The following is a 124,013-nucleotide window of genomic DNA, read 5'->3' on the forward strand; positions in this document are numbered from 1 at the left end:
TTTAAAAGTCACTTAAAGTATTTTTTATGGAACATCTCAGATTTTCAAAAAACAAAACAAAACCCCAGTTCTATGTAAGACCTTTCTTATGGCATATGGTTTGTGCATGAAGCATTTCTAATTGGCTTATATATGATTTTTCTGTAGGAACTTAGCAGCCCAAGTACTATTGTCTAGGAACTCAGGAAACAAGACATTTATTTTAGCATCCACTTCCCTCTTGCTTTGTCTGTCCAGGCTGACTTCTCAGTCTAATAATGAAGGGGATGTGATCACCTCCACAAAGGGCTATCACCTTTGTGTGGGTTATTACTGATGTAATACTGCACCTATGTGCCAACTTTCATGAATAAATGCTTCTTTTTCAGCCTTAGAAGTTTGGGGTTCCACCTGGAGTACAGTAGAACACTTGCCCTAGAGTAGTGCAGGAAAACTACAGAAGAAACTGTTGGTCTCTGTTTGTATTCTCCTGTGAGTTGCTTTTGAGAAAATAGCACTTGGTGTAGAAACAGGGTACGGTGAAAGCTGTTGACTACAGGGCTCATGCGAGATCCTTCCTTGTTCTTTAATTTTCTTGGTTTTCTTTTGTGGTCTAGGAAAAAAATAGGACATTGCTTCCTACTTTTTCAGAAAGCTGGCCTCCTGATGACAGTAATTACATGATATTTACTTTCTCTTGAATGGGCTAAAAGAAGGCTAGGGTAAGAGCACTCAGAGCCTTGGGCATGCTATCTCATGCCTGCTATCATAGTCCTGAAAGATTTCCTCGTGTGTGTGTGTGTGTGTGTGTGTGTGTGTGTGTGTGTGTGTGTGTACGTGTGTGTGTGAGTGTGTGTGTGTGTATGTGTGTGAGTGTGCGTGTGTGTGTGTGTGTGTGTGTGTGTGTGTGTGTACCTGCCTACTTGCCTGTCTCCTGCCTGTCTGTCTGAGTCTGTGTTCATGTGTGAAAGTGTGGTCAGGTGCACACCTCCAGGGTTGCTTTGTCCTTCTACCTTGTTAGAGACATGGTCTCTTTGCTGTTTACCAGTCCATAGCCAAGCTGGCAGGCTGTGAGCCTAAGGAGCTCTCATGCCTCCATCCCCCACCCCGCAGGAGAAATACAGGGAGCAGAGATGCTGCTACTGCAATTGGCATGGGCTCCGGGGCCTCTGACTCAGGTCCTTATTCCTCAGTCACCTGTCCATCCTCAGGACCTCATGATAAGCCACCTCCCCAGCCCCCACCTAACTTGTTTCCGTTCAAACTAATGAGCTACAATATATCATCATCAGCTCACACACTCACCAGGAAATGTGGCTATCCATATCAGCTCACATGCTCAGTGTCAGATGCACGTTTTCTCCTCATCTCAGAATCACAGTTAATGAATTGCTACCTACAGTGCAGATGCAAGTTACTGTTGCAAAGTATTGCTAAATATACAAAGCCATAATTCATCCGAGGTTATTTATTAATATGCAAGCTACAACTTAGTTTACTTGTTTTCCCAGTTAGATGACTTCAGAAAGCATCATTAAATGTATCCATTTATAATAATAAAAGAGGGATTTACTGCCTTTCCTGTCTCTACTAAAGTCTTGTAGTTCCTATAGGTAGACAAAACACAAGAGAATTTCAGCTTCCTTTACTAATTGCATACATTCAATTTAGTTAATATAAGTGGGGTGGGAATGGGTTTTTATCCCCCCTACCCCCTAGCATGAGCTTGGTTTTTGCCTTGTTTCTGTTTCTAATTACATTCTGTCTTCGGGTATTTGGAAATCTCTGGTCTGTTTGTAAGTTGATATTTAATCATTTTGATTTTTTTTTAAAAAATGATCTGTGAAGCCTGGTCTGGGGGTGCATGCTTTTAGAGAAGCCCGGCCTGGGGTGGGGGGTGCACGCTTTTAACCCCAGCTACTCAAGAGCATGAGCCAGGAGAAGGACAACCGCAAGGGCTTTGTGAGTTCAAGGCCAGCCAGGGCAACTTAGAAAGCACAAAGAGAGCTGCAGATGGGCTCAGCGGTGAAGTCCCTGCTCTGCACGCTCAAGATCTCCCCCCATTAAAAGCATGCCTGCTATTTCCAGAGACGAATGTGGTCAGCATCACCCCAAGGCTGGGGTCCGACAGAAAAGGCAAAGTGAGTTGAGCACAGCATCTCTCCCTCCTCCTCCTCTTTCTTCTCTCTCTCTCTCTCTCTCTCCCTCCCTCCCTCTCTCTCTCTCTCCCTCCCTCCCTCTCTCTCTCTCTCTCTCTCTCTCTCTCTCTCTCTCTCTCTCTCATGTCTGCTCATGGTCGTCAACTTGACTACATCAGGAACTAACTGAAAACACAAGCCACTGGACACCTGTGGGGCACTTATAGTTAACCGGTTCCTTTGGGATAGGAAGATCCACCTTAATCCATATCACTTGAGGTCAGAAGACCCACCTTTGACTTGGGCCACATCTTCTCACGGCAGCCTATATAAAGGACGAGGAGGACGTTATTATAGCGAAAGGAAGGCACTTGGAGCACTGTGAAACTGGGAACAACAACAAGTTAATAGCATCTTCTGCTCTTCCTGGAGAACTGAGCTCAGGGTCCTATCAGGTGGCTCACAACCATCTGCACGTCCAGCTCCAGGGATTTGATAGCCCTGGCCTCTGAGGACACATACACTCATGTGCACATACCCACAAGCAGACACATAATAAATTCTTAAAAGTAAAGATTAAAACTATAGATGCCAGCTGGGAGTACTGGCACATACCTTTAATCCCAGCACTCGGGAGGCAGAGGCAGGTGGCTCTCTGTGTGTTAGAGGCTAGCCTGGTGGATGAAGTGAGTTCCAGGACAGCCAGGGCTACACAGAGAAACTCTGTCTTTAAAAAAACCAAATCAGCCGGGCATGGTGGCGCACGCCTTTAATCTCAGCACTCCGGAGGCAGAGGCAAGTGGATCTCTGTGAGTTCAAGGCCAGCCTGGTCTACAAATCGAGTCCAGGACAGCCAAGGCTACATAGAGACACCCTGTCTTGAAAAAACAAAAAACAAAACAACAACAACAAAAACAAAACAAACCAGCCAACCAACCAAACATGGAAAAAACTATAGAAGCTTTAGAAATGACACTATTCCCGGGGAGCCATGAACAAACATCTATTCCCCCAGATATGCAACAAATGATAGAACAAAGAAAGCATACCATCAAAGTCCAACTTGGTGAACCAATCAGTTTTATTGGGGGGACTTAGAGGAAAATGAGCGGAGGGTTACTTACAGGAGCAGAAATGACTCAAGGACCGCTGTATCACCAGAGCCCATCCCAGCATGAATGACAGCCCACAAAAGCTGGAGCACACGACACAATCTGCAGGCACCCAACAGGTTGAGGGTCTTTTCATCTCTCCCAGGCAGCTCACCTAGTCTGAGAACAATATTTGTAACTTGGTTGGTTGGAATGTTTTTTTACTACTTATATGTCCGTAGGCAGGGAGGGGCCTGGTGAACCTGCTCAGTTTCAGGGACTTATTGAAGCCTTTGCATTGTCTACTTCCTGAGCTTAAAAAGTTCTTTACAGAATGAAATATTTTATTCCTTTTAAAAGTTTTGGAACCTTAACGAGCTTCTATCCAAAACAGAATGCTTATGTAAAAGTTCTGTGTGCTAAAGAAACTTCATGAGCCAGGCAAGGTCATGCCCATTTTATAATATAAACATCTGGGAAAAGAGAACGTGTTTTCAGGAGTTTAAGACTAGCCCAGGATAAAGTGAGACCCTGCCCGAAACAAAACAAAATAAGTTTTAAAAAAGATCACATGCCGGGTGGTGGTGGTGGCACACGCCTTTAATCCCAGCACTTGGGAGGCAGAGGAAGGCGGATCTCCGTGAGTTCGAGGCCAGCCTGGTCTACAGAGTGAGTTCCAGGACCGCCAGAGTTGTTACACAGAGAAACCCTGTCTCGAAAAACAAAACAAAGCAAAACAAAAAGATGACACAATTTTCAAATACATATTTAAGACTCTTACTGAAGTGTTTGAATGAGATATGTTCGCCATGTGCTCATGTCTTTGAAGAGCGGGGCTCTCACTGGTGGCACTATCTCGGTGGCTATGGAACCATTAAGCAGTGGAGCACTGCTAGGAGCACTCACCTTTAATGTAAGAACCTGAGAGATGGAGGTAGGTAGGGTGATCAGAAGTTCAAAAAGGGATCGAGTGAGTGTAGGCTTAGGTTTTTGACAATCTACTTTACTTAGGGTTCTTAAACACTTCTACTTCTCTTATAACCCACTGAACAGAGGTAGGGGGAAAAGAAGGTTAATAGGAAAAGAGGGTTGTGTAATTGTTTAGAAGTGGTTCCTTGGAGGAGAGTCCACTTTTCGTTGTCAGAATACCAGCAGTTTAGTCCAACAGCAAACACCAAACAGCAGCATGAATCAGTAGGGCTGACACGATCCAGCAGACACAGCAAGGCTCCGCTGAATCCGCACGGGTCAACGGAAGTGGCCAGAATCAGCCAGAATACAATGAAGTGAAGACCCGAGAGACCAGCGAAGTGCTGCACAAAGGTGTAGCAATGCGAAGTCATCGTCTTACTGTCTGTGGGGTTCTATTTATATTCTTTCCAAACATGACACACCCTCTCACGTGTCTGAATTCAGCAAAACATCATGTGCTCTCTCATCACAAGACAGCTTCCAGAAAAACAACACCTGACATAACTGCGTTTTTAAAGAAACCAGAAACTTCTAATTCATATCCCCCTTTCTGTTTTCTTTTTCTTTCTTTCTTTCTTTCTTTCTTTCTTTCTTTCTTTCTTTTTTTTAAGCTACTCTCTTGGGATCTTCATGTGCGTGCACTTATACTTATTTATTTATTAAGTACACAGTATTCTTCCTGCATGTGAGCCTGCAGGCCGGAAGAGGGCACCATATCTTATTATAGATGGTTGTGAGCCACCATGTGGTTGCTGGGAATTGAACTCAGGACCTTTGGAAGAACAGCCTGTACTCTTAACCTCTGAGCCATCTCTCTACCCCCCTTTCTGTTTTCTTAAAATGTCTTTTTCTCTACCATTAACAATTTATACACAATAAAAATAATTATGAGAACCATAGAGCTAGAACTTTACAATACATTTTAAATAAGCTGCTTATGTACAATAGGTCAAATAATAGTCAAACAGTGCAAACTTAAATTTCTATCACTAAACAATAGTCAAACAAAACAGCCTTAAATTTCTACCAATATATAATAGCTAAACAAAATAACATTAATTTTCTATCAATTTACATTAATCCATACTAAAATATTTAAGACTAGTAGATTCAACTTCTTATTAAATTTTTAATTTTTAAAAATACTTATTTATTTATTACATATACAGTGTTATGCTTGCACACTAGAATAGGGCACCAGATCTCCTTATAGATAGTTGTGAGCCTCCATGTGGTTTCTGGGAATTGAACTCAGGACCTCTGGAAGAGCAGATAGTGCTCTTAACCACTGAACCATCTCTCCAGCCCAAATTTTTATTTTTTTATTTTTTGCTTATTCATTTATTTTTTTGTTATTATCATTTCCTTTCCCTCCTTTCTTCCCCCATCATTAGACAAGAGAGAAAGGTAAGAGAAATACAGGAGAAAGGTCCTCGATTTAACTTTATTTTGTTTCCTCCCTGATCATAACCAATAGTAATCAACCACATAAGATGGTAACAAGCAACCCTAACATATCAAACAAGCAAAACCATCCACACCACCTTTAGCAAATGGGGGAGTCATGCTCTTAAAATTACTTGTCTTGAGGCAAAGATATCTTTTGGGTACCCTGTGAAAATCGGGATATTGCCTAAATCCTGGGAAAGCTAGGATTTGTGTCTTTTTGTGTCTAGTTTCTGTGTTGTTCAGTCACTGTGTGATCAATTATAATTGGTCTATATGAGTCTGTACCTTCTGTGGTTGAATTTTTTGTTGACTGATTTTATAGCCCAAATAACTAAGTGAACTTCCTCCTTGTGTTTCTTATGGGGCAATCTGTAACCCCCAGCATTGCAGAATTCTTTCTGTTTCCTTAATCACTTTCTCTAAAGTATCTTTATCAGAATCTGACAAAAAATAAAAAAAAATCCATGTAATGATAAATGATAAATTAAAGACATTACCTACAAATTATTTCTAGTGATTGTTGCACGAAATATTGACCTAAAGTTGGACTATTTAGCCTTCCTTGTGGAAGTACCCTCCAATGGGTACTTGGACCACTATTGCTCTGAGTAGGTACTGAGAAAGCAAACCTTTCCCTATCCCATTTATGCAAAGGTGCTAAGAAAAAGCAACCTTTTTCTTAGCAACCAGTTATTATAGGCCATGATCTTGGTAACAAAGGAGGTAAAGGAAGCTCTGGATATAAGGTCCCATTGGTTAAATTACTCTATTCACTGCTCTTAAATCCATTACCACCCTCCATTTTCTTGACTTTTTTTTTTTTTTACAACAAAGAAGAATTCCATCGGCTGACAGACTCCTCTATATATTGAGCCTCCAGCTGCTCTTGTACCAGTTGTTCAAGGGCCTGCAATTTTTCTTTTGTAATGGGCCATTGCTCTTGCCACACAGGTCTGTTTGACATCCATTTTAGGGGCAAGGTTGTTGAGATGTCAGCAGTGGCTCCTTTATAAATTTGGAAACTCAATCCCTGTGATGTCCTGTGTTTGGAAACTAGGCACAGCTTGTGACTGTTCTTGATAGCCTGCATCAATATTTTCCCCAGGAGCATCTACCACATCACTTCTAATTTCCTCATTTGCTGTCCCTTGAATTGCAGGACTATTAATTTGAGTACCCCATTGCTGTAAAAGATCCCCTCCCCATAAATTTATGGATATGTTAGCTACATAACGTTTCAAGTTCCCTTCTGGTCCCACACAGTTAATCCATTGGACACTTTGCCTTATTCGTGATAATTTACTAATTCCTCCAAACTGTGTGTAAACCTTCCAAAGTGGCCAATCTGAATTCCAAGACTTTTTGAAAGTATACTAACATTAGTTCTGTATCCACCAAACCACCTCTTTCAACACCATTCATTTGTATCATTAATTTGGGTCTTTGATCATTAACCATTGTTTGCCAGAACACACATTTTTCCCGTACTCTTCAAAGTCCATGTTCTTTCTACTAGAGTGACCTTACCCTTGATGTAAGGAAACAGTAACAGCTGAGCAATTCTATCCCCTACATTAGTTTGCCTCTCCTTTTTCACATATTCCATGGTTTTCATTTCTTCCTTGCAATCCCTACCTACAATACCTGGATGCACTAATCTTTGAGAAGTTAACCCACTTCTTTCTAAACGTCAAATGCCATCTCAGGTGCTTGTTTTCAGCAAAACATGACATGTCCTCTCACAAGACAGCTTCCAGAAAAACATCACATGTCACAATTGAGTTTTAAGGAAATCAGAAACTTCCACTTCAAGTAGGGGCTGTCTTCAGAGGTAGCTCAATGGGTAAGAAAGAGCTCTTTCTGTATAGGAGTGAGAGTGGGAGTTCAAATCTTGAGCACCTACATTAAGCTGAGAGTGTCTAGAATCCTAGTGCTCCTACAGCATCCCAGCTAGCCAGAGCAGAAGACAAAAGACTCCATCTCAGACAAGATGGAGAGAGAGGGTCACACTCAAGGTGAAGATCACATGCAAGTAAGAGTCAGAGAGTCACGCCTCTATACACATGAGCATACACTCACACAGAGAGTGAGTGAGTGAGAGACAGCAATGGAAAGATATTGAATAGAGGTCTAGAGAGATGGAAAGAGAGAACAGAGATGAAGAGAAAAAGATCAATTAAGAAAGGAAGATGAAGGCTAGAATGCAGAATGTTCAACAACATAACACTAAAAAAATTTAAACTATTTCAAGATAATGTTATCTTTTGGTTCTACTAAATTAGTATAAATATATAGATTTTGGACTGTAAATAGGTCCAAGATAAAATAAAGCACACTACTCAGACTAGACATTTTTTAACATGTTTTCACATGTATATGTATATATATTTTTGCACACATGTACAATTCCCTGGAGAATATACATAAGACATATAAACAAGATAAATAAAGAGGGATACTCAGACAGAACCATTTTTTAACATACATGCACATGCACACATAAGCACCTATAGAAAATACAGAAGAAAACTAATGCTGATGATTATTAGAGAATTTTTAAATTTTTATGTACATGCATGTACATGTAGTACACATGTGGCATAGCCAGACAGGGAATCATATGCCCTGTATCTGGAGTTACAGGTTGTTGTAAAAAGTCTTACAGGGGAGCTAGGAACTGAACGCAGGTCCTCGGCGAGAGCAGCAAGAGCTCTTAACCTCTTAGCCATCTCTCCAGCTCCTGAAGGGTATTCCTTATTTTCTTTTTTTATTATAGAAAAATGCAAACAATATAAGCTTTCCCTCTTCGCCTATCTCTAAGCACACATCTGGGAGGCCATCGCACTGCTGTGTGGTCCCCACCACCATCCGTTTTCAGTATTTGCTCATCATCCACAACTAGAATTACTCCCCTTGCCGAATGGCCTGCCCCCACCCCATTAATAAGTGCGAGTTACTTTCCATCTCTGTGAACTGATTACTTTCAACAGCACCGTAGAGAGGAGGAGGCTCAGCACTTGCTCCCTGTGGTTGGCTTGTTTCACTTAGCTGATCTTGACTCTTCACCCATATTGCTGCATGGATCAATTTCTTCCCCTTTAAGGCTGAATAAAATTCCATTGTGAACCCCATTTGTTTCTTCATTCATCATCTGTTGATGGACATAGGTTTACTACCTTTTTGTGTATGTTGTTTTAATCAAGTGAGCAAGCATTTTAAAAGTCACATTTTCCCTGAGAATAAGTTTAGTATGCAAAGCGGTAAAAATGCAAACAATCTGAATAGAGAGTTTTCTGTTCTCTCATTGTTCATGTTTTGGGACAGGGTCTTTACAGTGAAGCCCAGACTGGCCAGGAACTTAGAACACGTTCACACTGGCCTCAGATTCATGGCAATCCTCGAAGTGCTGGGGTTACAGACATGGGTCACCATGCCCAGCCTGTGCTTCATTTTGAACTTGGTTTATGATTCCGGATGGAACTGAATGGTTTACATGAGCTGTTTCATGGTTTCAACATGAGCTCTGAGTATGCCTAAGAAAGGCTTTTGCTACAGTTCATTGCCAGCAACAGATTTATAGTAAGGCCAAATATTTTGTGGTGAAAAACCACAAATTCTGATTCATTTGGTAACACACACACACACACACACACACACACACACACACACACACATACACACACACACCTATCTGTTAAAATAAGAATTCAGTGAAGGTCAAAATACAAACGGAGATGGTAGCGTCGTTTCTTGGTTGAATTAGGATAGCTATAACACAATATTTGAGGCCGGCTGGTTTATACCTGTGAGAGCGGAGAATAGACAATGAGGAAAAGCACTCACACAGGAAAGGGGACGTGCCAAGTGCACTTCACAGTAAACCTTGCTTATGACGAGCAGTCGGTCCTGTGTGAGCAAGAATTCTAGCCCTTAAGCTCTCTCTTTAAGGCCTCAGCATCATTAAGCTGGGGCCAAGCTGAGTGGGAGTGAGGCATAGTTAAACCACAGCAGTTCCATACAGAGGAGAAACTTAGCTTCTCAGGAATTCAACTGCTGGGCGCCAGCATCACGGAGAGATGGTTTCCCCGCAAAGGTTGGTTACTCACCTAGTTCTGTTATTCAACTATGCTGGCACCACATAAATATTCTGGAAGCCAAAACAGCAACAAGTACGAATTAAAAGAGCTGTCTTATTAAGCTCAACGCTCGGGTTGGATCCAAGCAAATCCAATCAGGGCCAACTTTTTGCCACCCACCCCTACCCTCAGCTGAGAAGCACGGAAGTTCTTTCTGCCCCTCAGCACAGAGCTTGAGCAGCTGTCCTGCACTAGTCATGATGATTGGCCCAGGTGCTCTGCAAGAGCCACGCCCTCAGAGCCAGAACTTCCTGGAAATGTCTGTATCCAGGTGAATCCAAAGTTGTTTGGAAGGTGAGAAGAAACGGTTTTCAAAGGCTTGGAGGTCTGAGCAACGTGTGCTGGAAATGGCCAGAGCAGTTTGGAAGTTTGCAGTCCCCGAGGCTTGTTGGGGGGATGGTCTTGTGCACTGTGTATTCGAATGCTGAATTCTTTGCCCCCAGATCTGGTTGCAGTCCAGATGTGGGCACTGTCATGTTCACTGACCAATGTTGTGTAAACTTTGCTCCCCAAATATCTCTGATTTGTTAATTAAGAAGCTAAAAAGGAAGGATAGCAGGCTATCAAGAAGAGACTTGATACCCTATGAGCATATACAGGGGGAGGAAGTCCCCCTCAGTCACAGTCATAGTGGAGGGGAGTAAGGGGAAAATGGGAGGGAGGGAGGAATGGGAGGATACAAGGGATGGGATGATCATTGAGATGTAATATGAATAAATTAATAAAATATATTTTAAAATTTTTCAGGATAATTAATAGAGATGGGGGGGGAAAAAGAAGCTAAACAGCCAATGACTGGGCAGAGACGATGGAAAGATTGGACTTCTGATCCTGTGAGGGGTCCCATGTTGGGACCACGAGGTAAAAGGAGAGAAGAAAGCAGGAGAGAGGAAGGAAGGGGCCATGAGGACCGACCCGATGCAGCAGAAACAGCCCATCAGGACTGACCATGGCAAATAATTTGGGGTGTGTGGCCAGGGAAGGAGCCAGGCTAGCACGGAGGTTTAGAATAAATGAATATCTGCCCAGTTCTAGTGCCATAAAGCTCATTAATAAAACACCGTGTCATTTATTTGGGAGTTAGAACAGGTGACTAGAAAAGCTCTCTCCCCCTGCCCCCTTTTCTGTAACTAACCTCAGCTGCATTGCTTCCACATACACCTCCGTTTGCTAAGCTGCAGTGGTGTAACTTGTAGCAAAGTCTCCTCTGAAGTGCAGTGCAGGATTAATGACGAAAAGTATAAAAAAAAACCAAAACAAAACATGTTGGGACAAAGTGCCTTGATGAAGCTGACTCTATTTCTCCATTTGTTCAGAAGAGAGCAGTCGCTCCATTGATGCCCACTCGGAGAGGCCTTTTGAGAACAGCTTTTGTATTATTCATGTATTTTCACAATAGACACTGCATGTCTTTGAATTCTTTTAGTTGAGCAGGAAGTGCAAACAATTCAGCAAATAGACTCTTCCCTTAAAAGCTTGGGCCAACTGAGTAGATATGGTATCAATTACATTATGAAAAAAAGAAAAAAGACCAACAGACGTTCAGAATTCTTTGGTCCTACTTTTCAGCATATGATGGATTGGAAAAGAAAATACAGACTTGTTTTAAATATCTTTAGAAGTAAGTTTTGATGTGAGAAAAATATGCATTCAGTGCAGCATGCTGCCCACCAGGCACTGATAAATTGGCTTCAACAAATACTTTCTTATCCAGCGATAAAAATCCACCTACTATAAACAGCTACCACAGTTCTGTTTCTGCCTGTGCCAAAGATTTCTTAAAACCGTTCAGTTAAAAAGCCAGCAGGGATCAAAGAGGTTCCACCATGAGCCTCCCCGTGTCCTTGAAAGGCCAGGCCATGGTTTAGCACCTTATAATTCTCAAGTACAGAGTTACATGTTCAAGAAATGCTCTTTTCTTAGCAAAAAATAAGAAAGCAGAAAATAGGAAAGGTGCACTCAACAAGCTCAGCAATGCTCTGATAGCAAAATATAGCCCCCTCCTGTTCGGAGGAATCCACAATTGCAAGCTTTTGTTTGTTTGTTTGTTTGTTTGTTTGCTCTTAGCCATGAGAATTGGATTTGAATGCTGGAGCATATTTACTCACTGAACTAAACGCGAGCTTTGACACTTGCAGCATCCCGCTTATGCTGTTAGGCATCCCTTAACACAATTGAGATAAGCGAACAAGCAGCGTACAGTAACCACACGGAAGGGGAGTGAGGGAAAGCAGTGAAGGTGGGCTTTACCTAAGTGCAGCTCACTTTGCTTGCCTGTGAAGGATAGTGTGTTCACTTCCAAAAGCATCCACCTACGCACTGGCCGCTGAGGCTTTCACTCAAGTCCGCGCTGGGTTTCAACACAGTCAGGCTGAACAACCATTCTTTGTTTTACTGCCTGACTCCGGCAGAAACGAAAAGCGTTCAGATTTGTGCTGTGGGCCAAGTGGAGTGTCTAATTTGCTTCCACCAATCTGTAAGTTCTATGACACCAGGGCCTATATCTGTTCTTGTCAACACGGGTTGAGAAATAATGGGCCTGGCTGGATTCAGTCATTCGACAAATAGTCCCCGCAGGTGTTTTCTGCGCAGAACCCTTTGGTTGCAAAACAACAAAGATTTGTTAAATTCACTTAGGTGAAAAATAGTTTGACCGCTTTCTGTTTCTCAGCTCCTCGTGCTTCTTTTTAGGCGTGTGGTAGTTTAAGCGAGAATGTCCCCTATGGATTCATGTATTTTGAAGCCTTGGTCCCCTGTTGGTGGCACTGGCTGGGGAGGTTTCGTTGTGGCCTCGTTGGAAGTGTGTCGCTGGAGGATGGCTTTCAAGAGTTTGAAGATGGTGCCCTTCCCAGTTCGTTCTCTCTGCTTTGTGTTTGTTCTTCAAGAGCGGAATTCTGTTTGCTGCTCTAAGCACCATGCCTGCTGCCATGCTGGCCCCACAGCCACGCTGGTCTCACCACCACGCTGGTTCCACAGTCATGCTGGTCCCACCGCCACGCTGGTCCCACCGCCATGGACTCTAACCCTCTGGATCTTACACCCAAGTAAACTCTCCCATAAGCTGTCTTGGTAAGGTGTCTTATCACAGCGGATAGCTAATACTGCCCATTTGTCCCATTCTTCTTTCCTGATTAGTTTCTTGCTAGTTTCTGCTCTCAAAAACTTCAAGCAAATTAATCTCCCAATTCCTGCCCAGCCCTTACTCCATGAGCCTTTCCAGCTTCAGATGCCTCTTGAAGCTGAATCTCCTCTGAATGAAAGTACGGGCTTTGCTAGCACTGTTTTGAATTTTGCCATCCATGTCCTATATGTACCACAGTACGATAAAAGCACTCGAAGCGGAGTCCCAAGAGCAGGAGTTCCTATCTTGGTGTGTCTAAAATTCTGAATGTAGATTAATCTCCATCACATCTTGTCATTATCAATTTAAAACATCTACCTAGACCTAAAAGTTTTCTTCAAGGCTGTCAAATACAAACAGCCAAAACACTACGAATGTAACATTTATATAATTCCTGATTGTGTCGTGGCTCTTCTTGCTATTGGTAGTTTATTGTATATATGTGTAATAATATAAGTGTATATGTAAAAAATAAAAATGTTTAATTAAAAAGAAAATGCCAACAAAAATAGAAACAAAAATATTACACTACATAAAAGAGGATTTTAAGAAAAGAGAGAGAGAAAAAAAAGCAGGAGTTCCAGTGTAGTTTGGGTTTTAGAAGCTTCTCTCAAAGGCACTGCATTTTTCTCTCCATTGTGACACTCTATGGAGCTCACTCAGCAGCTTGTTCTGAATATGGTTCATAGCTGAAGAGAATCTAATTCAGAGCTGTAGTCTCCTTCAGGATGGGGGCGTGACACCAGTTGACTTGTTAGCAGCACTGGACCTGTGACAGAAATAGCAGAGCTTACTCCAGGCTCCAGAGGTCGTCAGCTGCCTCCCCTGGGTGCTGTGACCTGCAGCAGCCAGGACACTCACTCTTCAAGGTTGCTCTGCTGTCTTGAAAGCCTACGAGCCGCTATGCTTCTCCCTGTGTGATCAGCTGCCAGAGCCCCAGTCAGTGCAATCTTGAGAAGAGCTGATAGGATAAAATGTCAAGGCTTATTAATCCCTTGCACTTGGTGACATCAGATCACCAGGCCAGCCTGGGCGCAGGAGGAATTTCAGCAAAGGGGTACGATTACAGTTAAGTGCCGCAAAGCCCCCGTGCTTTTTATGAAATATTGAGTCCAGTTAGAGGTGAGTCACCAGGGTGGAAAAATCTATTCAAGGGCAATAACCTCATGCATTGCTTTGTGGTTTCCTCTCTGACTCTTCTCTGCCCTTCCGTATTTTCATTTGCAGTTCCAAATTTTAAAAAAAAAATTTTTTCCTGCAACAAGGAAAATCATTTTTGTGTCTTGCTGATGCTCCCTCTCATCACTAACCCCAGACAACATTCCCATCCAGTCTCTTTTTTCCAAATTGCCAGGCAAGCAAATTATTTTGCTGTGAAGAAATAGAGGGAAACACTTTTCTGTCACCATTGAGATGCCAGGATTCCAGGTACTAGAGATCCCCTCACCCCCTGTAACTCACAATGCTCAGCATTGCCACCAGAACCAAAAGGATACAGCCAGTCACCTCTTTACCACATGAAGAGAAGCCAAGGGCAACTATCAAAGGCCTGTAGTATCTCTCCAGCCACCAGTCCTTTCCAGCTCCCTCCACAGTTTCTGAACTATACAGGCTTAGACAGCTGTCCACACAGAAAGATGAAATAAAGACCTTGACCTCAAGATATTACCAGAACGGGACAACAGCATGTAACAACGGCATTATGACTCATTAAGTTATTTTATAAAGGCATTTGTAAGGTTGAAAAAAAAAAAAAACAAGCCAGAGGATGGTGCATTAAGGAAAGGGGCTACTGATGCTTGAACTCACTGTCTAGAACATCATCAGGAGTTTGCCTCGCTTGTATGTCAAAGTTAAGGAAACCATTCTTTCTCATTTAAGATATGGAAGTTTCAGATCACAGCTGGACATGAACATGTCATCATTTTCATGAATGGAAATTGTGATACTATTACTGCTCAAAGGATAGTAAAACCATGAAGGCAATTTCTGAAGAAACAAAAGCAAATAGTGAGATGGTGCAGTGGTTCTTCCAGAAGATCTAGGCTCAATTCCTAGCATCCATATGGTGGCTTACAACCGTCTGTCATTCTAATCCTAGGGAAATCTGATACCCTCTTGACTGTCAAATTGACCGACTTTAGATTCACCATGACTCTAAATTTGTGGCTAATGTCAGTGGGGGATTTTCTAGATTGGTTAGTGTATGAGGGTGCTCTAGAGAAACAGAGCTGATACAGTGAGTAAATGTAAATTTGTTTACATAAATTTATACAAATGGATAATATGGCGACAAATAACTGTCGCCCAGTTAGTAAAACAACAGCTGTCTCTAGACAGTGAAGTCCAAGAATCCAATAGCCGTTCAGTCTAAGAGGCTGAATGTCTCAGCTGGTCTTTAGTATGTATCAGAACCCCAAAGAAATAGGCTCTAACACCAGAGGAGGAACACCCCAGCAGCAGACTATATGAACTTGCTATAGAGTGAGGTCAAGCAGACAAAAAAAGCAAAAGCTTCCTTCTTTCCCATTTTCCTATGTGGGCTGTCACCAGAAGATGTAGTCCAGATTTAGAGTGGGTCTTCCGATCTCAAATAATCCAGTCAATAAAAACCTAGCCCCAGCGTGCCCAGCTGCCTGAGTTTTTAGTTAATTCCAGATGTAGTTAAGAGCAGTGGGAAGGTACAACCTAAGGTAGTGGTTCTCAGCCTTCCTAATGCTGAGACCCTTTAATACATTTCATTATTGTGGTGACCCCCCACCATAAAATTATTTTGTTACTTCATAACTATAATTTTACTACTGTTATGAATCATAATGAAAATACACGATATATAGAGTATCCGATACATAACCCCTAAAGAGGTCACAACTCACAGGTTGAGAACCCCTGCTTTAAATGAAGGTGCCATTGGTCCACGGGTTGTTTCCACATTGCACAGGAGGAAATGGGGGAGGGAGGAGGAGGGAGGGAGAAGAACTGAGCATCAGCTGTTACTCTGCTTTGACTGTGGATGCAAAGTAATCAGCTGCCTCACACTCCACTGCTGTGACTTTCCTACCACGGTGGACTGTGCCCCCAGATTGTGAGGGAAACCTTTCCTCGCTTCCTTACTCTCATCAGGTATTTGTCACAATATAGAGGAGAATTAAGGCGGAACCATCAGGGTCCATCTAGTCCTCGGAATCTGCTGGCCACCAGTTCTAGAATGTGTGAGCGTGGAGGAATTTCAGATTTAAACTGTAATATGGAGAAAGAGGAGGATGGAATTTGATTAAATACCCGAAGTTGAGGAGGACAGGAAACGCAGACACAACAAAATTAGGGTCAGTGAGGACCGAGGAGTGGGCACAGTACCCAAGGCCACTCAAGGAAACTGTTTCAGTACTTCGAAAAAGAGGTCACAGTATTAAAAAACGTAGGCTAGAAAGCCAACACTCATGCACTTCCACACTATTTCCTATTTTTCAATACTTCTATTGATACTGGGCAGGGGACCTATTTGAGAGACAGCTCCTCACTCATTTATGGCAACTGGAGGAAATTCCTAGTGAGCAATTTGGCTGAGATGAAGCAAACATGGACATGAAAATACCCAGTATCAAAAGCAATGTAAGCACTTAAAGTGTTGCTTTCTGTACCTTCCACTTTTAGTGAGTGCAAAACCTTTAAATGCTGTAGAATGCAAAATTCCACACTCAAATGTGAGCAATCTAAGAAGCAAAACTACAGCTTTACACCAGGTTTACATCTTCACTTGTGCTTTCTGCAGTGTTTATACAAATGGTTTTCTTTCCTGTGCTTCAGTAACCACACCAGTAAATAGTCTCACATCATACAGGGTTGAGATCTAAACAATACTTACAGTTAAACTGAATACAGCATAATGTGACACATACCGAGCTCTCGATAAGCATCCCTCTCATTATGACTACCTTGGCGCGGACAGTCAGCAGCATCCGCCAAGGTTAAACAGTTCCTTGCCTTGCCATCCTCAGCTGTGTTCTTTACTCCGTAGGATTAGCCTTTGCAAGGCTAGTTAGTTAAACGCCCATCCCATCACGCTTGATCAACACATGTACTTACTGGTGTCGTCTTATATGGCCTGGAACTCTCAACCTTCCTGCCACTCCTTCTCTAGTGTTGCCATTTTCATTTAGTAACAATTCAAAAAACAAAACAAAGCCCTTAGAGTCCTTTTAAGTAAGTATACTCATCCTAGCTGTAACTCGAAGGGAAGAAGTGTCCCTACTGCCCTTCTGTGTCTTCAGAATCAAAGCACTTGTGTGACACTGCTCCCTAGTGTCCTGCTGAAGCTGGCACGCCCACCATGACATGACATAAGGCAGCTACAGCACCCCACTGTTACACCTGCAGAACCAGGGTGCCAGGCTGCGAGGGCCGCTTTAACAAACCGCGTCAGACTAGGCAGCCTACACTTAGGGATCTCCAGTCCAAGGTGCTGGTAGATCTGCTGCCTGCTGTCTCCTCAGAGACTGTGCTGCCTTCCTGTGTCCTCATATGGTGGTGGGTATGGTCACCTCGCACAGACCCACCCCATAATACCATTACACTGCGATTACATTTCAACATTCGAAGCTCGGTAAAATACAAATATTCAGACATTAAGCTTATGGATAATAGTATTTTCAAGTCATTGTATGATGTAGTAACTGCATATGAAAAACATTTTTCTACTGTTTTTTGCTTTGTTTTGTTTTCCCTCTCTAAACACAGGGTATTTGGAAATGGGGCAATGCCATGGTTTCCAAAAACATCGAGCAGCATATAAAGATGATGAGAATGCCTCAGTGAAATTAAACCACCAATTACAAACAAATATTTGACCACACTGAAGGGGAACCGTGTTTACCCTGGTAAGTCACTAATTGATCAATTTGGTGCCAACTTGAGCATGAGCTGAAAGCAATTACATAGCGCCTTATATCAGTGGCTTAACGAGTTTGGAAGCAATGCAGCTGACCAACTGAGAAAGAATGATCCCACACTAACATCAAAAAAAACAACTAAAGCTAGCTTTTAAATAAAATTTCATTATCTATTTGTATAAAATTCCAAAGGATTATTCTGATCATCTTCAGCTAAAGTCTAGGCTGAACAGTGGTTTCAAGACCCAGGCACAGAGCATCCGGCTGAGTTGCATATTTAAAATAAATGACTAGGAACCACTGACAGGGAAACCTGGTCTCCAGCGTGGACACTGCACAGCCCCACTGCACAGCCCACCGACAGGCTTCCGCTCTCCAGCGTGAAGGGATTTTCCTTCAGCAGTAACATGTCCTCCCATCTCACACTTCAGGTTAAAAAAAGCTGGTGCACAGGGAGAGCAGGGCACACATTTAAAGCAGAAACAAGGTACTGCCCTCTACAGGCAGACCTTGGGACTGCAGGTTAGCAGTTACCCCAAGGCAAGGCCCTCTACAGGCAGACCTTGGGACTGCAGGTTAGCAGTTCACCCCATCTTGTTCCTTTAGGCCTAAGGATAGACTGAACATTTGGATGGAAATTAAAGGTTCTAGAGTTAGTAATACATGAAACGGACTGATGATGACAGTGTGAAATTTGTTTTAAAAACACTTATTTCACATCCACATGAAGGTCGAGAGGACAACTTGTAGGAGCTGGCACTCCTTCTACCACACTGAGTCCCAGGGACTGATGTCCAGTCACCATGCCTGGCAGCAAGCACTTTTACATGCTGAGCCATCTTTCTGGCCTAGTATATATAGTATTTTTGAATTAAAAAAAAATCTTAGCACAATTATATGGGGAATAGTAGAAACTATTCTCTTTGAAAACTCTACTTGAAAAATCCTTATCAAACTATGACGATTCCTAAATAATGGCTATTTCCTACTCTAAATACAAACTGTACACAAGAAGTAGTCTGAGAGCCGTGTGCACCAGGGTCTCACCCTACTGTCTGTATCCAAACAAAGGAAGCAAAATAGGGTTTATAAGCAGTTTCTCTGATCTCAAGCGCATTCCCAGTGCCCATAAAAAGCTATGAGCAGCAGCTCTCCATGCTGACCAGACACAGAGCTGCAGACAGAGGGTCTCAGACTGAATGTGCTGTCCTGCCACCCACAAGGCAGGAGCACTTCTGGACCTCATACCCAGCACTGACCCGGTCCTTAGCAACAGCGCAGCTCCACGGCCGCTCCGTTTTCCTTATTCAACAACAACTTCATTTGCTTATAGATATAACAAGCTGAATACTCTCTCTCTCTCTCTCTCTCTCTCTCTCTCTCTCTCTCTCTCTCTCTCTCTCTCTGTTTTTATCTTTAAAACAATGTCATGTGGTTTTATTTCCTAATTTCAGTATTTTTCCAGTATTTTCTAAAACATTCAAACAAATGTAATAGTGAGTCTGCTATCAAATGCTCTAACCTCTGTGTACTTGAAACAAAGTTTAAACTAAAAATTTCATATTGTCAAATAAATTCCCAAAGATCTTAAAGAATCATTCAAAATGTGATACAGTCTAGTGTTTATTTATGTTATGGCAGATACACTTAAATTTCAAATTTTAAAACATATAAAAAGTGGTTCGGGACTAACACCTGTATCAACAGTTGACAAGTGTCTGGTTATTTATTTTACAGCAGGGTCCGTGGTAGTGCCGACGCCAGAAGGGCAGCATGGGGTGAGATTATCAGTAGGGTTTCTGCAGGCAGCAGCATTTGCTGCTGTTTGAGAAATTCAGATCTGCTCCCAATGCTCAAGTTGTCTAACATTTCTAAGGTTAAACAGTGTTAGGCATTTAGTTTGGCAAATGTTCAAAATAAAGTAGAAATGTATTCATAACATCACAGATATGCACATCCAGTCTTGATTTCATAAAGAACCATAGGTACAGATCAGAATTCTCCCTATATGAAATAATTTACACACAGATGGGTGCTATCATATCACTATCTAAAATAATCACTAAATACAATTCTTTTTCAGAAATAAACAAGCAAGTTTTTTCATTATCAGTTATCAAAAACATAGTGTTAATGGTATTTCAAACAATGATCCTCTAAAATCATAGAATTTCACTGAGTTTTGAGAATGTGTAATTAAATCAACCAAATATACTGTAGTACAACCATATTAGGAAGCCAATGATCAGAAAATACAACGGCATGAAGAAAATTGAATCCACAAAACTGTTTTCAGGCTTTAAGGTAAAATAGTTCCACAGTTTACAGATAAAACAAGGCAACAAAAACTCGTGCTTGTCTTGAGTAAATTTTCTATGCAGAAGATGTAACACTTTGTTTGTAGACAGCATGGTATGCATTTCTCAGCAATACATAAGGAAAACAAGATTCCAAAAGATCCATGGTCAAGAATGGTGATTCCTGTACAATCTGAAAAAGTTAAAAAAAAAAAAGTTAAACATCACGTTCCTCACTCAAACAGGAGCAGTAAGTTCTGTATTCTTATTAAAAACAGACACAAACGATTTTACTTCAAAATCTAAAATGCAAGTGTACTACAGTGAATGCTATCAAAATATTTTTAAATACTACCTTTGAATTTATCAGTCAATAGGAACACAAGGAAATAAATCTTTAGTAATACTCTAAACATAAAAATGAATACAAAAATATTAAAAATATAATGGCACATTTTAAGAGGCTCAAAACCAAGCTAGAAAGTAAAGTAAAAAAATAGGACTGTCTATAATTGAATGAAAAGCAGAAAATTCTAGAGTTCAAAAGGAAACAAAGACTACTAAAGGCCTGAATGATCAGGAAAGACCATCTGGGGGGAAAAAGGAGCTATGAGTTCTGCTGATCCCCAAGACACAGACAGACCTCAGGGGCAAAGGAAACTCCTTTAAGCAAAGCCTCGAGGTGGACTCCTACACACTGCCGCAGGGAAGCTCAGAGAACTGACCTTGGTACAGCAGGGCGATACAGGGCCTGAGCACATCCTTAGAGGACGTACACAGCTAACATTCGCTCGCCTTTGGTCTTATTTCGTTCTATTATTGACTATGGCTGAATGAGAGAGTTCTGGCAGTCTTTGCAGGAGTTTTTAGAAAGTATATGGTTGGGTTAAGTGAACACAAGAAATGGAAGAAAATCAAAATTCACAAAAGAAAACAAAACGCCAACAAAGCTTTCACTTGCCAAGAAGAGGCATGCTAAGGATGAGAACTTTTGGTTATCAATAAAAGTTAATTAAGTTGAAATGAGACGTACCATATCCAGTAGCAAATAAACAGATTCTCTATTTCTTGTTGTAGTTTTATCTGTCTCTTGGCCGATTTTCAGTAGACTGGAGGACGCAAGCTATAAAGCACACACACGCCGTCAGTGAGGTTGGCAATGAGACACTGCTCACGTACTTGCTTACTTCAGTACAGTTCAACTCTAACAAGCCTCAATCACTCAATGTAGAACGTACAAGGAGAAGTCCTCACAGCAAACAACAAATACTTGTGAAGACTGACACTTTCCTCAAGTTTGTTCCCCCATCCCCCAGCCCCCTTTTTAGTTTTTCGAGACACGGTTTCTCTGTGTAGCCTTGACTGTCCTGGACTCAATTTGTAGACCAGGCTGGCCTCAAACTCACAGTGATCTACCTGCCTCTGCCTCCTGAGTGCTGGATTAAAGGGGTGTGTCACCACCGCCTGGCTTCAGGTTTGTTTCTTAAAATGATCCAAATTGCTTTCTCTCTTCTTAACATCTATAATAACTGAACAGTAGCCCCTCCTTTACAAACAGTTTTGCTTTTGATGGCCAGCCACAGCTAGAAAACAAAATGGAAAATTGCAGAATTTTTCCAATTTCCAATCAGTTCCTACATTTGAATTACATGCCATTCTAAGTGGATGGAACCTTGTAAGATTCTGCTTCACGTTCCCCAGGACAGAGTTACCCCTCTGTCCCAAGGAGCCACACTGTGTCTGTGCCTGCTTTTCAGTCATTTGGCCGTCAGTTACTTGGCTGCACGGCACAGCAATGCAGCACTTGTGTTCACGTGGCCGCTGCTACATGGCGGTGCCCACACACCAGCAGTGCCACTTGCAATTGTACAGCCAAGGAGGCGCAGTCTTTCCTCCCAGGAAAATGCTGACTCTGACATGAACTCTGGTGCCCCCTACTGACCACTTCCCCTTGGTGGGGAGGCCTGGTGGCACTCAGGGGAAGGGGAAGCAGGCTACCAGGATGAGACCTGATAGGCTGTGTTCATATGGTGAGGGATGAGGTCCCCTCCTGTCACAGACCTAGGGGAGGGGAACAGGGTGAAAGAGGGAGGGAGGGGGGAACGGGAATATAAAAGTGAGGGGATAACAATTGAGATGTAATCTGAATAATTAAATAAAAAAGAAAAGAAAAAAAAGAAAATGTAGACTCTGAAAACGTCAGGAGGAGAAATTTGTTGCAGCGTTGCTGCCACATATCAAACTGAGGGTTACAGGCACAGTGATTTCCACAGTACAGAGCAATGGGCACAAGCATTTCAGAAATAAGAACATAACCAGAGTGTGTTTGACAGCCATATTGTTTACACGTATTGTTTCCAGAACTGGGAAAAAAATGTGAAAGAAGGGTTTGAACTAAAAGCCCTATGACTAATAGACAACATTTGACTGCCCTAAACTTCTGCAAAGAGAAACAATGAAAATATAATGCTGGGCCAGGCATGGAGGCACATGCCTTTAATCTCAGTACTCGGAAAACAGGTGGATCTCTATGAGTTAGAGGCCAGTCCAGTCTATATAGTGAGTTCTAAAACAGCCAAGGCTACATGGAGACACCTTGACTCAAAAAAGCAATAGTAATGATGAGGAAAGAAAAAGGAAGGAAGGAAGGAAGGAAGGAAGGAAGGAAGGAAGGAAGGAAGGAAGGAAGGAAATAAAATAAAATGTAATGCTGAGTGTTTCAATTTGACGAGTATTATTTAGATTAGAAAGGCCACATCCGCCTCCCTGACATTTGATTGTAATCAACCAGAAATCAGAGTAAACCCTAACCTGCACATAATGCAGTACTGAACATTATTTGCTGTTATGGACATAGTAACATTTATTAAAGATGCAGTGGATTACTAAAAACTAGAAACAATTCAAGGAACTCACAGATACAGTGATGGATGAGTTATTTTAAAGGCTTTCTAAGGGACAGAAAAATCAGGAAAACATTTAAAAACAAGAGGACAAATTGGTGGGAAAGGACCTGGTGAAATGCTGGGTGAAGAACATAGTGACGTGCACAGAAAGGTCTTGACACCTGCGGACCCGTGAGAACCTGAGTCTTCTACAGACCACACAGAGGGTGAAAAGGAGGCTAGAGCAGAAGCAACAAGCAGGTGTTACTGAAATACACCAAGTGCCCATGCTGCCTAGGCTCGAAAGGACAACATCAACGGAGCACTGAGGTCCACCATACGGTCACTGACAGACTGTAACCTCGCACCACCTTCCTGACTTAAGAACACAGTATATACTGACCACAATGTTTCTGCTAAGGCTGATGAGAACCCACAACCATCAACATCATCTGCTACTAATGTCCAAGAACTACACCAAGCCATGCCTGATGGATACACCTAGCACTACTCTCTTTTGTCGTGATGGTCTCAGGCTTAGTGAGTACTACCATGTAAAGCAGAGGGTCCTGCCTTTGAAGTACTGTCAAAGCCAACACCTACCCTCACCCTCTGCCAGTGTCTACATCAGTCACCTTCATTACTTATCTTACCCACTCCTGTATCATCTCAGTATCACAGGAAGGATGAACAAGCAATAAAGAATTTTGAGAGATTAACACTCCCCTAACTTTTATTATAGTATACTGGTAAAACTTTTCTAGTATTTCTATTAATAACTTATTGTGCTCTAGTAGTTTATGTGTATAGTTAGTATACATGTGTATTCATGTACGCATGTGCATATCTTATAGATAAGAAGATAATCTGTTGTGTAGTTTTTAGGTCCTAAGTAAGAAGAAAATTTCATACTAGGTTTGTAGTCATAGTAATTTTGAGAAAGGACATTAAACTCTAAAGGAATACAGCAAATAAAAGAACTGAATTGTATTACTATTTTCAAACTACTTTTTCAAAGTATTGTTATATTTACCTGTAATTTTTTTAAATTTAAAAGCTAACAGAATTTTCAACACAGAAAACAAACCCAAATATGCTAGAGTTAATTTTGCTCAATCTACCTTCCCTCTAAGCAAAGTATGAAAAAGATGTGTTGATAAAGAAAACAAAAACAAAACCAACAACAACAAAACAATAAACCGTATCTGAACAGATTTAACATTGCTCTCTTTTGGTAGCAAGTCACATCTATTTTTATGGGTTTATTTTGGTTCGTGTGTGTATGTGCACACCTGCGTGGGTTAGTGTACAGGGGGGGACATGAGATCCCAAGAACTGGAGCTAGAGGCGGTTGTGAGGCATCTGATGTGGGCGCTAGGAACTGAACCTCTGGAAGAACAGCAGCACTCTTAACTGCCGAGCCATCTCTCTAGCGCCACAAGTCATGCTTTTATTGTTGAGTTTGTGCCCATTAATAGTATTTCTTCACTTAAGTAGAAACAAGGAAACGTACCTTTTTCTACTGTTTTAAATATTCATTTTTATTTACATGTGAGTGCCTGAATATATGTATGTATGCCATGCGTGTGCCAGTGCCCATGCTGGCCCGAAGACAGTGCCAGAGTCCCTGGAACTGGAGACTTGGGTGGCTGTGAGCTGCACAGTGTAGTTCTGGGACTGAGAAGGAAACAGTCGTAGCTGATGAGCATCGCTCCTGCGCTTTGCTTTTTGGAGAGAGGTTGTCACCCATTAGCCCAGACCAGCCTGGAACTTCTAACCCTGTCTCTGCCTCCCCATCAGTTCCGGATGACATGTGTGTGCCATATCCTGCTCTCAAGTAGTATTTTTATCATGGAGTTTGTCACGGTTCATAGTCTTTCTCTAAGCAAAGGGAAATGAGTAAATTGTATCTTTTAAAGGACACATTATCTTTCTTGGCTTCCGTTTTTCTTTTTTTAAAAAATTGTATAAACATGAAGAAAATCTCTAATCCAAGCATGAGTTTAGGTAAAAAGGCCATATAGCAGAGCTTGAAACAGACAGACAGCTAAGCTCGAGGGAAAATAGTGATAAACCTATTTCTCTTTCTAAAACCAAAACATTTTTTAAAAAACCAGTGAGGTTTATATATTTAATAAACTAAGAATAAAAATGTCATTGGAGAACACTAATAAAACAGACATAATTTTTTGTTGTGTTGTTTTGTTTGCCAAGTGTCGTCAGTTCTGATATTTGAATAGACATACCGCCAGGAACTCTTTAAGTCGGTCTTCAATACTTCCTTTGTGAATGGTAAACAAAGCTGCAGCAATCTGGTTGATGGCTTTGGCCAAACAATGTATATTGTTGCAGTGTCCTGGGAAGAATAAACAGTTTGTGTAGACTGTGAAACCCCAAAATACTGTATATTGTAACATACAGAGGCAAGCTTTCAGTGACTCCCCAGTCTGCATAAACAGCAGTATGACTAAGAACTAGGGCGCAAAGTAATTTACTCTTTTCATTTTATGAGTGTGAGTGTTTTTAAATATCACAGCAAGGAAGCAACTAATGACCAGGTTAGTATTTCATTAGCAGCTAACACTCTCCAAAGATGTACACCTTGGAAATGTCCACGATAAGGGCTAACCTGCCTAAAGGCACACCCTCTCTCAGTGCGTAAGATCACCCCAGCATCTGCACATGCACATCCTCTGCTGCACACCTGAGCTGACCTACACACACGTCATATTTTAAAAAACTAGGGCTTTGAAAAAGAAATTGACACCCACTGCAAAGCTATATTTGACAGATCTACATTTGACCTATAGTTTATCATAAAAAAACATTAACTGCCCAAAGAGAAAAGTATATGTAACATTAAAATCAATGTTCTTTCACCACACAACAATTTTAGGCAAGGTACCTTCTATTGCAGGGCTGTACTGTGACATCACATTACTGGCTAGCGTAGGCAAGGAAACTGCTACAAAGACCATCAGGAGGCAAGCGATCTTATACTCTTCTTCTGGACTAATGTTCTCTAAAGAAAAAGTAAGGAATAAAAATCAAGCTATTCTTCAACCTTATTTAAAGGTTAATAATTTAACCTAAAAATGTTATAAAATTTTAATTTATATTTCTTAATTGAGGAGAGGAGGTAAAGGAACTTCCTATTGAAAGGTGAAGTAAATAAATCATTTACTTAATGAAAAGAATTTTCTAATTGAAAACTAGTAATTATGGGAACATCATATATATTACCATTTATACACTTTTTATCATAATCTGAACACTCACTAAAAGAAAAAAAAATCCATTTCTTTCCCTAAGATAGCTATGAATACAATTTTAAACAGATTGCCTAATGGACACCAGCATTGAAAAGGGACTTGTCTCTCCATCCTAGGAACAGAAGGAAGCAGCCATGACTGACAACGGCCAACACACTCTGCAGCTGTAAGACTGACCTTCACTAAAAGCTTCAGAGTGTTTAAACCCTTCTGTCCAGCACTCGGCTTCCTGAGTGACACCTGGGAACTTGTAGTTACCCTTCAGTCTGCAATTGTACGTAACTATGCATTGATCACAGGGGAAAAAATTCTTAAAACGTTGGTTGATCATAAAAAGTACCTACAAGCAATAATTAATATATTATTTGAACGAAGGAAAACAAAGTGTATTTAAAAAGAAAACTAATGAACTCAAAGACTTTAATTTGGCTCAAAAAAGTAAAAAAGAGGCTCAGTGGCTAAGAGCAGTTGCTACTCTTGCAGCAGACCTGGGTTCCGTTCCCAGTGCCCACACAGTGGCTCACAACCATCTTTAACTCCAGCTCCAAGGGTTGATGCCCTTTCTTTCATTCCTTGGGCACCAGGCAAGCACATGGTACACATACATAAGTAAAGGCAAAGCACTCACACACATAAAATAGAAACAAGTAAAAATAAAATCAAAAGAGTAGGAGCTGTGAGTTTGAGGCCAGCCTGGTCTACAAAGTGGGTCCAGGACAGCCAAGGCTAACACGGAGAAATTCTGTTTCAAAAAAGTCAAAACCAGAGAAGGGCATTTCAATGCCAAAAAAAGGGTATATATTTACACTGTAGAGAAATCTGGAATTATGTGGAACATTTTTGGTACTATGTTTCAAAAGAATGGACTTAAAATTTCTAACTCGTCAGTATCATGTAATATATCAATTTCTTATGGTAACTGTCCATTCTAACTAAAATAGGACAGCCTTGTCTAGTTACCAGCTTCCTGGCTACCATAGGACTGTCTTCCACCAGCACACAAATGTTTTCATCTTCTCCGTCTCACAAAGTCCTTTTCATAGCTGGGGTACAGCGCACATGTAGAACGTGCAGGGCTTACATGCTCATTTCCAACACAAGCACAAAGTCTTCATTTTCCTCCTGCCTCTAGCTATTATAACTTTATTTCTTTACTCTCAACAGAGCTGTTTTATACTGAGATCTCCAACCCTCCTCTCCCACTCATCCGACTGCTCTGACCCTAAACTCCACTGACACCAATCTCACCATCACCTCACCAACTTGCAGTTAGTTGATGGTTGCTTTTCCACTTTCTTGGGAGCTTTCTCCCGAGTTCTTGTTTGTTTTTTTCTCTAACTACATTGGTCCTTCCATGTCAGTTTATGGTTCTTCTTCTCCTGAGCTCATTAAAGCTGAAATGGCATTGCTCTTCTGCACTGCTGTATCTACCTACACTAAATAGCTTTAACAGCCTCATCTGGTGATATGGCTTGGACAGTACCTATGTAATGACAATGCTGCAGCAAAAACTCCAAGCCTTCGGCATTATCTATCCTGATGTATTCTGATTACAAGTAAACAAACAAGCAAAGTTTAACACTAGGAAGAGATGTGCAAAAACATGTATAATGTATGCCTAGGATGCCCTATGATTTTAACAAGGAAATGTGCTTTTATTCATCTTACCTGACTTTTGTGAGGAAAGAGCCACTACTAAGGCAGGATCAATCTCACACGGTAATCCAGCCGCTGATGATAACTCATACACATTCATTGCAACCTGACAAAAATACAAGAATTACAAAGAAATAAGCATTTCAACAAGCTTCTAAGAAAGCTTACTTTAGTAAGAAAATATTTATGGTATAAATCAGATTGCCAACAAACATACTAGAGGAATTCAGCAACTCGGCTGAAACAGGGATGACAACGTAGGTAGCCCACACTGGACAATGATCTAACCCTGGCTCCTATAATTTCCCACTGTGTGGACAAACAGGACTGCAGCCTCTCTGCGGCAAGGTCTACAGAATCACTCCAGAGTTACTATTTGTATTGGAAACACGGATGGGAAATATCCAGTCAAAGAAATGAATAAATGAAGTCGCCTGTGGTAGCTTATGTCTGTGGTCTCAGCACTTCAGCTTGAGCTAGAGTGCAGGCCAGGGAAGGAATAAGCAAACAGAAGCCAATCAGAACTGCTGAACTCATGCTTAAGTCCACAGCTACTTAATGAGAAACTGCAGGGATTGAATGCTTCATCAGGTCTAGACACATAGCAAACTAACTACAGAAAAGTTTAAGAAAGCTACTGTAAACATTTGATAATAGCAATTTCTGATAATTTTCTACATCATGCATGGATTCTAACTGTTCAAGACATGTTGACTGATACTTTAGGTAAAACTGTACACATAATTATCTTTAATTATTACAGTCAAGAAATCTCAGACAAATAAAACAGCCATTCACTAAGTTGTAGAAACACACACTGCTCACCACACACAAGCATTAATTTAAAATGCATCAAAGATATAAATGTAAAAGCTAAAATTTGGGGAAAAAATACAGGCATAAATCTTGATGACCTTTGTCAACACAATGTTTGATAGGAAAAACTACAAACAAAAGAAAAACAGACATGCAAGAAGCACACTGAAATTAAAGAGTTCTGTGACTCTCGCGTACGACCAACAACCTGAAAAGACAATTCAGGGGCGGGGAATGTGCAAATCATGATTCTACGAGGACATACACACTCGGGACATTTCAAAAATAGCCCTACATAGGCCAGATATGGCTCAGTGGGAAAGCGCACTTGCTACATTAGCCAGGCAATGGCGTTCAACCCTAAAGGCCAAAGCAAAGGAAATATGAGAGAGCCAACTCTGCACGCACAGGTTGACAACACAGTTAGAAATGTGCAAAGGACCCAAATAAACCTTTCTCTAAAGAAGTCATACAGACATATCAACAGATGTGTGGCAGCCTCTTAAATGAAGGAAATGCAAATCAAAATGGTGCCATACCATTGCACACCTACTAAAATGGTTCTTAACAAAAAGACAAGGAGTAAATACAGAAATTCGTAGCACCCTCATTCAGTGTTGATAGCAATATAAAACTGTTGCCAAGGCCAATCTGCTTGGTGGTTCCTCAGAGTTAAACACAGTTTCTTCAGAACCCAGCAGTTCTATTCCTTATACAACAGAACAAAAACATCAACGAAGATAAACATAATAGCATTATTTATAATATCTAAGAATTAAAAACAACCTATTTCTCCAACTGATGACTGAATAAACAAACTACTGTATATATTCATACAACAAAACACTAAAAAATTAAGTATTAACATATGCTAAAGCATGGACCACGAGAACATGCTAAGTTAAAGAAGTCGAAATCAAAAGACAATCTGCTGTGTGGTTTATATAAAGTATTTAAAACAGCGATGTCTGCAGACAAAACCACAGCTATCTAGGGCTGGGAGGGGGATGACAGTGGAGTGACTGCATGGGCACCGATGCTCTTTGCGGATGATAAAATATTCTAAGACTACTTGTGCAGTGTGACCATCACAGCGCTGTGGTTATACTCAAACCCACTGAACTGGACACATAGATTAATAAATTTTTTGTTAAAGATCATGTTTGGGTTCTTTAAACAAAGTAAATTTTAGTGACAGTTTGCTAAACACTAAATAAAATTACACCAAGTGATAAGAATAAGATGATTAATTCAATTTGGGCAGAGTACCAGAATTCTCAGCATGTCTACGTTAGTGTATTCATAAGAACAGTTTAAACTTGTGCTTTCTGCATTATTTCTACTGAAGAAAAACTCATTTTTGTTATATTCTTAGTTTCAATCATAAAATCACAGGGCAATCATTGCTTTCAAATGCTTATTTCTGTAAAGCACTATAGGAAAACCAAGACTTAAAAGAAACAAGACCTCATCCTTTAAGATGTTTATTATCTAGTATAAATATAGGCAGAAGAAAATTTAAAAGTTGTCCTTAGCACTAAAGTCTAGGAATGGTTCTTAGAAAATGGCAAGTGAACCCGGCCATCACAGCCACGCAGGACTTCCTAAGGCAAACACAGAAGAGGGTGGGGCTTCAGTGAATAAATGAAGAGGGTCAATGGATGCTGACAGAATGCTCACAAACCAGTTATTCAGATGATACAGACGAAGAGAGAGACAGAATGAAAACCGAGTGGCAAGTGATAAGCCATTTGATAAAGCAAGCCTGGTGGCATATATCTGTAACCCCACCATTTGGGAGGCTGAGGCAGCAAGATTATTTAGAGTTCACAGCCAGCCCGCGCTACACAGGAAGTCCCTCAAGTCCTATCACACCCTGAAGTTTAAAAGCATCACTCTGAAACTTGAGCACTATTCAAGAGTCAAGATTCGGACAATAGGCTGGCAAGACAGTTCATCAGGCTGGGGCTCCTGCCAACGAGGCTGACAACCGGTGTTTGATCCCTGGGACAAATGGATAGATGGACTGACACAGGGACAGAGACAGACAGACAGATACACACACACACACACACACACACACACACACACACACACACAAAACCAAGTATATAATCATCTCTCAAACATGGACACTTACAATAACAATGCCTCCTTGTACACCATGTGGTTTAAATACAGTAGGGAATCACAGCTGGAATAAACTAGTGGTTGGATCACATCAATCAAAAAATTTAAAGCAAGTAACTATGGACCATTAAAAAGCTATTGACTTCCTGTCTTGTATTTATTAATGAAAAAAAAACCTGGTTTTTATTAGACTATAGCAATCTCTTATAAGACTCTTAAATAACTATTTTTAAAACTGAATACAACTGAATTTAAAACAACTCATCTTTCTGCTTTAGGACCATGCAAGAAAAAGCTATTACGTTAAGGGGGGAAAAGACAAATTTTAAACAAATTTCATGTCCTTAGAGCTGATCTTGCTTAGGAAAATTTGGGTGCTGAGGGCTGAGAGAAGCACTAACACAGGCGTGCATGCTAAACATGTCACTTTATTACTACAAATGCTAACAAAAGCTCTACCTTCATGTCAGTTTCCCTTGGAATGTGATCCTTGAAATCTTCAATGGAGCTCACGAGAAAAGGGATGTGGTAGGACAAAACCTGGGCAGACAGTAAATGAACGCAGAGTCAGCGACATGTGGCAACATGCACATTTCTGAAATGCTATCATTTGATAAAATCAAGTTTTCACAAAAAAGTATTAACTTTTATTGAATGGTGCTTAAAGGCCAAAATACATGGAAATGATTTATAGTTAGTGTTAAGATGAATATAGTTTAAAAGGAATGCTTTAATGTAGAGCAAAGCTGAAATAGCATATTAATCAAATTCCAATACCAAACCAAAAATGTACTTTATTTACCATCACTATGTAAACTGAAATTTTACTTTTATCATTGCTTACTGTGAATTTTAATTTTTGGAAGAGATGATTGGAAATGGTTTCTTACATCTCTCAGTGCTTCTTGTGCCAGTGACCGGAAGGATAAAATCACTCCAATTATCGTCATCCTTTTCAAGACACTGTCAACAGCTAAAATGCAAGGAAGGGGAGAAGAGAAGAGAAAACAAAAAACAAAAACAAAAACAAAAACAAAAACAAAAACAAAAGCATAAACTGATTGTTCTGTTTATTTTTACTTTGGTGAAAACTCTCAAAATCAAAATTTCTGGAATAAATACCACAACTAATGGCAATTTGATCCAACAAAAGTTAAAAAATACTGATAGCCAATATTTAAACTTTAAAATATTTATCAATTCACACACATGCGCACACGCGCGCACACACACAGACACACTCACTCATCATGATCTTGAAATAATCTCCTCAGAAACTTGGCAGAGATAAGGGTAAGGAGAGAGCTAGTAATTAACTAGAGAGAACAGCTACAGGATGGATAGAGTTAAACCCTCAGACGGTACAGGAACTTTAAGCAAATTTGTTATTTAAAATGTTTTTATTTTATCTCATGTTATGTGTATCAGTGTTTTACCTGCATACATGTCTGCACTTTTCATATGCCAGATACCTGTAGAGGCCAGAGGTGGCCAGCAGGTCCCCTGGGACAGATGTGACAGAGTTACAGAGGGTTATAAACTGCCATGTGGGTGAGCAGAACCCAGGTTATCTGAAAGAGCAGCCACTGTTCGTAACTGTAAAACCATCTCTTCAGCTCCTATTTTAATTTTTTAATGTACATTTCTGTGAGTGACATAGAGTATGGATGCCCAGGGAGGACAGAAGATGTCAGATTCCCTAGAATTGGGGGTAGTGGTTAGAGGCAGTTGTGTGGCAATGGTTAGGGTGCTGGGAACCTGGAACCAAACTCCAATCTTCTGCAAGAACAGCAAGTGCTGAGCTATCTGTCTGCCCCTTTAAAAAATTCTGAAGTTGTGGCCAAACAAAGAAAAACTCCTTATTGAGATCATAAGAAAGTCAATGGCCATACCACCCTGAACACCTCTGATCTCAGAAGCTAAGCAAGGCCGGCCTGGTTAGTGCTGGATGGGAGACTGTAAGTGGTTGGGGCAGAGCTAAGCCACTGCAATTCATGGTGGTAGACCTGATCACGTGCATGCTGCTCAGAGAAAATTATTTTGAAATGATTACTATATACTTAATAGTCAAACTGTGCTAACAAAATAAGAGACTGGGATTCAAAGGGAACATTTTATTAAATACCTCATACAAGGCAAGGGACTCTGTAACAGCATAGAAAAACCAGTCTGGGCTCCAATACAAACAGATAAGAAATCAGATAAGAAAGCAAGAGGCTAGGCATATGACTCAGTGGGGAGAGTGCTTGCTACGCAAGTGTGGCCTGGATCTTGAGCACCCATGTACAAGATGGGTGTGGGGCACAGCCAGGTAATTCTAATACCTGGGGTGCAAACAGGGGAACAGTGTACTGGCCAGCCATTCTGCATGATTGATGAGTTCTGGGAAGAACCTTGTCTCAAAATGTAAAGTGCAGAAACAATGTGATAAATGTTTAAAAAAAAAAAGACACAAATAAATGGTAAGTTCCACATAAACAAAAATCAATCTATTAATTTTTTTTTAATCTGTCTCCAGCATGTGACTGCCTGATTGGCAGATTAAAGAAACAGTGGTATAAAGGAAGACTAGGAAAGGGTTTCTACCAGAGGAGAAAAATTTGTAGAATAATCAAAAACAAACAACAAAAGATTTCTCTGAGCAAATGCCATCCTAGTTGGAGTAAAGACTAGGAAAAGATGTTTTATGAAAAGCTGAACAAGAACCAGTGAAACGGCTACCAACCTCAGTTCAACCTTCAGGACGCACACAGTGGACGGAGAGAAGCAACTCCAGTCCTCCGCACACAGGGCCTTACACATGCAAACAGATGCACACGTGTTGTGGCATGGTCTGGAGCTCCTCGGCCCCTGAGATCTTTAGTGTTCCACCAGCAAATGCTCACATACACCAAATGATGCTGTATAGCCTTGCCTCCAAAATTATCCCTGACTGGCCAAGAAAAAAGCCTACACCTGGGCAGGGCAGAAAAGAGGTAGGTCCGTGGGCTCGGGGACAGCGGGGAGAAAGGTAGAGCAGAGGAAGCAGGAAACAGAGTTGCCGTGGTTAAGTATGAGCTAGAAGCACGTGGCTGGGAGGAGCCTGGATCAGCAACTGGAGAGGAACATCCCCAGATGGAAAACATGTGCAAATATCCATGGGATTTAGGCTGGGACTAGAAAGCATAGCTTAGGGAGTTAGTTTCTGCCCAGTTCCAGGGTATATGTATACTAAAAATATAGCAGGTGTCTGTCTTTTATTGATAAGACAGTTAAATAATAACTACTGTAATAATTATATAAATTGTAGATATTAGTAACCATCCATCCCACATGAAATCACTCATGTACGCATACACAGATTCACACACTCACTCTAAGTGCAATTAAAAATAAAACTTAAAATAAGACAAAGATTACCCAAAACTTATAAAAGGGTAAATAAGGGGGGTTGTCTGAAAGGTGAGAGGCTCAGGGTTTCAGTGAGCTACATAAGACCATCAAAGGGGCCGAGCACTGGACACAGACTATGGTCTACACAGAGCTCTAAACTTCAACACTTTACCGTGGAGTCATTTTGAGTTAGATCACCACTCTAAATATTGCTCTGTAGCAATATGTACGTTTAGACATGGTGACAGGAGGACAAAAGTGAATGAAATAAATTTTTGAAGGATGAATCATGGCAGAAAGGTAGAAGATAACAGTTCCTGCTCAGGTGATTGTCAGAAGAAGAAGGAGGACCAGGGCACTATGAGATTTGTTCACATGATACAGAAGCCCTAAAGTGAAAAGAAAATTCCACACTTACCCCCAATTCAGAGCCACTTTTAGTAAATCATAATGCCCTGTCTCCTTAATAGAATGACTTGCTGGTTCTAAATTGAACACCTGCTTTCTGGACATGGGGTGAAGGAAGCTAAAGAGAGGGTCAAAGGCCAGAGCATGTTGGCAGCACTTCACCCTAATGAACAGCCATCTGCTCTAAAGAAGACTCTCTCAAGCACACCTTTTCTTTTTCTAATAAAATACAAAATAGGCTTAATATATTTTAAGGCTAATTTTATAAATATGGGTCACAAATATTCAATAATTAAAATTTTAGTTTTAGCAAATCCTGGAGTCTTATTATGCACAAAATTTAATCATGCATAATCTTGGTAAGGGACTGTGAATTTTATTTTAAGTCTGCAAATTCTCTTTGTCTCAACTGCACACAGAGCTAAGGACCAGGTATTAAACATCTCACTGTATTCCTTGCTTCGAAAGGTCCAATTAAAAGACTGTTTATTACTAGGAAGGTACAGTTAGGGTTAATGGGGTGGTCATGGTCAGCTGACTCCAAAACCAGAGAAAAACAAAAATAATGAACAAAGAAAGCACAGAGATAGCCAAATAATAAAAATTAAAGCTTAAAAAAAATTCTATTTAAGCCGGGCGTAGTGGCACACTCCTTTAATCCCAGCATTCGGGAGGCAGAGGCAGGCAGATCGCTTTGAGTTCATGATCAATGTGGTCTACAAAAGTGAGTCCAGGACAGCAAGGACTGTTACACCAAGAAACCCTGTCTCGAAAAACCTTTTAAAAATAAAAAAAAAATTCTATTTATTCCCACCTTTCCCCTGTGAGACTGTCAAATTGGCCTTTCTTTTTAAAACAACCACATAATAAACTGAGCTTCACAACCCTCATCTTGGTGTAAAGTTCTGTGAAGTTACAAGGTACATGTGTTGCCAGCATCATACTCCAAACTCCCTTACTGCTTCCTTCCTAAGTCCTGGGAACTACTGCTCTGTTCTACAAGACCATCTTTAGTGTTTTGTGGCACAAATGTTATGATAATTTTTAAGTGAGGTTTGAAAAGCAGAAGACAAGCAATAACGTGATTCTCTAAGCATGTGAAAGGATAACATCAAGTGGTAAGGGTACCAAATGCATGCTGTGTTTCCAATTATTGATACTGTTTCAGACACAGTGATGCTGAGAAAAGAAGCCATGGCCTTGCACAGTAAGCATGCACACTACTCCTGAGGACCCTGGGGTTTTTTTTGTAGAGTAACAAACTCTCTGCCTTTCTCCATTACACGTTATTTTTAATTTCTTAAGCTTTTCATGCAGGGAAGGCCTTTACTATTATGAATAAAATATAGCTGCTCCACCAATTTCAAAAAGATATTTCAAGAAAAATTTAAGCTGTAAGTGACAAGCTCAAGTTTTCATGCAATAGAATATAATTAGGAAGAGGAAAAGGAAGAAGAGGAGGAGGAGGAATTAGAGGAGGAGGAGAAAGAAGAGGAGGAGGAGGAGGAAGAGGAGGAGGAGGAGGAGGAGGAGGAGGAGGAGGAGGAGGAGGAAATTACTAGCTCAGTAGACAGGTAACACTCAAAAACATGCTAAGTGAAAGAAGTCTGACGGATGGCGGCAGGAATGGCTGTGGAGAACGGCTGAGTGTGGCCGTGGCTACGGGGCCCTAACACCTGTCAGTACACACCACAGCCTTTACTAACACCTGTCAGTACACACCACAGCCTTTACTAACACCTGTCAGTACACACCACAGCCTTTACTAACACCTGTCAGTACACACCACAGCCTTTACTAACACCTGTCAGTACACACCACAGCCTTTACTAACACCTGTCAGTACACACCACAGCCTTTACTAACACCTGTCAGTACACACCACAGCCTTTACTAACACCTGTCAGTACACACCACAGCCTTTACTAACACCTGTCAGTACACACCACAGCCTTTACTCAGGGTTTGCCCATTTCAGGGAAGCTGAGTTTTACAAAGTTACAAACTCACAGGTTAATTACCCTTTAGTCTAATTAATGTGGACTTAATATATTAAATTTAATAGGTTCAAGAACTCATTACAGACAATACTTACTAATAACTGACATATATTAAAAACATAGTCAAGTGTTTCTAAAGTAAAGCTGGTATAGTGATACACATCTTTAATCCTAATAACTCAAGAAGCAGAGGCAGGCAGACCCTTGTGAGCTGAAGGCCAGCCTGGGTGAAGACCCTGCTACCAAAAAAAGACAAAGTAGATATACCTTGAAAAGGCCTTTGATTACATTTCTTTCTAGTTCTCTTCACATGCTTAAGAGCACTTTTCATGGTTTGCTGTTTGCATTTATGTTACAAATTTTGGCTAGAAATTAAATATTGCGTGTTAGATCCTTTGAATGTTTATAAAAAGTACCATGAGTTACCTACATGATAATCTTTTAAAGAGTGCAGCCATCTGGTCTGGTTTGTCAAAGCTGGTCCTCATTTGTGTTAGCACATCAACATTCTCCACCACAAGTTTCTGAAAAAAGAAAAAACAGTGAAGGTACAGATCTTTGTGTTATGACATACAAACTTGCTTGTGAGTTACAATTTGGAAAATAAAAAACAAAATTCATCAAGTCCAGATGTTCTCTGCTATACAATTGTTTTATAAGAGAATCTCAAAATTATTTATGTAAGATTAATGTTTTCCTTCAGTTTTGCAATTCAAGTAGTAAGGAAAATTCAGCAGAATTAATTCAGCAAGAGTAAGGATCACTCTATACTTAGACACACAATAGTACCTTAAAACATGCCTTTTCTAGTGTGGTAATTTCCAAGTTTTAGTGACCCAAATTAAAATGCTCTCAAAATCTACAGTCATTTTATGAATATATATGTGCTTATTAAATAATTCATCTTAGGACTAACATATTCCTAAAATGATAAAAGTGACAATTTAAAATGCTGTTGGTTTTAATATCTTTACTTAAAGATTATGCAGTCTAAAGACACTTTCCAACCAGCTTAAAGGACTTAAAAGAAAACACACTAAGCCAGGTGTGCTGGCTAGTTTTATGTCAACTGGACATACACTAGAGTCATTTGAAACCAGGAGCCTCCATAAGCTCTGGCTCTAGGGCATTTTCTTACTTAGTGACTGATGGGCTGGCGGTCCTACAAGAAAGCAAGCTGAGCAAGCCACGGGGAGCGAGCCCATGCCCAGCCCTCCTCCATGGACTGTGTCAGCTGCAGTCTCTGGGTTCCTGCCCTGCCCTAGTCCACAGTGAAGGGCTATGATGTGGAAGCTAAGTAAGTCCTTTCCTCTGCAGCGTGTTTTTGGTCACGATGTGTCATCACAGCAGCAGTAATCCTAACTAAACAACAGGTTTGTGGTGAGTGGCAAAGCACTTGCCTACCACACAGGAGGCCTTAACCTCAATCTCTAATACTGCCCAATAACCCAATAATGTTCATGTCACAATCTGTGGAAATGTGGAAAGCAATACATTCAAATGATAAATTATAGCAAACAACTTGGGCTATAATTTTGAACATAATCAAATAAAAGCATCATTATGCAACAGAATAAAGGCTTAATTAAGAACAGTGAGAAATTTGGCACCAATCCCTTTCACAAGTCAATTCACCTGTTTAGGCCTCTTGTTTCCTCAGCTGTAACTGAACTAAGATGCCGTTGAGAGGCTCTGCACATGCTTTAATTTCATTTACATGTTGGTACTTTCATGTCAGGTTAACTTAAAATTCTAGGTTTTAGCCGGGTATGGCGGCACATGCCTTTAATCCCAGCACTCAGGAAGCAGAGGCAGGTGGATTTCTGTGAGTTCGAGGCCAGCCTGGTCTACAAAGCAAGTCCAGGACAGTCAGGACTATAAAAAAAACCCTGTCTCAAAAAACAAAAACAGAACAAAACAAAATTCTAGGTTTTACTCACATTCCTGAAATGTTTTACAAGAATTACTGTTTAAAAGGTGAATTAAAGCCTGGTATAGCAGTCTACATATACTAAATATACATATACTAGCTATCTGTGAGGCTGGTGCAGAAGGTTCAAAGCCAGCTGGGAAATTAACAAGACCTTATTTAAAAACAAAAAATGAGAAAAGGGCTGGAGATGGAGCTCAGTGATAGAGCACTTGCCTAACACATGTGAGGTCATAGGTTCAAACCCCAACACTGCAAACTAGGATAGCAAGGTGGGTTGATGGAGACTGTGTACCTTAAGCTCAGCAACTTGTGATGAAATATGCCACATAAGGCTCTCACTTAGGAACTTCATCCCATATGGGCCTAGGAGCTCTGATAATGATCTCATTTCTGAAAGGAAGTTAATTAATTTTAGTTTTTTTGACAGAGCAAATATATTAAAAAAAAAAAAACACCAATGACATACTGGACTATCCCATCTTATAAACTAATTATTAGCAGCCAACAAAACCAAGCCAAATCAAGTCATCATGTAAAACAACCAGGTTTTCTCCACCAGTACGCAATATTCACCTGATATATCAGAATACTCCTCAGCATTGAATGTTAACTCGTTTTCTGTGGGTAAATTCACAAACGCTTTCATTGCAGGAAAATAAGCTATATGGCCATTGCTGACTTGTCTTAGTAAGGTTTCCAAGTACCTACAGAGAAAAGCACATTTATAACTACAAGAAATGGTTTAAATGTTTACTACACTGTACATCCCAACATATAAGTCTTACGTTAACTGATAAAAAGTGAGCCCAGGTGCTGGGGAGGGGGCTCAGCGGGTCAGAGCACAGGCTGCTCCTGCAGAAGGCCCAGCTGTGAGTCCTAGCACCCACCTGCTGGCTTATAACCAGCTCTGACTGCACTTTCAGGGGATCTGATGCCCTCTTCTGGCCTTTGAGGGCACTAGGAACACATGTAGTACATACATGTAGGCAGAAGATTCATATATAAACACGTAACCATAAAATGGCTTTCCTAAGGAGTTCATTACGAAACAAAACTTTCCATCATTCAAAATTTCTACCTGTGCTCCTTACCAGTTTGTGTACAGGCTGGTGATGGTTGGCTCTCCATGACTGTCCAAGTGCTGCGTTTGCTGAAGAAGAACATTATTGAACACTCTGGTGATGTCGATCTGCACATAGTTCTCTATGGACTGGAGCACAGTCATATATGCTCGCACACTCGTCAGAAGCTCTGATGGTTTTGCAATTTCCTGTGTAGCTTGATTATACATAGTCATTCCAACAATTGATCTGGGGATAATAAAAGAAGTGAAATTTTCTCACTTATATAAACTATCTACTCAATCTAACATCTAATAGCAAATAAGCAATAAAATTGAAAACATATTTAAAATAAAGCCATGGAATCACTACTGTCATTATCTCAATAACCTAAAAGATGATGAAATAGGAATTCACATAATTAAAAAACATTCTGAGAATGACAAGAATTAAACATAAAAAGGACTTTAAAAACTGCATTAATATAGCAGGATAATGAACTATTTAACCTATGAGTTGAATTTGCTTGGCACTGCTACTTGAAGCTTTTTAGACTTTATGTGAACAAACTACAACCCCAATATTTAAAACATGAATATACAGTTATCTATCATCATTAATATTTTAAAAATGAAATAAACTAAGTTTCAGAACATAAGTAAACTATAAAAGGGGTCACTCTTTGGAGGTAGCCTGTTTAGAGTTAGCAAAGTTTCCAAACACCTAAAAAGAAATGTAAATATGTAACTAGTTTAACTAATAAGCATTTATGAAGGTATACGCCCTGTATCTAAAGTTGACAAAGTAAATGAACATCTATAAATGTTTGCCTGATTTAAATAGTGACGTTCAACAAGCTACATGACAGTTAAAACAAGGTGCTAATGAAAAAACGCATTAAAATATATGTTTATTCCCCCTGAATAAATGACACTAAAAAGGAAACACGAATTTGAAAATACTTCTCTAAGTGACCTTTCTCTGTATTAGACCCACCTATCCACTTAAAATTTTTTATTTAAGGGGCTGGAGAGATCACTCAGTCAGTGGTTAGGAGGAGCACTGTCTGCTCTTCCAGAGGTCCTGAGTTCAACTCCAGGCAACCACATGGTGGCTCACAACCATCTATTATGTGCTCTGATGCCCTCCTCTGGCCTGCAGGTGTACATGCAGATAAGAGAACTCACATACATTAAATCAATAAATCTTTTAAAATTCTATTTAAATCATATTTACTTACAATTTAATTTAATTTAAGTTGTACTGACTGATTGGTAAGTACTGATAAATTACATTATGTGCATGTGTGTAGAGGTTAGAGGGCAACACTGTAAAGTCAGTTGACTCCCTCTTCCAAGTGCCTGCTGGCTTCATAGCAAGCATCTTCACCTACTGAGCCAAGCTACCAACCCCGAGCACTTTCTTAAGAAGCTCTCATAAGCATTAGACGTGTCAAACGTAAGACTAGTGTTTGTAAGAATGCTTCTTTAAGAAGGCAGACAAAGCCCATGGACAGGACTACACCTAGATAAACCAACTCCAGATGAAAGTTGTTATTCTTGTACTTGGTGTCAGATTACTAAGACTAAAGCTAAATAATAAAAACAAAACAAACACAAACAAAGCAAGTTGCTGCTTTGTCTTGACTCCAATCACTAAACACAGAGGTTTGGGGAAAAAGAGCATTTGCATCCCCACAGTTTATAACCAAACCATTACAGAAAGAACGTGTGGGAGCTGAATTTAAATTGAGCCTCAAGCTTCTGCCCAGCAGTCTCCCACATACCCCGCTGAGAGCAATAAGCACAGAAAGCATAAAGTCCCTTGTGCTTAAACACTGGAGTTTTACTGTCAGTACAGCTGACCTGGTAACGGGAACAAGAGACACTGCTCAACACCAGCCAGCTAACAGCTGGGCACTCACGTCAATGCTGGTTTACACAGTCCTATCTTGTTCTTGTCTTGCGGTGTTCTTGCCATACCAACCATTCCCTCACCACCATGGTAAGCATACAGCAATACAAACTTGGGAGAAACACACTGATGGTGGTGATGTCAGTGATCAGCAGTACGTGTGGGGCCGGAACCTGCTGCCCAGTCAGTGTCAGTTCACTATTCCACATGATTATCAGTTTATTGCTATTACTCATTAATGACCATAAAACCTTTAAAACACCCTTTGACAAAAATTTTCAGATACTAAGATTTATAAGATGGAAAATTATTAAGTATTAAACACCTCCTTACAAATTAACTTTAAGGGGCTGGAGTGATGTCTCAGTGGTTAAGAGCACCACCTACTCTTCCAGAGGTCCTGAGTTCAATTCCCAGCAAACACAGGGTGGCTCACAGCCATCTCTATAATGTAATCTGATACCCTCTTCTGCAGATAAAGCACTCATATGCAATAAATAAAATAAATAAATCTTTTTTTAAAAATTAACTTTAAGAAGTCTGAAGTACCATTCATAGAACTGTAAGAATTTTTTATTAATCTCTGCAGTATTTGTCAAACACTTATAAAACTGTATTGAGAACTGACAGGTTGATATGCACAGGCAAAGCAGTCCTAGACACTTACTGCTGCTCAATGCTGACATCTTCTCTTACTCATTCTGTCTCTCTTTACTGCCTGCAGCCTCGTGACCCCCTGACCTCATTCACTTACCCTCCAGGAGCCTGAAAACAAACTAAGCTAATATGACAGCTAACACTTTGGAGGAACTTACTGACGTTGGCAGTGTCAGTAAGCAGTAATAAGTGTGGGACAGGAAGCTGCTGCCCAGTTAAGTCACATCCCTTGCTATGTGTGGTACAGCAGTTTGACTCACTATGTCTAGAAAGTTAGTACTGGGTAAGCATTAGACAATGAAACGGCGGCGGCAGCCTGTGTGCTCGCTTACTTAGTGAACCGGATTTCCAGGTGAGAAGTCAAATACTCGCGCGGAGTGAAGGTGTGCTCCCACACCACCATGTTTGGAACATAATTTATGGAGAAGCATAACTCCGAAAGTGCAGTGTGCAACTTATCAAGGCTAAAAAACAATAATAAATAAGAATTAAAATGATACCACAAGTAATTTCAAATCTAGTTCATAAAATTAGCAAGACTTACAGGGAACACTGTAGAATTTGATCTATTTATTCTTAAACTGACAATTCAAAGTGTTTAGATCTAACACAAGTGAGCCATTTTTAAACATCTCTCATGTTTCTATACTTTCAGCTAATAATGCATACACTGAGCGACCTCAGGAAGAGGGTGCACTCTGCACTTGGCAGCAGCAACTTCCTGTCATGGGAGATAGAGCAATGACTTTTCATCTTAGGAACAAGTGCAACATTTAGCAAAAATAATTCACCCAATGATTATCTACTTATGTTTTCTTTCTTATATGTTAAAAAAAGTCCAAGACTGTCAGCTAGCATATTTATGTTTGCAAATAATGAATTCAGAGACATTCTAAGTGCTAAACGTCTGTGATCTGACTCATGTTGAAAATACTCAGAAAATGAGACAGATTCTTGACAAACACCATGTATTATTTATATGATGGTTCCTACTGACTGTCAACTTGACAGACCGAGAATCCCCTACGAAGCAAGCCTACAGCTGTGTCCGTGAAGGGCAGCAGAGGTGGAGGCCCTGCCCTGACTGTGAGCAGTGTCTTGGGCTGAGGCAAGGAGAGCACATCCCCCCCCCCCCCCACCCAGGGCCTAATCCCCGACTTCACACTGCGCCCTCACACTGTGAGCCAAAATGACCTTTCCCCTTCTTAGGCTGTTCCTGTTAGTTACCTTGTTATAACAAGGACAAAACAAATGTTATCTTCAAGAAGCTACATTTTAAAATAAAGCACTAATAGCTAGGCAAAGTTACAATGTTTTTGTTTGGTTGGTTTTTGTTTTTGGTAAGGGACAGAAAATAACACCTATTTAATTCCTATCATTGTCTCAGCTCTGACACCACAGGGGCAAAGCATCTGTAGCAGAACAAATACACGGTAGAAGAAGGAGGCTTACTTGGTCACTACCAGCCTGTTTTTCCTCATGCTCTCAACACCTGGTTTTTCCCTTTCGGGTTCCCCTTTCTTGCCAGTCTGTTTTTTTGACTTCTTATTCACTGCTTGACTGATGGTTTTGGCACAATGCTTAGGCAGCAACTGAAATTGAATAAAAATGATGTTATACTGTTGCATCAATTTCTCTGAATGTATAAGCTAATGCAGGGCACCTTGGCTGAGCAAGCAGTAGGCAGGGATGCAGGGATGCTTCACCTACCTGGAGTGCATGCCTTACAGAGCATGGCAAAGGGCAGAACTTTATTAAGGTTATTCAAGTTATTACTCAAAGGGCAAGTAAAAACATACAGGGCAAGTAAAGAGTAAGACATAACAGTCACTACAATTATGTAAATGGCCTATAAAAAAGAACTAAATCTGCTCAGTATCTAGTGAACATACTATGTAGCAGGACATTAGGTACAGAGTAAAGTAGTGGTTCTAGTTGGCAAGAGCGTCCTGAGCGTGCAGGCAACCTGAGGATTTCTATTGCAAGCAATCAGGGAGAGAGGGGCAGCTTTTACAAATGGAGAACCAGCTATTTTTTTTCTAAAGCTAATTCTAACATTGACCAAAGAAATAATTAGGACAAAACAAGGCAAAAAAAGAAAACAAAGACAACCAGACAAGCTGTGGGGGGAAAAGTATAAAATGAAAAGGTAGGCCAGGCGTGGTGGCGCAAGCCTTTAATCCCAGCACTCGGGAGGCAGAGGCAGGCGGATCACTGTGAGTTCAATGCCAGCCTGGTCTACAAAGCGAGTCCAGGACAGCCAAGGCTACACAGAGAAACCCTGTCTCAAAAAACCAAAAAACTAAAAAAGAGAGAGAGAGAGAAAGTTTCTACCTAATATAAGGTTAATACCACTATTGTTAAAAAAAACAAAAAAAACCAAGGCACAACTAGTAAGCAATTTAGATTGATATATAACATACCAAACTAAAAGAAAAGAGAACAGCATTACAAGTGTTGGAGGGCTACACTGTACAACAGAGCTGCCTTCATCAAAGAAATACTATTTTCAACAAATGGAGTCCATTACAGAAAATGACAATCAATCAAAATGCAGACTGTGAAGGCTAGTCCCGATGGATATATTTACCAAACACTCCTGCACCTAAGGCTCAGGAAACAATGCAAAAGAGGGGGCAGAAATGTTGTAAGAGTCAAAGGATCAGGGAGTTTGCTGTGAGACTGTCCTAGTAAGATCAGAAACTACGCTCATCAAGTCTTACAAACATGAGCAGGGCACCAACGAGTATGCCAAAGTCGACAGGAAAAGGTCACAGGGGTTCAATCCTACACAAAAAACTACAGGCAACTGAGGAAGCTGCTGAGGTGGGTGGGAGGGATCTTCCCCAGGGGAGAGCACAACAATTGGTTGTTCAGTGCCAACTGGTCAGTTATAATTTTAAGGGAAGGGAGAAATGTGTAATCATATTATTCTCCCAAAATAAAAGAACCTCCCGTAAGACAATCAAAAGATGGTAGAAAATAGTGAGCTACCAACGAGATCAATATGAAGTAGAACTGGAGCATCAAACACATGGTAAAAGTGAATGAAAGTTAGCATCAACAGAGCGGAGCATGCAATACTCAGAAGCCAGATATCATCATTACCAATAGGATTAGTGCCAGGAACAATTTTTTTTGTTAGTAATTATTTGTTTATGGTGGTAATATTATTTTTACTGTGGAACTGTTCTGTGCATGTTTGAAGAAATAAGTATTTAATTATGGGAAATTCAAACTCTTCCATTTGTATTCTAAAACCTAATTTCCAATGTGTGTGTGTGTGTTGGGGGGCGGGGGGTAAGGTATGTATAAAACAGGCAAGGGCAGCACTGTGGCCGTCCTGAACTTGAAACAGTGGTATCGTGGACGCTGTGGGGGATGAGGAATGAACACATCTCATGAGGCCTAAGGAAGACCAGGAAGCACCAGATTGGGGCATGAAGAAAAACTGTAAGTAAAAATATACACAAGATGAAGTTGTACTTTTAAATTAACTAATTTACTTATTTTGGTGACACTGGGGATTGAACCTAGGCCACTGTGCATGCTAGGCAAGTGGAGATACACCTCTGTGATTATACAGTGCGCCTATCCTGTGGGAAAGCAAGAAAGCTCTCAGGTACTCTACAGGTTGCCACTTGCCAAACATGAGTCATTCTGAGTTTCAGTATAGAAATACAGTAGATTTAAAAATCATCAAATATGGTGAATTCCAGGAACTCACTGTAGTATAAAATAATTTACTCGTCACTTAGGAAACTAAGAGAAACATTCAAGTGTGTCGTTGCTTTCCTTTACAGTTACACCGCTGGGTAAAAGCAGACGAGAAAACCTGTGAGAGTGCATCACACCTAGTGAGCAGCCAAGTCAAGTAGGTGCTGCGCGTCTCCGGCGTGAAGAGCAGACATGGACGCTCAACCCTTACAGCTCTAAGGAGCTCTGCGCTGGAGTTCACAACAAGAGGCAATGACTAGGCTTGAGAGTCGGAGAATTTTAAAAAGAAAAGTAACAACATCTAGTGACTTATTTTATTGTATTCACAAATTTACTATCTGTAGGAAAAACTTAAATTATTACCTGGTCACTGAGAGTGCACTGTTCTGTGCAGATGTCAGTGATAAGGTTCCGAGCTTGTTTGGCCATCTCATCCAGGAACATATTGCACAGGGAGAGACTGCGGTCTCCTATATGATGGCGCTGCAGGTCAGAAGATGGGAATAACACAAGTCACAAGGAAATGACCTCAACAAACACGATAAGTGAACATGAAATTCAGTTATAGTCCTATACTGCTGTGACGGGGCGGGAAGTTTATGTGTGCTGCTTTCTCTACTACAGAAATTAAGCCATGTGTGTTCATATAAAATAATATATACTTGGTAATGACACATGAAAATTATGATTAAGCCGGGCGTGGTGGCACACACCTTTAATTCCAGCACTCGGGAGGCAGAGGCAAGGGGATCGCTGTGAGTTTGAGACCAGCCTGATTTACAAAGTGAGTCTAGGACAGCCAAAGCTACACAGAGAAACCCTGTCTCAAAAAAACAAAAAACAAACAAACAAAATATGATTAAGAACAATCCTCAAAGATCTCTATAAAGTATAAAATTATGTGTTTAACCAGGCATGGCAGTACATAATTGTAATGCTAGAACTGGGGAAACTGAGGCAGAAGGCTCACAAGACTGAGACCCTATCTCAAAAAGAAAGATAATAAAGTATACACTTCACCATCCAAATTTAAAGGTCTAAATCTAGTTATTCAATATTTAAAAATAAGGTACATGATATACAGGAGCAGATTTAAGTTCGAGTTTTCTAATCTCAACCCACATTAATATTGACATCTAGTACATAAATACAGTTCTTTAATAAATACACAGGTGCTCAAATAGATGCATCAAAGTATTAGAGATTAAGTTGGGAAAATAAAGGAGGCATTTAAAATTTCTGAAATTATTTCTTCTCTTCCTGCTTCCTGGGGTTGGGGAAGGGAAGAAAAATAAAACTGAACATACCTTATTAGAATTCAGCAGATGGGGGGGATGATGTACTTTTAACTTCAGGATATTATTAATATATCTATATGTATATATTTATAGCTCCTTATATGTAATAGACAACCCACTTATCTCTACAGGAGTCTGTTTTTGTTTAGTTTTGGTAAATTGTAGCTGTTTGGTAGGGTTTTGTTAAAAATAACTACGATATTCAGTATATAAAATAATAAATTCTCCACTATATATGAGATATTATACAAAGAGAAATTAAGAAACAATGTCCTTCTCTGTCTTCCAAATTCATGTAATATACAGAAAGTATGTTGTTGAAATAAAGGTGTAGAACATACAAATATATGACCCACAAAATAATCATTCCTAAATCCTTAAGCCTTGAATTTGATTTCAAACAGCCTATAAACTGTAATAGGAATCCAAACACTGTAGCCAGACATAAACATTGGTCAACTCGGATGTGTATGTGGTGGTGGGGAGGTGGGGGGGCAGGGAAACAGTTCAGAGGATTTGTGGGGGGATATAGTGAATTGAACCCAGAGCCATTCACAGTTTAACTGGGTAAACCTTCCCCCAATAAACTACATCTCCAACCTTCTTCTGCCTTTTTAAATTTTGAGACGGGCTCTCACTATGTTGCCTAGACTGGCCTTAAGCATAGAATTCTCTTGCTTCAGCCTCAGAAGTGGTAGGGATTACAGGCTTGGGCCACCAGGCTCAACTGGGTCTCTCTCAAATCCTCTTCCCACAGAGTACTCACAAGCTAGAGATATGTTACCTTAAGTTTCTTTTCAACTTATTCTGCAGTTCTAAGAAAAGAGAGTAAGCACTAAGTTATAAAGAAATACAGTAGTCGCCACACTTACAAAATGATACCTTTTTTAAAGACCAGAGGAAAAATATCTTTTCATTTTATTTCCTTACTGGTTGTCAAATGGTAACTGCATCTATTGGAGATACAATGTAATGCTTTATTTATGGGCTTTTGTTTGTTTGTTTTGTTTTATTCCAGGAGTAAACCCAGGGACTCTAGACACCTAGCCATCACTCTGCCACACCGTGGACTCCAGCATCCTGATGACACTGTAATCTGTGTGTGCACTGTAGATTCAATCTCTTCACCAACATAAACATTAAAAATCTATTCTTTGTAGCCATTTAAAGTGTCCATTATTAGTAGTATTTCCTGAAACAGTTTTTCTAGGTAGCTTAGGCTGGCCTTGAACTTACAACCTTCCTGACACAGCCTCCTGAGTATTGGGATTACCACCATGCCCAGATTTGCATTATTAACTATGTCACCATGCAGTATAATGATCATTAAATCATTATTTCTCAAAGCTAAAACTTTATGCCATGTGATACACAGTACATTTTTTGCAGATCCTCAAAATGACTGATTAGCTGTCCTCAGGAGCTGCGGGTTTTTATCTCACAAGTATCAGAAAACCTGGGTTCTGTCTTACATATATATGATGTTGACAAGTCAGTAATCCATGAATTCAGTCTTATTTCTTTCTTTTGTTTTGTTTTGTTTGTTTGCTTTTCAGAACAAAGTTTCTCTGTATAACTGAGCCCTGAGAGCTCTGGCTGTTTGTAGACTAGGCTGGCCTCAAACTCACAGAGATCCACCTTCCTCTGCCTCCTCCTAGTGCTGGGATTAAAGGCGTGTGCCACCACACCTGACCATGAATTCAATTTTCAAGACCTATCAGTACTAAAATGAAAGCAATTGTAGAAATTTAATTGTTGCATAGATGTGAATAAATCGATAAACAGTAATTCCAACAATATTAGTTATTTTAAAATTCATTTGTTCCATGACTGCTACATGAGCATAGCTGTGCAGCAGGGATATTCTTGTTTGCCTCTACACCTTACTGACCAGTTTTATCATGTATTTACTCAAGAATGGTTCTGATTCTATACAAAGATGGTTTAGGTGAAAAGAAAAATTATGTAATTACATCTTCTAAAACATTTGGCTGGCTACCCATTTGGTCTCACTTCAGTACATAAAGCACAGCACTGAGCTGAAGTTACCTCTTCGGGACACAGCTCATGTGTGCAGCTCATGAAGTGAGTGCAAAGCAGCGGGAAGGCAATGGAGTATCTTGACTGAGAGGGCAACTCCAAGCACTGCTGAAACATCTTCTCAAAAGCACGACTGTAAAAACTGTTAGGAAAAACATATAAAGTCAGACAGAATGCTCACAGCTTACACAAAAAGAAAAGACGCAGCACCCAGTGGCTGGTTCACTCTTAACTCAAGTGAATGAAGATCACATTTATTCTCTTAAGAGTAGCTACTTCTCCACAAAGTACCTTTCACATATCAACCATTCATTCCGAGTAATACTCTGTGTATGACATCAAAACATTTTAAACAAAAACTTACACTTGTGTGCAATGTCTATAGAATATGAATACATAACATTCAAAACTCTTTACATTTTATCACGGGCTAAGGAATTACCACTCATAAGGACCACTATTGTTTTAAGTATCACTGAGAAAAATATTACCAACTATTCAATTGTATGTCATCAATCTTTAAAATATGAATAAAATTAATCAAATGTGACTAAAAATTACAAAGATTTAAACATTATACTAAGTACTTTTATCTCCTAGAAGGTTGAAGTTTCTAATTGTATTCTTTTACAATCAGAACCTTCCTAGAGACAGAAAACGTCTCCTCCTCTTTCTGGGAGAGGCTTTAGTCAGACAGTACCAAGAAAGGTCTAAGTAATCTTAGACTTCTTGTACATTTAACATACACTATATCCAAACACAAAGAAACTGAGTGGACCGACGTGTTCCTCTGAGAGGATGGCCTTCATTCCTGGTGATTTCTTCTCCAGCACTAGTAATAAAAGCTGCTCTAACAAACTGCACAGAGGTCATCTCTCTGCAGTGCCTAGACCCCACAGCCACTAGCCATTCAGGTATCTCCACACTTTCAGAAGTATGCAGACCTACTATGGTGTTCCAATTCACTCCTGCAAAGGAGCAGGAAGCAGGGAGCCAAAGACGTACTGTACAGCTACAGAGTGAGAGTACTAGAGTGTACACTGTAGCTTAACTGTTTATGAGTCTGACAACAACCTCCTTCACTCATTCATTCTGATGTTTATTAAATATCTAGTATGTTAGACAAGAAGGAAACAACAACATAACCTTTCTTTAAGAAACTTTTCTGGCTGGGCAGTGGTGGCACACGCCTGTAATCCTAGCACCTGGGAGGCAGAAGCAGGCGATCACTGTGAGTTCAAGGCCAGCCTGGTCTACAAAGAGAGTCCAGAACAGTCAAGGCTACACAGAGAAACCCTGTCTCAAAAAACCAAAAGAAAAGAAAAGAAAAAGATAGAAAAAGAAAAGAAAAGAAACTTTTCTGGAGAGGAAAATTAGAGAAAAGTGAGCGGCGGTGCTAAGTGGGACAGGAGAGGTGGTGCTTAGAAGAACCAGAGAGCAGCCAGCTCATCTCAGTGACACAGATGTCTACCACGATGGGCATGAACTTACCAGGTACCTGGCTATAATACCAGGTATTACTCCCATACGTGCTCTCCTTGATTTGTCCACAGCTGTTTTACCCTCAGACTGTACATGTAAAAGAGCCCTTAGTGTGAGATTCACATCTTCAAACAAAATGCAACAAGACAGTTCACATCAGGAGGAGTTAGCTGCTCTTAGGAGTAGCTAAAACCAGACATTAAAAAAACCTCAATTTGGCAAGCTTCTTTTAGTTACAAAGTGTGGTGTTGTTGTTGCTTGTTTTATGAAGACAGGGTTTCTGCGTAGCCCTGGCTATCCTGGGTCTCACTCTGTACACCAGGCTGGCCTCCAACTCAGATACCCACCTGCCTTTGCCCTCCAAGTGTTATGAATAAAAGTGCACACCACCAGTACAACCCAGCTTGTTACAAAGTTTTTATTTATTTATTTTGTTTGTTTGGCTTGGTTTGGTTTTTCCAGACAAGGTTTCTGTGTGTAGCCTTGGCTGTCTGGACTCAAACTCACAGAGATCCACCTGCCTTGACTCCCAAGTGCTGGGATTAAAGGCGTGCGCCACCACACCTGGCTCAAAGTCTATTGTTCCCTTTATGGTTAAGAGTCCAATACTAAACTATCTTAACTGAACTAACAAAAACCAAACAAACAGCTTTATAATAAATATTTATAGTTTAAATCTAAGGAAAATTACAACATACCAAAATATGGAGAGATCTGATGTTTCCACCAACATTTCCACCAAGGAATCTACCATTTTTGTATGGAATATTATTGTGTTCATCATCTTTCCAAGTTCTCGGTGATCTGCAAGGCTAAGAGAAGCTTTGGAGACGCTGGTGTACGCCTGTAGCAGTTCAACAACAGTAGCAGCAGTTTAGGGACAGACTAACGACTCAGGACTTACTGTACCGAGGGGGGAAAGCCCACTACCGAAAGGCATTAAAACTCTAACAGTGTATCAGAAACAGCATTTCTACAGTTGTTCACAGCAGGAGCTGGCAGGTGTACTGGCTTATCAGGTCCGGCTGTTTGTGGCTGATCCAAAAGACCTAGTTCACTACCTTGGACCCACATGGTGGAAGAAAGAACTGAGTCCCAAAGGTTTCCTTCTGTCTTCCATATGGGCCTTGTCCAGCAACATGTATACATATACACATAACGGGGCAATATAATAGAAAATAAACTAATTTGATGGCTTCTACAAACATAAAATTAAGTTAAGTAAATAACAAGTAAGTAAATTAAAATGGGTTATACAAAGGAAGTTGTAAGACTTAACCAAAACTCTCCAGCAGGTTGTGGAGAAAGAAATTCTAACCAAATCAAAATCAGAATCCTGTCCATGAATAATGGACACTGAAGAAGGGCCGAGGGTAACAGGTGAGGTGCGCACAGATAAATATGAGCCACAGTGACCCATGTTAGCGTGCAAACAGAGAAGCAGTGAAGAATGAGATTCAACCAGACTATGTACATGCTAAAGGAGATTCAACCAGACTATGTACATGCTAAAGGAGATTCAACCTGACTATGAACATGCTAAAGGAGATTCAACCTGACTATGTACATGCTAAAGGAGATTCAACCTGACTATGTACATGCTAAAGGAGATTCAACCTGACTATGAACATGCTAAAGGAGATTCAACCTGACTATGAACATGCTAAAGGAGATTCAACCTGACTATGAACATGCTAAAGGAGATTCAACCTGACTATGAACATGCTAAAGGAGATTCAACCTGACTATGTACATGCTAAAGGAGATTCAACCTGACTATGAACATGCTAAAGGAGATTCAACCTGACTATGAACATGCTAAAGGAGATTCAACCTGACTATGAACATGCTAAAGGAGATTCAACCTGACTATGAACATGCTAAAGGAGATTCAACCTGACTATGAACATGCTAAAGGAGATTCAACCTGACTATGAACATGCTAAAGGAGATTCAACCTGACTATGAACATGCTAAAGGAGATTCAACCTGACTATGAACATGCTAAAGGAGTCAAAACCTTGGCTGAACTTCCCACTGAGGGCGCTGTGTGATGGCCAGGTCTTACTTAGGGAAGTTGGCTATACATGGAAGGAGGAAGGAAACGCACGTAGCTAGGAAGCACAAAGAGGCAGAAGCCTATTAGAAGACCATGCTGCCAACATGTCGGACAGCCTATGATGGCCTGGTCTACAGTGATGGCTACTTAAATAATTCACTGTGGAAATGGCTAGAGGTGATGGGGAGCAGAATCCCAGCTGTTGATGGCAGCTCTGTCTGTCAGGAGCACTTCTTCATGGGCCTCATGCATTTTGTTAAATATGGAAATTACACAAGACCCAGACTACCCACTCCCAAGGCTACTTATTGGGGCTACATGTGTAGCAATAAAACTTGAAAGATGAGGTAATGTTTACATTGAAAATGAGAAGTATGTATGCTGTCAGAGAATAGATAGTTCCACAAGCTCAGGACCCCTTAGCTGTAAAACACACCTACCACATACAAGGCTTTTATCTGCAGGGCCCTAAGCTAGTCTTGTAGGACTCGGGGACAACAAGAAAATGATGCACACATGCTGACATGCATGCTAGAAAAACTAAGTACTTGGTCTCTTGGAGCTCCCTGTCTTGTAAACCATGGAATGTGAGGAAACTAAGGTATGTTTTATAAGCAAGATAAAAAATTATATCTCTAATCTTACAATGGCAAGAAACCTTAAGGTAGAAGATATTAGCACTCATTAATAGCAAAAGTCAGAAAATGCAATTTTGTATGCTTTAATTTTCGTTTGCTAGGAAGGGAGTGAGAATAAGAAACAAACACATCAATTTTCTGATTTAAAAATACATCAGAAAAAAAAACCAAACCTAACTATATTTATTTACTTTTGATCTGTTTTAAAGAGGAATCAGTTATGGTCATGACCTTAATAAATATATTTCCATTAACGGATGCTCAGAATTTAAGTGGCATTGTGAAAACAGATTCAGGAGTAGTGCCAAGTGAAATAGCTGAAAATACCCTTCTGCAATTACTAACAACAATGGAAGAAGAACTGTGTTCCTAAACCACTTTTAAGAAAGGAACAATGAAAGTAAGTGAGAAGATGGGAAGATGGCACCTGGAAAGATGCCTCACTAAAGTGATGAAGGAATGTGGTCCCTTAGTAAGAAGGGAATGACTAGTGACGCATAGATAAAGAACTCCCAAGAGTAGAAAAAAGTGAACCGGGAAAATGATCTACAAATAAATGACAAACTTAGACTCAAAACTGCATAGGACTGCAGTGAAGGCAAAGCCAAAGATTCTCCAAAGCGCACTGAGCTGCCTTCGCTCTCCTTCTGCCACAGCTGGTGTCTGCAGAGGCCCTGCCCTCTCCCTGGCCAAGCCTGTCTCTCTCAACACTCCCATTCCTCAGTCTGGAGCCAACTGTGAGTGATGGAAGTCCTGTCATCCGTATTTCCTTCTCACAGGAAAACTTCATACTCAAAATCTGTTTGTTTTTAAGTCAGTTTTGTCATTTTCCTGAACAAGCTACTCTCATGTTCAAATCTCACCCATCTTTCCAACTCTGTGTAAAAGTTATTACTGCTGGTTCCAGTCGAGTTTTCTCACTTTTAATGTTGCAATTAGCTAACAGTATTATCTGTAGTATCTCTTAATTCAATCCTTAAAACAGCAACAATAACCCCACTTATTCATTTATCTATTTATTTAATGGGTGTTTCATCTACATGTATGTCTATGCACAATTTGTATGCCTATTACCCAGAAGTCAGAGAATGGCACCGAAACCCCTGCAAGCAGAGTTACAGACAGCTGTGAGCCATCATGTGTGTGCTGGGAGTCAAACCCAGGTTTTCTGGAAGTGCCAGTGCTCTTAACTAGTGAGCCATCTCTCGAGCCCCCATCTTTTAGATTTTCAACTACTTTTTCCTTTTATATTTTGTATGCTTTGTCTCCATAGTCAGATTATAAAACTCTCAAACTAGGTAACTAACTCCTCTTTGTCTAACAATAAAGACAGTCCACTACTGTTTATATAGTATACACAAAGATATTAGGATTAGTTTAAAAACATACTTAAGAAATACATATGAAGTGACTCTACTGAAAACTAACTATGTAGTTCTGTAGTTCAGAAATAAAAGTTTGGGTAAATGGATCAGGTGATGATAGTTCAGGGACTACAGATCAGTTGCTTATTTTTATAAATAAAGTTTTATTGAAATACATTACAACTCTGTTTACATACTGTCTGTAGCTGCTGTGGTATTATAATTAAACTGTTATTTATATCAAGTGCTATACAGGATACAAGCCCAATGCCTTTTTTTAAGTTCATAAGTACACTATAAATGTGTTTCATCAAAATAAACTCTGTATTTTCACATTAAAATGTAAAGCTATGAGTCAGGATAATCAAGAGAACTAGATAAAAATTTATGCATGTCATAAAATTATAACCTATAATAGTAAAAACCTCTATTGGCTTGTTAGGAATATATTTATACAAGTTTAATAATGTATAAAATATTTCATGTTTGTGATTATCACATGAGAGACATCTTTTCAGTAAGTTAATTCATAGTTGTAAAACTATTCAAACAAAACAGAGCAATACAAATCATGTTATTCTTACCTGTAGCCTAAACCAATCTAATCTCATCCCTCGGAAGTCAAATACTTCCCCATCTTCAACTGTAATAATAGAAACAACAGGAGAAAACAAATTAATGATTCTACAAATTGCTGGGTCTATTTTATACTCTAAGGGTTAGGTCCGCCCAGTGTAACGATGCAGGCCTTCAATGCCAGCACCGGGGGGCAGGTGCAGGAAGATCTCTTTGAGTTTGGTGCCAGCCTGGTCTATACAGTGAGTTCCAGGACAGCCAGACCTACCTAGTGAGAGCATGTCTCACAAACAACAACAAAGCCAAAACAAAGGGAAAAAGAGCTAAGACAATTCAATTTCTGGGTATATAACCAACGGGGGAAACAAAAACAAAAACCAAAAACAGAGTCTCAAAGTGGTATTTGTACACCCACTGTTATACCTGGGTAATTCAAAATATCCCAAAGTGTAGGCAACTTATGTGTTTGCTAAAAATAAGTGATTTCATAAAATGTCATAGAAATTACAACAGAATATTAGTCTTAAATAGGAAGGAAATTCTACATATGGCTGAACACTGATGACATCATGTTCAATGAGTCAGAGCCAGACAGTGTCTTCTGCCTAAATTCCATCTATTTGGGGAAGCTGAGGCAGAGGATTATGTAAAGAGTTGGAGGACACATGAAGTAAAGTATGAGATCTTCACGCTCAAAAATAAAAAGTAAATGAAAGAAAGAAAGAGACAGAGGGGGGAAGGAAGGAAGGAAGGAAATAAGAAAGGGGGAAACAAACAGCTAGCCATAGTCACAAGATGCAACTACATGCCTCCTGATAAGTGTTTTAGAACAAATTTACAGAAACAAAGTAAAACGGTGTTATTACAGGTTATAGGAGTGGAAAACAGGGCTGTAATCACCAAAGTTCCAATTTTCCAACACGAAAAGCTCTGTAGACTGGTGCTTAGATACTGAATATAACTAAGTAAACAATACCCTGAAAAATAGTTAGGATGGCTTATATAAAATGAATTTTCTAATTATATATAAAAAAAATTCACACATTTTAATTCAGGAGCTGTCTTAAGACAGTGACACTTCTCAAATCCTGGCAGCTGTGGCAGAAGAAGCTGGCTTCTCTCAAAGAGCTCTGAGTCTTCATGTGCTCACAGCATGAGAGAGCAGCACAGCGTTAGAACGCTGAAACTCCACAAGGCAACGCCTCACAGACCAAGCATCATTACACAACATGGCAGTGTGCCCATACTATACACTAAGCATAAAGCTTGATGGGACTAAAATACATACTTACCAACCTAATCTTCTCAGGGTTTTTGACATCTTTTTATAAAGAATACAAATGGGAAAAAAATCAGTCTATTGGAACAGAAGGTTCAAGCAATGACCAGCTATGTAGGTGAAACATGGATTTTTGAGATTGGTATATCTAACCTCAATAACTACTCTTACTTACAAATAATTGAGTGATTAATGCTTAAACCCTTTAGGGAAACCTAGTTTCCAAATCTGACAAATGTAGTAACTATTTTCTTAATGGTGCGGACTAAATGGGACAAAACATAAAAAATGACTAGTACAAACTTTAAATTAATTCTTACTATTTGGCCTTCAGATCAGGGCCTCTTTGAAATACACTATGTGAAGAAAGCTGGCCTGGCTCTGCTTCCCCAGTGCAGGCACTTAAGGTTCCCACCATGACCAGTTTCAGATAAACATGCTAATTGCTGATGCCAGTGCACTGGTATGCCAAAGCCACACATAGTACTCAGTAATCCTGGCTCACTTTTTTTGTCACTGGACACCTCTTTTTCCTCCAAATAATAAATACCACCAAATAACTCTTACATTTTTATGAACACTATCTGAAAACCCATTTTGGAAACCTTTGCTCTGACAGAACTAAATTAAGACAAAGGTAACAGATGATGTATATCCAAATATTAAAGAAATGATTTTTATAAAATTTAACCGTTGAAATTCTCTTTAATAATCCAACTTGAGAGCAACTAAAAGACACCATGCCACTCCTTACCTTGTTTTACACTTAGGGAAGTCATAGTGTTAACAAAAGAGGACATGATGATTGATTCATCTTCTGGGCAAACAGAGAGATTCTGAAAACAAAAAGTAATGTGAAAGCCATCTAGTTGGACAACTCACAGGTGCATCAGCAAGTGGATAAATAAATTGGTTTATCAACACTACAGAATGATTTTTCAGGAAGAAAGAGGAATCAAACACTCATCTGTGCCATTAAATAAATCTCACAATGCTATGCTAGTGGAAAGAATAAAGCCAAGAGATTATAAAATGTGATTCCATATGCATGAAAAATGTTTCAGGAAGTCAAATTGCAATGAGAGGACATCACAATTAAAAAGATCAATGAGAAATCCACCGTGAAGATGCACAGCGATGCTCGAAACGTTCTGTGTCAAATGTGGTGTGTTAGATGAATATGTACTGCATTAAACCTGGAGGGAAATTTTAAAAGATTATTTTTAATACATGTAAAAAATGTCTCAAAAACAGGACCAAAAAAAAAATGCAAAATCCAGCCACACCAACAAAAAACATGGTAGGACCACAGTAACCAGTAAATTCCCAAGCAAAACTCTTTTAACTGGTTAAGAAAATAAGCATCTAGGGGACTTGGGGCACTGCTCAGCAGCACAGCTTTACCTGCAGGTTACAGGCCCGTAGTTCAATCCACAGCACTTCAAAAGTAAAAACAATGGAGGTGGCTTCAAATGTGGCAAACCAGCCCCTGGGCAAAATGCCCTTGTTTCTACCAGATGGGATTCTTCCTGAAAAAGGGCAAGCTTGGATGCAGGTAGAGTCTACGGCCAAACTCTGCCAAGACAGGGTAAGCAAGTCCTCAATAGTTCCTGCCTCACAATTATGTCTGTCAGATATACTGGGTTAGAAAGCTGAAGAGGATGCTCCAATATTATAGAATTTTGGGTGACTGAGCAGGCAGTAAACTGTCATTTGGGAAGCTGCAAACCTGCACTCCCTGCTTATTCAGGTAATCAAGTTTATTCCTTCTCAAGTCTCTGATGGAACTGAAGACCAAACAGTTTAGTTTTACAATTAAGCTTAGTTGTTTAGGGGTTAAGATATCTTTAGGTCTAGATAGACGTTTCAAGTTGATAATGACAAGAAATGATAGACATTGATTTACATTCAGAATTCTAGAGGCACCAAGATAGGAAAGATGTTTTCTTCAAGGCTGCCAAATATGAATAGCCAAAACACTAAGAATGTAACATTTATATAATTCCTGATTGTGTCATGGTTCTTCTTGCTATAGGTAGTTTATTGTGTATATGTGTAATAATATAAATGTGTATGTAAAAAATAAAAAATACTTAATTTAAAAAAAGTAAAAATAAGAAGTGAGTTTTAAAAACTCATGCCTTTAATCCCAGCACTCAGGAGGCAGAGGCAGGTGGATCACTGTGAGTTCAAGGCTGACCTGATCTACAAAGCAAATCCAGAACAGCCCAGGCTAACATAGAGAGCCCCTGTCTCAAAAAACAAAACAAAACAAAATCTAAACCTAAAGTGGACATTAAAAACAAAAGATAACAACAGCAAAAGCACACATAGGGCTGGGGATAGCTTAGTTGTTACAGAATCTGACTTTGGTTCTTAGCACCCACATGGTGACTCTCAACTGTCTTTAATTCAGGTTCAGGGCAATGCTGTGCCAAAACCAAGTATATGCATATGGTACATGTAATCAAAATACGCTTACACATAAAGTAAAAAAAAAAATCTTTTTTAAAAGTTTAAAAAATTAAACAAAGGTAGATACTTAGGTCATAAACAATGTATATAAAATTTAGTTTGAAAACACTAAGACTTACACAGCAACATGAGTGTACATGTCACTGAACTATACACCCAAAATGGTCAAAATGCTAAATTGTGTTCTTTAAACATTAATACAATATAAAAACTAATATTTATAACAAACCTCAAGAACAGGTTTGTAATCTTACTTTTACATTTACACCTTAGCAAAAAGTTAGAAGTACCACGAATGTATCCTGAAAGGAAACAGAAGAAGCTGTACCTCTTGTTACAAAGACTTAAGTTTGAAGGCCAGTTCTGTTCCTTATGAAATAGCAAGTTGTATCAACCCTTTCTTCAACAATGGTATCTACCCTCACAGCTCTATCAACTTAATAAGATATACTATCAGTGGGCACAGCAACTTAACATTACTATTCTTGGTACTAATCTCACTTCAGGTCCAGGAGAAATGCTAAGAATTTTCTCAGTGTTAGTACACGCTATTTTATATAAAGCACTCCAAAACATTTGAAGTGGATTGAACATTTTAGTAAAACATCAACAATCTGTAAAGTTTCTTAGTAAGTATCCAAAGAGCCTCAACATAGGTTCAACATCAACATGAAACTAGAAAGTTTAGGTTGGTTTTAAAATTATATGCTATTATAAATAAATAATAAATAACAATGATAGGCTAAAGTTCATCTAGTGAATAGCTGTAAATAAAAACTACAAGGCAATAATGCTCTCCAGGGTTTAACAAGTGTTCTTTCTGGTCCTTTTTAACAACTAAGATTTAATAATAATTTTTAAAAGTATCTGAGCGCCACCTAGTGGATAAAGTAAATAAATGAGTCCAGGAAAATCAGAGCTTCAAAGAGAATTTTATTGCTCCTTTTTTGTATCATTCATTAGTATATAGTAGTTTAAATACCTGTGAGTTTATAGGGTAGAGCAAAATGAAAAAATATTTTAGTACAGTTTGTCTTCAATAAAATTAAAGAAAATTTATGTTAAAATAAAACTAAAGAAATTACTGAAAAAATTTTTTAGAAAAAAGCAAAGATTAAAAATCAAAGAGGAAAACTCAAAATAAAAATAAAATTAGGACATTTGACTAGATTCAGATGGAATTTTTCATTTACTGACCATCATGTAACATATTCTTCAAAAAGGCATCCTCTCCACCTGATGTTTCCTCTAGTAAATGACCTGCCATGTCATCCTCTGTATGGAGCCGCGCTCCAAGCTCAGTGTCCACCTAGTGTAACGGAACAAGTCTTCTTTCTGGCCTATCTTCTCCTTGGCCTGTAGCAATGCTTTATCCATACCAGGTGAGCATGATCTTTCCAAGTCCTGACTAAGCTCCTTTGTAAGGCCCTCTAAAATTTGATTAGCACACATCCATCCTGGGAAAAAGTAACTGTTGACTTTATTGTGTTCATCCTTGTGTGTACAAACTCGAGACACTAACTTTGCAAGTTGGTTCCTTCACCTATAGACAATGGCCTCTGGCAGATGTGACCATGGCTTACTTCTGTTTATACCATTTGGTATATGACTGCAGTTTAAAAGTCAATTAATCAACAGGCAGTAAGCAAAGGACCAAGGGGATGAGGAGACATCTTACCTGCACGAGTTCATTGAGGACAACGGCGTCAAAGCCAGAGAGGTACTGCACATAGTACCTCTGCATGACGGGCCCGTACTTCCTGACATGTGCTCTAAGCTCTTCCATATAAAATATCAGCTCAGCAATGTGCCTTTGTGAAAAGTCAAGAGAAAAGTTTCAGAGAATAAGTTTACTGTTGTCACAAAAATATTAAATGTTTCTGGTACTATTTCTAGAACTTTCCCCCTAAGAAAAGCCATTAATTTTTACTGTCAATTATTTCCTTTTAAGTTCTTTCTTTGTTGTTTTGTTTTTTGAGACAGGGTTTCTCTGGTAGACCTTGCTGTCCTGGACTCACTTTGTAAACTAGGCTGGCCTTGATCTCACAGAAATCTACCTGCCACTCCCTCCTGGGATTAAAGATATGAGCCCCACCACACCCGGCTCTTAAATTCTTTTATGTCAACAAAATTACAGGGAAAGAAAAATACTAAGAGTGAATTTTCAATTGAAAGTACAAATTTCACTTATCATAGATATATTAATTTTTTCTGAAAACTATTCGAAGATTATTGACAAGAAATAAGATTTTCCTACATGGCAGTGGTGGTGCATGTCTTTAATCTCAGCACGCAGAAGGCAGAGGCCAGTGGATCTCTGTGAGTTCAAGGCCACCCTGGTCTACAAAGGAAGCCCAGGACAGCCAGGGCTTAAACAGAGAGACCCTATCTCTTAAAACCAAAAAGATTTTCTGTGTGTACTGTTTTTTTTCTAATTATCTAACTCTGACTGAGAAACTACAGACCACAGTAAGATACCTCAAATGCCACACTGATGGCAGCGAAAGCATGGTTTTTATGTAATGTTTTGTGCAATAATAATTTTGAAAACCAAGTGCATAGGAAATATACTGGACAGAGCCAAAGCGGGGGGGGGGGGGGTGTCTCTTCACTACTGTAATAGAAAATATTAAAAGCCCTAGAGTTTATGCATTCTAATTTACATCATTTAAAGCTATTTACCAACACTTAGTCTATTACAAATATAAAAAAAAACCCAAAGAGTGTTGAAAACATCTTTGCTTTAATGTAAGTCCTTAGACTCATGACCATGAAGCAGACTGAACAGGAAGCAGGTGCTGACCAGCGCAGCTCACTCACTTATCCACAAGGTCATCTGCGCTCTTCTTTGGCATATTGTCTGCATGACGGAGCAGCCAGATAATTTCATCACGGGCAAAAGATAATGCCATAAAAACAAAAAGTGCCTATTTAACAACAAACAAACAAAAAATTGATTACTCAACAATTAAAAACCAAGTTTCCTCACAGTCTTACTCTAAGTGAAAAGTCCCTGACAAAGAATAACGCTAAATTTAAAAAGCCAGCCAGTACAAGACAGAGCACAGAGCAGTGCACACTGAGACGAGCACACATGTGAGAATGAGGCAAAGGCAGGAGTGGGTGCTGAGCCTCAAGCCAGCAACGCCACTGTTGGCTCAAACTTCAGTCAACTTTCCCACAGAATACACACTTTTGTAGTGTTGATAGGGCGCACTTATCAATCAGTTACCTTGGGACCAAGCAGGCCGGGCTGATCAGAGAGGACAGTCGCCAGTTCTTTCAGTGCAGACCGTAAAAACTTCCGTCTTTCTCTGTGCATTGAGCCACTGTGGGGGAAGACAGCACCATGTCACCTGTGCGTCACTCAGGTGGACAATGTAGGCCCAGGGAACGATCACACACAAAGGACGAGGACTAATCTTTTCTCTGCCTCGAAGAAACACTGATGGGTCAGACAATATCACTATTTCCTCTTATCTAAGCTCACTGCAGAATATATAATCATGCATATAACAACTAAGTTGAGATATCTATTCCACGAGAAAACTGGTAAGTTGTTTACAGGTCATACATATACCAATTCCTATATAGTCATTAACTTAAGAATATAAAATTGGAAAAAGGTGTGGAGTTAACACACTTCTGAAAGTGTGTCATGGCCTCCCATTGTTTGCATTAGTGTAAGAGTGTAACAACGTTCGTGGGGTTGTACAGCAGTCAGCACAGCTTGCAGGCACTGCTGTGGAGAGCACATGGCAGGAGGAGCTAACAACCAGGACCTGCAGGGATGGGTAAGTTAGTAACAGCACCCGCCATCAGGGCAGCCCCTCTGAGTTTCATCTCCAGAATCCCCCAAGGTTTCCCCTGACCACCACATGAGCACTGTCGTGAGCACTGTCGTGCAAGCACAGGCACACACCCGTGCTTATTCTAACTAAATACATGCACTATTTAAATAAAAAACAAAACACTAACAACTAAAATAAAAAAGGCCTCTGTAGGAACTTTTATCAGTGTTTCAAAACATCTAAGATCTACACTAATTACAAAGTTGCTAGTTACAGGGGTTACATACTTGTTTTTCCTTAAATTCAAAGTTTTCATCTTGTACACTTCCATCTCACTGACCTGCCTTCATTTAACAAAGCAGTATTTTAAGAAGGCCCGCCTCACAATGGAAGTACTCACGCATGCGACACAGCTGCTTCCTTGCATTCTCTTATGTCGTTAATACGTTTATTGTAGCTGTGTGTAAGAAAAAAAAAACCTTGTCAACCTTAATTTCAAAAGAAAAACAAAAAGAGTAAGTGAAATACTAAAGGGAAATGTTAAAATACATGAAATACTTATTTCCAACAACAATAACAGTGATTAACAAAGGAAAGGATGGGTGAGTCTAGCTACCTAAAATGTATTTTCTAGTACTTTATTCAAATCTTCCTTTAAAAAATTTATAGCAAATCCAAAAATAAAATGAAACTTCATGATGCAAATTTTATTATATATATATATATATAAAACTTTTGATATAGTTAAGTCATTTCCAAGTATCTAAAGCACTCAAAAAACGACTGCTTCTGACACTAGAAAGGTCACTCATAAGCACAGATACATTCCAAAGATACACGAGGAATCAACAGCAGCAATTTTGAATGTAGGTGTTTTGTGGGTCAGAAAGCTAAGGCAGGAAAGCAGCATTTTGTTTACTTTAAATACGCACACGCGCGCGCACACGTATGTGTGCATGTGTGCATATAGAGGGGGGAGGTCCTTTCTATGGTGCATGCCTTTAATTCAGCACTCAGAGTCCGTGGCAGGTGGATCTCTGTAAGTTCAAGTTTAGCCTGGTCTACACAGTGGCACTCCCAGTGGGGGTTGGGGAGGGCTTCTAATAAAAAGTAAAAGAAACAGAACTCCAATATTAATTAGTTCAGATGTACCACTAAAATAAAAGTGTAAGCAAATAATTTCATAAATACTAGTGATAAAAACTGAAAATTTGTAAAGGAATAACTTAGCTGAGCTCTTTACACCAAAGGAATCCCTATTTCTATATGTAAGCATTCCAAGATTAATTTTTTTCTTTGAGAACATGTCTAAAATGTGTAATATGGGCCTTGTAACTAATACACTTTCATACTCATGACTTCATTATGACAATTCTTTTTAATGTGACTGATAACTCAAAAAAGAAAAATAAAAGAAAGAAGGATTTTGGAGTGGGGCTGCACAACACCCAGGACCAGAGCTGAAGAGATGCTGCACCAACTCAGAGCACTTGCTATTCCTGCAGAGACCCAGGTTTGGTTCCCAGCGCCTACATGGCAGCTCACAACTACACTACCTATAACCTTGTTCCAGAGACTCCAATACCTTCTTCCGGCTTCCTTACACAGGAGCATACACATACACATATGAATAAAAATAAAATACAATTTTAAAATAAATACCTAAAGGATAAAAGTAATTAGTTTTGTGGTATCAGTAAAATTTACATGCATAAGCTCAGTGAATATGATCAGATTAACCAGTTTAAATATTTATGGTTTTTCCAGAGAGTGTTCTCTGTGCAGCCTTGGCTGTTCTGGACTTGCTTTGTAGGCCAGACTGGGCCTCTGCCTCCCCAGGTGATGGGATTACAGGCAGCCGTAAGAGATTCTGATAAAGTAGAGGCTAACATACTAAGGCATAATACAAATTTTATCATTTTATTTTAGCACAATAAAATAAAAGCAGAAAAGCAACCTGGCACTTTATTTGATTTGGCAGAACAGTTGTCGCTTAGGAGTAACAAAGACAGGAGTAAGCAGGGCAGTGGAGACTAGAGGACAACGGCTCATTTGTGAGGACAGAGACACCCCACGCCCTAATCAAGGGGTGAATCCCTCCAGTATTCACACACAAGGTCACTGGGCCATATCCCTAAGACTTTATTTTTCTGTTTGGAAATATAAAGAATAAAGTGCTCAGGGTGCATAGAGCAAACCACTTAATTTTTTCCAAAATAAGTGATGCTTGAGAGCCTGTGTTCAGTTTGTACCCAGAGTAATGCAAATGTCCACTGAAGATACATACCGGCTCCAAATGTTAGTGCACACTGGGTTTTGTTTTTGTGGTTTTCTGTTTGTTTTCTTTTTTCTTTTGTTTTTTTTTAAGACAGCATTTCTCTGTATATCCCTACCTGTCCTGAAACTTGCTCTGTAGGACAGCTTAGCCTCAAACTCAAGGGTTTCACCTGCCTCTGCCTCAGCCGAGACTAAAAGCATGCACGACCACATTGCTATTTTTTTATATTTTTGGTTGTGAGCCTAGCCTTTAATGGCTAAGCCATCTCTCCAGACTCACATTCTTTTTTTGTTTGTTTTGTTTTTTCCAAGACAGGATCTCTCTATGTAATAGCCTTGGCTGTCCTGGACTTGCTTTGTAGACCAGGCTGGCCTCGAACTCACAGAGATCCGCCTGTCTCTGCCTCCTGAGTGCTGGGATTAAAGGTGTGCGCCATCACCACCTGGCCATTGTTATTTTTTAATACCCAATAAAAGCTTCATTTTTGTCTCAACTGCACAAAATACTGAATAAGACATAAAATATATACAGATTATACTTTTTCCCCTGAAGTTACTTTTTCCAGCATAAATACAAGGAATCAGCTAAATACAAGTAATTCAGGGTATTTCATCTATTCTTTATTTTAAAAGATTATATGACTACTCTTATATGTGACTGACCAAAGGGTCCCAAGAGAAATGTAGTTATTAAAGACAGTAACAAACCCTCACAGTCACTTCAGAGAAGTATTTGCTTTGCAGATAATGAGTAATTACCCGCAAATATAAGTAATGTAAGTGTCTGTGGCACACCCTGACATCAAGAACAGTGTAAGTGTCTGTGGCACACCCTGACATCAAGAACAGTGTAAGTGTCTGTGGCACACCCTGACATCAAGAACAGTGTGTCTGTGGCACACCCTGACATCAAGAACAGTGTAAGTGTCTGTGGCACACCCTGACATCAAGAACAGTGTAAGTGTCTGTGGCACACCCTGACATCAAGAACAGTGTAAGTGTCTGTGGCACACCCTGACATCAAGAACAGTGTAAGTATCTGTGGCACACCCTGACATCAAGAACAGTGTTAAGTCTCTGTGGCACACCCTGACATCAAGAACAGTGATCCCTGAGTGCTATGGTCAGGATTCTGTAATTGTTAGGCATAATTTAATGACTTTTTTTTTTTTTTTGCTTCAAATACTTTTATGAATATATCTGTTCCTTGGGGGTGTGGGAGGGAGACAAGGTTTCTCTGTGTAGCCCAGTCTGCCCTGGCACTCACTCTGTAGACCAAGCTAGCTCAAACTCAAGAGACATGCCTACCTCTGACCCCTGCTGGGATTAAAGGCATGTGCCACCATGCGGGGCAATATACTCTATTATTTCACTTTCAATCATATTTATGTATAAAATTGTGTATGAATTTAAAAAAGAACACCTATTTCTCTGGAATACAAATTAGGAAAGGGTAAGAAACACTAAAGATTTTTAATTAGTAAAGTTACCTGTAAGAATCTTATTTCTACCATTATCAGAATAGTGTTAAAAGCAGCTTGCTGGGACCAACGTAAGACAGTCTAGGCCACACCTTCCTGTACAATATGACCAACTCTATAACTCCTTTAATAACTAAAGACATTCCTTTCAACACCCCCTCCCCTCAAAATGAATAGAACTGAAAACACCATACCCCCGAATGTTTACAAATAAATCTTCTGCAGCTTTGTGAATGTGGAAAACTTCATCCCGAAAGAGGGAGAGGCAAGAGCTACTCTGAAGAGCTAGCTTCCAGAGGTTCAGTGCTGTGGCCTCCGTATTAAGCATCCCATGGCACAGAATAAAGCCAACTTCAAACAAAGAAAAACAAGTACAAGTTACAAGTACTGCACAGACCTGTTCCTTTGGTTACAATGCAACACTCCACAGATAAGAAAACAACCTCATCACTGAATGGAAGTGCCTAAGTGGTTCATATTGTAATACATACATACAGATAGGTATGTATATATACATATATATGAACAATATTTGTCCTTTTTACTTATGATTTCCTATATTCTGCAAAGTAACTTCTCTGAAGTCATACTAACAAAGGGGACAAAGATACTGTTTGGGGGGTTATGTGAATTCTTCTAATAAAATATTTTAAAACATTTGTTTAAGCAAAAGATTAAAAACTAATACATGATACAGTAATCATTACTGCTGTTAAAGTAACTGGAAAATAAAAGTAATCAACTTTTATAGTTGCCAGAAGAAATGCTACGGTAGTAGCATCACTTGTGTCAGGAGCTTCTCCTTACACATCTTTGCACACATATTACCTCATATGATTATTCTGTGTGGCAGACAAGAGAGTATCAGTCTTCTAAAGTAACAGAGGCAGGCAGGCAGTGAGTTCAAGTCCAGCCTGGTCTGCATAATGAGTCTCAGGCTAGCCAGGAATGCCCAGGAGACTCCTTTCAAGGGAGGGGGGGGGGGGCGGAAAAAAAGAGAAGCATCCAAGTATTAACTCTTGAAGTACAAGCATTAAGCTGCTTTCTTTCTGTGAATTCTAAATATCTTTTACTTTTGGTTACCTAATCTGGAAATCCTGCAGAAATATACAGTGCTACACATTCTTGTAAATGCCTTCTTAGCCGTGCACACCAGGGCATGAAGCCTCACTGCTCATTCAGTCAACATTTACTTAGTACTTGCATATGCATAAAGTTTCAACTTTTGTTGAGATTTCCTGCTTCACAATAGTCATTCCCATTTTAAAACAAAACAAGACTGAATTCCAAGGTGCTGGCTAATTTGTGTCATTTTTACACAGCTAGTGTAGAGGTGGGAACCTCAAGTAAGGAAATGTCTCCATAAGACGGAGCTGAGAGTAAGCCCACAGGTGATTTTCTTATTTAGTGATTGATGAGGGAGGGTGTAGCCCACTGTGGGTGGGGCCACCCGGGGCAGGTGGTCCTGGGAGCGTAAGAAATCAACCAGAGCAACGCAACAGGCAGCACTCTCCATGGCGTCTGCTTCAGTTCCTGCCTATCAAGACTTCCCTCCTCACTCTGGACATGTAATTGAAATAAACCTCATGACCCCAAGTTGCTTTTAGTTATGGTGTTTCAGTTACCCACACAGCTAACCCTACTGTTCAACTCAATTCTTCAATCACAGTCATAAAGTGAAAACCAAGACTCATTATATAGTTAAGCAAAATCAATGCTTGAAAGCCTCAGCGTCAAAAACATAGAAGTGGAAACTGTCTTTCTAGAAAGTAATATTACTATCACAAGTGTAAACTGTCTTTCTAGAAAATAATATTACTATCACAAATCTGAGACGTAACAAAATTAACTAACATGTCTAAGTACAGCAGAACGTGCTAGTAAATTCCTCTTCCATATTTAAGTTAGTGTTACTAGTAGTACCAATCTATGAGACAACTTAGGTAAGTTTAGCGTATTCAAACCCTGCAGTCATTTTTAAGTACAAGCTGAATAATATCTAATTTTTAGATTAAGCCAAATCTAACAAAACTGTGGGCTTTTATGTCTAATACTTGTTTTGCTATTTTGCAGCCTGTATATCAGATATTTACACTATAATACACTACAATCACTACAATTATGAAGTAGCAATGACAATAATTTTACAGCTGGTGGTCACCATAACATGAGGAACTACATTAAAGGGTTGCAGCGTTAGGAACCTTGATAACCACTGCACTATAATAAAAAGTTTACAAAGTTAATACATCAAGAAAAAAAGCACAAACTATCCAAAACCCCTGCCTGTGGTAGCGAGCAGTGGGAAGAGGGAACCTGACTGTGCACACCACACCAACGCTTGTTCTTTACTATGTCATTTGCTTTTCCAGTGTGCGAACTGCCTAGAAGCCTCACTGGTAATTTTATCCCTTGAGAATCTATCAAACTGCCAAACAGAAAGCGTTTTATCACATGTAAATTAAAACTTAACTAACCAGACGTGACATTTAAAAAAATGACTAAACACAGAAGGTTAGTGTTGAAAGTGATAGTAGCTCCTGAGCTTTGGCATGAGCTCCTCCCTGGTCTCGGTCTGCACTGACATGGGCATCTACATTCTAATCGGATCAGTCTGAGGAATGACTGAGGTGTTCACTACAGAGTGAAGGTCAGAGGTAAGGCCCGTTACCAGGCATTTCGTTAATGCTTAAACCGAAGGGTAATCCCATAACTAACTCATTTTACTTACAGATAATCCATTTCTCCATTGCATCCAAAGAGAGATATTCACAAGGCATCTTAAAAAGAGAAGACACACCTGTGCTTAACATGAATTCTTTAAGTAATTTCCCACTTAGTCACTCTCTGCCTCTCCTCCTCCTAAGAATTCTTACTGTTCCATTCTTGGTTCAAATACCACAAGAAATTTGAGACACTGGGTAGAAGTTTAGTAATTACTTACCCACGCAGCAAGCAGAGGACAAAGAGAGCTGTGACCGTTCACATCTGCACCCTCACACTCTGAACAATACTACTGCCAACTGTTTTCTGGAAATTTCCCAATTTCTCAAGCTCACTTCAGGAGTTTACATTCTTCCAAATGATTAATTTTAGTCAGGTGAAAACAAATTCCTATGCCTGGGTGCTCTGCATCTCCTCCCAAGTGAACCCTCTCTGTAATTGTAATATCTACATTCATATGCCAAGAGAGCTGAAAAGAAGTATCACAGATCATAATAATGATTTTCTCTAATTGGTAAGATTTGACATGTTTCTGGTTTATATGCTTGTCAACATCTTAAAATTTCTGTACCATGATAGAAACAAATTTTTACAATCTTTTTTAAAACTACATTTATTTGGGTATGCATGCAGGCCACAGTATGTCGGCTCTCCCTTTCCACCATGCCTTCGGTCCTGGGAACCAAACACTGGTTATCAGGCTGGGTGGCAAGTACCTTTAACCACTGAACCAGCTCAGCAGCCCAAAACAAAATGGTCACTTGTGTTAACTTCAATTTTTGAGATCTAAGAAAAATAAATTTTAACTCTACATGATTTTTTACACACATTTTACGGTAAACCTGACAGGCTAAAGTTAATTAGAAAAGAACTGGATTAACGTTGTTTAAATAATAAATGATATATATTTAAAAGGTAAAATGGGTCCATACAGTGTCAGACTGTGCGGGATTAAGCATTGTACTGGGTGCACTGATGAGGCTCAACAACTGGGCATTTCTCCACTGGTCTGCTGAAAGATTCCGTCTAGGGTATACCATCTGAAGAGAAATCAGTGCATCTGAAAGAGACTGATAAAACAGAAAACAAGCTGAAGCATCGTGTGTTCCTCTGCCAGTTAAGACTTCGGCCTCAAGGGCTGTACACATCTAATTGACTCCAGCATGCTCCCTATAACAGGCCACATGTCTCCTCAAGTTACACTTGGATGCTCCTGGGCAAGGGCTGTATCATGGAAACTATGTTACTTCCTTAAAAACAAAGCAAGACAGAGGCCAGTACTTATTTACTTTCCCATGCGGGTGTCTGATTGCACATGTATCTGTGTACCACGTGTGTGCCTGATGCTTTAGCACTCAGAAGATCTACAAGATGGCCTGGAACTGGAGTGATAGGTTCTTAGTTATGCTATCTGGGTACTGGTGATCAAACCTGGGCCCTCTACAAGAGCCTTCGTGTCTAGTCACTGAGCCATCTCTTCGACCCCACGTGACTTCCTGAGAGGTTAAAATGTATGGCAGCTTTGGACTCTTCACTTACTATTTATTTCTGAAACAGCAGCACTGAACTCCCACGCTTTTTAAGCTTCTATTGATTCTTGCTGACAGAAAATAACTCTGTGATTACATGCCTAAGTCTTTGTTTCTGTGTTTTTCTGGAAGCTGTGTATGTACAGCAATTCATGTGTGTGAATACGGACGCATGCCTGCAGAAGGCAGAGACATCTCTGAGAGGTCAGCTCTACTCTTCTGCCTCATGAGAAACAGGGCTTCCAGCTGGGCTTTAATCCCAGCACTCAGGAGGCAGAGGCCAGCCTGATCTACAAAAGTGAGTACAGGATAGCCAGGACTGTTACAAGAGAAACTGTTTCTCGAAAAACCAAAAAAGACAGACAGGGCTTCTTTGTAATACAATGCTGCATATATCAGGCTGGCTGGTCCTTGGGCTTGTGGGGACTCTCCTGTCCGTGCCTCGTCTCTTCAGTAGAAGCACTTGCACCTGGCTTTTACATGGGTTCCAGGGATTTGGACTCATGCCCTCATACTTGCATGAAGTGTTTTTCCTCACTAAGGCACCTCCCTAGCCCATAGCTAAGACTTTTCACTTGTTTGGGATTTTTGAAAAAAGGTCTCATATATACCAAGCTGGCCTCAAATTCACTATGTAACAGAGAATGACTCTGAACTTCCGCGCTTCCTGCCTCCATTTCCTGAAGGCTAAGATAAGATGTATGTGTGTAAAGTTATGCTTAATTTATTGGAAAGCTGGGGTTTGAACTCAGAGCTTTATGCATGCTAGGCAGGCACTCTATCCACTGAACTGCATCCTCAAGCCCTATGACTAAGTATTAAGATATCTTAAGAGTGTTTTGTTTCTCCAAAGAATGCTTTTAGAAAGTCATATTCTGTACTCTTATTTTTTAAATAAATGTTTATTTTATAATTGTGGTTTTGCCTGTTATGTGTGAATATATACACCACATGCATGTCTGATGCCTGCAGAGGTCAAAGAGGTCATCGGATCCCCAGGAACTGAAGCTACAGAGGTTGAGAGACACTATATAAATTCTGGGAATTAGAATGTTCCATCCTGCAAGAAAGATCCTTAAACAGGAAGCTAAGAAACTTAAAATCGCTTCAAGAAGTCCCCAAAACTGACTAGATCCACTAAGCCCCTACGGCCAGAGTAGAAAATAAAAACCAAGAGTTCCTCTCAGACAAAAGAAGTGAACCTGCAAAGAAGGCCCTCAGATAAGAAAGCTTCAAAGAAGGTTCTGAAACCAGAGCAGCTGCCAACAAGCAGCAGAAACCAGCAGACTGCCTGGAAGAGGTTAGCCCAACTGTGGCAGCTGGAAAGGGCACTGTCCAGCCTGCCGGCTGTCGCAGGCTGTGCGTGTGCTCTAGGGTCTCAGTACCATACATCATGTTCTGTTCTTGCTGCTACCCGACCATCAGGTCAAAGCAATTTGCCACATGTGGTATCAGGTCAGTGCTCAAAAGGAAAATGCTTTAGACATTGGATATTTTTAATCTGTGGTTTTCAGATTAGAAATTTTCACCTTACATAATACAGCTATGCAAAGAAATTAAATCGGAAAAGTATCTTCAATTTTTCACAAGAAAACAATGGAAAATTCTTGATAATAACTGAATGTCAAGAAAAACTATAGCATTATATAAACCTGGAATCATTCAACGGTTCAGTTAATTATCAAAGAGAGGACCAGACCAAGACGCACATACTCTGAGCCTGTGTGTCATCTCCCCAGTCCTCACTCTACCTAAGATGGTGAGGTTGCACGAGATGCCGGAAGCTCTTTGGAAGCATGTAGGTTTAACAAGTCCTGCTGCAGGACAATTACCCTGACAAGACTTCTTCCCATCAAATTTATCCCACCAAGCATGGTGACGCATGCCTTTAATCCCAGCACTGAGGGAGGCAGAGGCAGATGGATAGCTGTGAGTTCGAGACCAGCCTGCTCTACAAAGCAAGTCCAGGACAGCCAAGGCTAAATAGAGAAAGCCTGTCTTGAAAACAAACAAACAAACTAAAAGAAATATCTTTCAATCTATCTTTAGTAAAAGGGCATTTCCATATGATTTCCACAAAATTCCTGTAATCTTGTTCTGATCAAGAGACTAAGACAAAATACAGCTAAAACTGATTCAATACTATGACTCTAAAGTCTCAGGATGAAATACTGTGTATCTAAATCCTTTTTTATTTTTTATTTTTGTATGTTTTTTGTTTTGTTTTTCAAGACAGAGTCTCTCTGTGTTAGGCTTGGCTGTACTGGACTCTATATGTAGACCAGGCTGGCTTTGAACTCACAGCAATCCGCCTGCCTCTGCCTTCCAGTGCTGGGATTAAAGGCATGCGCCACCACGTCCGGTAACTCTTATTTAAATGTTTTTGAGATTTACTGCAAGTATGAGTGTTGCCATGTATGTGTGAAGCTGTGTGTCACATGTGTGCAGGACCTGCAAAGGTCTAAAAGGGTCACTGTATCAGCAGGAGCTAGAGTTACAGGGGGCTGACAGCTGCAGTGTGGGTCCTCTGGAAGAGCAGCTGGTTTTCTCAGCCACTGAGCTCTCTTTCCCTGGCCTGTGTCTAAATTATTTGTTGTTGTTATTGTTGTTGTTTTGGGGGGGTGGCTGGTTTTTCGAGACAGTCTTTAGACGTGGCTGCCCAGGACTCACTTTGTAAACCAGGCTGCCCTCAAATGCAGTGATCCACCTGCCTCTGCCTCCTCAAGTGTTCTCATGTCTAAATTCTTAATGCAATACTACATATCTAAACTTTTTTGATAAAGTGATCGTTTCAATTTTTATAAAAAGCACATAGGATGACTGCTACTTTAAGACTATTTAGGCCATAAAGGAAAGTGAGAAGCCATGAAGTTGTTTAAGTGACTTAGACAATATTTCAGAGTATATTGGTAGACCCAAGAACACTGCATTACACACCTTACTACCTCTACATACTGAATTCAACTTAGTAACTATAATCAATATAGCCGGAGTCTTTACATGATTGTGAATCTGCACAGCTAGCACACACATAAACAGTTATTCATAACCCATTATAATTTTAATTTTTAACCTCAAAACTAAGTTATCTTTTTAACTCCCCAAGGATAAACAATCTCTTATGTGTACTGTCAGACATCTCAAAAAACAGCTCTTGCCAGGCAGTGGTGGCCCAAGCCTTTAATCCCAGCACTTGGGAGGCAAAGGCAGGTGAATCTCTGAGTTTGAAGCCAGCCTGGTCTACACAGAGAAACCGTGTCTCAAAAACAAAAGAAAAGAAACAAGAAACAACCAAAACAAATATGCTCTTACCTTGCTATGGGGTACAAATTCTTCCATCATCTTTTTTAAAGGGTTTTCATAGTCCACAATCATCTGACCAAGGCGTGGGTATTCTCGGTCACTGAAAACACACATCACATTAAGTGAGCTGTGAGCCTCTGACCGAGAACTTCAGAAGCACTCTGTGTGACGTCTGCCCACCTTGCTCCGTGGGTCATCTCGTGTGCATAGTTGTACAGCCCGATGATTGCCTTCCTCTCTTCAATCCGCGACAGCAGAATCATTAATGTTGTGTAAGTTACAGTCAAGTCTAAGTAGTTCTTTGTTAAATCAAAGTTCACAGTCTGGGGGGAAAAATCAAGTTTAACTCCTTCTTGTGAAACTCTGAAACACATAAAAATCTACATATTTTGTTTATCTCCATTTCTAGATTTCTAATTTCTTTCTGTAAACATGTAAAAATTGGGAATTACAGATAAGTTCTTGGTTTGTGACACAATTTTATGGAGAAAGAAAAGGAATTGTGTCACTGTATTCAAGCTGGTAATAGCTGAAAAGGACAAAGCAAAAAAAAAAAAAAAAAAAAAGCATTGGTACCCATCTCACCAAAGCAAAATGACGTATTTAAACTTTTATATTTTTTACTATTAAGTCAATGGACACATTTCTCACCACAATTTCTTATATCTATAAAATGGTCAAACAAAGGAAACTATCAAGTATGATTTTACAGAAAAATATTGTCCAGTTTAGTTAAAAAAACTAAAACTAACAGCTATTTTACAAATGAATTAAATTTATATTTAATAACATATAAAAATATATGACAAAAGTTCTATTTTTAAAAGTTATTCAGCAAGCCAAATAAGCAATGTTAGAACTTTAAACTCTTGCTAATTGTTCTAAAGGAAAGCAATTAGTTCCCTGAGTTCTTTGAAAACAGAGAAAATTAGGAAATTTTCCCCAAAATGATACTTACAATATCAAAGAAGACTTGGCAAACGTCAATAGTATTTAGTAAGTCACAGACATGGTCCTGAAAAGGAAATCTTAATTAAACTTTTATCAGTATGATTTTTGGAGGGGAATGCTAAGGACTAAAACCAGAGTTTCTGCACATTCAGCAAGCATTCCTTTTGCCACTGAGCCACATCTTCAGCATTGAATAAATAACTTTAAATTCAGAAAACACAAATGTATAAAGTATACTTTAGACTTTGGTTCTGAAGTTCCATTTTTACCACATAAGTGACAACACAACTTATACAATCAACAAATTATAAGTCAACTTCTGTCATCTTAAAGTTTACACATTAAAATACATACCTTAAATTCCATAACATCTACAAATGTAAAGTAATATAAGGCCAGATTTTTCAGAATCTCTGATTTTTCCTTCTGTAGTTGTGCAAGCTGTTGCTGTAAAAACAAAATTAGAGTTTACTTTCAGAGAGAACAGAGCTATCTAGTATTATTGTATGCTTTCTTTTTTTTAAGGCTGCTATATGGAAGCACAAGCTTTTAGACTTCTCAATGATTAGGAATTTTTCAAACCTAATCAATTGAGAGAGCAACTGCTAATGTGATCAGCAGCTGACAGTGGGAGGCCATAAAATAGATCAAAGCGGATTAGTACCAAACTGTACTACAACAGAAAACTGAAAACTGTTAGGAGAAAATACACCAAATGAACTTTTTAAAAATTAAAAACAAATTATGATTATGTTCACTAGAAGTAGGAGGAAAGTAGATGAAAAACAGCTTACACTACAAAAAACAATATGCTAGATAGATTTGGAACTTACCAAAAAGAACATCCAGGCAAAGCCACGTTACGCATGCAAAATAAAATGTAGATACAAACATAAAATACAGTAACGGTTCCCTGATCAGACCCACAGAACACAATAATATATTAACAAAAGTAAAAAGCACAAGAACAAAAAAGAAATGGGGGGAAAAAAGCAAGACTAGAGTTTAGACATGAGTGAAAGAGATGTGAAAAAAGTACTCCAGCCACTGGATTATTGAATTTACAAGCACTACCTTTTTCTTTCCTTTTCTTTTGTGTGTGTGTGCATGTGCGAAATGTAAAATTTTACTCCTAAAGATTTTCAAGGCAATACAGCAAGTCCTTTTACAAGCATTCCTCTATTACATGGTAAAGCGACATGAACACTGTGGCATTCTTCTTCCATATTTGAACACTACCTTTTCTTATTAAATCAACTATGACCATCATTTCTGATACTTATATAACAGGGTGCCCAGGATTCCAGGACCATCCAGATCCTGGATATTCTGCATGTTGCCTAGTGACTATCGGTTAGGGCCTCCTTACAAAGGTGAGCAAAGGCCAGGCGTGGTGGCACACGCCTTTAATCCCAGCACTCGGGAGGCAGAGGCAGGTGGATCGCTGTGAGTTTGAGGCCAGCCTGGTCTACAAAGCAAGCCCAGGACAGCCAAGGCTACACAGAGAGACTCTATCTCGAAAAACAAAAACAAAAACAAACAAACAAACAAAGGTGAGCAAATACAAGAAAGCATTTAAAAATATCCAACATGTTGCCAGAGCCCAGAGCCCACACAGTTAACTCTGAGGTCATGGAGGCATTGGGAAAGAGATGCCTATACATGCAGCTGTCTATGCACTCTAGTGAGCCATTATAAGTCAGCACATTTACAAACATTAGCCTAACATCAGGAGAGGATTTCAGAAAAAGCCAATTGGAAACAGAAAGCAATCTGGCAAGCCACCCTAAACACATCCGTAAGGCCATTTAAAGAAGGAGTAACTAAAGTCTCATTTATCCCATAAATTCAAGAGAAGTTAGGGTGTGCATGTGCAGCAATGTGTAACTCTGATGTGCAGTTTCCTCCAGGAGCATAATTAGTTTATACAAGATATCTGTTTCAAAACAATTCCATATTTCCCTGCATTTTTAATCACTATCACTCCACCATTCCCAGGTGAATAACTACTTAAAAAAGACTTGTTCTCAGATTATATCTTTACCTTGCTCAATAACTTTACTAAACTCTTCCGTTATCATGATTCTCTTCTGGTTTTTTGTTTTGTTTTGTTTTTTGTTTGCTTGTTTGTTTGTTTCAAATCTATAAATTTGAGTTGCAACATACGATAGGAAAAAGTAGGTTCAAAAAATAAGATGTGAGCTAGGAGTGGTAGCTCACACCTTTAATCCCAGCACTTAGGATGCAGAGACAAGTAGATCTCTGTGAGTGGTGGCACACGCCTTTAACCCCAGCTCACTGAGACAGAGGTGGCAGATCTCTGGGAGTTCCAGGCCAGCCTGGTCTACGTATTGAGTTCCAGGACAGCGAGAGCTATGAACCATCAAACATTAAGATATGAAGAGAATAATATGGTTGCTTCTTAATATGGGACTTCTTAATCACAATTTATTTCAATTGCACTAAGGTAATTAATTATTATTATTAAAGATTTACTTATTTATTATACACAGCGCTGTGCCTTCACGTACACCTGCATGCCAGAAGAGGGCATTAGATCACATTATAGATGGTTGTAAGCCACATGTGGTTGCTGGGAATTAAACTCAGGACCTCTAAAAGAATAGGCAGCGCTCTTAATCTCTCCAGCCCCTGCACTAAGGTAATTAATTATTAACAGTGTTTTCCTTCCCACCTCAGTATCCTAGTTTGCAGTTAATGACCATCATATTCTCATAAACCTTAATGATCTTTTATACAAGTCTTCTTTTCATGTATCAAGAATGTAAATTTTTGCAGGCCTTGGTGGCGCACGCCTTTGATCCTAGCATGGGGGGGGGAGGCCACAGAGACAGGAGGATCTTTGTGAGTTTAAGGCCAGCCTGGTCTACAAAGTGAGTCCAGGATAGCCAAGGCTACACAGAGAAATTCTGTCTCAAAAAACCAAATAATAATAATAATAATAATAATAATAATAATAATAATAATAATAATAATAATAATAATAATAATTTTTATAAAGAGACACCACCTACAAAATCCAAAACAAATTTTGCAAAGTTGGGTAACTTCTTAGTAACAAGCCAAGATCAGAAATCTCACTTTCTTCTTAAATGTATTCTGCTCTCACCTGCTACCATCTCTCCTGTCAACAATAACATGCCCTCAGTCTAAATTTCTCCTTTAATTTTCCCAAAGCATGAATTACTAGGCTCTGTATCAGCTAAGCGACGGCATGGGAAGTCCCACGTGAGTGAGCTTTTAACACTCTACCATCTTGTCCCTTTACTGTTCCAGCCTCACTCTCCCTAGACGCACCCAGGCTATACAAGAAACAAGCTGCTGTTCTCTATGCACAGGGTATGACTTAACTCTGTCTCCCCAGAGGGATAAAAACAAAAACAAAAACAAAAACAAAAACAAAAGCCCTCACCTCATATACCCAAATCTCACTATCCTAAACTACTAAGCTTAAATAACAACTCCATTTCCCAGAAACCAACTAACTATAACTACCTAACTACCTAACTTCCTCCTGAAACCCCACCACCTCCTGCTGGCAGCCACTGCTTCCTAGCAATACAGCACTCAAGACTCACGGTTTCCGTTTCTCCAGCACTTATAGTCCTGCATAAGTAAGTATCCAACCCAAATGTATTAAATAAAGGATCGCACTGCAGACTGCCAGTGACGTATTTAGGAAGAAATGCTTTTAGAAAGCTCATCTCCAACTGAACAAACAAAAAGGTTAAGTGACTTAACATCTCAAAGTCTTCATCATCACGTGGGAACTAGTTCATACAATTAACCAAAGCACTGTATCAGCTGGCACATAAGGACACCTAAGGCTGGCCAACACGTAGAAACTATGCGTTAAACGTTAGGAGACTAAGAAAGGAGGCTGCAGACCATACTTCAAATAAGCAAACGCAACCTCTATTATAGGCAACCCTAACACCATTCATAGTACTTGGAGTAAACAAATATTTGCTGGGTATGCACTGTGCCTGGCATTATTCCCAATATTTTATAAGGATCACATAATTTCTACCTAATAGTCGCAACTATGCTCCCTATTTTAGTGAAAATAAGGTTCATAACCCATGCATGGAAGATGTCAAATATTATACTTCTTAGGCTTCAGCTACAAAGAAAAAAAGGAAGGAGCTGTATTTTAGTTTTCCAAGTGTGATACTTCTAAAAAGCATTAGTGACAGGTTCAGGTCATGGATGACTTAAATATACCTGGGCAATAATTAGTGTTGCTGTCACACAGCAGAACACAAGCACTATTTTTAAAATCATGTATTCAACAATTTTAAAGCATATGCATGTGATACATAAAAATATTTTAACAAAATATTCATATGTTTCATTATGTTTTCTGGCTTGAACCATTATTAACATTAAAATAAGATTTTTTTTTAAACCTGAAATAAATAGGGCACATATCAGCTATGGAAACTGTATACCTCTACATTGAAATATTTTACTGATTAATCATGCTTGGTTCAATTAAGCATATTTCAGACAGGCAAAATTAAATGTGAATTGAAATTTAGCATTTGCTACTTTTCATTTTTTCTAAGAAAGGCAAATTACTGAAGGAGCCAACACTTAGCAGGGCTTACTCACTAATCTTTAACATAAGCAACACTGCTAGAGATTTTAACTAAGCGTAGTTATCACCTTCTTTATTATTTTACAGTGGCACACATCTATAATCCCAGCAATCGTGATGCTAAGGCAGGACGGAGACTGCAGCCTAGCCTCCCCTCGGCTTAGCATCCTGTCTCAAAACTATGTCAAAAATATAAAACAGAAAAACAAGAGAAGTCTAGTTTCAGGAAAACTCTCTGCAGTGCCTTAGTAAGAGCCCATGTCAGATACAGTTAAATAAAAAAGTACTGAGATACTGTCTTACAGTGCCACAGCTCTCACTCTACTGCGGTGGCTCCTAGCTTGTCTTCGGACTTGCGCTTCACAGAGCGTCAGTGGAGTGTGCTTCTGAAGGCGCACACCACTCTACTCTTGAAAAACAGCAATTCTAATGATGATTATGCAACAGGTTAACCCAGTGGGAAGACGAGTGTGTGAGAACTCTGTATTTTTGAAACTTATATTTAAGTATAGTATTATTTCAAAATAAAGTTTTAAATTCCAGTAATCTGCTGGCACACTTAAAATACAATCTTACAAGCACCTCCTGTTTTGCTTCTCCAATCTCATCCACACCAACAGCCCACTTCTCCTCAGTGAGGGCATGCTGCTGAGGACTGCTTAACTAACACAGCCTTCTCTCTAGGAGCCTCTCAGCCCTACCTTGCTTGCTGTTCCTTTCTCCCACTCATCTCAGGAAGAAAGGGTGTGCACTCCTTCTGTCACCTCCCCTGCCCATTTACATTAAATTCCACAAGGACTCATCTTGCTCTCAGAGCTTCAGCACCTACAACCAAAGTGCACAGTGCACGGTGCTTACTGGCAATTAACTGATTCCCAGCCCTGTGCAAATAATAATCTGCTTCCTGTCTCAATAAACCTCTCCTTTTTAGACACTTCCTATAGCACAGAATTAAACAGTTTGCAGAGCTTGGTTTACCTGACTTCTTCACTTAACACAATGTACTTAATGTTTGGTTTTAGCATAAATATGTATCAGCAGTGTTTTCCTTTCAGCATCCAGATATTCAGTTTTGGGGCGAGGATGATAGTAACATCTTTGTTTATTCATTAATCAGTTAGTTGATGAGCATCTGAACTGACTCTAGTTTGGAATTATGAATAATGAATGCTGCCACAAACATGTCTTCAGAAAGGCCTTTTTATTTTGTTTGAGAAAGTCCTTGGATCAAAACTGCTTTCTTTCCTAGTTTTCAGCTGTAATTCAGACAGCCAAGTGAATGAAATATGATCACTAAATAATGTATCATTCATTATTTGTGAACAAGTACTGCAAACAAAATAGCAAACACTGTGGGAGAAGTTGAGCAAAGGTATGAACACAGACTTTCCCTGAGGCATAAGCTATACTGAGGGGTGTACATTTACATATGTAAGACAGTCTCATGTGTGTTGCTGAAGGTAAGTAATACAGTTTAGAAGTCAGTTCCACAATTATTCCTAGGTAGAAATTCAAACATGGTGGGGAAACCACATTTGCTTCAAGCCACAGGGACTCACCAACTGGTAATAATAGGAAAGGGGTAAGATCTTGTGTTGCACTACAAAAAAAGACCACAGTTTTTAAAAACAACAACAACAAGGCCACAGCTTCGAAGAGCCAGGTGGAGGAAGTTAAAGAGGGGCCTCAAGTTAAGGAAGCCCACGGATTACCTGGGTACATGCTGACAAGACAGAACAACAGTCCCTTAGTCAAACAACAACAACAAAACATTTTCTTTTAAGTATCTTGGTTCTTTTAGTTCTTTTTGTCCCTCTACTGTTCTTGGAAACCTCAGAGACATTAGAAGGCGTTAGAGGGAGAATAGACACATCTCTACCAACTCTCTCAACTCAAGAGACTCCTTCACTAGTCACCTGTTTTTTTCTTTTTTCTTTTTCTTTTTCTGTTTTTCTTTTTTTTCTTTTTCTTTTTTTCTGGTCACTCATCATCACAGCCTAATTCCTTTCTTATCTGTCTTCGTTTCAATTATTTTTGGTCCTTCTCTTTCTCAATTCTAATTGCCTGATGAACCCTACAGTAAGAGAAAATACACATATGCTAACTTGGCCATAATATAACTTCATGATCACCAACAGTCACTGAGTTAGGACCTTACTTTGGTTTCTGTTGTCAAATTGCTCTCTCGCTTTCTTCAATGATTAATGCACTTTAAAAATAAAAATAAAAAGATTTTCTTTATTTATTTTATGTATATGAGTGTTCTGTCTGCATCCCAGAAGAGTGCATCAGAGGCTATAGACGTTTGTGAACCATGATGTGGTTGCTCAGAATTGAACTCAGGATCTCTGGTAGAGCAGTCGATGCTCTTAACCACTGAGCCATCTCTCCAGCCCCGATTAATGCACTTTCTAAGTCTCTTAAGATCCCCAATAATTAACTCTCTATGATTCTCAACAGCTTACCCCATCCTGAGCTCTAGATTGGTACTATAATTTGTTGCTCCGAACATTTCTTTCTTTATTTTTTTTTTAAGACATCTTTTTTGTTTGTTCTGTTTTTCAAGACAGGGTTTGTCCATGTATCCTTGGCTGTCCTGCACTCGCTTTGTAGACCAGGCTGGCCTGAAACTCACAGCAATCCTCCTGCCTCTGCCTCTTCAAGTGCTGGGATCAAAGGTGTGCCCCACCTCACCCATCTGCGCAGTGCATTTCTGACAGGCCTCTCAAGCCTAACACCCTAAGTTACTGCATACAACCTCCACTAACCACATACTTGTTTTGCTTTCTAACCCCAGTAAATTTTGGTTATTTGTTTAATTGTTCTTTCTCGTTATCATTTAAAAATACTGCTGTTGCCTGAGTTATTTCTCACTGTACTGAAATTCTTTTAGTTTAAAACAATATTCCAGCAAGTTCCTATCAGGGAATACATACACTCACACTGAATTACAATGTCACCATGTGTATTTTATTGCATATCACACTCATTCCTTTTAAACCAAAGTTTTATCTGTTAGTGTATATCTCCTAGACATCAGAGATTCAAAACTGAGTGAATGTTTGGTCCATAAAGACAGATATGCAAGGGATCTGAGGAGTATTGGTTTGGTTTGGGGATAATGGTAGGAATAACAGGTGGAGAAAACTAGGAAATGTGAAAAATCAATGTTTGGCTTATGATAGATGGAACTTGTCTCAACAGAGACTATATACCATAGTTCATGAAACTAAGTAGTGTTGAAGACAAGCCCAAAATAACCAGCCTGATGCTTTATAAAAGCCAAAAAGAGACTATGAAGATGGTAGCTCAAGCAACCAAGTTACATGATAATGCCTTAAGGCAGAGAACAGCTTGAAGCTGTTCAAAGGATAGCGGAAAGCAAATCAGAGGCAGTAGCATGTTGTTTCATTAAAGCCAAAGAAGTGAAAGTGAGATGGGGGGGGGGGGTGGCATTTAGAAATTTACTGCACCAGCTTTGAAGTAGGGCAGGGAGTTACAGGGATAATATAAACAACAGCCACCATTTTTAAAGCCGTTTGCCAAACTGTGCTACATCTTTAGGGCACATTGAGCTGCTCCTTCCAATAAGTATTATTTTCATTTTAGACATAAGAAAAACAGTGCCTTCAGGTGCCAAGTGATTTGCCTAAAATCTCTTAGGTAGTATGAGATTTTAAATTCTAACTCCAAGGTTCTAGGCCCTATACTACTCTTATGGAAGCCAGGCCAAAACTAGGGCAGCCCCTTAAGAACTGTCTATGGAGGAACGTAAATGTCTTCGCCATTCCCTTCTAATGCCTCCCCACAGGGAAGGAAGGGCACTCCTACATCTATGCCAACACTGTACCACACCTACTAGACACGCCTTTTTAAAAAAGATTTATTTATTTATTTTAGGTATATGAGTGGTCTATTTGCATGTACACCTGCATACCAGAAGAACGCATTAGATCTCATTACAGATGGTTGTGAGCCACCATGTGGTTGCTGGGAATTGAACTCAGGACCTCTGGAAGAATGGACAGTGCTCTAAACCATCTCTTCAGCCCTAGACACACGTCTTTAAAGCTGAGGACCTCACTCTTTTACCAGGAACCATATAGCATCCTCAATGAAAGCTGCACTAGCTTTACTTTTAAGAAGCACTGGGATATTTAGCTTAAAAATGTTGAGTCCTGATTTAAGTCTAAGGCAGCATTTAATGCAACATGAAAGTTAATATGTACCAAATAGGCTCATTCTTTCATTGGATATTTGATATTGTTACCATAACCAGGGATAAAAATGATGTTTAAATACAGTGATGTTATACAACTGAATCTCTTTATTGCTGGCTATATCTCTCCTTGAGTGCTAAAAGCTACTTAAGCAGAAAATAATTGCTGCATAGCCTCTTGTAATATTGTGCTCCCTAAGGAGAATTAATAGCCATAACTTAAAATGTTTTTCTTTGGTTGAAAATATGATTTTCAAAGTATTCTGACAATGTCCTGTGTTGTGGTCCAAAATCCCTATACCATCTTTGCCATCCTCTACTTAGAAACCTTAAGTTATACTATACATATGGCTGTAATTATATATTACTTTGTATATTACTTTGTGAATTAAAATCTAAATATTATGTTTAAATGCACAATATAAAATTCTATAATGGCAGAACTTTTTTTACACTTTTAATTTGAAACATGGTTTCATGTGGGCTGGCTGGCCTGGAACTATAACTCAGGGTGACCTTGAACTTCTGATCTTCCTGCCTCTGCCTCCTAAGTATAGGAATTACAGGATAATATTTTTCTTTCTTCGTAAACGACAAACTGGATTTTAGATGTAAATTCTAAGAAAAAAAGCACAAGAAAAAAATAAGTTTAAATATTTGAAAAATAGTAAGAAATTTTAAATATACACCTGGACAAAGTGAGGATGTAAAAGATTTCCTAGAAAAGTAGTATTGTTTTAGAAAGGTTTCTACTGCTCTCCTCATATTGGATCATAACAGATCTTAAGACGTCTAGGAGAAACATGGATATCTTCATAGGCGAACTTTCAAGATAATGGAAAATTCAATAATTTGGACAGTCTGAAAGTAAATGAAATCTACCAAAATGTACAGCCCAGATACAGAGTGGCTACTATAACTATAAAACTGGTATACTATAATCATCAGTGTACTCTGAAGCACATGAGCCATCTAAGGCAACATCACAGCAGGGGGTGATGGGGACCCCTCGTTCTTTGGTGCAGCACCCCCCCAAATCTAGAACTAAATATACAATAAATGTCCACAAAGGGGCATGAATACAAATAAAAATGAAAACAATAAGGATGCATTACACACCAATCCTGCTGTTAACAACAGTGCTTTCTTTGATATACTGAAAGTCAAGTACTCATGACATCTAACAAAATTAAAAAGCATGTGGATAAGATGAGGTCAGTTACTATAAAGAGGGAACCAAAACCAGAAACATTTTTAGCTACAATGGTGTAAAAGAAACTTTTTCATAAAACAATCTATTTTAGAAATTTTTTTAGAAAGTGTTGCTTTTCATTAAAACACTCTCAATTCTTTCCTTAAGTGGAGGACAAGTATTACTTTAAGGCATGAATCAAAGAGGAAATAGTGCCAGTCATGGCGGAATCCTAAGCATGTTCTGTGGCAGAAGCAGGGAATCTGCCACTTACTATCAATGCCAGACATCGTCTGTCAGCCAAACGTTTAAAGTTTCATTAACTACTTTTTGTTGTTTTCTTTGAGCCAGTGATAGACTTAGCTGGCCCAATCATCACTAGGTTAACTGCTGACCTGAAACTAACATATCTGTCTGCCTCTGCCTCTGTACTGCAATAAAAGGTGTGCACCACCACACCCAGCCTTCATTAACTAATTTTATGGAACTGAAAGTAACTATAATGCTCAACTTCTTACTTCTTAATCTAAACTAGCTAAGAGTCATCAACATTTTAACAAGTTCAGACCAAGGGTAAGGTAAGACCTCTCAAATAGCCAATACATAGCATAATGATATAATTCCAGCACTCAAAGAGAGGCAAAGGTAGATGATCTCTGTGAGCTTGAGGTCTGCCTGTTCTACAAAGTGAGTTCCAGGACAGCCAGGGCTGTAACACAGACAAGCCCTGTCTTGAAAAACCAACCAACTGGACTGGAGAGATGGCTCAGGGGTTGGGAGCACTGGCTGTTCTTTCAAACGTCCTGAGTTCAATTCCCAGCAACCACATGGTGGCTCACAACCATCTATGATGATAAGGTGTCCTCTTCAGTGTGAGGTGTATATGCAGGCAGAACACTATACATAATAAATAAATCTTTTTTAAAAAAAGAAAGAAAAACCAAACAAACAAAATTAACATCATAGAATATCATATACAGAATAATCATAAAAGCATACGACAAATAGGCTCTGCTGAGTAAGTCTACATAGTCACAATAGTTAACATGTTATCAATTTTGCAGATTCAACACAGAAAAAAACACGTATCACATTAAAAGCAATATAGTGAATATATACAGACATATTACAATAGTGTTATTCATGACCAAGCAAAGTAAATATCTATCAATTCATGAATGAGTACATAAAATATTTTATATTCACAGTGGGATAATTTTCACTATAAAAAAATGAAGTGTGAAATCTGCTAGCATTTAGATAAACCTGGAAAGCATTGTGTTAACTGGCAGAAGTTAGCCACAAAATATTACATCCCATGCTTGTATATACATAATAGCTCTAGACTAGGCACAGACAAAGTAGATCAGGGCTGGCCTAGGACTAGGCAGGGAATCAGGGACTATGAATGCTCAGGAAGCAGAACTTCTTCTGCGTGACTAACTGCTCTAAAATTGGCCAAGTTGTTGAATACACTAAAAACCATTGAGCAGTTTACTTCACTGGGTCAACAGCATGGCACGTGTAACTCAAAACAACTCTGTAAAGATCCTAAAAACCCTAAACCGTACACTTCAAAGACATAAATTGTATGGTATGTGAATCATATCTCAATAAAGTGATCATCAAAAATTTCAATTTTGTGCTTTTAATTCTGAAAAGGGAAGTAAAACTATGAAAGAACAAAGATCAGCAGAGCATTATTATTACAACCAGTTTGCCAAGTATATTAAGAACAGTAAAAATTATTACTTGGCCCTTTAAAGGATGTTTACTATTACTAAACAGTTAATATGTACTTATCAGCTCCTAGTAATTATGTAAGATTTCAAATTCAATACATATGCCACATAAAAATAAACATACACTAAATTTAAGAGATTTTCATTAAAGCTCATGTCAGGTGAGTATGTAATCTCTCAAAAGAGACAGCAAATTAATGTTCATAGCTAACACACTTGTTCTTTCCAGAGCACGTAACTTTTCATTTCTGTGAGACAGTCTCACTCTGGGGCCTGGAACTCCACATGTAGACCAGCTGGTCTGTCCCCAAGAGCTGCCGGCCTCTGCCCTGGCAGATCATGCAAATATTTTACTATACACTGCAAATGAATACATGTTTGTTTGTTTGTTTGTTTCTGTAGCCCTGGCTGTCCTGGAGCTCATCCTGTAGACCAAGCTGGGCTGGAACTGGGCTAGAGAGCCGCTTGCCTCTGCCTCCCTAGTGCTGAAAGCCACCACCACCTGTTTTTTTGTTTTAGAAAACATATTTTCTATTTGCTTTATTGTTTTAATTTTTGGTTGCATGAAAATTATTCAATGAAATATCATCATGTTCTGCTTTTTTCTAAAATTATCCATGTTAAATAATTGTGTTTTTAAAAGTGTATGCTTTAAATCATTGTTTCTTCCTAGCAGGACCTCTCTGCCATTCCTTTATACAATCAATTATAAAATACTAATACAATTTTTTATAAAACCAAGATTTTTTTTTACCAATCCAAACATCGAAAACCAGACTTTAAAAAAGCAACCCAAACCAAGACTTTTTTTAAAAGCACCTTACTTATTTTTACTAATTCTATTAACATTTCTGTCTACATTAAAAATTTTTAAGTAAGTGTTATCAACACAGGAAATACAAATCTTCAATGATCACACATCTCTTGAGAACAAAACCATGACAATGTATCTTCTACAAAGAGTTCTCAAGACCCGGGAACTCATGAGAGGAAATTGCTAGGCTGAATTTTTATATAACGCAAAAAAGATAGCAACAGCTACAGTATGGGACAAAATGATAACCTATGAAGAGATTCCAAATCAATAAAGCTTTTATAAATATGTTACATTAAAACAACTCTAAAATTGGTTATTCATAAAATTACTATAAAAAAAACTGCCCCAAAATAAACACATCAGGAAGACTAAATATGACCAAACCTTTAAGAGAAAGCTTCCGCATAGGTGCTGACACGGGAATAAAGGCCCCAGTATCGTGGCCTCACTAACTTCCAGAAGTGCTTTGGAAACTATGAAAATGCCACGGAAGCAAATACATTTTAAAAGTAAAAACAGCTGATTACTAAAGCAATAACAGCTCCATGAAGCCACTGCCAACTTCAAAAGAAAATTAAGTTAATGATGAGGGAAAAGGTGCCCCGAGCAGTCACACACACATTACCTATTCTATCCACTACCTAGTCTTCCAAGAACATAGTGTAAGAAATTAAGATTCAACATTTTTCGCATAAAATCTACCTAGAAGTTTTTGAGTTTCAAAGGAATGAATACTGTCTTTAAAAGCATTTGGGCAAGGTCTAAAATCTGTGCATCAAATGTGACACATAGCGTGAGACAATGGAAGATAGAACACTCCACGGAGCATTGCTTTTCTTATAGATGGGCAGATCTATAGATCAAGTAGAAATTGGGACAACTTACATTGTTGTTGCGCGTTTCTACAGCAGGAAATTTTCTGACTATGAATTTCACAGCAGATTCCAGGTTTTTGTCAATAAGGTAGGATGGTTTTGCCTTGGGATCTCCACATGCCTAAAAAGACAACAGTAATGAAAAAAAGTGAAATGTATCTTCCTAAAACCAAGGAAGACTAGCAAATCTGAAATCAGAAGTTAGAAAGATTTATTGGTTTTGGTGAGCAGGTGATAAAATGAACAGGCAAAGTGCAGGGATTGTCACAGCTGAAATATGCGATGGGAGACAGTACAGAGATGTTCTTCTACTGAAAAAAACGCATGGAAAGTTTTAAAGCAGTTAGCGCAGAACAGCAGTGAAGGAAAAAGCTCAAACCTAAAAAAAGGAAAAGAAAATGAAAACCTTTTTGGTTTGAGGTAGAATTGTATTCATCTGAAGCTAATAAAGTATTACAAACTTAAATATTAAGTAGAGTCCTAGAAATGTTTCTAAGTGTTATAAAAATGAAGGCTTATGTTTGAATGTCTTTTCCAAAATGTTTTTCTTATTCACTTTCAACAATGTAATACAAAAGCCCTAGCTCATCAAAAGCACTGGAAGCTGCTAAAGCTGAAGTTGTTCTAGCCTCGAGGGTGCGCTGCCTGTCCCTCTGAAAGTGAGTTACAACACTGTGCTCCCTCGCACCAGCAGCACCTCAAGCAATGCACCTGTGTCTGTGCTCTCGCGCACAAGCACAGGAGAATGGAAATGTCTCCACCTGACCACATCAGCAGTCCAACCTCCTCTGCAGTGAACTGGAAAGTATTCTACAAATGTTACTGGAAAGGTTTAACAGGAAGTACTAACAGTAAAGTTACATGACAACTGCTTCTGCAAGTGAGATGCTTCTTCTTAGAGAAATATTTAAAAACCTATCGTTCCTATTTAAATTTTATCTCACTTTTAAAGCACGTGCTTTTTACAGTGATGTCTGTCATGTGAGAGGAGGCAACAGTACTGTAACCGGACCTAGTTTACTATGGCTATGTTGTGGATTACAGAAAGAGAAGTTATGAAACATGAGACTGATCTGGAAGCGGGCAAGCGGGCAGAGGGAAGGTGAAAAGCTTTGCAAACCTTCCAAACTTGTCCTTGCTGGGGAAGCATTGTAATAAAAAGAGAGAAAATTACGTGTAAACAATGATTGTCAAACTATGACATACTTTTTCAGTAGAAAACTTATGCACCAGACTATGAATAACAATACAAGATGAAAACTGTATGGTGCTACAATTTATAAGGTACTTAAGTAGCGAGTTCTATCATACAATAGATTTATATAGTTTAAACTATTCATATAGATTTAAATACTACCGTGTAAGTGTATAACCATGTCAGTATCTTGGTGGTCTTTCTAAACCAACTTAAAATAATTCTAGAAAGGAGGAAAAATAAAGGCTACATGCAGCTATAAAAACAGGAGCAAAACCATTAGTGAAATTTTACATACCTTAAAAAGAAACGGTAGCCAAGAATAAAAAATTGTTACAGGATGAATTTTGTACTTTAGCTCAAATTGAAACTATTTTTCAAATATCAACTAGCTTCTAAGCCAAACTATGAAATAAAGCCAATAAAAACATTCCTATTTTTATAAATGGAAATAGGAACACAGTACTAATTCTCAGTATAATTAGATCACACAATTTTTTAAATTGAGAACTTAACCTTTAATGAGACTAACAGGGCTACTATGCAAATCCATTTCCACATAATATTAACATAACCTGACTTTCCCTGAGACTTTGAAATAGTTTCTTGTAGACTAGTCTTCCTTCTTCAAGATATCATATATAGCATAAACTAATTATCAAGACGCACACAACTAAGATACTGCCCTTAAAAATAGCTAGATCAGCATTTCCTTACATAAATCATGCCTAAGGCAGTACAGAATTCCAAAGTGATTCAATACACTGTCTTTTCATAATATATGTTTTATGTTCTACTTATTTAAAAATCCAGGTACCTACTTTAACAGTATTAGCAACTATCAATAAAAACAGCACCTATTTCCCAAGATCACAAAAGAAGTATGTTTATAAATAGCTCTTCCTTTATTGGAAAAAGAAAAGGAATTCCATTTCAATAGGAAAGTAAAAGTATACATAACTTCTTTTAGAATTGGATTACCTCTTTGCATGCTGCTCAGTGGGCCATAAGTAAACAGAACCCCTGAATTGACAGATTCTGCTAAAAGCATCTTGGCTTTGATCTCTAGCTCTCACTAGCTCTGGGACCTTAAATATACAGCATGTCCTCAACTCAGTTTCCTTTTCTGTAAGATGTGTTCGGGAGAGTACTTACCTCACAGTGTCATTATGAGGGTTTGAAGAGCTTAGGTAATCCATGCAAAGCATTTAGCAAAGTGACTGGCACGTAAGTGCTCAAAAATTTTGATAATTTTGATAATTACCTAGAAGTCTGCTGTGAAGAATGATCATCAGTAACAGTGTATGTCACGGTATCCAGCACCAGCACATTTAGTGTAACTTCCTCAGCAACTGTGATTCCCTCTCTCCGGGAATTAATTTAATCAGGAATTAGACCTGATTCCTAGGTCTAACACACTACATCTGTTTTACTTATGGAAAGAATATAGATTTATGTTTTATTTGGGGGCTTGGGTGCTGAGGACTGAATTCAGGAACTCAAGTATGCTAAGAACGTATCCTAGCACTAAAGCCAAGACCAGGAGTCTTTTTTTTTTTTAATTGTATTTCATGTGCATTGGTGTGAGGATGTCAGATGCCTTGGAACTGGAATTACGGACAGTTGTGAGCTGCCACATGGGTGCTGGGAATTGAACCCAGGTCCTTTGGAAGAGCAGACAGTGCTCTTAAGCACTGAGCCATCTCTCCAGCCCAAGAACAGGAGTCTTAAAGCAGGATGCCCATGTCCAAGCCCTAGCTATGTCACATAACAGATGTAGAACCATCAGTAGACGAGTTTATCCTTCATACCTTGATGTCTTCATCTACTAAACTGGAGAGAATACTTACAACCTAACCTGCCCTAAAAAGTTCAGGTGTTTTCTGCATACAGTGTATGTTTAAAAACAAACAAACTAATAGAAATATAAGGAATATACAGAAGATACACCTTCTCTAAGTTCAATGTACTTGACATATTTACTTAATAAAAAGAAATACTTATATGAGGAATACTCAGGAAAAAAGAAAAGCACAATAAAAACTAAACTATGATCTGATTAAGTTACCCACTATCAAGGAACTATGACTGTAACTCAGTTATGGTTTATACACAATACTACCACAGTAGGAATATTCTAGGGGACCAGAAATCTGTCTATAAAGATTAATTTACAGAAGCAATTCACTTGGGAAACAGAAAAGCTAGGAGATATCATTTATACTGTTTTAGAACAAAAATTGTCAATAAACTTGAAAGCATATCAAGCTATCAAAATTATAATTAATCCTTTGCTTTTGAATAGTCATCAAGGAAGTACAGATTTGTATAAAACTAAAAAGCATCACTATACTTACCTACTAAGCCCATCTGTACTAATACTTTCAGAAAGGCTCATTACAAAGACTAGATAAACACACTAACAAAAGGGGCTGACAAATCGCTCAGCATGGCAAGTGCTTGCTGCACATGTATGAAGACCTGAGTTCAGATCCTAGCAACCAAGCAAAAACCCTGAGTAGCAGTATTCCTGTAAGCCCAGCACTGGGGGAGGGTAGAGACAGGCAGATCCTTAAGGCTGGATGGCTAGCCAAATAGCCTGAATGCCATGTTGGTGGGCTGGCTATGGAACCCAGTAGTAACGCACTTGTGCAGCATACTGAGCATCTCCCCGCCCCCAACCTTTCCCAATGCACAGTATAGAAAGAAAGAAAGGAAGGAAGGAAGGAAAGAAAAGAAAAAGAAGGAATGGGGGAAGAGGATGAGGGAGGGAGGATCTGTCTTATGGCCTAAGTGGACCAGCAGTCCATCTTATTTAATTAAGGATATTATCTTACAGGAGGACATAATATAGATGATAGATAGACAGACAGACAGACAGACAGACAGACAGACAGACAGACAGATGTATAAGGTGGGTGAAGTGCTTATCTAAGGGACTAGAACATTAAGTATTTAATAATTTCTAAATCATCTTCTCATTTTTAAAGTAAAACTGTTCGATCTATGTAGATTTCCAATTTTATATTCATATTGTTAATAAACATCTATAAATTTTCTCACAAAACAACATAGTATTTAAGTCACAAAATAAAAGCCTTTGACTAGAAACATTAAGACAAGCTCTGGTAGAATTTTTCCCACTAGCCTACCACTGAAACCTCTTTTCCAGACCTCTCCTCAAGTGTGACAGCTAAGACCACATACCACTGCTTAATTCTGCATGCTAATGATACGTGGTTTTTCAAGAACTTACCAAGATTTTTTTTAAAAGTCAAATAATACACTCTCAAAATTCCACATTCATAAAAGATTTTTTTTAAAAAAAACTCAAGGATCAACAAAACAACCGTAATTCAGAGTAGAACCAACATTTCCTGGCAGTTCTCAAATTGAAAGGCATCCATGCTTCAGAGATTGGCTGAACAGAGAAGGAGCTTCAGAGAAAGCGCCCCTGGTCAAGGGCTAGTCATAGCAGCAGGACCCAGACACAAGCCTGAAACTTACATTCTCAGCACCAGAAGGTACATCTTTACATGGATGCCAAGGCAATATGTAAAAATATACTCATTCTTATCATAACCAGCTGCTCTTTTTAATACAGCATAGTTTTTAACATAGAGTCAGTCATTACTAGTTCATTTTTTCTCCTGTGCCTTCTATGTTTTGGTCAGCCAATCTACTTTAAATTTGTATTTTCCATGAGTTTGGGTAGGGGAAAAAAGGAAAAAAGGTTTAGGCTAAGATGCTGAGAGAAAAGTGCATCAAAATTACTAGAAATGCTTTCAAATTCATGTAATTTTATTAATACTAGCTCCTAATTAAAGCTAGTAATTGCAGATCTAAAGATAAAGAAATTATAATTTCTGTTCTCCGTGAGCAAATCATGAAAAAAAAAATCATGATCTAAATAAAAGGTTCAATCATTATGCCCTTCAAAACCCTTTAATAATTTTTTTTTCTTGATTCTGGATTGGAGAGATGCTCAGCAGTTAAGAACACCTGCTGCTCTTGCAAAGGACCCTGGTTCGATTCCTATCACCCACAATGGTTCACAACCACCCATGAATGCCAACTCCAGTGGATTCAAAGCCCTCTGCTGACTTCCTCGAGCACCAGGCACACACATGGTACGCATACATACTTACACATAAAACAGTCATACACAAAAATAAATCTAAAACATTTTAATAAAATTTTAATGACTCAAATTAAAGTTTCTAGCAACTATTCAATTCACAAGATAACTGTATCACTACATTCTTTATATTTCTGAGTTCAGATATACAGAATATCTTACATTTATGGAAGTTTTTTTAAGTTTTATACACTGACATACTCACGCTCACTATTAAATACATCTTTAACGAACTACTACAGAACACACTTCTGCAGTTACTCTGTGTGAACAGTAAGGAGATGTCTAACTATACTGTCAAGTAGTTAAAAGGGCACTTAAGAAATGTCTACTAACCACATAAGTAAAACTACCAGAAGTAAGCTGGGTGCAGTGGCGCATGCCTGTAATCCCAGCACTCAGGGATTCCAGGCCAGCCTGGCCTACAAAGTAAGTTTCAGGACAGTAAAGGCTACAGAGAGAAAGCCTACCTTGGAAAACAAAAAACAACAACCCCCCCCCAAAAAAAAGAAAGAAAAAAGAAAGAAAGAAATCTTTCCTAAAGGTGGAACTGAGCTGGATTTAATGGGAGGGGTGTGAGCTCTGTTCCAAGACCAGAAAGAGCAGCCAACATTAATTCTGCTTATTCATTTTTTTTTAAGTCTACTTTAAAAAAATAAATAAGTTTATTTTATTTGTGTGTATAAGAGACACAAACACAGGCAGAGAGGAGGGGTGGGGGAAGAGGGCTGAGACCTGGTTGCAGATACCTGCAAGGGCCAGAAGAGGATGCTGGTCCCCTGAAGCTGGAATTACAGGTAGCTGAACCAGACATGGGTGCTAGCAACCAACCCAGGTCTACCGAAAGAGCAGTAAGAGTCTTTAATCAGTGAGCTGTCTCTCCAAACTCATTTACTCCTTTTTACCAGGCACTGTACTAATTAATACTTCACATAAATAATCCCATTTAATTCTCAAAATATGAAGTTAATAGCAGTATTGCACAATGTGGGAGAACTGGAATAGCTACTTAAGATTCTAAGAATGAAAATCAGTAATACTAACAACTGGAGACACAGCACAGCAGTAGAGGCTAGTGTAAATCAACATGGCTAGCAAGGCTTTAAAAAGGCAAAAGATGGCCAGGTGGTGGTGGTGATGGTGATGCTTGCCTTAAATCCCAGCACTCAGCACTAGGGAGGCAGAGGCAGGAGGATCTCTCAGTTCACAGACAGCCCAGTCTACAAATCAAGTTCCAGGATGGCCAGGGCTACACAGAAAAACCCTATCTCAAAAAAACAAGGGGGGGGGGTGTGATGTAGGTTAACACCTAACAGTCATTGAGGGCAGAAGACATTGTACAATTAAAGAGAGCCCTAAGCAACCTTCCCAAAGTTTAGTTATAGCCTAGCTGACAAAACTGAACAGCTGTGGAAGAGAGAAATCATAGGTACTGACAGCACCACTGTTCTCTTACATCAGTGGTTCTCAGCAGCAGAACTTCTTTTAACTCATTAGATTCAAGCCAAGATCCAGACATTGTAAAGTTTTCCCAAGAAAATTCTAACATGCGCTGAAAAGGGGATAATTCAATTGTTGGTAAGAACTACTGATCTCACTTAATAAATTATAAATTATTATTTACAAATAATTTGTTCAAGGCTAAAACAAATTAGTATTAAAACTTTACCTAAATGTGAATCTCAACCCACAAAATATGTCATGAAACTTGGAAAAATAAAATCTAAGTACAGGTAAGTATAGTTTGTATGGCTTAAAAAAAAAAAATTAAGGTTGGCTAGATGGCTCAGCTGGGAAAGACTCTGGCCACCATGTCTGACGACGACGACGAGAGTTCGGTCCCTAGCACCCCCATGATGATGGATGAAAAACACAACGTCCTCCAAGTTTCTCCTCTGACCACAACACAGGGGTGTACCGTGTGGACTGCACAAACTGTTGTACCAACCAAGGACAGTGCATGCAGTAAACCTAGACCCCTGTTCAGATCTAGCCAATGGACAGCTCATTCTCCACAGTTGTGGGGAGAGCAGGGACTGCCTCTGACAGGAACTCTGGTGCCCCCAATTTGATCACTTTCCCTTGGTGGGGAAGCCCTGTGGCACACAGAGGAAGGGGAAGCAGGCTATCCCAACGAGACTTGATAGGCTGTGGTCATATGGTGGGGGAGGAGGTCCCCTTCTGTCAGAAGTCTAGAGGAGAGGAATAGGGCAAAGCGGGGGGGGGGGGGGGGACAGGAAGACTCAAGTGAGGGGATAACAATTAGGATGTAATCTGAATAAATTGTAATTAAAAATAACTAAGTAATAAAAGGAGAACTTAGAAAAAGAAATAAAAGCTATTAGCTAAGGTATTTTATAACATATTTTGTGTCTTTGTCTAGTCTACTGATCAAAAGTTGTGGAATTTAATCTTTAATGCCTGAGTGTGCAACTGTGGACATGCCTGGCATCTCCACAGGCCAAAAAAGAGTGAGATCCTCTAGAAATAAAGTTAAGACAGCTGTGAGTTGCCATGTGGGTGCTGGGAATGAAACCAAATCCTCTGGAAGAACAGCCAATGCTCTTGACTGCTGAGTCAGTGAAGAAAATTATTTATTTTGTGTGCATAAGAAGGGACAGAAAGAGAAATGTGGAAAGGGACATGCTCACATGTGCCGGGGGAAGCACACATGCCAGGGAGCACACATGTCAGGGAGCGCATGTGGAGGTCAGAAGACAGCACTTTCCAGTCACTCAGGTCTATCCTTGCACCATGTGGATCTCTTTTCTTTTCTTTCTCTTTTAATCTAACAACCCTGGCTGCCCTGGAACTCGGTCTGTAGAGCAGCTGTCCGGAGACTCACTCTGTAGACCAGGCTGGCCTCTGCCTCCTGAGTGCTGGGATTACAGGTGTGCGTGCGCCACCACGCCTGGCTCCTACATGGATCCTGAGGGTCACACTCAGGCCATCACACCTGGCAGAAGTCCCTTTACTCACTGAGCCAGCTCACTGCTCCTGAAATTTCATAGTAGGCTCTTCAGAAATCTGACTTCAGGTAGATCCAAATCAATTTTTAAACATCTAAAAGAAATATGCATCTAAAACTAATATGCCAATAACCTTACAGAAATATACAAAGACAGGAATAATTTTCCTTTTGACTATGGACTACTTGTGATGAAATCTGTATGGAATTGTATGAAAAGATCATTTTCATTTTCTGATCAATGTATCAGTGATTATCAATGGAGATTTCGGTTTGGTTTTGTAATGTAGTAAGAAGAAAATTTTAAATTTTAATTCAAATGTCTTTGGTAATATGTATTTTGCATTAACTCGGCATGTTAAATTTATTTTTCCTTTGTGATTTTAAGTGGGTTGAGTTTACCTGTGTGCACACATTATGTACAAGTAGAGGCCAGAGGTCACTCTGGTGTCACTCCCCAGGAGCTTGCTTTCATTCATTCATCCATGCATTCGTTCGTTTTTGAGCTATGGTCTCTCACTGGGACCTGGGGATGGCTGCTCTGGATAATTAGGTTAGGCCAGCTGGCTAGCCAGCAAGCTCCAGGAATCCACCTGTCTCTATGTCCCTGGGGCTGGACTACAACCCTGGCATTTTAGGTCAGTTCTGGGGACTAAAATCAGGAGCTTATGCTTGTATAGCAAGCAAGCCCTTTACCAGCTGAGCTGTCTCTTTAGCTCCCTTTACAGTTACTGCTAAGATTTAGACCCTGATATACTTTAACATGTACAAGCTGAAAGAACTAACCACGTAAGTAAAACTAACAGAGATAAGCTGGGTGCAGTGGTGCATGCCTGTAATCCCAGTGCTGAAGCAGAGAATCTCTGTGAGTCCAAGGTCAGTCTGGTCTATAAAGTGAGTCCAGGACAATCAAGTTTACACAGAGAAACCCTGACTTGGAAAAACAGGGGTGTGTGGGGGAACTAACAGAAATAAAATGGAGAGTATCCTTAAAACATAAAATTAGAATGAAGAGAAACCCAGCAAGTAAAAGTTTTCATCTGTAATTTTCATTTTCAAAGACAAATAGTGAAGTTGAGAGTTGGTGGTAGACCACTTCTAGCAAGTTCAGTCTCTGGGACTGGCTTCCCAGCACTCTCTGGGGTATGAAATCACAAAGTCAAATACTAATTTGTACCCTAAAAACTATGTAACCTGCAATACAAGAAATGCAACTAGGAATCATGATTAGCCTAAGTTGATTTCATTAATAGTACTCAAACTAAGTTTGTTTAATTAATAGTTCAATTAATAGTAATCACACGCCTAGGATTTTCACCCACTCTTTTCAATATTGCATTAGTTAGTGAATATAGTAAGCTCTTAAGAGTATAAGAGTTGATACTGTTATTAAGAATTTAACAATATTGTAGGCTTTGATAAACTATATGCTTAATTGGACAATGATAAAATTATTCCCTGTTAAACCATAGTACTGTAGTATTGTAATAACATCAAATTTCCTAAGATCTTAAATGGATAATGTGTAAATAGATCTGTATATGATCACTTCAAATAATCTCTTTTTTTTTTTTTTTTTTTTTTTTTTTTTTGGTTTTTTGAGACAGGGTTTCTCTGTGTAACACTGGCTATCCTAGACTCACTTTGTAGACCAGGCTAGCTTTAAACTCACAGTGATCCTCTTGCCTCTGCCTCCTGAGTGCTCAAAAAAATCTTTTAAAAGAAGGCTTCCTTATAAGCTAGGTTGTCTCAATGAAGGGAGGAATTCCTCCCTATTTGTTTACTCTCCATTTACTGAATGTCTTCTCTAGCATGAGAGAAACGGGTATATTAAGTCCACTGTTGAGACACTCATATCTTGATGGAAGAGAGGTGTGTAGCTAGTTAACCAAAACGCAGTGTGTAAGGAGGATTGTGGGAAACGAGACTGTAGGAGACGTTAGGCTAGGAAAGACGGGAAGATGCTAAGAACATGTGTGCCAGGTTTTGAAAGATGAACTGGAGTTCACAATCATCTTAATTCCAGTCCCATGGGATCTAACACCCTCTTCTGGCCTCTGTATGCAGCAGGCACACACATACTGCAGAAACACATGCAGTCAAAACACTCACACTTATCAAACTTAAAAGTCTAAAAAACATAGAAACAAATAAAAAGATTATGTGATTGATACTGCCATAAGAATGCTGACAACATGAACCTTATAAACACATGGTAAACAGATCTTACTTCTTTGGCAAGATGTTGAAACAAATGTTTCAATCCTTAGCCAGCTGGGAAGATATAGACAGGCAATTTCATAGGCTAAAAGATTCAAAATCTACCTAAAGGGAAGCAAGATGGTTCAGAGCCCAAAAGCACTCACACCAGCTAAGCCTGACGATGACCTAGTCTGAACCCTGGAACCTTCGAAGTGGAACAAGAGAACAGAGACGTGCAAGTTTTCCACTAACCTCTCTCTCTGTCTCTCTCCCTCTCTCCCTTCCTAACTCTCTCTGACTCTGCTTCTCTCTCTCTCTCTCTCTTCCTATCTCTCTCTGTCTGACTCTGCTTCTCTCTCTCTCTCTCTCTCTCTCTTTCTCTCTCTCTCTCTCTCTCTCTCCTGACCAAAGCTAAACTACCCTTCCCAGAAGGAACTCATAAGCCAAGTAGGCAAATTAGTTCAAGAAACTACAAATACACATAAGAGCTGAAATACACAGCATTTCAATAACTCAAAATGCTCGGCAATTAGACATAATGATCAAATCCACTTATTTTCCATTTTAGTAGTCAACACAAAAGCCCCAAGTTTCTCAAAACAGGAAGTGAAAATGGCAGCAAACTGGAATTGTTAAGTTTAAATACTTGGAATTCCACTTACTAGTAGTACCCATGGAAATGAACTATTAAAGTCAGTTTCTATTTTTACTATAAAATGTTTAGTGTCTTGGCTGCATTAACGAAAGTAGTTTGCTCAAGTGCCCAAATCACTTTTGATGTTACTCTCACTTCCTCTTTTGAGAAACCATCATAGCCATTTCCTTTAACCACAATACCACAGGTCTAGTAACTTTTAGTAACATTTGACTTGCTGGGTTCCGTTTTTTGTTTTTTAACAAAGTCCATCTAAAACTTGATTTCCAAATTGCTTAGGCAGTGAAATCCAAAAGTCCTCATCAATGCAACTTAGGCAAGCTTGAATTTTCCCTAGCCTCATACACTTACACTCAAGGCATGAAAGCAGAGGGCTTCCTCCTGGCACAAGCACAGTGAGTACACACACCCTCGCTCCAGGCTGTGGTGGGTTTAGACAGAATCATTAAAAGCAAGGGAACAGCCAGAACAGCACAGCCAGCCTTTCCCAACGTGTAGTGTTACTGGCTTAAAACAGTGTGCTTCAGAATTGCAGTGTCTAAATCAAACTGCAGGAATAAAACAAGTTTATACTGAAATGCTTTGATTCTAAATTTTAAAAGAATCGTCAACAATACGCACAACCTATACGTTACTGCTATTGTCAAAAAGACATTTCACGTCCTATTTTTTCTCTTTACCACATTCAGTGAGGCTTACCAAAACGATCTTAAAACAAATGGATTTGGAGCTGTTTTCCTCTAAGGTAAATTAATGGAAATTCCTTTTTTTCCATCTTTAGACCTACTTTTCTTAACTTCAATACAGCCTTCCAGTCCCTAATCTGAAGACACGCAGATTTTCAATAGGCTCACGGGCTAGTTGCTCAAATCGTCCTACTGTGTACTGTGCTGCGAAGGGAACAGCCATAAGAAAGCACTGGTTTTTTTTAATTTTATACAGCCATTGTACTTTAAGAAATGTTGCTTTGGTGCTAATCAGATAGGGCTGGGGAAAACTAAAACGAGGAGGCGAGGAAAGGTGGTTATTCCTGTTCTAGTGACTCACAGCCTACAAGAATTTCAGACGAAAACCGGTTCCACCCTCACTTCCCCCTCCTGTCCATCTTCAACATGAAATTATCCTAAACGTCAACAAGCCGCCGGGGTGGAGGGTGGGAGGGGGCGGTAGTGGAGGGGGGGTGTCTTTATTCGACGAACGACAAACCAAGTGTCCAAGTAGGGGAGCGGAGGGTCGGCCTCCACATTCCCACACTCACACGCCAAGAAACCCGGGCCCGCCGGCCGCAGCCCCGGCAAGGCCGCGCGCCCTCGGCGGCCATGCGCGGCCCCTGCCGCTTCCCGCCGCCGGGGAGCCGGGAAATGGCTTCCATGCTCGCCCGGTCCCCGAGGCTCACTCTAGGCCGCGGCTCTCCCTCCCCACCCCCCTCCACCCGGGAGGCCCCGCGCGAGCAGCAGGCCGAGCTCGCGGCCTTTCCCCCACCTCCTCCGCCCCGTCCCCTCCCGCCGCCGCCCGGCCTCGCCGGCCCGTGCGCACCTTCTTGATGTTGTAGAGGCGCGTGAGCATGCCGACGCCCCGGTCGTTGAGGATGGTGAGCTTCTCCGCCAGCTTCTGCTGACTGGGCTGCAGCACGGAGCGCGACATGGTGGTGCGGCCGCCGCCGCCGCCGCCGCCGCCGCCGCCGGGCGCGCAACTCCCCGGCTCGCCGCCTCCCTCAGGCCCGCCCGCCCCGCGACCTCCGCCTCAGCGCGGCGCGCCCATGCCGTGCGCCCACCCGCGCGCCGTGACACAGCAGCCGCGGCGCTCGCTTCCGCCCGCCGCCCTTCCGCCTCCACCCGCGGCGCTCTCCGCCCCAGCACACACACACACACACACACACCACACCACCCGGGACGCCTTTCCCGGCTCCTCCGCTAGGTGCGGCGGCGGCGGCGGCGGCGGCTGAGAACGAGGCGGCTTCCCCGCAGCCCGCGACCGGCGCTCGGTCACCTGATCGGCCGCGCCGGCGCCCCCGCGAGGCCGCCGGGAGAACTGCGGCCGGAGCCCTGTGCGTCCCCGCCGGGCCTCGGCTCCGGGGACCCCCCCAACCCTCCCCCCTCTAACCCTCCTCCCCCAGGCCGCCGAGTTCCTCGACTTCCCCAAAAGTTCCCCCCACCCACCCTCCCCACCCAGGAGCTGCGGCGGCGTGGGGGCCGGGCGGAGAGGGGGGTGTGATTCGGGAGACTCTGGCCCCGAAAAGGGGCCGGCGAGAACGGAGCGTGTTTTCCCCCTCCTCCTCCCACGCCTTGACAGACGCTCCCGGGAGGACGCGGCCGATGTGTGCCCCGCGCGCGACGACGAAGGGCCTCGCCCAGCCACCTCCCGCCTCCAGCGGGCCTCGGAGGAAGGAGGTCGGAAGACAGCTCGAGTTCCTGAGATTACCAGAATAGAGAATTATCAAGGACCAACACTCATCCGGACACACGAATAGGCCCTGGCGTGTGGGTAGTCAAAAAACAAAACAAAACAAAACAAAAAGCAAAAATCCCAAGTGTTTGTTCAGTGTAGGAGCGTTCGCTCCCAGCCTCCACCTTAATACCAGTCCTTTCCGGAAACAATTCTACTTCTCGCACCCCACCACCTACTAAAGACTGTTTGTCATCAATCGCACTCCACGTCCACTCCTCATCACACAGGATTTCAAACATGAACAAATCGCATCTCCACGTGAATGACTAAAACGAAAACTTCCTCCTCGGAGGACTCTGGTCACTTGGATAGTTGGGACTTTCCCTAATTTAATACCATATACATGGTCAGTTACAAAGTGTCCCATCCCACCACCTTCAATAATAAGGCATTGCGAAGTTGGTAAGATACGGGTTTCCTCAAAGCAACTTTCTAATACAGTGTAACAAATAGCTCCTAAGACATTTCTAAAAGTTACTGTGTCTACTAGAATTACAGTACTCTACAAGGGAGAGTCCACAGAATAGATTTTCTTTAGGGGCTGTTTATGAGCCCGAGTCCAGCCAGGCTGTGGTGGCCTACGCTTTCAATCCCGCCATTCACAAGGCAGATGCAGGCAGATCTCTGAGGCAAGACTGGTCTAGAGTCTTGCATGCCTTACAGGACTTCCAGGACACTCAGGGCTACACAGAGAAACCCTGCCTCAAAAACGAAGTCCTAGTCCCACTGGGGAGGAAAAAAAGTCGAAAGTGTATCTGTCAGTGTGCAGTACATGTATAGAGCTGCACACCTTGAATGCGTATGGTCAGTCTCCCTCCCTCCCTCCCTCCCTCCTCTCCTCCCCCCTTCCCTCTCTCTGTCTTCTGCTCATTTCTCCTTTCTCTCAGAGAGACCATCTATTGAGCTATTTACTCTGTTATTAACTAATTGAGATATTTAATTTACTTGGTTACTTGCCAGGCTGGTAGCTAACATTTAAATTAGAGGTTGGGGCATGAGACCTGAGACAGTTAAAAGGAGACTGGGAAGTAAAACGGCTGTGAGATTTGGGGACAGGCAGACCAAAAAAAGAAAGAAAGAAAGAAAGAAAGAAAGAAAGAAAGAAAGGTACTGGAAGTAGAAAACAGTATATGTGTCTTTAGGGTTCTCTCTAGATTGGCAGCAGTATTTTTTGAAGACGCATTTACTTTTATGTGTATGAGTGTTTTAGCCTGCGTGTATGTTGATGCACTGTGCGCAAGCCTGGTGCACACAGAAAGCTAAATAGGGTGTCAGATCTCCTGCCACCAGAGTTGCAAGCAGCTATGTTAGGTCTGAAACAGGCCAACAAAATGGCAGTGCCACTGAAAATGTCCTAAACGCCAATCTGTGCTCAGCCTAGGCCGAACTCTGACTATCTGACAGAGAAAAAAAAAGACATTTGGATGGAATTATTTTTCTTCAAGAAAAGCTATTATGCTCCCAGAAGAACATTTTCCTTGTGGCTTGGAGTAGAAGAGGTTGTTTTGTTTAGTTTTACACTGACATCTCACTACATAACTCAGGCTGGCCTTGAACTCTTAGTGTTTGTTCTTGTTTAGTTTTCTAATGCTGTGATAAAATACTATAACCAAGGCAATTTATAAAAGAGCTTGTTTAACTAGGGGCTCACATCCAGAGCATGTGAGTCCATGACCATTTGGGGGGACATGGCAGGAAGCAGGCAGGCATGGTGCTGGAGAGCTTACAATTTGGTCTCCAAATATGAGACAGAAAGAGCTAACTAGGAATGTTTTGGGCATTTGAAACCTCAAAGCCCATATATTATCAGTGACACACCTCTTCCAACAAAGCCACACCTCCTAATCCTTCTAATTCTTTCAAAAAGTGCCGCTCCCTGTAGCTGGAGGAGTGCTGCTTACTGGCTTGCTTCTCTCTCTCTCTCTCTCTCTCTCTCTCTCTCCCTTTCCTCAAACAGGGTTTCTTTATTGTTGTCCTGGAACTCACTCTGTAGTTGAGACTGGATCTACCTGTCTCTGCTTTCTAAGTGCTGGAATTAAAGGAGTGTTCCACCATTTTCTGGCTTCAGCCTGTTTTCTTATATGAGCCAGAACCACAGCTCAGGGTGTGGCCCCACCCACAATGGGGTGGGCCATCCCACATCAATTACTAATTAAGAACCCGCCCTTACAGACCTGCCTACCGCCTGATCTTACAGAAGCATTTTCTCAGCTGGGCCTCCCTCCTTTTCAATGACTCTAGCTTATGTCAGTTGACATAAACCTAGGCAGCACACCACTCTTATTTGATTTTATACAACTAACTTTTAGACAAACTAACCTGAAAATGTAATAGGGCAAACCCATTTGAGTAAAAGACATTAAATTAAATTTAAAAAAAAAAACACGTTTACAGGGCTGCCGAGATGGTTTAGTGGATAAAGAAGCTTACTGCCAAGTTTAATGACCAGAGTTTGATCCCTGAGAGCTTCACGGTAGAAAGGGAGAAAACATTTCCACAAGTTGTCCTACACACACACACACACACACACACACACACACACACACATAATTTTTTAAAAAGAAGTTATTTTCATTTAGTCAAGAGATATTCCACACGACGTAGGCTATAGCCATTGTCCTGGGTTGCCTCACAAAACTGAAAATAAGACTTTCTAGTTGAAGACACCACACCCACACTCTTCAGACTTAGGACTTCAAAGAATTGAGCTGAATCTGTTCGGAAAGCCTCGTACCTGAGGACTGCCCTTTATCATAGGGGACGGTGCTATACAAGCTGTGAGAGAGAAACAATGAGTCTTACCCAGGTGAAAAGCCTACCAACCACGACAATGACAACTATGACAAGATAATCCCAATGGAGCAACAGTGTCACTTATGTACTGTGGGTAACCAACAACTATGTATTTGGACTTAAGGTCCACTCAGTGGAGCAGACGTCATCCCTGGTACTAGAAACCTAACTTTCTAACTGTGACTGGAGAGGTTGTAGACCCTAGAGAAGAACCTACTACTGAAGTTTGTCCAAACCAATAAACTTCCTAACTGCATTCCAGATGCTACTACTGACACCCATAGATGAGTAGCTCTCACTTCTCGTCAAAGAAGCTTCTTTTTTACAGCTGATAGGAACTACTACAGGGGACCCATCAACCTGTCAAAAATACAGAGAAATCGGTGGCTGTGGCGTGCCCAACCCCTACTGACACAACTGCAACACAAGCTCTACAATGAAAGCTCAGGAGATAGTGTGGAAGACAGGGTAGAAAGATTGTAAGAACCGAAAGACCAAACCATCAGCTGCAAAGCAGTCTCTTCTATACACGGCTGGCAAGCTGCACCCATGCTCAAAAAGACGGTCCCTAAACAAGACCTGCACAATGACCACACCATGTGGCATGCTATTGTGGGTTGTGGAACTCTCACAAAGCCCTACCCTAAATAAAGAGCTACAGTCAATTAGTTACTGGCTGCTGGAAGAGGAAGACTCTGTCTGCTCCAAGGGTGAGCTCCCTGGTGGAGTATCCACTTCGAAGTATTCAGCCCTGAACACACATACAAGTAATGGCTCAATAGACTGTATTGTATGTGTCTGTGACATGTGACGATGACTGAAGATGTCATGAATTTGAGGACTTTTGGAGGGGATGAGTTTATTGTAGCAAAACTTGATTTTAATGATGATAGTTTCTTCAATTAACATTATAATCTCTGCATTAAGAAAGAATAAAATAAGGAATAAAATGAAATTAATGTTTGTTAGTTACTCTTACACTATGTGTCAGGCTTTAATAAGTATATTCTTTATCTCAAGAAGCATCCTTGTAGATTTTGTATAATCTTATTCTCTCTCTCTCTCTCTCTCTCTCTCTCTCTCTCTCTCTCTCTCTCACCTTACTTCCTTTATTCCATCTCTTCTGTTTGCTTTCCTTTACAATGCTGGAGAATCGAGCCCAGTCCTGGTGAGTGTTAAACAAGCACTGAACTATGAGTGAATAAGGAAGATGACGTGTACATAATTATTTTTTGACTGCTGCGGGGCCACCTCATACGCAGTAGCAGATCTGGTACTGGATTCCTTATTCATCTGAATCCAAAGGCATGCATGCTGTTTACTGTAATAATACTAAAGATCATTTGGGTAAGATTTTATCTTTTGTTTCATCTGGTCAGCAGGATCCTACGTGTTCCTCTATAGTCCCCTGAGCCCTACGTGTCCCTCTGTAGTCCCCTGAGCCCTACGTGTCCCTCTATAGTCCCCTGAGCCCTACGTGTCCCTCTATAGTCCCCTTAGCCCTACGTGTCCCTCTGTAGTCCCCTGAGCCCTACGTGTCCCTCTATAGTCCCCTGAGCCCTACGTGTCCCTCTATAGTCCCCTTAGCCCTATGTGTTCCTCTATAGTCCCCTGAGCCCTACGTGTCCCTCTGTAGTCCCCTGAGCCCTACGTGTCCCTCTGTAGTCCCCTGAGCCCTACGTGTCCCTCTATAGTCCCCTTAGCCCTACGTGTCCCTCTGTAGTCCCCTGAGCCCTACGTGTCCCTCTGTAGTCCCCTGAGCCCTACGTGTCCCTCTGTAGTCCCCTGAGCCCTACGTGTCCCTCTGTAGTCCCCTGAGCCCTACGTGTCCCTCTGTAGTCCCCTGAGCCCTACGTGTCCCTCTATAGTCCCCTGAGCCCTACGTGTCCCTCTGTAGTCCCCTGAGCCCTACGTGTCCCTCTATAGTCCCCTGAGCCCTACGTGTCCCTCTATAGTCCCCTTAGCCCTATGTGTTCCTCTATAGTCCCCTGAGCCCTACGTGTCCCTCTGTAGTCCCCTGAGCCCTACGTGTCCCTCTATAGTCCCCTGAGCCCTACGTGTCCCTCTATAGTCCCCTTAGCCCTACGTGTCCCTCTATAGTCCCCTGAGCCCTACGTGTTCCTCTATAGTCCCCTGAGCCCTACGTGTCCCTCTATAGTCCCCTGAGCCCTACGTGTCCCTCTATAGTCCCCTTAGCCCTATGTGTCCCTCTATAGTCCCCTGAGCCCTATGTGTTCCTCTATAGTCCCCTGAGCCCTACGTGTCCCTCTATAGTCCCCTTAGCCCTACGTGTCCCTCTATAGTCCCCTTAGCCCTACGTGTCCCTCTATAGTCCCCTGAGCCCTACGTGTCCCTCTATAGTCCCCTGAGCCCTATGTGTTCCTCTATAGTCCCCTGAGCCCTACGTGTCCCTCTATAGTCCCCTGAGCCCTATGTGTTCCTCTATAGTCCCCTGAGCCCTATGTGTTCCTCTATAGTCCCCTTATTCAACCTCCGTGAATATTTCCTTCTGTTACTATTCTTCAGTTCACAGCTAATGTCTTGACAGATTTTCCCTGACAGAAACAACAGATACATAGTCATTTCTTTTAGTGTTGCTTTCTCCAGAAACTACAGAGAACCGCTTATGTAATGCTCTTTGCTAATTGTGAAGGTTTTAATATTATATATTTTATTTTTTCATGTGGAAATCGCATCCTGTAGCTCCACAGCCTGTGGGGCTTTTTGGTGTTGTGGGAGATTTTCAGTTTTTTGTTTTGTTTTGTTTTGATACAATGTATCTTGATCCTGTTTTCCAATCAGGCAACTCTTCCTACAGAGCAATTTCTTGTAAAATTTCTTTCCCTCCATCCCTTTCTTTGTTCTCTCTCTCTCTCTCTCTCTCTCTCTCTCTCTCTCTCTCTCTCTCTCTCTCCCTCCCTCCCTCCCTCCCTGCCTCCCTCCTTCCTTTCAGCGCAACAAACAAAAATCTGTGTTCTCCATGGCATATTACTGAGTATATCACCCACAGTCGAGAGCAACCCCATGCCCAGGAACAGTTGACTAACAAAAGAATTACCATGTTTTGTTCTGGTCTTTTCTTTTCTTTCTTCCTTCCTTCCTTCCTTCCTTCCTTCCTTCCTTCCTTCTTTTCTTTCTTTTTTTTTTAAACTGGTGTTTTTGTTTGTTTTGATTTTTATTGTATGTAAAGACTTTTACTTTGTATTTTTGTTAATGTTATTTTTATAAAACTATTTCTTAGTTTCTCTCTTAACCCAGCTATCCCACAAATAATTGAAACTCTTTTATATTTGTTTAACGATAAGCTTCACAAAGCAATAACTGAGCAGTTATTACTCTGTTCTTAACTCTCTAAGCTAATTTGGTTTCTTCCCAGCTTACATCCCAGAGATACTAGGACTTTGTAGCTTTCCTTGCTGAGCTCTCTCTCCTGGTGTCTCCTGGACCCCTACTTCCTTTTTTAATTCCTCCTCCTCCTGCTAGAAGGATCCAGCCCTATTCTCTCCCCTGCTCAGCAAATGGCTGTAAGCTATTTTATTGGAATACCAGGGGCCATTGAGGAGCAGTGTTTACACAACATTAAGGCAGAAGGTTCTCAGAACAAGGACTGTAACTGGATATGAGGGGATAGAAATCAGCATGAGAATTACACAGTAACTGTATGCCTAAACATTTTTAAATCAGTTAGCTGACACAGGACTCTGTTGTTTCCCTACATAATGAAAGAAAAGAGAAAAAATTCTGGCATTTCTGTGAGTGCTTAGGTTAAAAACATTTTAATTAAGCTATCTTCAGTCAAAGGTAATAATCTTCTGTTCTTAAAGAAAAAAAAAACAACAGTTTTCTTTCTAACACACCTCAAACAAGATACTGCTGGCTCAAAATAGATGGACAATTTTCTCTTTAAAAGCACTAGGATATTGAGCTGAGCGTGGTGGTTCACACCTTTAATCCCAGCACTCGGGAGGCAGAGGCAGGCAGATCACTGTGAGTTCGAGGCCAGTCTGGTCTACAAAGTGAGTCCAGGACAGCCAAGGCTACACAGGGAAACCCTGTCTTGAAAAACCAAAATAAATAAATAATTAATAATAATAATAATAATAATAATAATAATAATAATAATAATAATAATAGCCCCAAACTTAATCATTCACATCCAGATAAAGTCAGCTTACAGCTCACTGGGTCTTCAGAGATACACTTCATATATACTTAAACTTCTGTACTGCACAACTAAGGGTCCAGCTTAGATTCCTTTTTAAAATCATCCAAAAAAACTTAAGCTTTTTTCTTTGGGGAAAAGTCTGTTACAATAAGCAATTTAAGTTTGTGATTTTTGCAAAAAAAAAAATCCTTTTTATTTTCATAATGCAAAGAACTCATGAGATTTTTATTTTGAATATGCAAATAGCATGTAATGGAATCCATATCAGTGTACACAAATATTCATCTTTTTGGTTAGATTTATTTATTTATGTATTTTTGGATTTTCAAGACAGGGTTTCTCTGTATAGCCTTGGCTATCCTGGACTCTCTTTGTGGACCAGGCTAGCCTTGAACTCACAGCGATCCACTGGCCTCTGCTTCCTGAGTGCTGGGATTAAAGGTGTGCTCCACCACCACCTGGCTAGGTTTATTCTTATTTCTTTGCCTGCTTCGTTGGATTTTGGTATTTTGATATCATTTTCTCTGTGTAGCCTTGGCTGTTCTGGACTCACTCTGTAGACCAGGCTGATCTCAAACTCACAGCAATCCACCTGCCTCTGCTTCCCTGAGTGCTAAATTAAAGGTGTGTGCCACTGCACCCAGCTAGATTTATCGTAGACTATCTGGAGATGGATTCAGGATTCAAATGCTTTCTTGGCATATGCAAAGACCTGGCTTTAATTCCCAGCACCTTATACTCAAAAATATGTTAGAAATATGAATGATAGAACAAAACTGGAGTTAGAACACAAGTTAAACCTGTGATAATCCCAACTTCCAGCTGAACACAGGTGCTCTGGTCACAATTTTACCTTTGGTCAGTCCCAAAGGTGACGGTTCCTTCAAAACTTGGCAGGGAAACTGACTATGATAAATAGGGCTTCCAAGGAAATGCAAATTAGGCACCAGAAGAGTACAGTGGGTATTTGTTCCACTCAGATAAAGTTTGCAAAGTAGGTTGAATAAGCAAAATAGGATCTTGTCTGTCTTGTCCCCATACCTAACAAACTACAAATCTAAACCCCAAGTAAAGGAAATGGAAGTAACAAATGGCCGGTGAGGTACCAGCAAATCATAAGCAAACGGAGGACGGGAAACAAGAGGAGAAAGTTTTTCCGCAAGTTGTGGTCAACTCAAATGGCTCCTCAAGACCCCTTTGCTTTGTTTTTGTTGTAGTGCTGTGAGTTGAACTCAGGTTGCCCCACACGCGCTACGTACGCACTCTGTCGTGGAACTATATCCCAACCTACTGAGTAGTTGAATTATGAGAGAACTAGGCAGAAACGCACGCACTGAACGTGGCAATCTGCAAGTTCATCACATTAAAGAAAGCAAGGAGGAAAGAGAGGGGAAGTAATTGACATGAGGCCGAACTAATGCTTTTGTTTTGGTGAGGGCAGAGGTAAAAGAAACCAGGTAATGCTGTTACTGCATCACTGCTGAGCACTTGGACTGTGCATGCCAATTCAGCTCTCTGATAGGGGGTCAGTGAATTCCACCTTCATAACAAAGTCTCGTAAATAGCTAAATCTTACTGGTCCTGTTAAGCAGATAAGGGAGTCCTGCCTACGTTCACACGGAGAAAGGGACGGAGCTACTCTTAACCCTTGCTGTGTACACTGCTGTAGAGCAGTAGAATTTGCTTGTTTGGGGCTGGTGAGATGGCTGGTCACTCGCAAGCCTGGCAGCCTACGTCCCATCTTCAGCACCTCCCCATGTAAAAAGTAGCAGAGAACTTGGCGAAGTTGTCCTCTGACCTGTGTGTACACACATACGTCACTAGCGTCATCAGACATGGTGTTTGTGCGTGGAGAAATTACTCTAGTTGAGCACACACTTCTCTTGCAGAAGCCCAGCTCCTAGCAGTCACAGGAAGGGGCTCACAGCCGCCATCCTCCTCCTCCAGGGCTCTTACACCCTGCTTTGAACTCTGTGGGCACTTGCACTCACACATGTACATACTCCCTGCCAGCACCACCACCACACACTAGTATATGCATAATTTTTAATTTAAAATTTAATTTAAATTAAAAGTAATTTACTTGGGGAAACTATAGAAGTTTTATATCGTCTTGTTTTTGTTATTTATTTATTTTTTTATTGGTTTTTCTTTGTGTAGCCTTTACTTTCCTGGACTCGCTTTGTAGACCAGGCTGGCCTCGAACTCATAGTGATCCGCCTGCCTCTGCCTCCCGAGTGCTGGGATTAAAGGCATGTGCCACCACCGCCTGGCAGAAGATTTATATCTTCTAATTTTTCAATGAAGCAAAAATATTTTAATTGCTCAAAACATGGAGCATATGTAAGAAAATGTTAAATATTTAAAATAGGTGTTGTAACTCAATGGCCAGCACATGCCTAGCAAATAAATGTTCCTAAGTTCCACCATAGGCACAATAAAAAACAAACAAACAAAAACCCCCAATGTTCCTTTGAGCTGCATGATATGTATTTAAGTGGTTAGAAGAAAAAGGCCTGGGCTGAAGGTCAGATGCACTTGGGTAGACTCCTGGCTCGGCTTCTCACAGCAGTGCGGCTGTGCGCATGTGGCTGAGGTCAGGAGACGTTGACTTTTCACTTTACTAGAGATCACTAGACCTTCCTCACTAGATTATTGTTTGAGAGCATTTCAACAGATGTAAACTTACAGTAAGATGGGCTGTAAAGGTTGCTGCTGTCACTGTTCCTATAGTTGCCATGATCATTTTTGCCCCTCTCTGTACATAGTATACTGTACGTTGGTACATGCATTCGCATGCAGAAAAAAATAGAAGCCTGTGGGTTTTCCTTTTTTTAGTTGAGTACAGTGAAGGGAGAGAGCAGAAAGGGAATAGGGTGATGGCTATGGCGTAATCGCCTTCTTTAAATAGCGAACACATTGTGTTTTAGCACTCAACCAAAAAAATTAAAAACCTACCTAATTATATTAAATTGCTTAGCTTGAAAAACTCCTATTTCAAAGTAATAATTTCTGAAAATGATATTTTCACTGTTTCATATGAGCCGCACACCATAATCACTATAATTCTAAGGTGATTATATGCAAATGTTAAGGGCATTAATTTTTTCTTTATTATAAAATATACATTGCTAAAGTATATAAGCTCATCATAAGATGATTTTTTCCTCATTAAGACATCATTACAGTCTAAATGTTTACAACAATTCAGGTATTCACTACTCCTTAAATTCACCATCGTAGGGGCCGGAGACAGTGGCTCAGCCTTTGCTGTGTAAGCCTGATGACCCAAGTTTGGCCTCAGAAACCCATGTAAAGGTGGAAAGGAACAAATGACCCCACAGAAGGTCTTCTCTGGCCTTCACACCTGCACTATGCACGTGTGCATACACAACACACACACACACACACACACATACACACACACACACCCTGCCATACCGTATATACACATATATACACAAAAAGTAAATACAATCTAAAATTAAATAAATTCAACATTATATTCCCACTTAAAGGCAATTCCAGTGTTACTACAGTCATAAAGAATAAGTTGCATCTAACCAGGGAAAAAGGAGGGAGGATATTACAGGGGGAGAGGATGGAAGGAGAGATACACAACACTAAAGAAACATTATTTTACACGTTTACTTAAGATATATGTATAATACATATTATATTAATATATTAAATGCATAGTATATATTAACATATATTTATAATTTATATTAATATGCAATGTAAATATATATTATTACATGTAATATATATATAATATATATTACATGGAGTTACACCACATGGGGTGATAATGCTTACCCCCAAAAAGACATAGACTATCTAACAAAACCCAGTGCCAGGCATGAGAAACCTCTCTTAAGATTGTCGCTCAGGGGTTCCATGACAATCCCCAAACGGTGTAGGCTGTTGCCATTGCCCTGGCTGCCCCACAGAACCTGAAGTTAAGACTCTATAGCTGAAGACGCACGTACTTTGACACACGACTTAAAGTAATTAAGCTGTAACTGGCCTGGACTCCTCCCTGAGGACTGGTTCACGTAATATGGGAAAGTGCTCTGCAAGCTGTCAAGAGAGCAAAACAACTAAAAGTACTACCAAGATGTGAAGTTTGTGAGCAACAATGACCTACGGGCAACATCCCCAAGGGTGCAATAGTGGCGCTTGTATCCAGGGGGAAACCAACAACTGTCTGACTGGACATAAGGTCCACTCAATAGAATGGAAGTTACGCCTGGTACTAGACACCTAGCCAACTAACCATGGCTGGAGAGGTCATAGACCCTGGAGAAGACCCTACTGCTGCAGTTTTCTTAAACTAATATGGTTTCTAAGTGCATTCTGAAAATTGCTACTTATACCCATAAATAAATGTAGCTCTTGCCACTCATTGAAGAGCCTCTTTTTTTTTTTTTTCAGATGGAGGCTGTTACAGAGAATCACAACTGTCAACATTTAGAGAATAAGTGACTGTATGGTGCTCAACCCCAGCTGACACATCTACAATACAGCCCCTACAATTGCTCAGGTAATGCCATGCAAGGAGGAGTGGAAAGAGTGCAAGAACCAATGGATCAAGGCGCCGGGTGCAAGATAATGTCTCCTGCACATGGCAGGGAAGCGGCATTCATGCACTCGATGGCGTGGTTGCCGGAACAAGACTGCACCAGTTACTTCGCTAGCGTGGATGAGGGAGATCTTCATTAGGACCCATACCTAGAAAAGAGCAAGCTCCAGGTAGTCAAGTGCTGCCAAAGGAAAGAGAATCAGAGAATCAATTGTCTCCAGGGATGAGCCCTTTGATAGGCTATCAATACGAAGTGGTCAGCACTAAACACACGGACATAAGAGCAACACTAAATGGAGTCGATATGGTTGTGTGTGTGTGTGTGTGTGTGTGTGTGTGTGTGTGTGTAAAACAATAACGATAGAAAAGCTCATGAATTGGGGAGTGATGGGAGGGTTCATGAGAGTAGTTAAAGGGGAAAAGGAATTCTCAAAATGTCTCTTATTAAAACCATGAAAACATGCTGTGCCACCCAGGTGGTTTCCGTACTAAAGTTGTACCGTTTCTTGCTCTGTTTTTAATTGCTTCCACTCATTGCAGCTTTATGGCCCTTTAGCATTAGAATTCACTCAGATCTCCCACAATTGCTTTTCACATTTTTCCATTCCATGGTCTTACTTTGTATATATGTGACATGAAAGAATAAACAAGTTATTTTTAACTTGTAGAGAGAAGACAATCCCATTTTCTATTGTCCAGCTTACTTACTTATTTCAAAGAGCTGGTTCTACAATTAAACTACCAAGGTGAAATTTAGCACTTCCTGAGTATTCATACATAATTTCTTGTCTTGTATTTTAATAGTGTAATTATTTGACCTGAGCAGGAAACGTTGGTAAGTTGATTTAAAATGCTAGCAATTCCGTCGTGTGCCATATGAGATAAACATACACGTGCTTGTTTGTAAACTACAGAAGCTGCATATGTTAGAAAGGAAACTTGGCTGACACACCCCAAGTTGGAAATAACAGAGTTCGTCTGGACTGTGTTGTTTAAGAGAGTGAGGTAATTTGAATCCTGTGAAATGACTCAAGAAAGGAATGGAATGAACAAGTCATCTGCACTTATTTCCCCCAGGAGTCAAAGCAGATAGAGACACAAAACAGCAGTATTTCTGCAGGCATTCCAAGGCAGGCCGACCGTGTGCAATGGGTGGAGTGGTTGCAGTCATTTTTTTCTTTACATGTTGATACAGTATTTATTCTTAGCCCTAAGCATCCTCATTAGCTTTTGGTCAAAGACCTGACTGTAAATCCCAGGAGCTCTCATATCCCGACAATATATAGGTGTGGGGTTTGACGCATAGCACAGTTGGTTGGTTTGTGGGTTTGTTGTTGACCTTGCACATGTGAGCTATATCTGGAGTCCAGCACGATTTTGAAGAGTTATTGTTTCACTAAATAGATTGAAAGCTTCAGAGACTAATGAGAACTGTCCATTATAACATCTATCAAAAGAGACAACATGAGCCAGGCGTGTGACCTACGCCTGTAGTCCCAGCATCGGCCCGTAGGAAGCCTCACAGGAGAGGCAAGAGCATACAGAGCTCCAGTCTACATGGACTAGGTGGTGCAATCTTTTCAAAAAGAGAGAAAAGAAAAGAGGCTGAATTGGAGCAAGGAAGTGTGTGAAGTGTCCACGTTCAATCTGGACATCAGCGGCAGGAAGTGAAGTTTTTACATCATCCGGAGCTGTGGAGTTGTCCTTTTCCTCATCAATTTGCTACACTAGCTGCTGAAATGGGGTGGCCTCTCATTTTCCCAAGGCCGTATATCCCACAGTAGATCAGCCAGCCTCTCAAGTTCTCTCTTTATCACACGCTCTGGCTGCCAGGCCTGGCACCTCCCACAGAAGGTAGAAGGAGAGCTGGAACTGTGAAACTCAACGTGTTGTTTTCAGTTGAACACCTTGGCCAAGTGTTTTCATGGGAAGGAAGACACAGGAACTGCTGCCTACCAGGAGGATTTAATTTGTCTGCAGGTTGTCGTTTGTCTGCGTCCCCCTTTCTCTCGTTGCTGTAAGTAGCGCAGGGTTGGCTGCTGAGTCCTAAATTAAATGCAGTGTTTTACAGCAAGTCCATGGTTTCTGCACATGACATAAGCCATACTTAGTTTGCCTTAGAACGATGGCAGAAACATTGCAAATTTAGACTCTGAAACCTGCTGCTGAAGTAGACCCAGCCAGTTTTTCAGCTTTCAAAGCTGCTCAGTGTGAAGCAAGCAGTGCGTCAGGAAATCTGTTGCTGGCACACCCCTTCGGATCCTTTTGCTAAGAGGACTTGACATGAGGAAGAAGAGACACAAGCTATGTGCAAAGATCGCAGACATCAAAGAAGAAACAGCCTGTGGTGGTGTGGGTTTCAAACACTAGAACACCCTATGTTTCAGTCCTGAGAAGAGCCTCCCAGGAAATACCTCCCTTTGACTTTTGGGACAAGTGGAAATCCCACTCACTGATAAAACTGATGCTCTGTTTCGTACTGCCAGTGTTTTCTTGATGTAGAGAAAAATAGAAAGTAAAATGCCATTGATTATTTTCATGGAATGTGAAAGAAAGAGCAGTTTGCATTAGGTAATGGCGGTTGCCAGAGTTAGGTCAGTGGCCTGGATTCTTTGTAGAACAAGACCGTACCAAAAAAAAAAAAAAAAAAAAAGATACTCAGTTACCAGTAATGAGGAATTTGTTTTCTTCCTTCCATGGGAAGCCAATTAGCTCAATTCGTGTTGCCTGGTTTCTTTTTCTTTGTATCCTTTTCACTTAAAGAAACAGTCTTGCGTTTTATGGGAAGGCCCTGAGTTTCCTAAAGTTAGAGAGAGATGGAACCCTGGGAAGGAGGGGAGGGGAGGGATAGAGAGGGGAGGGGAGGGGGAGAGACTAACGCTGCAGGTTCCCATCACCAGTTTTCACTGCTTTTCTCTCTATTTGCTTCTCCATCTGTGGTGTGTGTGTGTGTGTGTGTGTGTGTGTGTGTGTGTGTGTGAGAGAGAGAGAGAGAGAGAGAGAGAGAGAGAGAGAGAGAGAGAGAGAGAGAGAAAGAGACAGAGAGATATGCCAGTGCCCATGCATGCTAACGAGGTGCTTCACATATCCTGGGGCTGAGTTTTAGTGTGATGAGCGAGCTGATTTGGGTGCTGGGAATTGAACTTAGGTCCTCTGCAAAAGCAGCACGAGTTCTCACCCTCTGAACCATCATCTCTCCAGCCCCATTATTTATTTTGATTACATTTATTTATTTTATTTTTATTTGTGGGTGTCCCATGGTACTTGAGTAGAGATCAGAGGACAACTCACAGGAGTTGGTCTTTTCCTTCCGTCATGTGTGTCCTGGGGATTAAATTCAGGGTGCACATGTTACCCAGTAGACCATCTCACTGGCCCTCAAAAAATTCTTAAAGTAAGCTCCAAAACATTTTTCAGAAACACTTATTTTTAATTTCCTCAGGCACTGAAGTTATAAATGATATTTTCGAGATGAGGTTAATTTTATTTTCAATTTTCCTCTTTAAAAGATTTTTTCAAATGGGTGCTAGAGATATGGCTTGATGCTTTGACAATTGCCTTTACCATTTCAGCCATGTTGATGGTCCAGATTTTTTTTTCAGATTTCTTAATGGTAATTATTAGCAAGGTTTGAAAGAATAACTATGACTAACTATTAAAATGACCCACCTGGAAACTAAAGAGATTGTTCAGTGAATAAGCATTTGGTGTGTAGTCATGAGTATCAGAGTTCAGATCACAGCACTGCGTAAGAAGCCCAGAGCCCCACACATGTGTACAACCCAGACCCAAGCGGAAGCAGAGATAGGAGCATCAATGGCGTTTGCTGGCTTCCAGCCTGGGAGAAAAAGCACAAACTCAGGTTCAGAGAGGCATCATGCCTTAAAGATCGGTAAAGCACAATAGGAGAGAATGCCTGATGCCTTTTTTGCCCACATGCACTCATGTGTCTGTGTGTGTGCGCGCACACGCACACACACACACACACACACACACAGAGAGAGAGAGAGAGAGAGAGAGAGAGAGAGAGAGAGAGAGAGAGAGAGAGAGAGAGTCTTTTTTAAAGCAACACTTCTGGCAGCAGCCACTCCAAAGGGCAAAGATTATGCGACCAGTTAAGCATGTATCCCTCTAGCAATCGGAACCTGCCAACAGCACGTGATATAGAGGCCACGTGACTCCTGCTTTCTAACTGTGCCTTTGTGACTCAGATGAAGAATGCAGTGGTGGTTTCATTGTGCTGAGTCACTAGCAGAAAAGAACGATAATTCTCTTCCAGAATAATTGCCTTTTCTTCTCCCTGGCATTTCATCTTTTTCCGAACTCACAGGATAAACCAACCCAGCCTCCCGCTGCCTGCCGTCCTGTCTACAACACGCCTCTCCCATGGCCTGGGCGGTGTATCCAGGCAATGAGGTGTGAACGGGCAGTCTGAGTATGTAAAACGTGCTCTGGCTGCTGTGTAGGTAGAAGGAAAAACAACTTCTCATTTTCTAATCAGTTAATATTCATATTCATGGTAAAGTATTATTAACTGTTTTCCCTCAGTATTAAACATTTGTAAGGGCTTTATATGAAGAAGAAAACTATTAAACAATTCATTTGGTTCAGCTGGTGAAAATAGTGACGACTTCTCCCATTTCAAAAACAATGAAAGAGGTGGGGGTTTTTGGTTTGCATTTTTTGTTTCATTTTGTTGCTGGTAGTATTACATTTCAAATTTTACTGAAAAATTCCCCTACGAGAAATTCCCTCTCCAAATTACGCACCAGTACACAACTCATGTTGATGTGGATTATACACAGGTTCTAAAAAGAGGAACTGGTCACAGGAGGCCTATAGCTCACTCACACGCTGATGCTTCTACATGATCCCACACCAACAAAAGGGCACGTGGGTACAGCAGCTCACTACAACCTGCTGTAAAGCTGCCCATCTATCCCAACCGTGGAGCACAGGGAATCTCACGGAAACAGGGATGTGATGTTGAATAGTAAGAGCCACAAAACCCGAGGAGTCAGGTTGGTACTTTCAGGCAACAGAAACGGTTAGGTAGAGTCAGTTCTGCCGTCCAGGCGTCTGTCTGTCTGTGGACATTTTCCTGGTCACACCCATCTGACGGCCCAGCGTGTTTCTTGCTCTTTGGGGGACTCTGAGGTTGAAACCCTAGCAGAAGAATAAGCACATTATGGGGTGGGGATGGGGGTGTCAGTGGATTTATTTTTATGATTCTTTGAGAGTTTCCCAAACATGGTTTTGATTATATTCTTCAACCCTACCCCCCCCCCAACTTTTCCAGATCCATCCCTATTTCCTTACCCACCCAAACTTTGAGTCCTTTTTTTTTTTAAACCCTTCAAGACTAATTCATGCTGCCCATAAAAACTAGGTGGTACTGCTTGTCCCAGTATAAGAGCCCTGAGCCCTTTTCAATCTCTCCTCTTTAAGAAAATTAAGATTTTTAAGATCTTTAAGAAAATGCAACCAACTTTAATATAAAACAAAAAACAAAACAACAACAACAAAAAAAAAACCAGACCAGGGCTGGGAAATGGCTCAGTTAGTAAAAACTTGCCTTGTTAGCACAAGGGCATGGGTTTGACCCCAGAACCCACATACAATGCTGAGCCTGGTGGTGTGTCCTCTTAATCCAAGCTTTGGGGATGCAAAGATCAGAGCCCTCTGCCCCCAGCCTAGCTTGCTAGTGATTCCAGCCTAATTAGTGAGCTTCAGGCCAATAAAAGAAAAAAAATCCGTCTTAAGGAAGTAGACAGCACTCCTGAGGATGTTGTGCGTGTATCTTCAGGCACAGATACACACACACATATATGCACACACATGCACACAATCACGTACATAAACATGCACATTTTCAAAAGTAGACTAAAGCATGTTATTAGGATAGTTGTAAAACGGTCCTTAGCTAATGAGACCTTAGCCTCCAAACCGTGAAGCCGAACTGGAGAGTCGGCTGAGGGCGAAGGCATCCGCTGTCACATCTTACAGACCTTAGCTGGATTTCCGGAGCCCACACAGTGGAAGGAGAGACTCTCCCCCCACAAGCTGGCCTCTGGCCTCCACACACGCACTGCAGCACGGGCACACACACACCTATACACACACCTCCACACACTAACGTAAAATGTGATATTAAAAATAGCTCTCCCTAAACCCAAAGACACACTTAGATGTATTTTCTCTGTTGGTTTAGATGTGTTTGTTGCTGTATGCTTACTGATTAAAGAATTAATCCGATTTTTCTAAATTGTTTTTTGCTGCTGTGATGGAAATCTACAAAAATGGGTACCAGACTATTTTAGGCCCATTGTTCAGAACACATTCATCTTAGAAATGGTTACCATAGAGATGAGGACGCGTTGTGTGACTCTACAGCTGGCAAGTCAGAATCATCTATGCTACTAAGACATAAATAGCCGCGCATCATATGCACACACTCAACAACCCATGCACACTGAAGTTGTGCCTTTCCCCTATGTCTGCTAAGTAATTAAATCCATTTCAGCAGTGACTCCTGGTAGTGGAAGGGCCGGTGAAGTCTACACATTTAAAAATGAACAATGACACCAAAACCATAAAAAAAAAAAAAATCACCGTGTAGTCTGAGTCAAATTCAAAGGCTAATAACGTATTTGTAAAGGAAGGGCTTGGTGCAGTGGCCCACGTCCTAATGCCAAAGCCCGAGAATGGGAGGCAGGCGGGTCATGCAGGAGCATCCTCAGTGACATAACCAGTTCGAGGCCAGCTTGGATACAGCCCTCCCGCCATGACAGAAGAACAGACAGGCAAAATCACATCACAGGAATTAAGTACCAATGTCACGTCTCACTAATTAGATAGAGTCAGGTCATCTTCGACGGGCTTCTGTAGTTCCTCTTCTTCAGGTAAATACGTTGCCCTAGTCATTTTGAAGCAAGGTACATGTGTTGGCCTGTGCGAGGCCCTCGTAACATTAACATTCCTTGATGGAGGCGGTGAGGGGACTGTGAGACTCAGGAGGCTTCTGAGATCCTCACCGGACCCCTCCCCAAGATTCTAATCATCCCTTGTTTTTTTAAGATATGCAAGATCTTACTTTTCTTCTTTGTTTTTCAAGATTAATTTATTTATGTAAATGAGAGCTCTATCTGCATGCATACCTGCATGCCAGAAGAGGGCAGCAGATCCCATTATACAAGGTTGTGAGCCACCATGTGGTTCCTGGGATTTGAACTTTGGACCTCTAGAAGAGCAGCTGGTGCTCTTAACTGCTGAGCCATCTCTCTAGGCCCCTAATCATCACTGTTTAAGAGGTAAACAATTAACCAAGCAGTGGTGGCACATACTTTTAACTCCAGCACTTGGGAGGCACAGGCAGGAGGATCTCTGTGAGTTCGAGGCCAGCCTTGTCTACAAAACAAGTCTAAGACAGCCAAGGTTCCTGATCTCAAAAATCCAACCCCTCCCCGGTCCCCCACCAAAAGAAAGGTAAACAACTGAGTGGGATGGGCATCTTACTATAGTTGCTTAATGAGTCTCCCATGTTCCTACAAGTAACATTGGTAACCTCACTGATTCACTCAACTTGGAGAGAATCCCTTGGCGCTCCCTCCCTCTCTCCCTCACTCCAGTAAGCACGTTTTTGTGTGATCTTTCCTTCTACAGAGAGAGACCCAGAGGAGACCGAGGAGGAGGAGCAGGCTGCAGCTGAGAAGGCCATGACCAAGGAGGAATTCCAGGGCGGATGAACTGCGCCAGCTCCTGAGTTCACCGCTGCTCAACCAGAGGTGGCAGACCGGTCTGAGGTATGCAGGTGCCCTCCGTGCCCATCCAGCAGTTCCCTACTGAGGACTGGAGCACCCAGCCAGCCTCTGAGGACTGGTCAGCAGCTCCCACAGCACAGGCCACCGAGTGGGTTGGAGCCACCACTGAGTGGTCCTGAGCTGCTCTGCAGACACTCGAGCAAAGGGGAAATGGAAGGAAAATCAAGCCCCTAAAAGTTGAAAAATTATTATTATTATTATTATTAATTAATTAATTAATTAATTAATTAATTTTTTGGTGTAAGAGTGTTTTGCCTGGGCTGGAGAGATGGCTCAGTGGTTAAGAGCGCCGCCTGCTCTTCCAAAGGTCCTGAGTTCAATTCCCAGCAACCACATGGTGATTCACAACCATCTGCAATGTGATCTGATGCTCCCTTCCGGCCTGCAGGTGTACATGCAGGCAGAGCACTGTATGCATAATAGTAAAACTTTTTTAAAAAGTGTTTTGCCTGTATGTATTATGTATATCACATGTGTACCTGGTGCCCATGGATGTCAGTCTGATCCCCTAAAACTGGAGTTATGGATGGTTGTGAACTAACCATGTGGGTACTGGAAACTGACCCAGGGCCAGGGCCATTTCTCCATTTCTCTACCTGTCTCTGTCTCTGCCTCTCTGTCTCTCTCTCTCTCTCTCTGTCTCTCTGTCTCTCTGTCTCTCTCTCCTTCTCTCTCTCTCTCTCTCTCTCTCTCTCTGTCTCTGTCTCCTGTTTTTGAGTTACCAGTTTTTGAAGATTATGTTGTTAGTTTTTTTTTTTTAAACAAAATCAAGTTTTTTCATGTCTCTTATAACCACATGAATACTTTAGTTTGCTAATTGGTCTTCAGACATATTTTCTTTACCTCTTGTAATAATATTTTATTATGATATCCCCAGTGTTCATAAACACTCTAACCCCAAATAGCTGCATGGTTCTTGAGGCTTACATAGTTTAGTCTATATATGATGCTGTCAAGTAGCATACAGGCCTGTTGGTGGGTCTGCAAGGGCAATGCCTGGAAGGGTTAAATGGGGAGGAAGACCTGGCAGCAGACAGCATTTCCTGCTCATAAACCCCCTCTGTAGTATGTTTCCATCCTTTAAGTCTCTAGGGAACTCTGGCTGGTACACAATGTACGCATTAGTTTAAGCTTGCACCCTTTATACCCAGGATGTGTCTCTGCAAACATGTTTTCAGTTTTACATCTATGATTTTGTTAATAGTGTGGATTTTCTTCCTCTATGACTTTTTTCCTGTTTTTAAAAAATATCTACTTTATTTGATGTGCTTGTGTGTGGATGTTCCTTGTACTATATGTGTGCAGGAGACCATGAAGGTCACAGCGAAGCCTCAGAGACCCTGGAACAGGGGTGACAGAGTGTTGGGAGCTGGGCGCCATGTGACACTGGGACCTGAACCCTGCAACAGCAACCAAACCTTCTTAGCCGCAGAGCCATCGCTTCAGCCTCTTTGGGTTGGTATTTATCCCTCTCCTGCAGATCTGTCGGTTCCTGGAAGTCAGAATCTCCTTTCAGTTTTTGAATTTTGTTGATTAGAATGTACATTTTAAAATCTTGATAATTTTTCTGAAATTAGAATGTGTCTTATAAGTAATAGTGCCTTAAATGTAACACTGTTCAACTGCAAATAGTTCTGTGTTGGCACATAAAGTAATGATTTGTATTACAATGAATGCTCCCTAGAGCCCAGGGAAATATATTTTTATGTACCTTCCTAGGCTGAAGCACTACACTCATTGCAGACACTCCAGAAGTATGTATTGGTTAATTTCCTGGTCATGAGGTTTTTGAAGCAAAACTGACTGCAATAAAGATAATTCACATAGTTAACATATCATTAAATTTAAAAATAAATTATAAATCTGTGTATTTTTGAAGGAATATAAAGCAGATGAAAATGAAATTGGAAAATTTATGCTAAACCCATTTTTTATGTGTATAAAATGTATCTCAGAAGCATAGAATTCTGAATTATGTCCTAAGCTGCTTTTCTCTATGTTTTGAAAAAAGAAATCTGCAATACAAGGTACTTAAATAATACCCCAAACTCTTAAATAATTAATATTTTCAGGGATGGCAGAAGGATCTATTTCTGTTTTATTGCTTCTTTTTAATAGTATTATAACATAAATAAAACTATGCAAATATGACAAAAACATATCGTGGACCCAGAAGTACCCCATTAACAAATTCATTTATGAGGCACTGAATTAGCAAAAGAAATTTGCACTCAAACTGGCTTTAATTGAACTAATTTCTAAATGTCTTTGAAAAGATCAGAGAGCAGGTGCCAAAATCCTCAAGAGGCCCTTTCCCTGTGCTCGATGCAGGCTGTGCCTGCTCTGCCCTGGTGCACTGCAGATGGGATTATGAACTTGGGCCAGAAACAAAGTGAAGGATTCTGACTGTAACTGTCA

The 124,013-nt window shown here is 40.4% G+C and overlaps 1 protein-coding gene across 4 annotated transcripts; it reads right to left on the reverse strand.

The window, feature by feature from the left end:
* Positions 1 to 19,385: 19,385 nt before the first annotated feature.
* On the reverse strand, positions 19,386 to 101,708 carry NCKAP1 (NCK associated protein 1). 4 transcript variants are annotated; one of them, XM_084799174.1, is made up of 32 exons: positions 101,321 to 101,708; positions 89,747 to 89,764; positions 88,637 to 88,747; positions 75,515 to 75,601; positions 75,168 to 75,224; positions 74,390 to 74,532; positions 74,219 to 74,309; positions 70,310 to 70,447; positions 69,385 to 69,433; positions 66,848 to 67,004; positions 63,296 to 63,352; positions 62,337 to 62,433; positions 61,925 to 62,031; positions 60,783 to 60,915; positions 57,384 to 57,465; positions 55,359 to 55,417; positions 51,412 to 51,557; positions 49,241 to 49,373; positions 46,257 to 46,376; positions 43,629 to 43,768; positions 42,509 to 42,640; positions 39,636 to 39,854; positions 39,118 to 39,248; positions 38,837 to 38,934; positions 37,042 to 37,135; positions 31,722 to 31,804; positions 31,291 to 31,371; positions 27,898 to 27,991; positions 25,863 to 25,979; positions 25,204 to 25,313; positions 21,106 to 21,195; positions 19,386 to 20,265 (listed from the first exon to the last, which is right to left on the reverse strand). In XM_084799174.1, exons 1-32 carry the CDS (start codon positions 101,426 to 101,428, stop codon positions 20,149 to 20,151), a joined length of 3,399 nt encoding a protein of 1,132 aa, XP_084655300.1. In that variant the 5' UTR covers positions 101,429 to 101,708; the 3' UTR covers positions 19,386 to 20,148. The 4 variants fall into 4 exon arrangements, with proteins under 4 accessions (XP_084655300.1, XP_084655299.1, XP_084655302.1 ...); XM_084799173.1 differs by having other exon boundaries at positions 75,515 to 75,607; positions 101,321 to 101,707; XM_084799176.1 differs by lacking the exon at positions 89,747 to 89,764 and having other exon boundaries at positions 101,321 to 101,707.
* Between the last annotated feature and the right edge of the window lie 22,305 nt (positions 101,709 to 124,013).

This window comes from Acomys minous, assembly GCF_964271855.1.
Source record: "Acomys minous genome assembly, chromosome: 10".
Lineage (NCBI taxonomy): Eukaryota > Metazoa > Chordata > Mammalia > Rodentia > Muridae > Acomys > Acomys minous.

What these genes read in the sequence shown, in the direction of transcription:
- NCKAP1 (XM_084799173.1), bottom strand. Translation starts at nt 101,428, where the DNA reads ATGTCGCGCTCCGTGCTGCAGCCCAGTCAGCAGAAGCTGGCGGAGAAG. An exon ending in GCCAAGTCTTCTTTGATATT is followed by an intron (nt 74,533 to 75,167) that starts GTAAGTATCATT and finishes TTTTCCCCCCAG; the next exon opens with ACTGTGAACTTTGATTTAAC. An exon ending in GTACAGCCCTGCAATAGAAG is followed by an intron (nt 25,314 to 25,862) that starts GTACCTTGCCTA and finishes TATTCTTCCCAG; the next exon opens with GACACTGCAACAATATACAT.